This window comes from Monomorium pharaonis, chromosome 4 (assembly GCF_013373865.1).
Source record: "Monomorium pharaonis isolate MP-MQ-018 chromosome 4, ASM1337386v2, whole genome shotgun sequence".
NCBI lineage: Eukaryota > Metazoa > Arthropoda > Insecta > Hymenoptera > Formicidae > Monomorium > Monomorium pharaonis.
The window spans coordinates 17744423-17888601 of NC_050470.1; the positions used below are offsets into that span (position 1 = coordinate 17744423).

A 144179-nucleotide genomic window follows, 5' to 3' on the forward strand; every position below is an offset into this window, starting at 1 on the left:
CGCTCGTGTCGTCAAATAAAAGCTCGTGTCGTAGTTGTAAAAGCTTGTGTCGAAGTGCTAGCAACATGTCAAACTTTGGCCATTGATTGCGCATTGAGTATCCGGTTGTGGGGGTAAGTACAAAAATCGCTCTCAAATTGAAATATATTCAAATTATAGCAATATATACTAGAACCGGTCTAGTCTTAACTACTTTTCTGTTTAAGAAAATTAAATAATAAAGTATAATTTTCTTGATTAAACTTTTTTTATATAAAATTTTAAAATAAATTTAATATAATATGAATTTTTTTAATTTTTCAGTACGTGTACGTTGGTGACGTCCCACATGGACCGACCACGGCCGTTCACGGCCGTACCTATGTTCGGGTGCCGCAGAGCCGCACATCAATTATTTGGTTAAATAATGTAGTGTCCATACGTGGGCCCGTGGGTCAACAGGTATATAATATTTGTTTTTGGATGCAACTATACAAAATTTGTTTTTGGATACATGCAGCATAATTAAATAAAAATGGTTTTTTTTACAGCCCTATTTTGGATTCGATCAAATCCGCATATCGGGGTTCGTCAATATCGCCGCAGCTCGGTGGAGGCGGTATTTCCGTCAAGGGAACCAATGGAGAAACGAGCAAAATCGAGAAAATGCATACGGGCAATACAATTTTAATGCTGATGTGTGGGATCTTAGGAGATTATTTAACATGGAGCCACCGTCCGAAGATGGAGAAATCTGGGAGTGACGTGTTATTTTTATCTCTTTTATTACTCTTTTATTACTTTTTATAATTATTACACTTTTATACTTTTATACTTTTTATATACTTTTATATACTTTTTATACTTTTTTATCCTTTTTTTACTTTTAATACTTTTATACTTTTAATAATTTTTTATATAATAAATTAATATACATATATATAATGGTTTAAACTTGTTTATTTTCCCTCTTGTTCCCTTAAATTATTACAGTCCCTCTCCATCACTCTCTGTTCTACAATCTTATTGTTAGTACATTAAATTTCATTTAATTTTTATCACATCGTTTAATAACCCCCCTTTTTTTATAAATAATTAAAGTTTTAAATATTAAAGTTTGCCAAACTAAAATTTTTAAATTAATTTATACTATTTTATTAAATAAATTTTTTTATATATAAATTATTTAAATAAATATTATAATAATTATGCGTACAAACGGATAATACAGTTAAATTTGCAAATGTTATCATATTGTTAATTTTCTTTAAGTAGTTGATAAACGAACTGAAAAGGTGCGATGGGTGGGAGCGTATACATCTGACTGCGTATGAAAGAACGCAACGAAAGAGAAAGAGATAAGACTGTTTGGTTGAAGATATCGCGTACGAGCGAGAGAGAGAAATTCATAGTAGAAGGAAAACGCAAGCACCGCGGCGATGGCTGCTGAAAGAGATCGCGGGTGAGAGAGAGATTCGCAACAGAGGGAGAGCGCGAGCACCGCGGCGGCGGGCGGCGAGCGGCGGGCGGCGGCGGCGGTCGCGGACCCCGATTCCCCCTCTACGGTAGCGGACCCGAAAATCTCGCGTTAGCAATTCCCGCACCGCGGCCGCGGACCCGAAAATCCCGCGTCAGCAATTCTGCGCCGCGAGATCCCCGATCCGCGTGACGTCATACCCCCGCGCGTCTACGAGTTCCTCCCGCACACCCGCTCCCCTCTCGGAGCACCTGGGTTAGAACCGGCTTAGCCTTAACTACTGGGGTGAATACATGAATTTAGAAATTAAAAGTTGGTGCTTATAAACGGTTTAAAGGGTTGAAACCACCCTTCAAAAATTTTGAGTTTTTGCCTTTTCTGGATATATCTTGTAAACTAAACAAAATATTAAAAAATGTTTCATACAAAAATTTTACAGTATAAATACCTCTATTTAACTATGTTATTTATTTAAAAAAAAAATTTTTTTTTCAAAGACAAATTTTTTTTTCTTTGAAAAAAAAATTTTTTTGGAAAAAATAAATATGATAGTTGAATAGAGATATTCATGCCGTAAAACTTTTGTATGAAACATTATTTAATATTTTGTTTAGTTTGCGAGATATATCGAGAAAATGCAAAAATATCTCAACTTTAAAGCGTGCTTTCACCCCTTCAAGCCATTTTTGAACCAAAATAAAACATTTCTAAATTAATGTATTTACCCCCTCTACATTTATGCCAAGTTTCATTAAAATCAGAAAATTTTCTGTTTGGTCTCATAAACGGTTTGAAGGAGTGAAACTACCCTTCAAAGGTTGAGATATTTTTACCTTTTCTCCATATATCTCGTAAACTAAACAAAATATAAAAAAATGTTTTATACAAAAGTTTTACAGCATAAATACCTCTATTTAACTACGCTGTTTATTTTTCGAAAAAAAAATTTTTTTTTTAAATTAAGATAAATTTTTAATAAAATTCACTTTTATGTATATAGCATTTATAAAGTAATTATACTATCTTATACTACGTTTTATTTATATCATCTATGTGTATATTATATATGTTATATATTATCTACGTTATAATACTATACATTTATATTATCTGCATCCTTGTATGTATTAGTTGTTATCTAACAGTTGCGCAATATTAGTAGTCACGTTGCTTTCACACAGTGTTCATTCTCTCTACGTCACATATTTCACATTCAAGTTTTATATTTGTCATGTCACGGTATGTATCATATATGAAATCACGTATTAATAAAAGTTTGGTATCTTTATTAATGGTGTTACGCGTCATTTTCACATCAGTGTCAAGTCTAACGTGTGTTTGATCAGTACATCAGTATCACATCTAACATGTGCTTGATTTTTCTTGTTAGATTGTTTTTAATTAAGCGAAGCATAATGTTACACATAAATGTTGCGAATGTTCTTAATATTGTTGTGAGTGCATCACACTCACATGTCGCAAGCGATAGACGGTGTCGCATGACACCTCGCGCGCGGCCATCGCCCGGCCTACATACCGGGCGTCGCACCGGGAAACGTACCCGGTTGCCTAAGACTCAACACCCAAAATCATCTGATTTTGGGGTGGAATCCGCATGGCCAGCAATTGCTGGCTAAGCGAGTATCCTGTCCAAAGGCCTATGACCGCGGAAGTACCTTCCCTGGTCATACGCCTAAAAACGGTGTATATATACACCGTGCGACAGACAACGAGCGGGCTTTGTCACACCGTATACAGCGACTCACGTATGTCGCCGACTCGTTAATATTTGTTACGGTTCATCATAAGTGTTATCAAGTGTACTAAGTAAGAATATACATATATATCCTGATATCACAACTGGCTATATTCTCTCGAAGACCTGACCCGAGGAGCATCGGCAGACGATCCCTAATCCCTGTGACCCTTTATTAAAGAAGGGCCACAACAAATCTGGTGGCAGCGGTGGGATTCACTGCCGAAGAACCTACAAGGAAAGTACTCCCTAACGAACGCAGAGTCTAGAAGAGAACAGCTAAAAAGGGAAAAGAGCGGAAGCCGATCAGAGCGAACTAAACTCGCCAAAGATCCTGCACCACGCAGCCGAGCCGATCAGCTGATCTGCGGACCCGAGATCCAGCAAGGAAGACAGCCATCGAGCCAGAGCTCCGCCATCGGACAGCGCAACAGCGATAGCGGCGTAATCGGAGAAGACACCGACCTACCGCATCGTGATTCACCAGCCAAGCGGCGAAACGACGGACGACAGCATGCAACGATATACTGCGTTAATGTAAGTCCGACAAATCTTGTAATGCGAAATAGATTATAAGTTAGCGCGTCCGAAAAATCCCGAAAATACGCAAGCCCCCGGTAACCTAGTTATCGAAAAACAACCTTAGCAAGTGATTAGAATAGGCGAATGTCCGACAATAGTAACTCGCCTATACGCAACGAATCGTGGCTCTTCAGTGCAGCTGCAGCGCGATCAATACATTATTTAGAACTAGATCTGGCCTGGCGATCGGCCCAAGCTCTTCGCGAGGATCGGGATAACGTGCGCAGAGCTTTAGAATATCCCCCCGAAGGCAACAGCGAGTTACCCGAGTACGTGGTACGCGAGCGAGAATTTCCCTTCACGAGTCTCGATTCAAGTTTATTCGAATACGCGACACGATCAAAATTGCCGGAACCAGACCGTGAGATCCGACGAACGAGACCATACGTTAGCCGGACCCCGAGTCGCGTATCCTCACGAGGTGAATTTTCATTGACCTCGTACGATTCGGATATATTTAACCCGGAAGAAATTCTCGACCGATACATAATGAGTGCCAACGACCAAGCACAGCCATCGGGCGCTGAACAAACGGAAGCGCAACAATTTATGGCTGACGCGGAAAGAGAACTACAGGAAATACATCAAACAATTCGCGAAAATCCAGCCGCCAGGGTAGCACAGCTCAACGTAGCGAGAGAAAGGGACGACGAAGTCCGGGATACGCTACGCGCCGTAATTCAAGAAATCCGTCGGTTGCAAACAGATATCGATGCCGTGCGAGAAACACAACTGCACACGCAGCGCATTTACGATCATCGCCCGTCGCGACCGAACCCGAGAGATACGACCATTAGAGATCAAGACGATGACGTTCGACATCGAAGAGGCCGCGGGACACTACCGTTAAAGGAAGCGCGTTGCATGATCCCAGAATTCGACGGGAATGCAAGTAAACTGCAGGAATTCTTAAGCGCAATGACATACGCGGTAGAAAATATTGACCCGGCCGACGAAGTGACGCTATTAGGCGCGATATTATGCACCAAATTAAAAGGTCGTGCCATGCTGGATTTCCAAACGCGAAAAGTCCGAGATTTCGAGCAATTAAAACAGGAGCTAGAAGCGTGTTACGCTAGTAAAAAGAGCACCACGCATTTACAAATCGAGTTTAATACGCTCAAACAAAGAACTGGGGAAAACGCGCGAACATACGGACTCCGCGCCGATAAATTAACCATGGACCTGTACGAGTCCATGATAGAGGGTCGACAACACTACACGACCGAAAACAAACGCGCGATACTCGATATTTTACAGCAACAGGCACTCGAAAACTATCAAATCGGACTTAACGACGACACGAAAGCCGTAGTCCGATCGCGCGGTTACGCGACACTGCAAGAAGCAATAGCCGCTGCTAGCGCGGAAGAGCGGATAAAAGGAACGGCCGCTAACCGACCCAAGCCGAAATACAATACGCTTGGCGGAGACAACTACAAAAATAAATTACAATGCCGCAAATGTGGAAAAATGGGGCACCATGGTAAAGATTGCCGAAGCAGCCGGTATGCAAACCGTTTTTCGTTACCGCAACCGGAGAAACCACGCGTCAATGCAGTCGACAAATTTTGCAAACACTGCAAGAAACGCGGCCACACTCGGAATGAATGCTGGCACCTAAACGGAAAAGCTAGAAATAAAACGTCAAAAGGCCCCCAAGGACCGCGACACAATAATACAAAAGATAATAATACGCGAAAAACAATTGAATCGCGAAAGAAAAAGAACTCCGATTCCGAATCCAGTAGCGAAGAAGAAAGAGGATCAGCTGGAAAGCAAGATAAGTACGCGCGCTCGTATCAAATTGCGCAAGTAACCCGAGCCGCCCAGCCGAGAAGCGGCCTTGACCAAATCACGCTCCCAATACAGGAGACGCGAGCAGGGGAGATTGACATGCTTTTTGACTCAGGCGCAACTCTCTCACTAATAAAAGTAAAAACTTTGAAAGGGAAAACCAAACTTTCCCCCGGAAAAATTACCCTAGCAGGGATAACTGGCCACAAAATGCACACCATCGGAAGCATGCAGGCCCATATTAAACTAGGCGAGCAAGTATTAGAACATACTATGTACGTAGTCAAGGACGATTTCCCCATGGAGTACGACGGAATACTTGGACTCGACTTCATGAAGAAGCACCGCGTAGTCTGTGATTACGACAAACAGCAATTAAAAATAGCAGGCGTCACATTTAAGCTAAGACCCTGTGGCAAAATTACTCTACAACCGCGTAGTGAAACTATCGTACGGGCCATCACTAACCGAAATCAATCCGGAGTGGTGCAAGCTAAGGAAACCAAACCCGGGGTATATATCGGCCGATGTCTGGTTGAACCAAAAAATTTTGCATGCGCAATTAGCGTAATAAATACAACCAACAAGCCAATAGAAATACGTACTTCGCACGTGACCATAGAAGATCACGACGGAAACGACTATCAGATATACGCTGTTATCAACGAAGCGGAATGTACAAATAAACCACGGAGCGAACGAATCTGACAAACACTACGCACCCGGCACCTCAACTGGGAAGAAAGACAGGCTCTCACACGGATATGCGAAGAGTATCAAGACATATTCCACCTAAGTGGAGAATCACTGACATGCACCGCAGCAGTGAAACATGAGATACGTACACAAGCCGACGCATCGCCGGTCAACGTACGACCGTATCGTCTCCCTGCGAAGCATAAGGAAGAGGTGAATACGCAGATAAAGCAAATGCTACACGATGGCATTATCAGAGCTAGCACGAGTCAGTGGAACGCGCCACTATTAGTGGTACCCAAAAAAGCTGACTCGGCCGGAAAACCGAAGCTTCGAATTGTAATCGACTTCAGAAAGCTCAACGATCTAACTATTGGCGACTCATTTCCCCTACCCAACATAGAGGAAATCCTAGATCAATTGGGAAACGCCAAATATTTTTCAACGCTAGACTTAGCGTCAGGGTATCATCAGATACCAATGGCTGAGCACGATAAACCAAAGACAGCGTTCTCAACACCGTACGGACATTACGAATACAATCGAATGCCGTTCGGATTAAAAAACGCGCCAGCCACGTTCCAGAGACTGATGAATTCAGTACTCATAGGAATACAAGGACTCAGATGCTTAGTATATCTCGATGACATAGTGATATACGGCTCGAGTCTAGAAGATCATAACAAACGATTAACGGAAGTACTGCAACGCTTACGAGAAGCGAATTTAAAGCTGCAGCCAGACAAATGCGAATTTTTACGAAAGGAAGTCAATTATTTAGGACATGTGATTTCCGAAGATGGAATATCACCGGATCCAACAAAGCTGCAAGCAATAAGAGATTTTCCGGAACCAAAAAAGGTTAAGGATGTTCAGTCCTTTATAGGCCTCGCCGGATACTATAGAAAATTTATTAAAGAATTTTCCAAAATCGCAAAACCGTTAACCAAACTAACTAAGAAAACAGAAAAATTCGCGTGGGCCGCCGAACAACAAATAGCCTTTAATACGTTAAAAGAAAAATTAACGACGGCACCAGTGCTCCAATATCCAGATTTCACAAAAGAATTTAATGTGACCACAGACGCATCCGATTATGCAATCGGAGCGGTATTGTCACAGGGACCGATAGGCAACGATCGTCCCATTGCTTACGCGAGCAGAATATTAAATCGCGCAGAGCAGAATTACAGTACCACCGAGAAAGAATTACTCGCAATAGTGTGGGCTGTAAAGCATTTCCGACCATATGTGTATGGGACCAAGTTTAAGATCGTAACCGATCATAAACCCCTTATATGGTTGTTTAATGTAAACGACCCCGGATCAAGACTGATTCGATGGAGATTGAAACTGGAAGAGTACGATTATGAAATCATTCATAAGACCGGTCGCGCGAACGCGAACGCCGACGCGCTGAGTCGTAACGTGAAACGGGAAGCTCACGTTACAGAAGCAACTGATAAAGTCCTCGCGCTAAACGAAGACGGCGAACACAAAAATACATCCAATGAAGATGAGAAAGAAGAGGATAACAAATGCGAACCAGCATATACAGAAGAACAGAAAAAACAAATTCTGTACGAATATCATGATGCACCTACAGGAGGACATCAAGGCATCGAAAGAACAATAAAAAGAATACGACTCAAACATAATTGGCCTGGATTAACGGCCGATGTAGAGCGGTACGTAAAAAAATGCGAATTATGCCAAAAGAATAAACTCTCTCGAAGAATAAAGGCGCCTCTTATCGTCACAGATACGCCAAGCCGACCTTTCGAGAAATGTGCGCTCGACATCGTAGGACCACTTACAATAACAAAAAACGACAATCGGTACCTACTCACTTTTCAAGATCATCTTACGAAATTTAGTAAGGCGATACCTATCCCGAACCAGGAAGCAAATACCGTGAGCAAAGAATTTGTCACGAAAATTGTACTGGAATACGGAACGCCAGATTACGTACTAACGGATCAAGGCACGAATTTCACGAGCGAGATATTCAAAAATACGTGCAAACTATTGAAAATAAATAAAATTCAAACTACCGCCTACCACCCCGAGAGCAATGGAACTCTTGAAAGATCACATCGGACTCTAGCCGAATACTTGCGACATTATATAAATCAGGACCAAACCGACTGGGACGAATGGATCCCGTACGCGATGCACACGTACAATACAACGCCTCACACGGCAACGGGGTATACACCGTTCGAACTAATATACGGTCGACAGGCAGAACTGCCGACAGCCCTAACGAAACAGCCTAAACCCACCTATAACTACGACGACTATGCGCAAGAATTAAAGGAGAGGTTAAGGGCCACAAACCGTGTCGCACGCGAAAACATAAAAGAAGGAAAGGCCAAAGCAAAAACGCAATATGATAAACGCGCGAAGGAAACAAAATTTAAAGTCGGTGAGAAAGTATTATTGTACGACGAAACGCTCCGGCGCGGGAGATCCAAGAAACTCGACGCGCAATGGACCGGACCGTACACGGTGACCGAAAAACACTCGGAAGTCAACTACACGATTAAACGAGGCAGGACAACTACGCGCGTGCACGTAAACCGCCTAAAACCGTTTATTGAAGCGTAACTAATAAGGCGAAAAAGAAAAAGAGAAAAGAAAAAGAGAGCAAAACAAAAATAGAGACTTACCATGATGATACTGCCAGCCGGAACATGACCCAAAAAATTAAAATTATCCTTGATACAGTCATAGTGCACCACTACCAAAAAATTAAAATTAATCACTACACCTAAGAATTAAGCACTAAAGACTACGGAGCAACGTTTATAATACAGTTAATTAGCTGGATCTTCAGACGAAGGATACAGATCCGGCAGAACTCCATCACGGAGATATAAGTCTACGGCGAACTCGAGTTCAAGATCAAAATTATCTTCGAACTCGCCACCATAAGTACTATTTAACAAAATCCCCTCGTCCTCTATAACCAACAGATCACAATCCTCCGAACAATCCATTAATGAGTCGGATTTCTCCCAAGGAATGGGACCATCATCGCACCCAGCAAAATGTTCATAGCCTTCGATAGGCAAAGGCTCGGCAGGATCAGAACCTTTATACTCGTCCAACGGAATATAATTCAATTCCTCCAAGTCATCCGATAGTATGACTGTCTCCCGATCATGGAAATCGGAAAAGACATCATCGTAACCAGTGCTTCCGCCACAATCACTCACCTCACTCTCCACACTATCGCACGAACTTAGATCACGACGATACATGACAACGTGAAAAATGTAAAATTCTCGACACGCAAACGAACTAATGGAAGGCCGACAAAAGACTGAAAATTCGTACCGCCCAAAGAAAAAATGAAAGGCAAAAAGAAAGACGAGAACGAAAAAATATGCACTACTAAGCAGCCACAAATTAGCAGCATCAAACACACGTGCAGCAAAACGCTGACACAATTTAATAAGATACGCGTAGCGAAAATCGATCTAATAAGAAATTCCTCGTACACAAAAAAAAAAAAAATTTTTTTTTTTAATAATTACAGATGTATAATCTGGGCAACACTAAATGCCGCGGAAGAACCGGACATAAGATCACAGTACGAGATAGAAAGATTCACCCATCATCCAGGAATATACTTCGAGAAGATAGGAATACTACACCAAATAGAATCCTCCTGGAAGGTGATAATCAAAGTAGACGCTACGTCACTAACCAAACGACTTACACAATTAGGAAAATACATACATAAAACAGACAATTTATGTCAGATGATAGCCGTAATCGGCAAGGAAACATGCACAAACCTGCATGAAATTATTAAGAAAGGTTTCGAAAGAATAAATAATCTGATAGAGCGAATAAACTCAACGTACAAGAAACAAACCGCACAAAAGAGAGGATTGGTCGATGGAATAGGATCTGTGGCGAAATCATTGTTTGGTACCATGGATGCAAATGATGAAAAACTCATCAACGAGCAATTAACAATATTGCATAATGCTGAAGAACTAAATAAACATGCAATAAAAAACCAACTAAAAATAATGAAAGCAACAATAGCCCACATTGACAACAACGAACGAACAATACGACAGAACGAAAACACTCTCGCAGACGCAACTGACAAATTACGGACAAAACTTATCGAAGACGAAAAACAGAATAACCTACATGAACACTTCATAATTATTAACGCTATACTAGCTGACTTAACGCGAGACGCAGAAGACGTATTAGAATACGTAGCAAACGTCAAAAAGGGAATGTTGCATCCTCGTCTAACACCCATCAACGAAATAATAGAGTCTCTTAAAGACGCAAGCTCGAAACTGCCTGAAGGATTATATTTCCCCTTTAGAATAGGCAAAGAAGAATGGTCAACGATAGAAAGATTCGCGGAAATAGGCGCGTATTGCGACCATTCTCATATATACACCATTCTGAAATTTCCACTCATATCAATACCGAAATATGAAATTCAGAATGTAATTCCTCTACCTATCCCAAATCCAAATAACATTTTCTCATTCATAGAAGTAAACCATCCTCTCGTAGCGATAGATACAGTACAGCGTACGTATATAATACTAGCGAATAGCGACCTACAGAAATGCGTAAAAATAAATCGCGAATACTTATGTACGCAGAACCATCCGGTATATAGGATAAATGCAGACTCCATATGCGAAGTAAAAATATACGCGGAAATCAAAGAAAACAATAGAGACTGTAAAATAAAAAATACTATATCGAATAATAGTATTTGGATAGCATTAGAGAACTCACACTCGTGGCTATACTCGACACCGAAAAGCCAAGTAATCACTATACACTGTAAAGACCACGGACAAATAAAGGAAAAGATTGAAAGAACGGGTAGAATAACGTTTAAAAATAGCTGTAAAATAGCGACGGAAAACGCTATAATAAAATCACTCAAGGCATCATATGAAACGCGAGTAGAAGCGTATCTACCGCAATATAACATCTCGTTAATACAAAAGTCTGACTCAACAAACGACACAGACATAGCGAGAAAAATAAAATTAAAAGAGGTTATACAAAACCCAATAGAACTAGAAAGCTATAAGCAAAAAATAGATGAAATAAATAACGAAATTGAAAAAAGACCAAACTCGATCTTTCAATCGCCACACTTTATTTTTCCAATGGCAACAAGCGGAACAACCATTGTAATAGTCACAATAGTGATAGTCATAGGGATTATCGTGATACGTAAGAAAATGCGCGGATCACGCTAATACAAATTAGAATAGTACGCGATTCTAAAATAATATATATGTATTTGTATAATGAATTGTAACAAGTTTCTCCCGACGGGGGAGGGGCGCATGGCAGTAACCAGCACGTCTCGAGTTAGCAAAACGTGACACACGATCACGTTACAGCAAATTGCCGGACTCTGGCAAGGAACGACACGTGCACCAACGGTGCACAGCTGACTTAGCTATGACCATATATGGTCCGATAATGGGTTTCTACCCCACCAAATACAAATTTTTGGAAAATTATAAAAACCACGGCAGAGCCGCGCGACAAGAAAACTCGTAAACCAACACGAGCCAAGTCGCGTCAGTCAAAAGTTCCTGTGAAAATCGCAAGTTCAACCAGAGGATTTCACAAGATGAAGATCCCGAAGGAAACAGAACAGCCAATTGATGGGGTGCGCCCAATTGACCACCCTACTCGCTACGAGCGATTTCTGAGGAGCATTTGCCTACGGCCAACCGAGAGGTGCCTCGTAGAAAACGAATTCGCCTGGAGGCGATGGTGCCGCAGGTGTTACCGGCCACACCGGGCCCAGTGCGAGGTACGAGAACCAACCTCCCACGGGTACCGCACACAGCTGGCGACAGACGAGACATGGGAAACCATCACCCAGTGTTTCCTATGTGACACCATCCTTATGGACGTCCGACCGGCAAGGGACTGCCTACGGTGCCTTGCAGTATTCCTAGAAGACGAGGACGCCATCCAGGAAGCCCTCGACCTGAATATCAGCTACGAGACGTTCCAAAACTGCCGACCCAGCAACCCCGCTAACTAAGGCTACCAATGTAGGTACTACAAAACCTGCGTTTAAAAATAACCACGCTATAGAAAAATTTGTACCATACTTTATTGCGTATAGTTATAATAACAATCATAGCGAAATTTTAATCCGTGACCGATAACTCAGCCCCCTCGTTGTCTTCCTAATAAGGGGGAGGGATGTTGTGAGTGCATCACACTCACATGTCGCAAGCGATAGACGGTGTCGCATGACACCTCGCGCGCGGCCATCGCCCGGCCTACATACCGGGCGTCGCACCGGGAAACGTACCCGGTTGCCTAAGACTCAACACCCAAAATCATCTGATTTTGGGGTGAAATCCGCATGGCCAGCAATTGCTGGCTAAGCGAGTATCCTGTCCAAAGGCCTATGACCGCGGAAGTACCTTCCCTGGTCATACGCCTAAAAACGGTGTATATATACACCGTGCGACAGACAACGAGCGGGCTTTGTCACACCGTATACAGCGACTCACGTATGTCGCCGACTCGTTAATATTTGTTACGGTTCATCATAAGTGTTATCAAGTGTACTAAGTAAGAATATACATATATATCCTGATATCACAACTGGCTATATTCTCTCGAAGACCTGACCCGAGGAGCATCGGCAGACGATCCCTAATCCCTGTGACCCTTTATTAAAGAAGGGCCACAACAATATGTTAATTATTTTATTTCAAATTACACATACGCCTATAAATGAAAGAGAAATACAATTACGTGATGTTATAAAGGATATTATAACAAATGCAGTGAATGACTTATCATTTGATGTACACACTCATTTTGCTTTAAAACTTCAAAATTATTTGGAAGTGGATTTACCTGACATAGAATATTACACATACGCCTATAAATGAAAGAGAAATACAATTACGTGATGTGATAAAGGATATTATAACAAATGCAGTGAATGACTTATCATTTGATGTACACACTCATTTTGCTTTAAAATTTCAAAATTATTTGGAAGTGGATTTACCTGACATAGAATATGTAACAGATAAAGTGGAAGAATTTTTAGAAAATGATAATGTTGATTATGGACCTGATAATAAATATAATTGTGAACCAGAAGACGAAATTTTAAATAGTAGCTATAAAAAGAAAGCCGTCGAATATTGGAGAAGTGATAAAAGGCCGACACTCTCTTTTAGGAGTGCAACGTCGCTTCAGAAAGGTGAAGTCCCTACCACAATTATCATTTTTAAAAAATTCTTCCTCATCATTTGTTACATATTCTATGTCAGGTAAATCCACTTCCCAATAATTTTAAAATTCTAAAGCAGTATCAGTGTGTACATCAAATGATAAGTCACATTCACTGTTATAATATCATTTGTTATAATATCCTCTATCACATCACGTAATTGTATTTCTCTTTCATTTATAGGTGGAATATGTATAATTTGAAATAAAATAATTAACATATTAAGAACATTCGCAACATTTACGTGTAACATTATGCTTCGCTTAATTAAATAATCTAACAGAAAAATCAAGCACACGTTAGATGTGATACTGATGTACTGATCAAGCACACGTTAGACTTGATACAGATGTGAAAATGACGCGTAACATCATTAATAAAGATATCAAACTTTAATACGTGATTTCCATTTCATATTTGATATATACCGTGATATGACAAATATAAAACTTGAATGTGAAATATGTGACGTAGACAGAATGAACTGTGTGAAAGCAACGTGACTACTCTAATATTGCGCAACTGTTAAATGAAAACTAATACATATAGGGATGCAGATAATATAAATGTATAGTATTATAACATAGATAACATATAACATACATAATATACACATAGATGATATAAATAGAACGTAGTATAAGATAGTATAATTATTTTATAAATGCTATATACATAAAAGTCAATTTTATTGAAAATTTATTTTAATTAAAAAAAAATTTTTTTTTGAAAAATGAACAGCGTAGTTTAATGAAGGTATTTAGGCTGTAAAACTTTTGTATAAAACATTTTTTAATATTTTGTTTAGTTTACGAGATATAGCGAGAAAAGGTAAAAATATCTCAACCGTTAAAGGGTAATTTCACTCCTTCAAACTGTTTATAAGCCCAAACAAAAAATATTCTAATTTTAATGAAACTTGGCATAAATGTAGAGGGAGTAAATATATTAATTTAGAAATGTTTTATTTTGGTTCAAAAACGGTTTGAAGGGGTGAAACCACACTTAAAAGTTAAGACATTTTTGCATTTTCTCGATATATCTCGTAAACTAAACAAAATATAAAAAAATGTTTCATACAAAAGTTTTACGGCATAAATACCTCTATTTAACTATGCTATTTATTTTTTTCAAAAAAATTTTTTTTTTCAAAGAAAAAAAATTTGTTTTTGAAAAAAAATTTTTTTGAAAAAATAAATAGCATAGTTAAATAGAGGTATTTATACTGTAAAACTTTTGTATGAAACATTTTAATACTTTGTTTAGTTTACGAGATATATCGAGAAAAGACAAAAACTCAACATTTTTGAAGGGTGGTTTCAACCCTTTAAACCGTTTATAAGCACCAACTTTTAATTTCTAAATTCATGTATTTACTCCTTCTACATTTATGCCAAGTTTCATTAAAATCAGAATTTTCGGGTTCGCGAGGTTCCCTTGTGAGTAGGAGGTACATAGATAAGGTGTGATGAATGGAAACACATGTATGTTAATAGGTGATCGCATATGAAAAATACAGTGAATACAGTGGATGAGAGAGCCGGAATGATAAGACAGTATGAGCGTACGGTTGGAGACATTGCGTACAGGTGGGAGCGAGAGATAACATGTAAGTCGACGGAGATGACCATGTACGAACGAGTGTAAGAGAAATCATGAAAACCGCAGTACATAAGAGGGAAAGAGCATCATGGTGATGCTGGCGAACGCAGACCTCGGAGGAGCGATTTCCTCCTCCTTGCTCAGCTGTTCCATGGTGACGAACGTGCCTGCGAAACGTAATCTCCTCCCAATCAGCCGTTCGATGTAACATTCAAACGATTAATTTTTTTCAAAAATAAAATGTTTTCTTTACTTTTCCTTTTAAATGTTTAATAAAATCTGTTATGTTTATAAAATATAATCTGAAAATGAAAGTGATGTGCCGCAAGACACCTCCGATCTGCATGATGTCACGCTCTCGCATCAACGGAAATAAAATAAAACCATATTTATTCATGTTTTCTCTTACTCACGTTCTCTTGCTCGAGTTCTCTATCATGCCATCATCTCATACTTCCATCTAACCGTATGTAAAATAGAGATCGCATGAGGGTGAGAGAATGAGAATGAACAAGAAAGGCAAAAACTATTAATTTTTTATTCGATATTGTGAATTGCTTGGTAGTCCTTCGTTAAGGTGCACAACTGTCGGGCTGTCTTCTCAGTTCTCTATATTAGCGTCCAGTTCAATACTATGCAATGTAGTTTCATAGACATATTCGTATTCGTAAACGTGGTCCTTCGTTAAGGTGCATGCAGGTATAAAAGATTAAGGCGGGTTATCGTGTCATGATTGAGATATGTGATCCCGTTTTCTCTGAAGCCTATCATTTCGATATGTCAGCTTTTTTAAGCTTTCTTGCGACTTGCGTGCTGTCTTCTCAGTTCTCTATGTTAGTCGTCCACTGTTTTTTACGGTGTGCATCGCGTCGTGCACTTATATCATGCATGTATATATTCCATCACCCCCCGCATCGCCCATTCCGGGCATTTTGGCAATTGTAGACGCTGATGAAGATGCAGGGGAAGTAGTGGATGAATTTATAGACCTTCGCGAAGTCTCCGATCGAGAAGAGAGTGACAGTGACAGTGACAGTGACAGTGACCGTGACAGTGACAGTGACCCCCGCGAGGTCCTCCAACCCCTTGTAGTCCCCAATATAAACTACATAGGGGTATCAGACTTTGAGGAGGAGGAGAAGGACGAGGGAGATAATAACTCTCCCGAAGAGGGGGAAGAGTGACTTCCTCCTCTAACATTATTTTTTATAATTATAGTATTAATTGATAGTAGTTTTAGTAGTTTTTAGTAGTAATAGTTTCAGTGTAGTGATAGTTAGTAGTGTAGTGGTAATTTTTGTTCTTTTATGGACTAGTTCCTGAGCTGAGGCATAGGGCTGCTTTTCCGGTGAGTGATTACTTCATTCCTCGATAAATAGTTTAGACTATTTTCATGTACGCGTATTGTTTTTCATCTCGTTATTCCGCTCTTTAAATAATTGTTATAAAATCATCATTCTCTATCGTACTTTGCGCGCTCTCGCTCTAACTCTCACACATCATACTATCCTCTCCCTCTTTCTTTTGTATTCCCGTGCGCTCCCGCTCTCTCGCTCTTTCATACACTTGTCTTCTCTCTTTCATATTTTCTCTTATATTCACGTTCTCTTGCTTGCGTTCTCCACAATATTATCGTCGTTCTCTTATACTTTGTATGCTATCGCTCTCACTTGCATTCATCGCATGTTCTCTCACCCACCCGTTACATACATATTCCTGCAAGATCTCTCACTCACACTCATCACACATTTTCGCTCGAACCCGTTACATACATATTCCCGCACGCTCTTTCACTCACACTTCAATCCTCGATAAAGTTTAGATTATTTTTATGTACGCGTATTGTTCTTCATTCCGTTATTGCGCTCTTTAAATGATTATTATAAAATCATCATTCTCTATCGTACTTTGCGCGCTCTCGCTCTAACTCTCACACATCATACTATCCTCTCCCTCTTTCTCTTACATTCCCGTACGCTCCCGCTTTCTCGCTCTTTCATACACTTGTCTTCTCTCTTTCATATTCTCTTTTTTATACTCGTTCTCTTGCTCGCGTTCTTCACAATGTTATCATCGTTCTCTCTCATACTTTGTATGCTATCGCTCTCACTTGCACTCATCGCATGCTCTCTCACCCGTTACATACATATTCCCGCACGCTCTTTCACTCGCACTTCAATCCTCGATAAATAGTTCAGATTATTTTTATGTACGCGTATTGTTCTTCATTCCGTTATTGCGCTCTTTAAATGATTATTATAAAATCATCGTTCTCTATCATACTTTGCGCGCTCTCGCTCTAATTCTCACACATCATACTATCCTCTGCCTCTTTCTCTGGTATTCCCGTGCGCTACCGCTCTCTCGCTCTTTCATACACTTGTTTTCTCTCTTTCATATTCTCTCTTATACTCACGTTCTCTTGCTCCCGTTTTCCACAATGTTATCGTCATTCTCTTATACTTTGTATGCTATCGCTCTCACTCGCACTCATCACACGCTCTCGCTCGCACCTGTTACATACATATTCTCGCACGCTCTCTCACTCACACTTATCACACGCTCTCTCACTCACACTTATCACACGCTCTCTCACTCACACTTATTGCATGATATTATCCATCGCGTTCTCTCGCTCCCACCCATCGCGTATGTATTCTCATGCACTCGGCGATGGGCGGCGTGCGGCGTGCGGCGGGTGGCGGACCCCGATTTCCCCTCTACCGGTCGCGGACTCAAAAATCCCGCGTTAGCAATTCCCGCGCCGCGAGACCCCCCGATCCGCGTGACGTCATACCCCCGCGCGTCTACGAGTTTCCCCCGCATCCCCTTCGGAGCCCCGTAGTTAGAATCGGCCTAGTATCAACTACTGATCGGCTAAGGTAGCGACTCCGTTTTCTTACTCTGACAGCTCGCGTTCCATTTGCTCGAAATTATTCTCCATTTTTATAATGTCTTTTTAGCACTGTTTTAAAACAACATACAATCTTCAACAAGACATCGACGAGTCATTTTTCACGTCACGCTCGGATCATAAACTTTGCATCAAATGTGATATCATGCGCTTTCCGACCAGTTGTATATATTCTCTTCATCTCTTTGTTTTAACCGAAGCATTGTCATATCAGTATTAGTACATCTGTGCTTCACTTTTGCAAGATTTGCATTCTTCAAATGCGCGATTTTGAATGATCTCAGAAGGTATCGAATTATGGACGTGCCTAAAACGTATTTTTGTCACAGCAACCATACATCAGCGCTTGACTTTTGCAAGATTCTTCGAATGTACGTGCAATTTTTGATCTCATCAGAAGGTATCAAATGATGTACGTGTCTAAAACGTATTTTTGTCACAGCAGCCATACATCGGCGCGACTTTTGGAAAATTTGCATTTATTGAATGTACGTACGATTTTTGATCTCATCACAAGGTATCAAGTGATGCACGTGTCTAAACGTATTTTGTCACAGCTGCTATACATCGGCGCTTGACTTTTGCAAGATTTACATTCTTCGAATACATGATTTTTTGAATGATCTCATCAGAAAATGTGTTAAATGAGAGACTGTCCCGATTGCACACATAAGCGATTGGACATAGTAGTATTTCCCGATTTGACACAGTCCCGATTGCACACGGACCCGATTGGACACGGACCCGATTGGATACGGACTCGATTGGACACAGTCTCGATTGCACACCGTCCCGATCGAACACAGTCCCGATTGGACACGGACTCAATTGGGCACAGACCCGATTGGACACGGACCCGATTGCACACCGACCCGATTGCACACGGACCTGATTGCGCACCGACCCGTTTGCACACGGACCCGATTGCGCACGACCCGTTTGCACACGGACCCGATTGCACACGATACGATTCCGCATTGCAGATAGTACATGGGTTAGCGACTTAGACGGAATGGGTGCGGGAGGGGGGGCGAAGCCCCTTTGCACCCCCCCTCCCGCGCGCGTGTGTGTGTGTGTGTGTGTGTGCACAAAGCATTTTCTGCACTACATGGGTTTGCGACTATAAAATATGTATAAGAAAAAAAAAATATTATAATAAATATTTTTTACGTATTTTTATGTCTGAGTTTGCCAAGTATAAAAAAATTATGATAAATGTTTATGAAAATATTAAAAATAAATATTTATTCTATTATAATCCAAAAATATAAAAAATATTTCGAGTTTGTACACCATAAATATTTTTCAGTACATTTTAAAAATATATTTTATATACTGTTAATAATAATTTTTGTATTATTTCTAAATGATTTATAAAAAATGATTACATAACTTTTAAAAATTATTTTTTAAAAATAAATTTGTAAAATATTTATAAAAATTTATGCTAAATTTTCTGTGCTATCTAGGTTGTTTTTGCATTATTCTGCGATGCGGAATCGTATCGCGTACAATCGGGTCCGTGTGCAAACGGGTCGGTGTCTAATCGGGACTGTGTCCAATCGAGTCCGTGTCCAATCGAGACGGAGTGCAATCGATTTTGCACTACATTTTTTATTAAACCTTGAAGATGTTATCACTAATGCATATTTTAAGTTGTCGCAGGATATGTATGTAGTAAAAGAAAGATATAATCAATTTGTAAATTGCTTGCGGCGAAATAATGTTTATAACGAGTGCGACGCAATCAAATTGTTAAATGAAATATGTGTAAAAATTTTGCTCGTAGATTGCGAACTGATGGCTTATGCATCAGATAATATTGTGTATGACGCTTTATGAAACGAATAAATGAAAGTCTTGTAGATTGTGAATTTATGCACCAGACAATATTGTATACGATACGTTACAAAATAAATAGTTTTTAATACATAATTTTTCGGGATTATTTTTTCTCTTCCCTATTCCTTTGCGGTATAAGGGCGTGTGCAGAACTGAGTAGGAGGTATATAGATAAGATGGGTGGGAATGTATGTGAATGGAAGACCGCGTATGAAAGAACACAACGAATAAAAGAGAAAGAACCGGAATGATAAGACTATACGGTTAAAGATATTGCGTACGGGCGAGAAAGATTCGCAACAGAGGGAGAGCTCGAACATCACGACGATGGCTGCGGTGGTCATACCGGGTGCGATCCGGCGGCGGCAGCGGCGGCGGTCGCGGACCCCGATTCCCCCTCTCCCGCTCCCGGGTCGCGGACCCGAAAATCCTGCGTCAGCAATTCCTGCACCGCGAGACCCTCCGATCCCCGTGACGTCATGCCCCCGCGCGCCTACAAATTCCCTCCACACACCCGCTTCCCCCTCGGAGCTTTCTACGTGTAGCGAGGTCCATCTACACTCCCCTCTCCCCACCGTTTACATTCGATAACATTTAGTAAATACTACATGCCTATAAAATTTCATTGACAATTTTGCACGATTTATTTCTGTCTCATTGACACTGTGTCCGTTTTATTCAGCCTGCTGTGTCATTTTGATCTGTGCGCATCTGGAACTCACTTACGCTATTGAGATGTGCGCTATCGGGATAATATGCCTCTTTCATTGTGCGATATCGGGACGTGCGCTATCGGGATGTGCACTATCGGGAATTTACTGAGTCTTTATGTGTGCTATCGGGATGTGTGTTATCGCACCGTGCGCTAACGGCACCCTCTCGAAAATTCAATGAAATCATTGAAAATACACTGATTTTCAGTGGTATCCTTGTCAACTAGTGAAATAATACACTGATCTTTCAGTGCTTATACTGCTTATACACTAATTCTGAAGTAAAAATCACTAAAAGACAGTGAATACTGATTAATTATCACAGCTATAAATATACCACTGTAAATAATTGCAATTTAAAGAGTGTAATCAGTTATAATACATTAATTACAATTTAGAGAGTACTAAAATATTAGTAACAATAATTATAAAATGTTAATAATTATCAAATGTTAATAATTATGAACAATTCATTTATTAATATTACAATAATTACATTTACAATAATTACAATAATTACATTTATTAATATTACAATAATAAAACGTTTATTTTTATTATGCTTTTTTTGGTTTTTATATAAAATGTTAATATGTAAGTTGAAACGCTTTACCATAATAATAATATATATTATTTAATAATATATACAGAACCATATTATTGGATATAACATTTTAATATAAAAAAATAATAAATAAATTTTGTATAAATATTTGCTTTTATGGTTGATGCATTTACTTCATATCATTACTTACTTCATATCGTTATTTTTGTAAAGAAAATAAATTTTTTGTTCTTTTATTTATGGTACTTTCTTTAAAGAAGCGCGCGCGCACGCACGCACTCAACACACACACACACACACACACACACACACACACACACACACACACACACACACACACACACACACAGAGGCGCGCGCGCGCGCGCACGCACACGCACCCGCACCCGCACCCGCACTTCACACTTGGCGCCTTTTTTATGTAAAGCCTGGTAAAAGAATCTCAAGGGATTATACATTTAATAGTTTAAAGAGTAAAAGACTTATATTTTTAAGAAAGAAAACAAAATTATATATTTATTTAATCCAATATATATCTTTTACATATAATGCATAACATAATTTTAAATTTTAAATATTATTCGTAAAAAAATCAAATATAATATTTAAGTATTTACTTTCTATTCCTAATTCGCGGAAACAATTTCATCGCGAAAAGCAAGAGCTGTGACAGCCTTTTGATGTCCTTGATATTCTCGTTCTACTGTTCCTGTAGACGCATTCCACAGTCTTGCAACTCCGTCTGAAGAAGCTGTACATAAAATATAAAAATTAAAGTAAAATTAAATATATAAGATATTTATAAAATTTTTATTATAAGTTCTTTGACAAATATGTATAAAAAATTAATTATAACATATGTTACATATTCAAGGAATCTGCTTAAACTTTGTAAAAAAAATTTCCTAAAAATTTTCTGATTCGTTAGGTTTACTTAAAATTTCAGGTAAAATAAAACAATTTTTAATGTTGCATTGAAATAAAGTACCCGGACAAAACAAATGGAAAAGGAGGTACAATCAAATTGGCTAAAACGGATGAATGTTGTAGTTTTGACATCCTGGTCAAAAGCCTCCTCTTCCTCATAGGCGCTAGATCTAAAAATGGCCAGTTTTCGAGTTATGAAGGGTCAAAAGTTAAAAATATCAATACCTGCTAATTAAACGGTTAAGACTACAAAGCAAAGCGTGATGTTGTTTAACGTTGTTATCTAATAAGGAAATTGTTGCGGGTGTCCGACGTCAATTTGATTCTCCATGAAATATGTTGTTAAATCAAGATGTATATTTCCTGGAAAAACCTAGAAAACCTGGTATTATCAAAGAATGTTAATATACCTTAAAAAATCATAAAATTTTCATGGAATTTCGGGATTCAGGAAATATAGACAAAAGACTTCTTTGATAATTTTATTTTTATATTGTAGTTTGTGTCGGTACTAAATTTTCGTCACATTTTAGTGAAGTATTGTGTGTTGAATCGGTAATGATGCTGGCTTTTAGTAGTAAAGTCATCGCAGCATCGCGCGTCGTTGCGTCGCTGACCGCGTAGTAGTAGGGTGAAAGAAAAAATCTCGCGTTTGTCTTTATTCACTCTTCGGCTTTCTCCGAGTTTGACATTGCCGCATTACGTTACGAGTGCTGACAAGTAGTAACACGTATTGCCGTTATTGATGAGTATATTTTATATTAGATATAAAACGTTATTATTACTTCCGATAAGTTTACTAACATTATTTATTTAGTAGAGTAATATAAAAACCAATATATTGTGTGTTGCATTTATCATGTTATCATTTATCATCAATTAGGAAAGTTTTAATAACTAATATTTGTTTTTATAAAATTTAATATATACATATTGTTTATTATGTAATACTTTTTTCTATAAAATAATTTATGCAATATTTGAGTAGAAAATATTTTTTACTTTTTTTATTGTTAAATCTTTGTTTAAAAAACTATATGTATAAGCATTATAATAACATAAGAGTATACTCTTATTACAAGATTAATTTATAATTCTAATAGTAAACAAGTTTGAAAAGTAATTTTTTTGTTAAAAACAAATTTTTTTTACTTGCTCTTTTATTTTCAATATTATAAAAACTATTGTGAATAGTATATGCATTGCTGTTCTACGAAATTATTGTCAGTCTTATTGCATTTATAATTGAATTTATGTAATGTAATTATAATACACTTTATGTGTATTTAACTTTTGCGCAGATTAATTGATTATCACAATGCCAAAACCTGCAGTAACAAAATTTCAAGATGTCTGACTTAATTCTGAATTTTGAAGGGTACGGCTTTTGTTAGAGAAACCCAATTACACTTGATGTATTTTATGTTCCTATGATATCTTTTTGAGCAATATGGGAAAACAAGCTCTTGTGAGTCACATGTAAAGTAAAAAAACATGCTACTCGTCGATAGAATTCTGTACTAGAAAATTTTCTATCACCTTCGCTTTCTTCCACTGGTGCTGCAGTCTTCAACTAACAAGACTAAGGCTGTCATCTCTTCAATATCGATTCAAACGACTTCTAATAGTGAATTCTCTTCTATTGTTGATCTTACTAATTTACTTTCTAATCAGCCTTCTAATCAATTGACTAATCAATCCCTATTCAATCAATCCAGGTTAATACATTAAAAAATGATCTAACAACAACTAAAGTATTATGGTGCATAGAAACAGTAATGAGTCCTAAGTTATTGTGTATTGCTGAAAAAGATCATTCTTACAAGAATGTTTCCGGATAGTGAGATAGTTAAAAAAATGCAATTAAAAAAGGATAAAATTGATTATGTTATTATGTTTGGAATTGCATTTTTTAATAAAGCATTAATAAATAATTTAAAAAACGTATCTTTTATTGCTATTGGTTTCGACAAATCTTTTAATAAAATCACAAAATGCCAACAAATGGATATAAACGTCAAATTTTGAGATATAAAAAACCAAGAAGTAGCAACACGATATTTAATTTCGTGTTTTCTTGGACGTTCAAGAATAATGAATCTTCTTCAAACGTTTAAAGAAGGTAGAATAACTTTAAGAAAAGAAATTTCTCCAAATATCTAAGGATGGACTAAATGTAAATTGGGCTTTCATAAAAGAATATAAACCGAAAAAAATATAAATTTTCAAACAACGTAAAATTACTAGATATTGGAAGTTGTGATCTCCATAGTTTGCATTATGCATTTAAAACTGGTATGTATGCTACACATTGAAATATTATTTCGTACATGAAAGCCATATATAATCTTTTTAAGGATGTACCAGTTCAAACAGCTTTGTACACCCAATATTTAAAATCTGATACTTTTTCTTTTAAATTTTGTTCTGTAAAATGATTAGAAAATGTTGAAGTTGCTCAAAGGACAATTAATATCACATCACATATTAAGAAATTTTTTTAATTTACGGCAAGTTAAAATTGAACCGACATGCAACAGTTTTGTTATAGTTGTAAAATTAATCGAAGATCCTTTATTATGCGCAAAATTTGCTTTTCTTAAATCTCTTGCGTCAGATGTGGAACCTTTCTCACGAGAATTTCAATCAGATGCACCTTTGGTTTGTTTCCTGCATAGCGTTCTTTCTCAAATGTTTGAAAATGTGTTGGAGCGTTTTATGATATCTGAAGTGGTAAAAAACGTTTGATCGATCTCAAAAGATGTTTAGACAGAAACTAGTCTACTTTTTTGCAAAAAAATATTGATTTGTGTTTTGATACTCAAAAGGCACTAAAAAAAATTAACATTACGACTGCAAATATACTCAAGTTTCGACAAGATTGTAAAACTTACTTACAGAAATTTGTTTGCATTAAATTTAGATTTAGTCAAGAAACGTTTTAATAATATGTGCAGTATTCTTATTGAGAAAGATCGTCTAACAGGTTCAGCAGGTAATATTGTGGTTCGACAATTTCGAGAAATTCCATCCCGACCATATGCCATGAAATTTTATAGTCGTTCTGACGTTTAGATCATTTTTGGCAAGATATTTATTATAGGTCAAGAATTTGAAGATTTTATGTGTGTAGTAAAAATAATTTGCTGCATATCTCACGATAATACAAATATAGATTGAGGTTTTTTTATACACTACAAATGTCTTTTTGAAAATATGTGAGAGGAATCTGTAATAACTCGACATTAAGTATATGACGCTATATTATACGAAGGTGATATTGATAATATACAAATACACTGGCGCAAAAAAGAAACGAAACAAAATTTTTGACCGATTTTTAGGCAATCTTCAAAGTGATGCAACTTTGCGAAAAATCATCCAAATTACATGTACTTTTTTTTAAATTAAAGGGCAAAGACTCTACTTTGAGAATCCCTACGCGAAAGTTTGATTTGTTAAGTGCGAACCTTTTGTATCGCATGAAAACCAAACATGTGTATTTTAATTGAAAAAAGTAAAAGTTTGTTATCATTTTGCACAAGTTTTTCGTTAAAATCTTGCTAATATTAATTCAGATTCTTAAAGTTTATTCTTTTCTAAGCAATTTAAAAAAAACATGTCGATACGATGTTTTTTGTTGATTGCACGCGAGTTTGAAATTTGTACTGCATTTTAAGGTATTTTAGCGAATAAATACGGTATTTTTTTAATATCATGAATTTTGAGTATCAATATGATATTGCACATTGATTTTATTCGTGTTGAACTCAATCATACCGCTGTCATCAAAGTGACCCGATCTGCACCACGTGGAGAATGACGATCGGATTTTGTGCATCATGTGGCTCTGAAATTCATCGGTGGAAATTTGTACTTACTGATCTGAATATAACGGATAGCTGACGCACCAATTTCACTGAAGTCAACAGAAGATCACATTCATCTATACTCATAAACGCAAAAACGTACACGTAAACATACATATACACATACTCATACACAAAAAATAAAAGTTTAAATTTTATTTTAAAAAATCAGCCTTTTCAGGGCCACATGATGTACAAAATCCAATTGTCATTCTTCACGTAGTGCAGATCGGGTCACTTTGATGACAGCGGTATGATTGAGTTCAACACGAATAAAATCAATGTGCAATATCATATTGATACTCAAAATTCATGATATTAAAAAAATACCGTATTTATTTGCTAAAATACCTTAAAATGCAGTGCAAATTTCAAACTCGCGTGCAATCAACAAAAAACATCGTATCGACATGTATTTTTTTTTTTAATTGCTTAGAAAAGAATGAACTTTAAGGATCTAAATTAATATTAGCAAGATTTTAACGAGAAACTTGTGCAAAATGATAACAAACTTTTACTTTTTTCAATTAAAAAACACATGTTTGGTTTTCATGCGATACAAAAGGTTCGCACTTAACAAATCAAACTTTCGCGTAGGGATTCTCAAAGTAGAGTCTTTGCCCTTTAATTAAAAAAAAAGTACATGTAATGTGGATGATTTTTCGCAAAGTTGCATCACTTTAAAAATTGCCTAAAAATCGGTCAAAAATTTTGTTTCGTTTTTTTTTGCGCCAGTGTATCCAAAAAATTTCTGCTTGATGCTAGGAATGCACATTCGCGCTATGTAGAATATTTTGAACAATATCAACAGTGAGTATCTGTTGCAGAACGAGAAACAATTATAAAAAGGAAGAAAACTTTAGAAGCAAAAGAATTGCCAAACGCATAAGAATTTTAGAAAGCGCTTAAAAGGAGACAACTGCGATTGAAAAAGATTCAAACTTTAAAAAAATAGATTTATATAATATACAATACATATTTTTTTGTTATATTATATATATAACTGTTTCTATTATTTAAAATTTTTTTATTATTTAACAATTATTTTTTAGAATACAAATAATGTTTCAAATTAAATTAAGCATTTATGTTAAAAAAACTTTAATTTTTAAACACTAATTCGAAGACTGTTTAATATTTTTAATAGATTAAAAACATGATTATTTTTATGTTTAAATAAGTTATATAAAATATTTAATTTTATTTAGACAGTATCAAAAGTTATTAAATTCTATATTTTATTCACATATTTTATTCAACGCATAAAGTAGTACTTATTATAAAATATATTTATAAAAAATAAAATTTTATAAGTTTAAAATCTCTGTTTAAAATATATCTTTTGTTTATGCCAATAAATGTTATAAAAAAGTACTTATTTCTAAATTTTTTAATAAAAAATAAAATATTTTAAATTCTGCTTAAAAAATATCTTTTTCGTTTATATTGTGACGATAGGGTATCGTTACAACGGCGACGAACTCAAGGCCACGGCCCCGCCACCACCTTCGACCACGCAATCTCCCACTCCAGCAGCCCCGCATTCATCCTCACTACTACCGCCACCTGCCCCCCGGCACGCAGGATGGGGATTATAAGCCGGCCGTTCAGCCAAGAAGACACTCTTCCGCGTCCAGACTCCGATTCCTACCCTGCTTCGCCGGGCGTGCTTGACACTCCTTCCTCTTGGAGATGAGAGTATACTCTCTCTCCATCGAGCATCCTCGGCATCCTCACGCCAAGGAGGTGTTCTCCCGTAACGGGATTAATACGTCGGACGTTCTCGACAAAGACTTCGGCCACCGGGAGACGGGGCGTGCCTCATTTTCGTTGGGAGTACCCGACTTAGGTCTGCTAGTTCGGACAACCGCCAGGATGGGCGTGCTCATCGTCTGCAGTATCGCGTCGACCATATACGTTCCTGACCGTTTCGACCATGATCGTAAAGCATCTATCAAGATACATCCTGAACCGTTGCGACCAGACCGAAACGCATAAATCGCGTTTACCAGAAATTAATTCCCGTCGTGGAATTCCGATCCGTACCTGTCCCGACCTGTAATTTCGTCTTCGACCCCACGTTATTCCGTTTCCGTATACCGCTAGATTAAGAAATTTCGATTGTTTCGTAACTCATGAATACCGATTTATTAATATTCCTGTTTGCGTTTCGTTCCAGATTAATTAAACCGCTCCTGTCTGGATCCCGTTTTTTCTTTTGGATCCGTTTTTCGAGCGTGACTGCAATTTTCGGTCGATATAATTCTGCTCAATATTTCGTTGTTACAATTACTGTTATTATCAGAAAATTATTTTTTGTACCATATACTTATCTCATATAACCGATCTCATGCACCAGCAAGCGATAATTGTTTCTGTATTATATAACCGGTCCCCTGCGCCAACGAGCGATAATTGTATAATAAGAATATCTGTTGTTTATCTTTAAATTGTCGCTACACAATAAAGTTTATATTATATTTTTGTAAATCATCAGTGTGTCATAGATTTTTCGAATCCAGCAACCCGGCGAGTAAATCCAGCCACCGGCAAGAAAGTCCGACCGTCACAATATCTATATATGATCTGTTTAAAATATATGTTTTTTTATATGTCAAAAAATGATACACTAAAATAAACTTATTTTAAATTTGCATTTTAAAATATTTGAATTTTACTTGAATTTTGAACAAAATCTGGAAAAACTTGGAATTCTCAAGGATTTTTTTTACAAAATTTGAGTGTATACCCTGTAAACACAAAAATCAAAGAAGCACATATTTTTTTTACGTGCGGAATTTTATGTTTAAGAGGTAAAATACCCTTTTGATAGTAAGGATGACCTCGACCTTGACATATGTTTTCAAAGATATAATTCTGAGTAACTTTTACTTATACTTTAATCGGCGGTTATTGTTTGTTAAAAAGTTATTAATAAAAAAAGTTTTATAAATACGATACATGATATCTCTGCTTTACAAGTCGCAAATTTATGTGGTGCGGAGAACGCGTGGGCGAGGTACATGGGGAAGGCTTAGCCCTCCGCCTACATCCCCGCATTAATTTTTATAAAGCACGCATAAATTAACAGATTTTCGGTAAAAATGCCGAATAAGGAACCCAGCTCCAATGACCTTGAGCTTGAAATATGTTGTCAAGATCGTGATCCTGAATAATGTATAAAAGATTTTAGCCGTCGCTCATTGTTTATTAAAAAGTTATAAACATAAGAAGTTTTATGAATTACATGTAATTTTTCAAAACTACATGTTTATCAAGATCACGTTTTGCACGAAAAGTCGTGCAGTTATATGGTATAGAGAATGTGTGGGCGGGGAAGGGCCCAAGCCCCTGGCTCCTGCACCTCCTTCCCGTAATTTTTCCTAACTCTAACCCAATCAATTTTATGTCGCTTTTGGGTAATGCGAAAACATTGGAAATAAACAACGTGGATCTTGTTTGGCGTGGAAAATTGTAAACCCATGTGGTACAGTACAAGCGTTTATTAATATTACGGTAAAAGTGCCGAATGAGTTTGTGATTTTCCATGACAAACAAGATCCACGCTGTACGTTTTCAATGTTTCGTATTATCCAAATGGCGACATAATATTGGATGGGTTAGAGTTAGGAAAACTTTTGGAGAGGGGGTGCAGAGAAAGGGGCTTTGCCCCACCTACACGTTCTTTTTTGCACCTCCCCGTGCGCGCACGCGCGCGCGCGTGTGTGTGTGTACCTGTGTGTGCGCGCGCGTGCACCGCGCGTGTATTATATTCTGCATAAATATTTTTCAAAATTCTTTTGTTAATAACTTTTTAACGAACAATGACCGCCAATTAAGTTATGAGGAAAAGTCACTTAGGATCATGCCCTTGACAACATATGTCAAGGTCAAGGTCAGTGATGCCCTTGACCTTGACATATGTTGTTCCCCTAAATATCCTCAAAATTTTTTCTACTTTCGACGGTATTCGCTCCAAAAGGGAAAAATTCTTTTGGGCGCACTTCCGTATAGGTCGGACCCCCGATTTTTTAAAACTATGTATTCTTATGTATTTTGACGCGCTGATAATAAAAATTGGCGCAAATTTGATTTTCATAATAAAAATTATAAAAATCATGGTTTTTTCCATTTATTTTCGTAAATAATGGGAATTTCGAAAAATATTTCAAATAAAAGTTGTAGTTCTCATCAAAATACACATTATATGTCCTATTAATTTTTACCATAATATTTTTGAAAAAAAAAAAAAAACGACGTTAAATGTTCAAAACTTCATATAATTCATCTAACACATTTCGAGTTTTATTTTTATGACGAGGCAAAGCCCCTCCCTCGCCCACGTTTTTTGTACCATTGGGTTTGCGACTTTCCACGTGAAGCAAGGTCCACTCACCGTCTTTATTACCCTCTTCAATATTTAAAGTTTTTTTTGCGCGCGCGTGCGTGTGTCTGTGTAAACATACTCAGTAACAATACTAAACAACATCACGCTTTGCTTTGTACTCTTAACCGCTTGACCAACAGGTATCAACATTTTCAATTATTAATCTTTCATAACTTTTTTCTAAATATGCAAAAAAAATATCCTAAAAATCACGTTAGAATTTTGCAAAAGATTGGTAATGCCCCCTTAAGAAAAAAATGATCAATAAAGCAATTTTGTAAAAAAAAAGATAAGATTTAGATTTAAAAATAAAATTCCAAAAATTCCCTTAAATACGTTAATCCCTTAAATAACGAAATCGTATAAAAATCCACAATTTTTCAGAATAAAACATTAATTTTTCTGAAAATTCGAGAAAAGTTTTCATTTTTTAAATAAATAACACTCTGACAAATAACAAATTTGCACATAAATTTTATTGTTAAAGAATGTTTAAAAAATCAAGATGCTTACCAGTAAATATGTATTGAGAATCTGCACTGAATGCCACGTCCCAGACCCAACGTTTTGCATCGTTAGGTGGTTGAAGCACTTGTACTTCGGAAAAGTCTGTTGTTCTCCATACTCGCGCAGTCTGATCAGCCGATGTTGTTACCAGCAATCTTAATAAATTAATTTGGATATAAATTTTATTCAATTTAAGGATAAACAAATATTAAAACAGTTTATCATTTTTTCATTACTATTTTATAATATTTTATAGTAGATATACAGAATATTTTCTTTATCTTTTGCCTTTTGTAGCTTTTTACTTATAATTAGATCTAAATTTATTGGTACTTTTCTACAACCATATTACATTAAGATATTGGAAATAAAAAATTATAGATCTTTTCACGCATGAACATCAAGTTAATCAAAGACAAAACGTTGATATTGGGTCAATAGTACTTCGGCGTGATACTTAGTGCGCTGTATTCGGTTTTTTTTTCAATTTATTTCTTAAATATCTTCATCATTTCAAATGTACAAGCGTTTCGGTTATGTGTTTTTAGCCATCTTCGGTGTTAAAAATTCAATTAGAACATACATACATGTTTGTTAATTTATCGGTGATCCTAATGGTAAGTCACCAGTGAGATATAATGTAATTCTACTCATGTCAGTTGGATTACCGTTTGGAAATTCTCACCATGAATCCTTTGTTAAGTGAATTTTTTATATATAGTATGTTAAAAATCTTATTTTATATTTAATCAGTTTATCTTACCATAAGAATCACCAGCAATTGGTTATTCGAAAGTAATGGATCAACTTGAATGTCATCGTGATGTTTTTTTATTCAAAAAATATCAGAATTGTTAGCAACTACCAAATCGTAAATTAAAATTGTCATAAAGAAGTGTATATAAGATGTCAAATTCCACTTTGTGTAAAACTCTTATAGAACTTTAAATAAATTGGTTGATTTAAAACTTGGAATATACTAATCAATACTAATAATATAATAATAATCGATACGTTGTTATTCGAAACGTTATACGTCTATAGTAGTATACTCCTCGGATTACACTGCTCTCGTCTCTGTTTTGATCTTATTTTCATGTGAATTGTCATGTTTAACTATGTCTTGTGAACCTGTTTTGTTGATTATTTCATTGTAACTATGATCTAAGTATTCCGTGTCGGTTTGATAATTAAGTTTGTTATTTAATTTTTTAATATGTATCATTTCTGATAATAGTCTTTTGTTGAGGTTTCTTTCTCCAAAATCTCAATATCACTCCACTCAAAATCATGATTGTAATGCATCCTATCGTCTGTGATAATCGAATGTATAGTTGTATTACGTTTTATTTGATTCTTGTGTTCATTAATTCGGGTCTTTAACTGTCTATTTAATAGTAATATATCTAAAACATTAAATTCTTTTTTTAATTTAAATGTTCGTTAATTGCACTAAATTATGCAAAAAAAATATAAAACGTACACATTCCTTGCAATAAAAGTAATAAAAAAATTAAATTATATTAACTTAGAGCATATGCACACGCCGCATAGGTAAATAAATTATTTATACATATTTAACGCGTCAAATAAATCATTTAAAAGAGGAAAAAATTAATTAGAGCGTTTATTTGAGAAGATATAAGAAAATAGTTTAGCTCATTAATCTTGTCTCGTCAAGATAGCTCAGTTTTAAAAAAAATCGTCTTTCTAGGATGCCTAGTTCCAAAGATGTCGACGATTGAAGTAATTTAAACGCGCCAGATTCATTTTGTACGCGCGCGCCTGACCGTGCATTAGCTGACGACGCGCGCGTGCGCGGCCCCGTTGACCACCGCTCTCGGTTAGACGACAATTTCCCGAAAAATGGTGGGGTTAATGTTGGTACTAACAAAATTCCCTAAATGATACTATTTTGATTTCTATAGATTAGCAACACTGTTCAAGTAGTAAGTCTGTAGTTTACATCATACATTTGACATATTGTGACATGTAATAAAATAATAAATATTGTATAATTATAAAACATTGAAATGTAAATATAAAATATATACATTTTAATATTTTACTTAAAATTAAAATTAAAATAACAAATAAATGAGAACATAAAGTAAAGAATAAATATTATCATTATAAAAATAATGATAAATATTACATGTATATAATTAACTAATTTTAAATAGTTATTTAAATAATTTTTCCAGGATTTTGGCTTGTCTCACTCGATATATGAATATCATTCAAGATCATGACATATACAGTTCTTCCCACTAGAATTAATGTAATAAAATTACCATCATTGCAATAAACAAATATGTATATCAGATAAGTATAAGCTAATTTTACATAAAATAGAGAATACAATATCTATGTGCTGTTTGTAATTGCAGATGTTGTTGAACCGATTCTTTCTTGTTATTAATATTTTTTCAGCTGACCAGTTATCTACGTACTTGCAAAATATTAATAAGAATTGAGATCCGATTCTTAAAGGAGACAACTGTAGCAAAATAAAAAATAAAAAACATTTTGTGAATGAAAGACGGAAGAACCATATATGAGAAGTCAAGGAATTGCAAGAAAAATCTTCCATACAAGACAAGGAAAGTAAAAGAAGAATAGGAAGAACATTTTTATCAATTTATTTCTTTTCCTATCCATTCTGACAATTCATGTAGGATTAATAGAATATCTAAATCTTCATTGTTATTAATTTTTTGCCAAATATTTTGCAAATTTTGCTCTTTTTTCTTTAAAATATTGCTTTTGTGTCTTGTCCAAAATGTTGGTTGTTTTAGCATGCTATGGATGCTTTTTTGATGTTCTGATAAATTTGCTGTAAATAATATAGAATTGTTAAAATAGTAAAAATATTCTGGGAGTAATTGCAATAAAGTGTTTATAATATACCTAAAAATGTGGCAATTGTGGAGTGCTTGTTAAGATTTTTTTTGAGTTCTCTATTGTGTCGCTCTGATATATTATTTGTCCTATGCAATTCTTTATAGACACAAAACGATTCAGGTTTAAAACCATTAATCCATGTTTTTTCATAATATTGAAAGAATGGCTTTAAATAATCATTATTATTAAAAATAATTTTGGTTATAATATTATAGCTTTCTTCTATAAATTCTTTGGGCAACAAGGCTAAGGATATTTCTTGCAATTTCTTGACTTCTTATGGTTCTTCCATCTTTCATTCACAAAATGTTTTTTATTTTTGATTTTGCTACAGTTGTTCCTTTAAGAATTGAATCTCAATTCTAATTAATATTCTGCAAGTGCATGGATAACTGGGAAGCTGAAAAAAAAATAATAAAAGGAAAGAATCGGTTCAACAACATCTGCAATTACAGACAGCACATAGATATTGTATTTCTTATTTTATAATAAACATTAGCTTATACTTATCTAATATATTTGTTTATTGCAATGATGGTAAATTTATTACATTAATTTTAGTGGGAAGAACTGTATATGTCATGATCTTGAATGATATTCATATCTCGAGTGAGACAAGCCAAAACACTGGAAAAATTATTTAAATAACTATTTAAAATTAGTTAATTATATACATGTAATATTTATCATTATTTTTATAATGATAATATTTATTCTTTACTTTATGTTCTCATTTATTTGTTATTTTAATTTTAATTTTAAGTAAAATATTAAAATGTATATATTTTATATTTACATTTCAATGTTTTATAATTATACAATATTTATTATTTTATTACATGTCACAATATGTCAAATGTATGATGTAAACTACAGACTTACTACTTGAACAGTGTTGCTAATCTATAGAAATCAAAATAGTATCATTTAGGGAATTTTGTTAGTACCAACATTAACCCCACCATTTTTCGGGAAATTGTCGTCTAACCCCGCTCTCGAGTGATACTGGGTGTTTACGATAATGGCTACCCGAGTAATTTTCTCTAGGACCGAAATATATGATAAGCACAGCCATCTACTACCATCATGATTCATGACAACTCAATGCTGTCTGGTATAGTCAAATCAACATCACGAGCAAGTTGCGAGTTGCGGGTTCCGTGAGTTTGTAGCAAGTAATCTAAAAAGTACGATATAAATATTATAAATAATTTGATTGATTATTACAATTAAAAATACTCTGTTTTTAATGTATGATAAGATTATTAACTTTATTAAAATAGTAATTATATGTAACACAATCATGTATTTTTAAAGTATTGTCTAAAGTAATATTAAAGAGATTATTTTATTTACAAATATTTTTTCTGTCTATCAAGTTTCTATCACAACGGTATTATTTCAAAACCTAATATAATATTTTAATTAAACATTGATTCTCAATAAATGTTATTATTTATTATTAATAACTAACATATATATTAGAAGAGTCACCTTTTATTAAACAGATGGTGTTAACAGTTTGAAACAAATGAGATAAATGATGTAAAATTACTAAATAAATCATTATTAATAATATTTTTTAGATTACAAGTAAAATAAAAATTTAAGTATAAATATTTTTCTTTCTTGTAACAACTGTTAATAATAAGTTGCATGGTGTTATCATTATTTTATTTAAGAAATCATATATCTTTATGTATAAATATTATGCATAAATATTTTACTAATGTGAGACTAATAATAATGTTTACAATAAATTTTTTTAATTTGTAATGCAAGTGCATAGTAAATTAAGATATACTGTATTTATAAACACATGTTTATAAATACGTTTAAATAAAATAACATTTATAACATTAATAACATTTTTATTAAGAATTAATGTCTAATTAAAATTTTATATTAGGTTTTGAAATAATATCGTTATAATAGAAACTTGATAGACAAATAAATAAATATAATAAAATATTTGTAAATAAAATAATCTCTTTAATATTACTTTAGACACTTTAAAAATACATGATTGTGTTACATAATTACTATTTTAATGAAGTTAATAATCTTACCATATATTAAAAACAGAGTATTTTTAATTGTAATAATCAATCAAATTATTTATAATATTTATATCGTACTTTTTAGATTACTTGCTACAAACTCACGGAACCCGCAACTCGCAACTTGCTCGTGATGTTGATTTGACTATACCAGACAGCATTGAGTTGTCACGAATCATGATGGTAGTAGATGGCTGTGCTTATCATATATTTCGGTCCTAGAGAAAATTACTCGGATAGCCATTATCGTAAACACCCACTGCCTTTGTTAACACGTTTACAGTGGTCAATCTTCATGAATCGCTTCAAACTTTTGGGAAAAGCTACTTTAACTATTTAATAAGATGCTTTCAAAATTTCAGCTCTTAATATTCTGTATGTTGCTGCAAAACTGTAGCAGCATGTAGCTACATGATCTGTATGTAGCAACAGTGATTTTTCAAAATAAAAAAATTATCTCGGCTTCTAAGCAAGCTAGGACAATATGCTTTTTTTGAAATTTAAAGAAAAATTGCACCTTTCAAATGCATCTTACCCCATTTTGATAGCATTAATATTTTAAAAGTTATTTAATCGTTAATTAGACTTATTTTTTACACGTTTATTTGAGGCATTTAATTGCGTTGCACACATTTCGCAATGCCAATATATGATACTGCAACTTTTTAAGAAGAGAAAAAACTTTGGTCCGGGTTCGTGCCGTACATGGTCTCAAAAATGTAGAAATTAAATTTTAGTGGAGCGCGTTTTGGACAACCAATTGACATAACTCGAAAGGTTGTTAATATTTTTTGATGAAATTTTGTACTTTTTTATCGTCATAAAAGCTATATTTTCCTACAATTTCAAATGCTTGAGTTAATTTTTAAGAAAGTTATTAACAATTTAAGAAATGGCTATTTTTCATGGTTTTTTCGACTTTACAATCAAACTAATCGACCGATCTTAATGAACTAAATTTATTATTGTAGAGTTACATAATACCTACAACTTTTATTTGAATTTTTTTTCGATTCCATTTTTAGTTTACGAGGCGCAAACAAAAAACTGCTTTTTCCTCACTTCAACCCATAATTTTGCAATAACCCTCAGCTTTTTGCGAGTGGCAAACGTATCTGTCTTAATCTACGCACATCACTTGTGCCTTACGCAGAGTCAAACTTGAGTTATCAATTTTTTTTTTTTTGAAACGGTCCTTTCTGAGTCTAATTTCGCTGGACTATCTCGGTTTTTTAATTGATCAATGAAAACATTCCCAAGCAGCACATATTAGTTGGCTGATGTTAAATGTTACTAGGATGCTACTAGGATTTGTCCAATCCTAGTAGCACAATTCATTGACCCAACATTGGTCAGCAAAAGCTTTAAATCTATAAGATAAAAATACTCTTTTTCCTTTACCCGCAAAAAGAACGGCCCATCTAATTTTTCTCAAGTTTTTTAAATATTTTTCAATAGCGACAACTCCGCCAAAAATGAGTAAGACAAACCAAAGCTCAAATTAAAACTTAAACTTTCCTTTTAAAAACCATAAAAACCGTAAAATGTGTTACAACAAACATCTTACAAAATGGCGAACGTCGTAGATAATGCTTAAAAAATGAGAAAAAAAATTTTTTTAATCGTTGCATAGTCCGAAAGAGTCACTTCTCTGGTTTTAAAATGTATGAGATTTTAAGTTCATTCATTTCCTAACCAGTCCACGTTTGGAACTTTTTTCTACAATATTTTTTAACAAAGCTACATCGTTTTGAAGAAAATGTTACAAAAACGACAATTTTTTCATTAAAAATCAGCAATTCATGAATAAATTGCCATGAAAAAAACTTTTTCAAAAACAAAACAAAAATAAAAACTTTAAACTTTTAAAATGTGTTTTTTTTTTTAAGCAAACGGTCAGATTTAAGTACTGTGTGAGGGTGTACTTGTGTGCATCCTGCTCATGGCATTACTCAGAAGCAACGACGTGAACGCGGTAGGAATCTCATCCCATGTATGCGTGTGTGTGCGCGCGCGCGCGTGTGTGTGTGTGTGTGTGTGTGTGTGTGTGTGTGTGTGTGCGAGCGCGTGCGCGCGCATATATATGTCCAGTAAGCACAAAACATTGCTGCAACGATATTATAACGTTACCTACTAACATAGTAATGTTTCCAAGTATGTAATTTTTAATGTTGTATACAACGTCATTATGAATAAACTTTGACTTCAATTTGAAAGTTTTGATAATGTTAAAATAAAATGTTAAAACAACATTGTAAAAATGTTGAATTATAATTATAATGTAAGAAAAATATTAAATTTACGTTGTTTCTCAACAAGCACGGTTATCCCACCATATTGCATTGGCGTTGCTTAATATCTGCGGTCATCCATCCAACTCTGAACCGACGTCGACGTTGCTTGACTTTGAACACCTTACGCAACCTAACACTTCATGATGATCCATGAACACCTAATGCTCATGAATACATATTTGTTATAAATTAATTTAATAGATGTCAGAAAGATAATAAAACGTGCAGTTAAATAATATTTTTATAAATAAATATAAATTTAGTTTTTTTACTGATTTTTATATATGTGAAATAACACGTGAAATAACTTAATAAAAATATCTGTTTTTACTCTGTTCTTTATAAAACTAAAATTATGTTATTATAAAATATTAATAGAAAATAGTAACTTAAGTGATCATTACTTTTTAATTTCTACAAAAAATATTTATATCAAACAATAACTAAATTAATGTAATTTTAGTACATTAAATACAATTATTTATAAATAATTTTAGTATTATATCAGTAAGTAAATACTTTAACTAATAAAATTTCAAATCTTAAAAATTTTTTAACTTTTAATTTTTTATACTAATTCTTATAAAATTTGTATTATAAACACAAGAAAAATATTTTAATTTATGTCTGTAAAATTATTAAATGTTTAGATTTTATGTATTAAATAACTAATATTTTAAGAATATTTATGAAATTATATTATAATGTTTAATAATTTAATAACATTTAAAACGCGTATATAACTTATATTTTTAAAATATTAGAACAGTATATTATTCAGTAATATTTTAAAAATATTTATCAAATATTATGTCATAACGTTTAATAAAATTTAAAGAACATATTAATAAGTGCAGTTTTTAAAATATTTTAATAATATTAGGACAGCAATATTATTAAGTAATATTAAAAAAATATTTATCAAACGTTATGTCATAACGTTTAAAAATATTTAAATAACATCTAATAAATGTTTTTAAAATATCTTAATAATATTAAGACAGCAATATTACTTATGTGACGTGGCGCGTCCGGCCGCGCTCGTCACAAGGGCGTAAGTCCGATCGAGGGGGTCGGTTTGGGGCTCCTCCTCGCCGAGCCGAGGGAGGACGCGACTCTGTTTTAATTATTTTCTTCTTCTAGTTTTCGTGGTACCGTATTAGGATATTTAGGATTTAAGGCGCCGAGTGAGGGCTCATTTTTTATTGTACAAGGAACGTAGGAGGAGCAGCCATCGGGGGAATAGTATCGCGAGCAAGCGACAGTAGGCAAGGTGCCCCGCCAAGAGTTTCCCCGCCGAGCCGTACGTCGAGCCCCGCTGCTTGTTACCGCCCTGAGCCGCAAGGATACCGTTGCCGCAAGTAAACCGTGGCAGCCAGGATACCGCATGGCAACATAAAAGATTATTGGGAGGAACCACCCCGAGGGCACGCCACCGGGCTGCAGACCGGGGGAGCGACCGTCAAACTGTCAACCGCCCGCCACCCAGATCGGTTCGGTCACGGCATGGCCAGCCGGACCAACCGAAAACGGCAGAGCCAGAGCGCTCTCATCGACAGAAGTCGTCACGCGCGGACCACGAGGCATTTGGAGAGGCGATGCGGCGCAGCATGGGATCGAGGCGTGCGGATCGACGGAAAATCGAAGCACGCGCATGCGCGGCGGCTCGAACTGGCCAGCGCGGGACCGGGGCTCCTCACTGTTCGGCAAGCCGTGTCAGGATTCGGCTAGGACGAGCCCCGAGTTACCGCCATAGTTACCGCTACAGACTTCGGAGATCAGGACACCGTTCACTTTGTAAGGCCATCACTCGGCAGCCATCGATACGTAAGGTTCGGATAAGGCGGTCAACCCTAGTGCGGGACCGGATACCGGATACCGTTTTAGTTGTGATATCGGTCATCCGAAATCCGATACCGTTAGTGCTATTGTTGTGTAAAGTAACTCGAAACTGAAAGTAGAGTTTTGTTGCCGCACGAGGGCTTGGACCGACCGGCCCCGAATATTTGATAACGTGAGTGCGTCCCTCTCGGACTATGCCGGTGCCGACAGTCATAGTTATATTAGAATCCATTGTTACCGCGAATTGTTTCCGCAATTACTAATTTTGTCTCTGTTCGAGCGGAGAGCCTTGTCGGCCTCCCGCCTCGTATTATCAATTTTATAGTTTCCGCATTTTTGTGTCTATAATTCGTTTCCGTCTCTATCAAAGTTATATCCGTGAATCAATTGTGCGTAGACACTTTGAGTAAAGCTCATTGTTGCATTGTTACCGTTTCCACTATCATTACAGAAATACAATACAACTCTTTAATTGTTTAACAAGTTGAGTACCAAATCTTTCTACGACCTGCCTCGATCCGACATCTCAACACTTTCCGTCTCAATAAGAACCACGCCACTCTACCGTCTAGAGTAAAAGAGCTACCGGCACTTGTAACGCTTTCTAGTTGGTTACCGCATTATCGCTAATTATTGTGTGACGCGAGAAGTCGCGCCTGGCGCCCTAAAATTTAGAGTATTGGGAAGTTACCGTTTCTGCACGTTACCGCTATCGTATCGAGAGCAATCTCGGTCGATATATTGGAGGATACCGTATGTAAGTTACCGATACCGTATCGAGAGCATTCTCGAGGAATATTGAAGATACCGTTCTCGTAAACTATCGCATCCAACTAAGAAAGCGTTACGCATACCGTCTATAAAGATTACCGTTTAATTGGGCGTAGGCCCCTCGGACCTGGCGGTTCCCGAGGCAAAGCAACGTCGCACTTAATAATATTGCTGTCTTAATATTATTAAGATATATTTAATGTACTAAAATTACATTAATTTATTTATTGTTTGATATAAATATTTTTTGTAGAAATTAAAAAAAATAATCACTTAAGTTACTATTTTCTATTAATATTTTATAATAACATAATTTTAGTTTTATAAAGAACAGAGCAAAAACAGATATTTTTATTAAGTTATTTCACGTGTTATTTCACATATATAAAAATCAGTAAAAAAACTAAATTTATATTTATTTATAAAAATATTATTTAACTGCACTTTTTATCTTTCTGACATCTATTAAACTTATCTATAACAAATATGTATTCATGAGCATTAGGTGTTCATAGATTATCACGAAGTGTTAGATTGCGTAAGGTCTTCAAAGTCAAGCAACGACGGCGGTTCAGAGTTGGGTGGATGACCGCAGATATTAAGCAATGTCAATGCAATATGGTGGGATAACCGTGCTTGTTGAGAAACAACGTAAATATAATTTTTTTCTTACATTATAATTATGTTATTTCAACATTTTTACAATGTTGTTTTAACATTTTATTTCAACATTACCGAAACTTCAAAATTGAAGTCAAAGTTTATTCATAATGATGTTGGTATTTATACAAAATACCTATTATAAAATAAAAAAATACTCACGTAGAATCAGGACTAAATTTGCAGCGAAGGGCATAACGTTTATGAGCTAGAAGTTTGTGACGAGGATTTAGTTTTGTAGGCTCCTCTCCGATGCCTCCTGAAAGCGTCCAAATGTAGCAGTGTCCTTTATTATTTACCGCCGCCATGTAGGTACCATCCTGATCTATTGTAATATCCTGAATTGAGGATTCAGCTTCGGGAATCTATTATTAAAAAATTTAAATAATAAGATCATATAAATAGCCTATTGCGTTTACGATTATCAAGTATTTCTCTCTTACATTTTTAATAAGTTTTATATATAATTATGCATAAAATTTTTATATACATATAAACTTTAATATAAAAAAATAACATACTAATTGTTCGTTGTGATCAGAACGAAGATCCCATAAATGAATGACTCCACTTTGATCGCCGACAATTAATTCTGCTTGGTTAGGATGTAAACAGACACAATTTACAGGTGCGGATACTTGAAATATTCTTTGGCACTGAAAGCTGCTAGACCTATCATTATAAATTCATAGTATTATTAAATTGAAAATATAGAATGTTTAGAAAGATCGGGGTCACACTAATGCAACGTTCAAACATTTTTTTGCAAAAATGCAGGCCTCTATTCATCGAATTAATGATTATTAAATTCTTTTGAATAGTCGGTAATTATTTAGTTTAGGGGACACCGAGCAGACTTTGACCTTGACATATTATCAAGGATATGACCTTGAGTAATTTTTCCTCATAACTTAATCGGTGGTCATTGTTCGTTAAAAAGTTCTTAACAAAAGTAGTTTGAAAAATATTTATATAGAATAGAACAACACGAAGCCCCTCCCCCGCCCACGTATTCTCTATACCATATAACTTTACGACTTTTCGTGCAAAACGTGATTTTTATAAAGTTTTGGAAAATTACATTTAATTCATAAAACTTCTTGTGTTTATAACTTTCTAATAAACAATGAGCGACGGTTAAAACCTTTTATACATTACTCAGTATCATGATCTTGACAACATATATCAAGGTCAAGGTCATTGGGGCTGGATCCCCATATATAAAAAATAATGCGAGAATGTAGGCGGAAGACGAAGTCCTCCCCTTGCACCTCGTTCACGCGTTCTCTGCATCACATGGGTTTGCGACTTTAAGTAAAGCAGAGATATCATGTATCGTATTTATAAAACTTTTTTTTGTTAATAACTTTTTAACAAACAATGACCGCCGATTAAGTTATAAGTAAAAGTTACTCAGAATCGTGTCTTACAACATATGTCAGTCAAGGTTATCGGTGCGGTGTTTCCTAAACTAAATAATTACCGAGTAGCCTTCGAACATTGATTATATATTATTACAATTCACAAAAATCTTTAAATGTTTATAACATTTCAATAAACTACTTTCGGACATAAGTTTCTATGCATTTTACTTAATCGAAATGGTTATGTTATATATTGTTATGTAAGACTCTGATCTTTTTATCTCGTAGGAATCGTTCTTGTTTCTACAAAATGTTCGGCAACAAATAGGAAAAAAATTAAAAAGTAATTCTGAATAATGCAGATAATCAATTGTCTTGATGTTGCAGTTATGTTGCCAACAATTGTGCAGCAACTAATTTAGACAAATTCGGAACAAGGTGAGACAGCATTATGTCTGTTAGGTTGAACTCATATGAATTCTATTTTTAACAATGGCAAATTCATAGCAACGTGTCATTAATTTATCAATTATTTGTTGCCATGTTGCTGTTATATCGCAATCAATATAATGTATCATGTTGCTGAATTCGTAATGTGTTTTATTTATGTCTGTTAAGTTAGCAACCCCACCACAAAAATTCGAAAAAATAATTATGCAGAAATTATGTGCTCTTTATGTGCTAATGTTGTGCTGCATTCGTGATTTTTGTGCTCAAGCGGTTTAGCAGGAAATCGTAAATGAAAATGGGGGTGCTAGCTTAACATAAGTTAGCACCCCCACACATTGAAATTATACGCAAGACAAAAAAATTACTATGGTAGAATTATGTGCTTTTTATGTGCTTTGAAAGGCATTAAATAAAATTAGCTTATCTGTAATAATTTAGAAGATATACAACAAAAAAGATCGATATATCACAAATACCAGAGTAAAGTGCCAGTTAAAATAGAGATAGCGAAATGATTCTCGTCTTAAAATCTTTCTACATTTATGTAGAATTACATTAATTATGTTTCTAAAATAGGCACAACAAAATTTTTGTGCTCATCCCTATCGGCACGGAAACCACCGCTGACGTAAATTTGCAAGAGTAAAGTGCCAGTTAATATAAAGATAGCGAAGTGATTCTGGTCTTAAAATCTTCCTACATTTATGTGCTTCTAAAATATGCACAACAGGATTTTTGTGCTCACCCCTACTGGCCCGGAAACCACCCCTGACGTAAATTTGCAAGAGTAAAGTGCCAGTTAAAATAGCGATAGCGAAGTGATTCTCGTCTCAAAATCTTTCTACATTTTTGTGCTTCTAACATAGGTACAACATGATTTTTGTGTTCATCCTCACCGCCCGAGAATCCACCCCCGACGTGAATTTGCAAGAGTAAAGTGCCAGTTAAAATAGAGATAGCGAAGAGATTCTCGTCTTAAAATCTTTCTACATTTATGTGCTTTTAAAATATGCACAACAAGATTTTTGTGCTTACCCCTACCGGCCCGGAAACCATCCTTGACATAAATTTGTAAGAGTAAAGTGCCAGTTAAAACAGAGATAGCAAAATGATTCTCGTCTCAAAATCTTTCTACATTTTTGTGCTTCTAACATAGGTGCAACAGGATTTTTGTGCTCATCCTCACCGGCCGAGAATCCACCCCCGACGTGAATTTGCAAGAGTAAAGTGCCAGTTAATATAAAGATAACGAAGTGATTCTGGTCTTAAAATCTTCCTACATTTATGTGCTTCTAAAATATGCACAACAGGATTTTTGTGCTCACCCCTACTGGCCCGGAAACCACCCCTGACGTAAATTTGCAAAAGTAAAGTGCCAGTTAAAATAGCGAAGTGATTCTCGTCTCAAAATTTTTCTACATTTATGTGCTTTTAAAATATGCACAACAGGATTTTTGTGCTCACCCTTACCGACCCGGAAACCACCGCTCACGTAAATTTGCAAGAGTAAAGTGCCGGTTAAAATAGAGATGGCGAAATGATTCTTGTCTCAAAATCTTTTCATATTTTTGTGCTTCTAACATAGGTACAACAGGATTTTTGTGCTCATCCTTACTGGCCAAAAATCCACCCCCGACGTGAATTTGCAAGAGTAAAGTGCCAGTTAAAATAGAGATAGCGAAGAGATTCTCGTCTTAAAATCTTTCTACATTTATGTGCTTTTAAAATATGCACAACAAGATTTTTGTGCTTACCCCTACCGGCCCGGAAACCACCCTTGACATAAATTTGTAAGACTAAAGTGCCAGTTAAAATAGAGATAGCGAAGTGATTCTCGTCTCAAAATCTTTCTACATTTTTGTGCTTCTAGCATAGGTGCAACAGGATTTTTGTGCTTACACCCATCAGCCGAGAATCCACCCCCGACGTGAATTTGCAAGAGTAAAGTGCCAGTTAAAATAGAGATAGCAAAGTGATTCTCGTCTCAAAATCTTTCTACGTTTATGTGCTTCTAAAGTAGGTACAACAGGATTTTTGTGCTCACCTCCAGCGTTCGAAAAACCACCCCCAACTAACTTTTTTAACGAAGAAACTATGCATTAAGGAATATAAATAAAATTTATGTCGAAAAAATGTCGAAACATTATTATTTCGCATTATTTTTATATATCTCTTTACAATGTACATAAACAAATCATATTTAAGTAATTCAATAAAGTTGCACTAATTTTGCAATAAAGAATTATTTAAGAAATCAGTTGTTTAAAATGTCCGTTGAGTATATTGGTTAAACTGTTCGTTAAGATGTCATATAACTTTTTAAAGCTCTTTCGGAAATATTGTTTTATAAAAAAATGTTAAGGTATACGGAATGTAACGTTTGATACAGAGGGAAAGAATTAAAACATAAAAATTGAATAAACGTGTACACGGAAAAAAGTTTGGCGCTACAGAAGCACTAACTAGTGCAACAGCTGTACGGAATGAGAGGGCGCTGTTGCACTCTCCTTTGGCACGGCAGCTTTCTTAGTTTGGGAGCTCTGGTGCCCCAATTTCGCACCGCAGCAGTCCCAACCTTAAAGTGCAATGGCTCTCTCTGCACTGGGGACTGTAGCAGTACATGTGTTGTAGCAGACAGGACCTCTCTAATGATTGCAATGTATAATAGCAACACGAATAATTCGATTTGTGATAGTGTAACTTTTTACTTAAGTTTTAAATCAGCCATAGTAATAAAAGACTTTTAATAGTAAAATCCTTCTCAAAGTCAGTATTTTATAATATTGTATTTGTACTAACCTACAATTTATACTGCAATAGTAAACTGGCAATACATTGAATAATTGTTTTATAATAAACTACAATATTTTTATAAGTATCTATATTTTTATAAGTATCTAGTTACACAAAGGTATTTATATTATTTTTGTTTACGAAGTATGGAAAATTAAGTATATAAATACTAAAACAAAAAATTTTACTTGTTTTAATAAATAACTTATTGAATTATAATGTTAAAGTCAATTCTCAATTAATGAAAACTAATTTTTTTAATCTGTAATTCTACATGTGATCTCAAATACTTATTTACACTCGCGGAGTAGCAGTTGTCTGTCTTTGGGGCAGCAGCGCTCCCGCAAGTCAGGGACAACAGTTCTCCCGGCGCTTAGTGCTACCAACTACCTAAAAGTGGCAGTACTGTAGTCCTAAACACGAAGTGGCGCTGCACTCCCACCTATAATGCAGCTGTAGTGCCAAACTTTTTTCCGTGTACATATATAATATAATTTTATTAATATGTATATAAGTAGGCATATGTTGTGCGCGTATGTTTGTGTGAGTGTTTACTAAAAATCTTTACTAAAGATAATCTGAAACTTACTGGAAAACTGATATTTCTGAAAGATTCTAATTAATCAATAGTTATTTGTGCAAAGTGATTTAAGGCAGAGATCACATAAATTTTTTCTTAAGGTAGAAAGGTAAAAAATGCAAAAAAATGATAAAATTTTTCTTGTCCGCGACCACGTTGCTAATCCTCGATTGCGTTTATTTTTTACATATCTATCTTAAAGGAAAAATAACATGATTGCTACCCTAAACTCACATTTGCACAAGTAACTACTGATTTGTTAGAATCCTTTCTTAACCTCTACAAATGATCAGTAATGTTAGCAGGTTAAATATTCTATTCAACAAATCAAACGGCTAATGGTTTGACATGATCATTCGCTACACAAATGATTTGTTGAAAGACTCGAAGAATGTTAGTAGTCTTTATGGTGATAATTGCTGCCACAGCAAATAAAAAATAAATCAAATTCATTCCTCGAACTGCTACATTTGTTGTCACTATAGTTACAAATCAAATTTGTTATAGTACCCAGCTAGCCAGGCCTGTTAAAATCACATATCGTGAAAGCTTTACAGCAAGGATTGTTTCAATTTTGACAACAATTTTATGACAAGTAATTGTCTGTTGCTTTGTTTTCTAAAAGTTTTGAGCAAATTTACGGCAAAAGTTTTCATCACACGATACTGCAAATAACAGAGAAAGACTTGTACATAAATATTACGTATAGAAATTACAAGATTTGTTCCGACGCGATAAAATGCAAAATTTAAGCAAATAACAGAGCAAACCTTGCTACACGACATGACAATAAATTTATGGCAGAAACAGGAAATCTTGTTAAGCACAGAATAACGGCAAATTAGTAGCAAGAACAAAATAAAACTTGCCGAGCATACTTTCGCAACAAAATTGCGACAAGGTGTGTCCGTAAACAGCTTAGTTTTTGTTGGCAAGGCTTGTCGCAAATAGTATGACGCACATTTTATGCAAATAACAGGGTTGCATTATCGGGTTTTAAACTTTATTTCTGACTTTACTATCTATCTCGAGATGGCGCATTTCTCGTGGAAAAGATTTACCTACTGGATTAATAAAAGGGGCTCGTTGAGAACAAAGAAACAAGTACGATTGCACCATTCACATTTGATATTGGACTAATTAATCTAATATTTCAGTCTAATAATCATTTTTGTTGATCTAAATTTTGACAATATTTGTCCTGTTCTTGCCACAAATTTACTATCATATTGTGCGTAGCAAGGTTTGTCTTGTTTTTGCCACAAATTTGCTATCATGCTATGTTCAGCAAGGTTTGCTCTATTCTTGCGACAAATTTGCTATCATATTGTGTACAGCAAGGTTTACCTTGTTCTTGCTGCAAATTTGTTGTTATGCTTTACTAGTAAATTTTACCCTGTTATTTGCATAAAATATGCGTCATACTATTTACAACAAGCCTTGCCAGCAAAAGCTAAGCTTAATGCAGACACACCTTGTCATAATTTTGTTGCAAAGGTTTGCTCGAGTTTGCGGCAAACTTCGCGCAAAGTTTGCGTCATTTTGCTAGCTGGGTAGCTTCTGTTTTGTTAATTTAACAAAAATATTTCTCTCAGTGCGCACATGCACACACTCACACTCACACAAACATACACGCACAACATATGTCTACTTATATACATATTAATAAAATTATATTATATATGTACACGTTTATTCAATTTTTGTTTTAATTCTTTCCCTCTGTATCAAACGTTACATTCCGTATCCCTTAGCATTTTTTTATAAAACAATATTTCTAAAAAAGCTTTAAAAAATGACATCTTAAGGGGATATTAAACTGCTCTGTCTTATCACTAATTTTTCGGACACTGAAATCTTTTTATTGATTGTACGGAATTGAAAATCCTTCTCCAAAATTAAAGTACAGATAATAACGCGATGCGCTGCGATCAATTTCATACAAAAAACAAAAGAAAGTTAGAAAATTATAGTTTGTTATCGACTTCTGTAGTCAACTCATGAAAACATTGGCTGCGTATAAAAGTTTTAGACTTTGTACGTATAAAATAAGCATGGAGCGCACTTGGCATTTCAGCAAAGAACAATACTGTGCTTTTAGAATGAGCCTAGGAACTTTAGAATAAAAGTTTTCGGTGTCTAAGAGAATCCTATCTATTTTATCGTCAGAATTGTACAATTTGTTCCAATGTACAACTTTTTATTGCATTTACAGAATTAAAAATTCTCCACAATTAATTCTGGAAAGAGATTTCTAAATCTATAAAAGAAATACATACAAAATTTTGTTAATAACGGCCCAAATGACTCTACATTACCGACCTCGATCAAGTTTGACGAGCAGTTTAGCATCCTCTTAACGAACAGTTTAACCAATATACTCAACTGACATTTTAAACAACTGATTTCTTAAATAATTCTTTATTGCAAAATTAGTACAACTTCATTGAATTACTTAAATATGATTTGTTTATGTACATTGTAAAAAGATATAAGAAAATAAGGCAAAATAATAATGTTTCGACATTTCTTCGACATAAATTTTATTTATATTCCTTAATGCATAGTTTCTTCGTTAAAAAAAGTAGTTGAGGATGGTTTTTCGAACGCTGGAAATGAGCACAAAAATCCTGTTGTGCATATTTTAAAAGCACATAAATGTAGAAAGATTTTGAGACGAGAATCACTTGGCTATCTCTATTTTAACTGGTACTTTACTCTTGCAAATTCACATCGGGAGTGGATTCTTGGTTGGTGAAGATGAGCACAAAAATCCTGTTGTGCATATTTTAGAAGCACAAAAATGTAGAAAGATTTTGAGACATAAATCACTTCGCTACCTCTATTTTAACTGGCATTTTACTCTTGCAAATTTACGTCGAAGGTAGATTCTCGGCCGGTAAAAATGAGCACAAAAATCCTGCTGTGCATATTTTAAAAGCACATAAATGTAGAAAGATTTTGAGACCAGAATCACTTCGCTATCTCTATTTTAATTGGCACTTTACTCTTGCAAATTTACGTCAGGGGTAGTTTCCGGGCCGGTAGAGGTGAGCAAAAAAATCATGTTGTGCATATTTTAAAAGCACATAAATGTAGAAAAATTTTGAGACAAGAATCTCTTCGCTATCTCTATTTTAACTGGCACTTTACTCTTGAAAATTCACGTCGGGGGTCAATTTTTGGCCAGTAAAGATGAGCACAAAAATCCTGTTGTACCTATGTTAAAAGCACAAAAATGTAGAAAAATTTTGAGACAAGAATCACTTCGCTATCTCTATTTTAACCGGCACTTTACTCTTGCAAATTTATGTGAGCGGTGGTTTCCGGGTCGGTAGGGGTGAGCACAAAAATCCTGTTGTGCCTATTTTAGAAGCACATAAATGTAGAAAGATGTTAAGACGAGAATCTCTTCGCTATCTCTATTTTAACTGGCACTTTACTCTTGCAAATTTACGTCAGGTGGTTTTCGGGCCGGTAAGGGTAAGCACAAAAATCCTGTTGTGCATATTTTAAAAGCACATAAATGTAGAAAGATTTTGAGACCAGAATCACTTCGCTATCTCTATTTTAATTGGCACTTTACTCTTGCAAATTTACGTCAGGGGTAGTTTCCGGGCCGGTAGAGGTGAGCAAAAAAATCATGTTGTGCATATTTTAAAAGCACATAAATTTAGAAAAATTTTGAGACGAGAATCTCTTCGCTATCTCTATTTTAACTGGCACTTTACTCTTGAAAATTCACGTCGGGGGTCAACTTTTGGCCAGTGAAGATAAGCACAAAAATCCTGTTGTACCTATGTTAAAAGCACAAAAATGTAGAAAGATTTTGAGACAAGAATCACTTCGCTATCTCTATTTTAACCGGCACTTTACTCTTGCAAATTTATGTGAGCGGTGGTTTCCGGGTCGGTAGGGATGAGCACAAAAATCCTGTTGTGCCTATTTTAAAAGCACATAAATGTAGAAAGATGTTAAGACGAGAATCTCTTCGCTATCTCTATTTTAACTGGCACTTTACTCTTGCAAATTTACGTCAGGGGTGGTTTCCGGGCCGGTAGAGGTGAGCACAAAAATCCTGTTGTGCAGATTTTAGGAGCACATAAATGTAGAAAGATTTTAAGACTAGAATCACTTCGTTATCTTTATTTTAACTGGCACTTTACTCTTGCAAATTTACGTCAGCGGTGGTTTCCGGGCCGGTAGGGATGAGCATAAATCCTGTTGTGCCTATTTTAGAAGCACATAAATCTAGAAAGATTTTAAGATGAGAATCATTTCGCTATCTCTATTTTAACTGGCACTTTACTCTGGTATTTGTGATATATCGATCTTTGTTGTTGTGTATCTTCTAAATTATTACAGATAAGCTAATTTCATTTAATGCGTTTGAAAGCACATAAAAAGCACATAATTCTACCATAGTAATTTTTTTGTCTTGCGTATAATTTCAATGAGTGGGTGTGCTAACTTATGTTAAGCTAGCATCCCCATTTTCATTTACGATTTCCCGCTAAACCGCTTGAGCACAAAAATCACGAATGCAGCACAAAATTAGCACATAAAGAGCACATAATTTCTGCATAATTATTTTTTCGAATTTTTGTGGTGGGGGTGCTAACTTAACAAACATGTTTTATTTTGATGTCAACAAATTTATAGCAAATCTATAACAATATATGCAATGCATTAGTTTGCTCAAAATGCTACATTACGTTTGGTTATTTGGGAATAAAATGAGATAAAAGAATCAAGAGTAACAAAATTATAAAAACCTATTTTTTAATTATAATTTCTAACATTTATGTGGTTTAGACATTTTTACATAAATATTTGAAGTTTATAATTTAAAAAAACAAAACCTTAACGCAACTTTTTATCATTAATTTTTGTTTTATCAAGCGACGCGATAGCAGCGCGACGCCAAGTACATAAAAAATCGTGCCGTGTGATGTCAACTTCACTGCGCAAATGTCGCGGCGCTACGAACTTTATCTAGAATTTAGCTGTCTAATTCACTTTTAGTTAAAATATCTCAAGAAATAAAATCATAATAAAAAATCTAATAGCAATTTTATTATATAATATTGATACGAGCTTTCGATTGCGACCAGTCCGATTAAAATCGGTATCCTGAGATCTTGAGACCTTTTGCCCGAAAAAGTTCACTTGCGTTATTTTTCACAGATCAGATATAATATAAATGATAAATATTGATACGCAAATATACTAATATTAAAAGATACATATAATCAATAACATTAAAATAAGTAAATAAATAATAACAAGCAAATAATATACACGATATACATATATATAAATGTTAATATTGTTGCTTATGAAGTTAGCATTGCCATTTTGAAAAAGATAAAGTCGAAGTTGTGCTAGGTTTGTGCTACGTCGTGCCGCAAACCGCACTTCAATATTTCAAAAGATAAAGCAAAAATTAAAAAAAAATCGTTTTTAAGGCTCAACACCGCCATTTTATCAGAATGAAAAAAACAGTTGTGCTAAATTGTGCTAGCTTATGCCGCAAAGTGTAGTTTAATAACGCAATTAGTTTATTAGAAAATTACAATTAAAGAATAGTCGCAGCGCCGCCGACACATATTGCACAGATTTTCTATAATTCGGTTTTTTAATTATCTGATAAATTGCATATCGGAGTTCTACTATCACAAGTTAGCACAACCTTCCAAATCCTCGGCACAACGATTTTAAGGACATATTATTTTTGCACGCGGCGTTAGCGCTCGGATTCTATGTCTATTTTTCGGGTTTCTAATTATTTAATAAAACTGATATTTTATATCTAAGTTGTGCTAGCATAGCACAAGTCAACACAACCTTCGAATTCTTCGACACAACAATTTTAAAGGCACTTACAATTTCTTAATAATGTATCCGTTCTATCAAAGAGACGTCTCCTTCACGCACGCGATTGATGGAGCGAGTGTCCAAGTGTACGAGTTTAACAAATGTGCAGCGAGTGCAACAGTATTATAAAATGCATAACTCAAATATGCAATATTGTCTTCGTCGAATAGTTACAAAACCGAAATTTGAACATAGAATCCGAGCGCAAAGAGTTACGCTTAAAAGTAAAGTGCTCTTAATATCGCTATGCTGGGGAAATCGACAGTTGTGCTAACTTGTGGTAAGTTAGCACAACTTACAATTAGATATGCAATTCATCGAATATTTAGAAAGTCTGAAATTATAGAAAATCTGCGCAGTATGTGCCGGCGGCGCTGCGACTATTTTTTAAATTGTAATTTTCTAATAAACTAATTGAGTTATTGAACTACAGTTTGCGGCACAAGCTAGCACAGCCCTAGCACAATCAACACAATTTTAATTTTTTGTTTTTCAAAATGACGGTGCTGCAACTATTTTTTTAATTGTAATTTTTTAATAAACTAATTGCATTATTGAACTACGGTTTGCGACACAAGTTAGCACAACTCTAGCACAATCTAGCACTGTTTTTTTTTATTCTGACGAAATGGCGGTGTTGGGCCTTAAAAACAATTTTTTTTTTTCAATTTTTGCTTTATTCTTTGAGATGTCGAAGTATGGTTTGCCGCACAACGTAGCACAAGCCTAGCATAATGTAGCACAACTTTGATTTTTTGTTTTTCAAAATGGCGGTGCTAACTTCACGAACATTAATATTGGCCAGTATTCATAGTGCAGTCTTATATTTAAGATCATCTTAAATATTGTCTTAAGATGTTATCAATAAATCACCGTAATAGCATCTTAAAACATAATTTTGAAATGGTTTTAAAATAAAATGTGACTATAAATATCGACCATTGTTATTAATAAAAAAATTAAGAAAATTAAAAGTCTCTGAATATTGAAGCCAGGGATCCAGACCAAATCAAATTACGGTTCGGTTTTGGTTATGGTTTAATAAAATATTTTAAAAAACAGTTTCAGTTTCAGTTTCTTGACAAATTCAAGAATTCAAAACCGTTTAAAATATGATTTTTTTTTTTGTTACGACTCTTGTTTTTAATTCTAATATTATTTAATAATTGTGTAATAGTAATTATTAGTATTTAATAATATTTATAAATAATTAAGTATAAAAAAAATTCAATTTTTATTGTCCCACCAATAAATCCATTGTTTCAACAAAAAAAAAAAATCAAATAAATAAAATAAAAGAAAAAGCAAAAAAAGCAGTTAGACAATAATATATAAAATTTCAAACATAGAGCAACAAGCAAAATGTGTACAATAGTTCTTTATGTACTGTGACGTTGCAGTTCCGTTGCGGCGTCGCAACGTCCATCCGCCGTCACAAGGCTCGAGCTCGCGCTAGCGAGAACAGTCTGGAGGTGCGAAGAGTGTATCGCGATCCTCAGCGAGCCACATTAGCGATATTAATTGCAATTTCTAATTATATTTTTTTGTATTTTGCGTATCGGGCGTTTCGCCCATCGAAAAACACCGAGAAACATCGCGCAGGAATTCAGCCTTGGCGGAGCAAAGGAAAATCGAGGACAGGGCCGAGGTACAAGGAAAGTGCCACGGGGACTTGAGTCCCCGGCGGAGGCCGCGACACGGCAGAAAACTCGACGAGGCGTCACAGCGGAAAAGCCAACAAGGCCAGCAGCAGCGGAGGACCCTCCAGCTATAACGACCCTCCCGTATCGGCCCCGGAGAGATTGGATGAACCGGAGGGCCGCCAGTAAGGGAGGAGGATCAAGGGCCCCGCAATCGAAGACGCTTCGCGAAATTGGGTCGCGTATTGATAAGAGCGAGCTGTCGCGAAGCGCGTAACGCTACCCCTTATTGGCTGAATCCACGCGCAGCCAAGTAGCGCACCCCTTGTGTGGGAAGCACCATCGACTTGCGATCGAGCACCTCACGTCTCGATCACTCTCTTCCGCACCAGCCATTGCGATTAACGTTTCGGCAACTCGGCCGTCCTCAAAGATTTGTCGTGGCGAGAGAAGGACGAGCGTTCCGTGTCGAACAAGAGCCTTGGCAAGAACCCGGAGGGACAGAAAGCCGGTGAGGTTGCCCGTGTAAACTGATGAGAATTATAAAGCCACTCGCGAGTCGGAGGATCACGCGGAGGATACACGTGGACGTACTAATTAGTGTTCGGATGAGCGATCGACTCCCAAGCGCAGAGAGCCGCCGAGAGCTCGCGAAGACTAAAGTTCACGTATTAAAGCGTTGCGTGCGTAGAATGCGCTTACCGAGGATCGTGGCCCCCGGTGATAGCGAAAAAAGCATTCGTTTGCGAGAGAAAGCCGGTAGCGTGGCGGCCATTCCGTTACACGCACGAGGTGCGTGTTCGTCGGATCATGGTTCATGCGTCCAGTATTCGCGCCGCGGTTTGTGAGATCGTGCGTGAAACTCCGGCTCCTCCACTATTTTGCGTTATTGTTATCTGTATTAGCCCCGTTCCGTCGATGTCGCGTCGTAATCTTATTGCTAATTCCGCGTCGCGTTGTTTCCGTTAATTTCGCATCATAGCGTTGTTAGAGATCTCGTGTCTATCATTACCCCTAGTTTCGCGTCTTCTTCTACTCTTGCTATCTCTTTTGTGCTTTCTAACTAATTCTGTTGCTTTCGAGTTACTTTCTGGTCCCGAGTATTGTCCGTTATTCCCTCTTAAACTTTGTAACTTGCGCGTTAAGCGAAACTTCCGTACATTTCTGTGCTTTCCTACCATTAATGATTTTTGTTATTTTCTTTCACTGGAAAAAACGTGTTGTTAATTTGTTCCCTAAAAGGAGCGTAAATTAATTCTTTTTCGTCTCGTGTGAACGAATGTTCGCCTGTGGCATATCGCTCCGCCCTTCTACCGAAATCGGAGCGGCCGGCTAATTACTCTGAGCGAAGCGGGATCTTGGTGCTACTTTCACGTTTGGTGATTTGACGCGACGGAAGTGCGCGTCTGGCGCCCAACATTTGATGATATTCCCGCGGATCGCTCGGCGATAATTTGAGAGGTATTTCAAGGAACGTCCATCCTCCTTCCCCTTTCATACCGTTCTTGATCCGCGTTGCGGTTCCGCGCGGCGGAACGTAAAACGCGTGACAGTATACAATATATATAAAGAAAATATACAACTATATAACAAAAATAATAATAATAAATTATTAAATAAGTATTATTTAATAAATAATATTATCTTTGAGCTGAAAACATTCAGAATTTATAAATACATGTGAAGTACTAATTATCCATTTTTTAATAATAAAAATCTTAACACAAATGAAAGTAAAGAAATACATAAAAAAAATATTAATAATTTATCTGCAATAAAAATTTAAAGTCGGTTGTATCAATTTCTTGATAAACTTATTTATCAAGTAAGCATGGGTTTATCTTCTATATTATATATATATATTACTCGTAAATTGTTTATGCGTTATTAGTATGCCTTCTATTTATGGTAAAACAAAAACTTGGATAACACTATCGATTCAATACATGCAGTTCCTTCGAAAATTCAATAAAAAAGCAAAGTTGTAAAATATTACTTATTAAATAATACTTATTTAATGAGTATTATTATTTTCAAACAGTGACATTTCTTCTATTTTTTAATTTTTCTTTAACCTTTTAAAAATATTTTTATATTTACTTTCTTTCTGATTTTTTTTCCATTTCCTAAAACATTTATATTACAAAAATTAAGAGAAAACAAAGAAAGTTCTAAAATGCAATTGAATGTAATAAAAAGAATAAAATATAAAACAAATAAAAATAAAAGACAATAAATAATCCTGTTTCTTGACAACAGAATATCTTATTAGCTCTAACAATTGATTTTCCAACATAAAATATGAAAATATTATGTAGAAGTAAATGGAAGGGGGGAGGGGATGGTGCCGCTGCGGAGTGAATAATGGATTTTGGACTCCAAGTTTGGGTAAGAAAAAAGAATAATAAGAGGATTGGGAGAGGCGTGAGATCGAAGTGTCGGGTAATTGGATGTGAGAGGAGAGTGGGAAGGAAGTGTCAGGATTGCGAGAAAAAGGTGTAAATAAAAGGAAGAAAAAAGCGGAGCAGATCGATTCGGGCGGAATTAGAGAGGAGAATGGATAACAAAGTAAAAGTTAGATGAGATGGTAGAGGCAGAAGGCGCAGTGAGCGCTGAGAAAAGTACACAAAATATCGGACAAAGTGGCAAGAAAGAGAAGAAATGGAGCTAGGAAGCGCAGCAGTGAGTGATCGAGAGAGTTGGCTGCAGTAGGGTGAGATGGAAGTATCCGGGTAAAACAAGAGTGACACAAGGAGGCTGGCTATATAAAAAATACTGCTGGCTATAAAAAGTACTTAATATACACTCACTCGAAAAAAAAGCGGTACACCTAAAATTTGTCAAAAAATTACTAAACTTTGAATAACGATAACTACGCGAATAATAAAGATAGAAAGGTTTCTAAAAAAAGAAATTAAAGCTTCAAATATCTACTTTAAGAATTGATTTAGTAAAATTTTGCGTAATAATTTTTTTCAAAATGGCGTATGACAAAGCGAGAGCATGCGAAATTGAAAAATATTGGTCCGAGTTTGCGACGAGCCATGGCGTGAGGCAAGTATCGCACCTTAATGAGATAAAAAGCATGCGATAGCACAGAGTTTTCCCTTCAAAATGCTTTTTTACTCGTCTCGATAGGATGATTTTTCGCTGAGATATGCGCATTTAAAGTAAAAAACTGCCTTTTTATTCAAATGCGCATATCTCAGCGAAAAATCATCGTATCGAGACGAGTAAAAAAGCATTTTGAAGGGAAAACTCTGTACTATCGCATGCTTTTTATCCCATTAAGTTGCAATACTTGCTTCATGCCACGGACCGTCGCAAAATTGAACCAATATTTTTCAATTTCGCGTGTTTTCGCTTTGTCATACGCCATTTTGAAAAAACGTATCACGTATAACTGTGATATAAAATTTATTCAAGTGGCAATCCGAATCTTGAAAATGCTTCTTGGAAAACCTTGCTAGCTGTATTAGATGCTGAGATATTCAATTTTGAATTTTTAACAATGCCCAATTTTAACTATTGCAAGAATAAAAATTCCGGGTTTCGCTAACAACTATGGTTAGTCTTTATTTTAAAGCTCGAAACCGTCCTCGGATTGTAAGCGTACATGTGCTTGTGTGTTGTGTAGCTGACTTACCACAGAATTTTACTACTCACATTAACACAAGCAAATCTGAGTAGTTACGCGAACGAAGCTTCCCCATTAGGGAATTTTGATATTTGATTTTACCGCGAAAGTTCATTGAAAAAATTCATTGGGCTGTATCAGTTCCAGGAACTGTGATATCTAATAAAAATAGACGACTATTTCTTATTAAAAGGTTTTACCGTCGGCATTAGCGTTACCCAATATGCACCACGGGGAGGTTGCGCGATCGGAATTTGCACATCATGGAGCTCTAAAAAGTGCCGTTTTGTGTGTGTGTGTGTGTGTGTGTGTGTGGGGTGTGTTTACCTCAAGGATAAGGACCCCGTGGCTCGTCAGTTCTACGGTATTTTGCGACTCCAAACCTTCCTTGGGTGTGTGCGCACGTACGTGCGTGCGTGCGTGCGTGCGTGCGTGCGTGTGTGTGTGTGTGTGTGTGTGTGTGTGTGTGTGTGTGTGTGCGTGTGCGTGTGCGTGTGCGTGAGAGAGAGAGAGAGAGAGAGAGAGAGAGAGAGAGAGAGAGAGGGCGAGAGATAATATTGCATTAATAGTGTGTATGACCACCTCTTGCACGAATAACTTCCTCCATGCGACGAGGCATACCCTTTATAAGAGTTTGAATTTCAGCTTGCGTAATGTTCGTCGATTCATCTGTCGCCCTCTCTCTCTCTCTCTCTCTCTCTCTCTCTCTCTCTCACGCATAGACTTACGCTTACACACCCTCGCGCTCACACACACGCACACACACGCGCGCACACACCCAAGGAAGGTTTGGATTCGCAAAATACCGTGGAACTGATGAGCCACGGGGTCATCCTTGAGTTAAACACCCCCCCCCCCACACACACACACAAAACGGCACTTTTCAGAGCCCCATGATGTGCAAATTCCGATTTTAATAAGAAATAGTCAGATGAAACTCGTCTATTTTTATTAGATATCGCAATTCTTGAAACTGATACAGTCCAATGAACTTTTTCTACGTGGTAAAATCAAATATCAAAATTCCCTAATGGGGAAGCTTCGTTCGCATAACTACTCAGATTTGCTTGTGTTAATGGACGGGATTCATAGACCGAACTTAAGCTCAAGCATTGTCTTAAGTCTAGCTTCGAGCCGACTTGAGACTTACTTAACCAATGAAATAACAGCATTGACGTCTCAAGATCGTGCTTAAGCTAGAACTTGAACAAGATTCGACTATGAATTCCGGCCAATGTGAGTCTGGAGTAGTAAAATTTCGTGGGAAGTCAGCTATGCAACACACATGCACATGTACGTCGAACGCTTACAATCCGAGAACGGTTTCGAGTTTTAAAATAAAGACTAACCATAGTTGTTAGCGAAACCCGGAATTTTTATTCTTGCAATAGTTAAAATTGGGCATTGTTAAAAATTCAAAATTGAATATCTCAGCACCTAATACAGCTAGCAAAGTTTTCCAAGAAGCATTTTCAAGATTCGGATTGCCACTTAAAAAAATTTTATATTACAGTTATGTGTGATAGGTTTTTTCAAAATGGCGTATGACAAAGCGAAAACACGCGAAATTGAAAAATATTGGTCTAATTTTGCGACGATCCATGGCATAAAACAAGTATCGCAACTTAATGGGATAAAAAGCATGCGATAGTACAAAGTTTTCCCTTCAAAATGCTTTTTTATTCATCTCGATACGATGATTTTTCGCTGAGATATGCCCATTTGAATAAAAAGGCAGTTTTTTACTTTAAATGCGCATATCTCAGCGAAAAATCATCGCATCGAGACGAATAAAAAAGCATTTTGAAGGGAAAACTCTGTACTATCGCATGCTTTTTATCCCATTAAGTTGCGATACTTGCCTCACGCCATGGATCGTCGCAAACTCAGACCAATATTTTTCAATTTCGCATGCTCTCGCTTTGTCATACGCCATTTTGAAAAAAATTATTGCGCAAAATTTTACTAAATCAATTCTTAAAGTAGACATTTGAAGCTTTAATTTCTTTTTTTAGAAACCTTTCTATCTTTATTACTCGCGTAGTTATCGTCATTGGAAGTTTAGTGATTTTTTGACAAATTTTAGGTGTACCGCTTTTTTTTCGAGTGAGTGTATATATATATACATATATACATACATACATACATACATATATAATCTGTTTCTCCGTTTAAATATCCTGTAATAAATGCAAAATTGAGATTTTTAATATCGGATTGCATTGCCATTATGGAATTATAATTGATTATAAGATTTTGGGTTAAAAATATTCAATTCGATTGATGTGGAATTGGGCAATAATTGACAATTTTATATTCAGCTTGTAATTGATCTAAAATTGCTTCATTTTGCAAATATACTTAGACCAATAATTTACCAATATTCTCAATAGCGTTTATCAGTTCTGCAGGAATTTGGGAGATATTTTGCTATCTGGAATACTATGTAATAGATATACTAAAATAGAACATATTGTTACGTGCGTTGCTCGATATACTTCGCGATCGCGGCTCAGCTGTCCAAAAGCCGATCGATAGTATTGATTTTCCGAGACGGAGCGTTGTCAGTTGTCAAGAGCTTCGCTCGTAAACAACGAGTTGAATCTCGGCCCCGCTCTCGTGTAGACGTGTCTGTAATCATCTTAATGAAGTCGCCTGTTCTTTAAATAGAAGTGTCTTTCATTCCCCATAAAAAAATGAAAATGTGTAATATACTGATTGTATAACGCATAGTGTTATACTAATCTTCAAATTAGCTACAGCTGTATTTTCCTTCACGATGTAATCCACGATGTAATAAGCATATTATGAAAATGAATTAAAATATAATCAGAAAAGAAAACAAAACCAATATAACTTTGTTTTGTCATTTTAATTCAATCTCGGTCTCGACCTTTAATTTGATATGATATGGACTTCAAAATTGTCTCATGAATCTTCATATATATTATAAAAAGAAATGAAATATCTGTCACTATAAAATGAGTGAAATCAGAACAAAATTACCTTTTTAAAGGAGATATAAAAAAGCGTCAGCTATACGCGCACAAGAAACGCCCCCAAAAATCTATTCTTGTACAAAATAATTTTAATTTGGCCCTACAAATGTATTAAATTTTAATAAAATAATTTTTTTCCTCTTCAAAAAACAAAAAATTTATTTTTTCTACAAAAGTTATGATATAAAGAAAATGCACTAACTATGAAAATGGATGTTTATACGAACTAGAACATCTACTTCTACAAATAATTATTTTTAACAAATATTACAAATAAATATTTTAATACAAGTAAATATTTCACTACAAAAACTTGTCGCCGCTAAACTAAATAATTTGCTTTAATAAAATAATTTGCTTTAATACAAAATCGCCTTCTTACAATCTAACTTACATACTAAAATAATTACTTAAAATTACAATTCTTTTACAATCGAAATCGTAGCATTATACATACATTTAACATTATATACGTATGCATAAAAAAAGAAAGAGACATAATCGTACGTGAAGAGAATGTGGAAGATGGCGGATGGAGAAGGATGGTTGAGAGAGTGCTCGTGGTTGTGTAGAGATGAAAAAGTGGAAAGAAGGTGAAGAAGGAGATGAGAGTGTATGGAGGAGAAAGAGAAGGAAGAATAACTGGGGCATTGAAAGGAAGTACGAGACGGAAGGTGGAGAGGCAGGAGAGATGGAGAAAGAAATTGGAGCAGGCAATAGTGAAAAGACAGAGAGTCGGTAGAGGAGGGCAAGGCGTAGGAACGGACGGAAGCAGAGAAGCGATGGTTAAGTAAGAAGAGAGATAGAGAGTAGAGACGAGAAGAGAGTGTATAGAGGACTTGACAGATGGCGCGGCGGACGGAAAGAGTGAGTGACGGATGCGAGACATCGATATACGAGGAGAGAGGCTGTGATTGGCGAAAGGATCGAGAGAGGAAGATGATTGGTAAGATTGGTGATGTAGGAAGACGGCAGAGAGAGTCAAAGGAGAGAAGGAAGAGGAAGGAAGTGGAGTGCAAAGAAGGATGGCGGTAGCGGGTTTGGGAATGCATGAGTTCGCAAGCACGTGGTCCGTCAGGAAGAGAGAGGAAAGATAGTAAAAAGAAAGGTGGAATAGCGAAACGAGATCTCGATAAATCGATAAGAAGAGGAGAAATGGAGATTAGCGGAGAGAGCGAGAATGGAAAGATGGAGAGAAAAATCGAACATCGAGACGGAGTAGGATGAAGTGAAACACGAGGTGATGAGAAATGAAATGGTAGTGAAGAAGGAAGCGAAAAGCGAGAGGTGGAACGCGGAAAACAGAGAGGAAAGAGATAGAAGAAAGAAGGTGGAAGATAAAAAGATGGAAAGCGGAGAGTTGAGAGAAATAAGAGAAGAATTGACTTGGTGGGGTTATGGAGGAAGTGGATAGAGAAAGAGGAAGAACCGGGAAAAGGCGGAGAGAAGAGAGAGCGGAAGAAAAGCAGAAAGGAGAGGACGGAGGGACAAAAAGAGCAGGGGTCAACAGGTGAGAAGAGAAAGGAGAAGTCAAGAGGACAGGCAACGGAACAGCAAGGAGAAGAGGGAAGAAGAGAGAAGGAGGAAGGCCACGGAGGAGGAAGGAAGAGACACAAAAAAAAAGATAAAAGTAGGAGAGAGGAGGAAAGAGGAGGTAAAGAGCAAGGAAAAGAAGCCAGAAGGAGATGAGGTGAAAGACGGAGGAGAGGAATACAAGGAAAGAAGAGACGAGAAGAATGAGGTGACGGAAGAGATGATAGAGGAGTGGTGGAAAGAAGTGGAGGCGGAGAAGGAGAGAATGTGGAAGAGAGAGACAGAAAGAGGACAGAAGGAGAGAGGAGGAGAAAAGAAGGTTGACGGAGAGGAGGTGGCAAAAGGACGTAGTAAAGGAAAAAGAGGAAAGTGAATGGAGAGAGGTACAGAGAAAGAAGAATGGACAGAGGATGACGGAAGAGGGGAGAAGCAGGACAGAAGGGAGAGAGGAGCCGGAGGAATACAAGAGGAAGAAGGAATGGGAGAAGAGGACAGACAGGAGGAAGGAGAGGACGAGGAGCAGACTGGAAGCGCAGAAGGAAAAAAGGAGGACAGAAGGGGAAGAAAAAGACAGGAGGAGAAGAAAGAAGAATGTAGTGTGGAGAGGGGTGGATAGAGAGGACGAAGAGGAGAGGTTTTTTGTGGAGGATATTATGGAGCGGGTGTTAGGAAGGAGGGTAACAGTGGACAAGGTGGAGGAAAAAAAGGGGAAGGGGGGAAAGTAAGTAGTAATAACGGAGATATTAAGGGAGGCAGATAGAGAAGAGATTCTGGCAAGGGGAGAGGAGGTGAAGGGGACATGGGGAGTAGGAGTGGACGAGGACCTGACGATGGAAGAGAGAAGGATAAGGTGGAGGATCGTGGAAGCGGCGAGAAGGGAAAGGGCGAAGGGAAAAAAGGTGATAGTATCAAATAGAAGGCTGTGGATGGAGGAGAGGAAATGGAGTTGGGATGGAGAGAGGGGTAGATGGAGGGAGAAGGAAAGGAACTAAGGGACGAGGAAGCAAGGAGGGGGAAAGGAGAAGAGAAGAGAAGAAGGGAAGAATGGATGGTTGAGAGGAAGAGGGGGGGGGGGCATCAATGGGCAGTGGATTAAGGAAAGTAAAGGGAAAGAATAAAGGAGGGAGGGTGAAAGTTACTGTATTGGTATATGTTTATTTATAAAATGTGATTTATTCTGTAACAGGTGGCAGAACGGAGGAGAGCAAAAGAGAAAAGGACAAAAGAAAGATAGGTTAGAAGCGAGGATAGGGGAGGGAGAAAGAGAATGTAAAGTCGCATATGGCCAGGCCGCGTGATAGAAAGAGAGGAAGGCAGATGCAAGAGGCGAAGGAAACGTAATACTGGAGAAAGCGCAGAAAGACGAGAAAGAGGAAGGAGGTGTAACGCATAGGAACAAGGAGAGAGTGCATGAAGAGAGGGGAAGATTTAATTAAAAGAGGGTCTGGTGATGAGTGGAGAAAAGTGTATAATGATTAAAGATGTAAATAGTTTAAGAGTTTTTTGACGAAATTGAAATGTATGTATGTATGTACAAGAGGAGTCTGCAAACCCTAAGAGGACGCAATAATAAAGATAGATAAATAGAATCGAACGTACGTATGCATAAGAGACTGAGATATTAAAAATCGCTTCATTATAAATGAAGTTGTGACGATAGAGTTTCGGCAAGGTAAAAATTCAAGTGTGACCGCCTCACTGTCGCCCCGCACCGCTATCCCTGTTGCCGCGCGCTTCCCCCACCCCAGCGTTTCCGCGACCATCCCCACCATCCCTAGCACCCGTATTGACGCCGGATGGGAATGACCGAGCCGTATATAAAGTACGGTCGCTGACCGAAGAGGGATTCAGTCCTGACCAGACCTTAGTTCGGGTATTTCGGCTGTTGATCGAGCAAGGATGTGCCCTGACGGGAGCGTCTAAAATGGCCACGTTCAAAATAGCCACGCGTAAATTTGACCACGTTGGAAATGGTCACGTTCGGAATGGCCACGGGAAATATTACACGGAGTTCAATTTGCCCACATTCGAAACGGCGAGGTTCGGAACGACCACGTTCAAAATGGTATGTTTTGCATAATTTCCAGTACAATGCACATGGGTTAGCAACTTAGACGGGGTGGTTGCGGGAGGAGGGGGACGAAGGCGCCCCTTGCACCCGGTGTGTGTGCGTGTGTGGGTGCGCGCGCGCACGCAAAGCATTCTCTGCACCACATGGCTTTGCAACTTTCCACGCAAACAAGAAAAAAATTATTCCAAACATGGCCATTTCGAACGTGACCAATTTGAACGTGGCCATTTCGAACGTGGCCAATTTGAACGTGGCCATTCCGAACGTGGCCATTCCGGATGTGGGCAAATTGAACCCCGTGCAATATTTCCCGTGGCCATTTCGAACGTGGGCAAATTATATCCACTCTGCCCTAACCACTCCGAGCGTACTCAGAATTTTCTAGCAGGAGGCAGAAACGTACTTTTCCTTTGCTGGGCGTTTTCGGCTATCACAATACAAATAAGGGTGTTCGCTGCCTCTGTCGAGCGTTCTCGTTTCCGGGGTGTGCCCCTCCTTCGGGCAATCCGATCTGGGTCCGTTAAATATTTGTGTTCCCCGCGCCGACGTAATCTAATTTCGGAGAAATTAATCGACGTATTTCGTTCAAACTTTATTTCTGTCCTATACCTGTCGAGATCCCGTCCTTACATGGTTACAATACCTTTAATTTCGTGCGTTATCTTTATAATTAATCTTTTATTGTATTTGCGGAAAGTAAACTGCGAAAGCAAATTCGTAAATCCGGGGTTTTGACTTTCTAGATCGAAATACTTCTTTTTTATAACGCGGACGATAGTATTAGTTACCGATCCATTCTCTCCAGTCTTCCGACTACGACTTATAGCAGATAAGTTTTGTATTTTCTTAATACCAAAGCAACTTTTTGTTTTCGCGGTTATCAACCGAGCCGCGGATACCGATTCGAAAGATGTGGACTGCTGTTGTTGACAAGTTTACAGGATTAATATTAAATATTGTATTTTTATAATAAATAATTCTTTTTCTCTAAATCGGTGTTTCTTGCTTTCTCGAACCCTGACCCCGGCGAGCGAATCCGGACGTGCGAGAAAGTCAGATCGTTACATAAAGTTATATACTAAATACATGCAGAACACAAACACACAAACACACACACACACACGCACGCACACACGCACGCACGCACGCACACACACACACACACACACACACACACACACACACACACACACACACTCAGATGCACGCACAAAAGAAAAGGAAAAAGAGTTGGCAAATTATTCACTTTGGCGGGGGCAAATTTTTGTAGTAAAATATTCATTTGTGATATTTGTACAAATAATTATTTGTAAAAGTAGATGTTCTAGTTCGTATGAACATCCATTTTCATAGTTGGCGCATTTTCATTGTCATTACTTTTGTAAAAAAAAAATAAATTTTTTGTTCTTTTGGGGGAAAGATTATTTTATTAAAATTTCATACATTTGTAGTGCTAAATTAAAATTTTGTACAAAGATATATTTTTGAGAGCGTTTTTTGCGCGCGCATACTTGGCATTTCTTTGTACCTTTTTTTTAAAGTTAATTTTGTTGTGATAAAGTGACCCTAAAAATAATTACATATTTTCTGGACCTTGAACTTGGAGCTAAATTGTATGCTAAATGAAAGTTTATGACAAAATATATTTTCCAGAAAAATTTGAAGTTGAATCCATCTCAGTTTTGAGAAATGGCTGGTTAAAGCGGGGAAAAAAAGTTTGAAAAACGGGTAACAACGGACTAAAGTAAAAGGTATATCCATTTCAAGTCGAAGGTTAAGGTATAGGACTTTCCATATTTGTGATGTATTTATCTGTGATATATGTTATGTTCATGAAGTATACGTTATATTTATGATGTATATATCCCTAATGCTGTGGTATAAATTTTCGACCAAGAGCACCAAAATGATCTCAATGATAGGGGGCACGCACACACGACTCGTAAGTTGCATGTGTGCCCTCACCAACAAGACTATCTTGATGTTGGCGACAGAAAACTTACACCACAGCCCCAATGTAGTATTGTATGATGTATGCCTTGCAGTATCGATAAAAGTCGATAGTAAAACCAACTCTAACGGTTTATTGTTATCAACATCTACTTGTTTTTAGTTATGAAAGTCTACTATTTCTTCATCTTCGACTCGAAGTGAATACACCTTCTACTTGAGGCTGCTGAAACCCGTTTTTCAACCCTCCTTTTACTTCACTTTTGACCCCCCATTTCTCGAACTTGAAAAGGGGACTCAACTTAAAATTTTTCTGGGAATAAACTTTCATCATAAACTTACATTTAGCATACAATTTAGTCCCAAATTCAAGGTCCAGAAAACAGACAATCTTTTGCCTATTTTTAGAATCACTCTTTAAATTCCTTTTCGTAATTTGCGACCATGAAAACCACCGTGTGAGCGTTTTCAAGTTTATTCGAATAATTTGGATATATTTATGATTGTAGCATCAATTCGCCATAGTAAATTGAGAAAAGTTGATTACAATTTCATGATGAGTCGAAAGTTTATCCTATAACATTTTGAGCCCAAAAGCGCTTAAATTGCATGCTTAAAATTTTGGGTGGAGAGGTGATCCAGTTGGCGTGAAACGTCCCAAATATAAAATAAAAAATGCATACTATATAATAAATAAATTAATTTAAATAAAATTACGTAATACAAAAAAAACAATATTGCCTGATTTTTACAACCAAAAAAAATTAAAATCTTATCAAAAACCTTACAAAAGTAAAAAAGATACGTCAAATACATAAACGCATTCAAAAATGAATGCAAGCCGGGCATGTTAAGTTTTTGCTTCACTGTTTATTATCATTGGTAACATTCCATTTTTCAAATAATTTTTGAATAAATATATATAATTTTTTAAAATTAAAAAAAATATACTTAGCTAATTTTATTGACCTCATACTCATATTTGAATACATTTATGTACTTGGCGTACCTTTTTTACCTTTGAAAAATTGTTGATAGGTTTTATCATCTAAAATCACTCCTTAAATTTTTCATTTACACCCAGTAAGCAAGAAACATTGATCAATGTTTTTAAAACGTTAATTTTAGAGAAATTTCTTAACATTCATAATTTAATGTTTCATAAACATTTCTTAAATATTACTCAATATATTGATGTTTTAATATTGTCAAAACATTTTAAAAACATTTATTAGAAGTCATTTAAATGTTTTTAAACGTTATAACGTTTGATAAATATTTTAAAAATATTACTTAATAATATTGCTGTCCTAATATTATTAAAATATTTTAAAAACATTTATTAGTATGTTCTTCAAATGTTGCTAAACATTATGACACAACATTTGATAATTGTTTTTAAAATTTTACTGAATAATATTATTGTCCTAATATTTTAAAAACATAAGTTACATACGCGTTTTAGGTGTTATTAAACATTATAACATAATTTTATAAATATTCTTTTAAAATATTAATTATTTAATACATAAAATCTAAACATTTAATAAATTTTACAGGCATAAATTAAAATATAGATAGATAGATGGTTTATTCCGTATCCCCTTTCGGGGTCGACGGGGTGTTTTTTATGGGTGCACCAAACCCCTTACAACTCCAGCATCTCTTCGTACATACAAAATAAACAACATACATTATATACAACATTCATGTTATACAATATTCTCAAAGTATCCCCTACACGACCTGGCTGTTGAGCAGCCTCACATACTATACCACCCTCCTTTTCTCGCCCACTCTACAACCTTTCACCTTTTCCCCCTTTTCTCATTCTATTCTTCCCCTATTATCTCTCCATCCTTCCTCATCTGTCTCCTTTCTCATCTCTTCCGCCTTTTCCTCCTGTCTTCTTCCGGACCTTTCCTCCACTTTGCTCCTCCTCCGCATCGTCCCCCTTCTTTCCTCCTCCTACACATCTTCTTCCCTCTCTGCCGGACCACTCTTCACTACTCTCCCCCTCTTCGTCCTCCTTTCTCTTCAACGTCCTCTCCGTCTGTTTTTTCGGGAGCGGTGCTTGGACACGGTTCAAACGGACACAGTGCAATTGGACACAATATCTTGCGCACGGTTCAAATGGCCACGGTGCATTTGGACACAGCATTTGGACACAAAAGAATTTTTATAAAAAATGTACACCAGTCAGGATTCTAAATAATGCATTATTTTTTGTAATACATTACGATTTCATTAAAAAATATTTTTTTAATAACTAATGCGAAGATCCTTAATTACGCATTACTTTCTTAATAAGTAATGCGATTTTTTTTATTACACATTACTTTTTTAATAAGTAATGCAATTTTTTTTTCATTACACATTACTTTTTTAATAAGTAATGCAATTTTTTTCATTACGCATTACTTTTGAAATAAGTAATGCAATTTTTTTCATTACGCATTACTTTTTTAATAATTAATGAGTAAAGAAATAATTATTTATTAAAAAAATAATAAGTAATGCATTAGTTTTTAATTTGCATTTTTATTACCCTGACACCAGTTATATGCACACGTAAAATTTAGCCTCTGGATATTTGCACACGAAAAAATGCCCACCGTTCACTTGGACACGTAAAAGTTGCACATCATTCATTTGCACACCGCTCATTTTCCCACAATTTATTTGCTCAACGTTTCGTTTGGACACGAAAAGAAGCCCATCAATCATTTAAACACGAAAAGATGCGCACCGTTTATTTGCGCACCGCTCACTTGCCAACCACTCATTTGCACACGAAGAAATGCGCACCGATCATTTGCACACGGAAAGATGCGCACCGATCATTTGCACACAGAAAGATGCACACCGCTCGTTTGCCTACCACATTGTATTGAAAATCTGCAAACACTTGTGAACATTACTTTGTTTGCAATGTACATGGGTTAGCGACTTGGACCGGGTAGAGGAGGGGGATCCAAGGCCCTCCTTGCACTTCCCCCATGTGTACGTGTGTGCACGCGCGTGCGCGCGCAAAGCATTCTCTGCTTCACATAGATTTGCGGCTTTCTATGCAAAATGAGATGCTTGTAGTTCACAATTTCACACCTCCACTGCTCCTGCTCTCCTTCCTTCCGCTACTTTTCTTCAATTCCACCTGTATCCCTCGATACCTTCTCCATGATTATCCATCTCCCAGCTCTCTTCTACTTCTCCATTCTCCACTTTCGATCACAAACTCTGGAGCTCACAAACGAGTTCACACACTACGGCGCCATTTTTCCTCCCCATAAATTAAAATATTTTTCATATATTTATAATACAAATTGTTATCACATAAATTATTAAATTTTTATATTTTGCTCGTACATTTAATTATATTCATCTGTTATATACGCATATATTATCATCTATTAATCATGCGTTTATCATGTTTCATGTTGCAATGTTTATACATATAATTAATAATGTTACACTAATTTTATTATTGATTTAATATTACAATAACATTCTAGCGAAAACAATTTCTATAAACATGTAAAAATATTTACTAAAAGTAAAAGTTTATAAAAGTTTTTAATGTTTCATATAAGTATAATTTTTTTTAAATAATTTTCAAAAAAATAACCGCAAATTACAATTCTATTAAATAAAAAATTTATTGCAAATAACATTTTTTTAAACATTTATTATTAAATACAATTTTATAAAAAATGGTACAAAAAATTAAGTTTAAAAATTTTGAAAATTTTAAATTTTATTAGTTAAAATATTTACTTACTCATAATACTAAAATTGTTTACAAGTAAATGTATTTAATGTACTAAAATTACATTAATTTATTTATTGTTTAATATAAATATTTTTTTGTAGAAATTTTCAAAAAAATAATCACTTAAGTTACTATTTTCTATTAATATTTTATTAAATTATAATACATAATTTTAGCTCTATAGAAGAACAGAGTAAAACAAATATTTTTATTAAGTTTTTCGCGTGTTATTCCACATATATAAAAATCAGTGAAAAAAATTGTAAATTTATATTTATTTATAAAAACATTATTTAACTGCATGTTTTATCTTTCTCACACTTATAACAAATATGTATTCATGAGCATTAGATGTATTCATGGATCATCACGAAGTGTTAGGTAGCGTACGGTCTTCGAAGTAAAGTAACGTCGACGGTGGTTCACAGTTGGATGGATAGACCATTTTTTTGGTCGCAGAAGTTAAGCGATGCCAAATGCGACTATAATGGGGTAACCGTGCTTGTTGAGAAATGTAAATTTAATTTTTTTCTTACATTATAATTATTATTATTTCAACATTTTCACAATGTTGTTTTAATATTTTCACAATATTAAAAAAATATAAATGCAATATTACTTATAATGACATTGCAAATGTTATTTCAACATTGCCAAAACTTCCAAATTGAAGCCAAAGTTTATTCATACCCAAATAGCACTGGATGTTCCAAGGACGTCCATTTTAAGTCCAATTCAGGTCCGCATGTCCATAAAATGGACATTCATAGGATATCCATTATTGGAATTAAAACGGATGTTCTATTCAAAACGTCCTATGCTCGATATCTGATTTATGTCCGCACTTGGATCTTACTTTTACATAATTTATCTTTATTATTTTTATTATGTAATCTAAAAGAAATATTGTAAATTATATATATATATATTATTTACAATATTTCTAATTAACATTAATTTATAAATAATAATAAATTATATTATTTTTAATTTTCAAAAGGTTTATTTTAATTGTTCTACTTTTAGATATAATATGAAATATGTAATATGAAATAATACGTATTATTTTTTTATTTATTATTAACATTATTAATTATTGGTATTTTTTTAAATGTTTGTTATAATATATTATTGTTTCTTTTTCGTTTTTTTTTATTTTTGTTTCTTTTTCGTTTTTTTTTTTCGTTTCTTTTTCCGACCAAAAAAGGGATACAGCAATTGGTGGTCTGAGTCAAGCGCTATCTCTGACTTAGTTTACATCGAGCACTTGGTACGCGTATCAAATAGTAAATAACTAGTGAATGTGTTTAATCATTGGCTGATCAGCTTAAATTCACTACTTGATACATGTACCAAGTGCTCGGTGTAAATTAGGGCTCTGTCTAACCAGTAGCATAATGGGCACTAGACAGAGAAAGAAATTGACTCGGACCACGTCTCCTCTTTGTCTTTCTGCCGGACACTTTTCAAGAGCTTTTGCAGGAAAGGCGCAGTCCATGCTTTATGTCGATGATTTTTACAAAATGTGGATTAATCCACTATTGCAGCAAGCCCTTTAATTGAAAAAAGCCCAAAAGAAATAATCAAACCATTATAGATCCAAAATTTGGTTTATTTCGGACTTTCTATGAATGTCCAAAATTGTGACAAACATATATCCCATGAACGTCCATCGAATGTCCGACGGACCTTATTTGGACTCTTAATGGACGTCCAAATGTCCAGAAGCGGATATCCATTGGACATACAATAGATGTCCTTGTGCTATCTGGGTAATGACGCTGTATACAACGTTAAAAACTACATACTTGGAAACGTTACTATATTAGTAAGTAACGTTATAACAACGTTGCAGCAATGTTTTTGTGCTTACTGGGTATGTATCAGAAAACACGGTAATGTTTCATGCCAAATAAACGCACGAGACCGACTATACTATACGCTGGTACATAACTTGCGAGCATCCAAGATTATTAGATTTACCTCAAATCCCACACTCTTGCAGAAAAATCTTCTCCTCCTGTATACATCCACTTTCCTTCTTCCTATAAAAAAATATATAAACATTACTCATCTAAATATTATAAAATATAATCATCACAGGGCTGAGTAAGTTAATATTTTTAGAAATTACGTTAATTTAAAATTAACTGTTTAACATACTAACCGTTCACCAAAAATTCTGATTTTAACGAAATTTGGCAAATGTTTTATACAAATTTTACAGTATACAGGGTGTTGCAGATTAACCGCGGGAGCCGACATGCACGTATTCCTCGTGAAAAACTTCGACAAAAATGTCAGTAACAAAATGTTGAGAGATCAATAGTTTTTAAATGGTGACTGTTCGCGATCGATTGAAAAGGTTGTCGCCAAACTTGAATGAACCGTGAGAGCCGCTGGATTGGGAAAGATAAGGGACTGCCGAAGTAGAGAGAAGAGAGAGAGAAAGAGAATATGGTGATGCAAAGCGCGGCAAGAATAGGCGATAGAGAGATTGATTGATTGATTGATTGATTGATACATTTATTATGCCCAAACGTAGGGCAAAGTATGATAACAAAGGTTTAGAAACATCATAAGACAGAAAAGCGAACTGAAACGCAAGAAGATATAACGCAAGATGAGAATTACAATAACAAAGTATCGTTATATAACTTAATCTAATTCTTAATACTAACTATACAAATGAAAACTTATCACAAGTTAAAGCAAGAAGTTAAGGGTAAATATAAAAATAATAGAAACATGGCATCGACAATATTTATATACTTAAATAGGTGAGAGATACCAGTAAGCGACATAACATACTCATGAAAAAAATTACCCTAAGTCTACTTAGACAGACGCAAATAATAACAATTTATTATGTGGTAAGCGAATATCAATAATTAAGTGTTTCGGGTCATTTATTTGACCACCAAATGACGCAACAGTAGCTACTAGTGATTTGTGGAGATAGCAGACAACACCATTACCAAGATGGCTGACACGATTGCCGTGAGTTAAAAGTAGCCTTCCAGCGCAACAAGATCGTGAACCACCAGCATAAAGCCAAGTCTCAGAGACTGAATTACATGATTTGGGATAGTGTTAAAGTGTAGTCTAATAAATCGATATGTCCACGCAAGAAATTACCATTTAATTAAATTAAGCGAAAATGAATAAAACTAGAAGTTAAATAGCCGCGTGCAACGGAAGACAACAGTACAGGATTTGTACGTCAAATAAGCTTATTAAGGTCGGTTAAAGAATTGATGTAAATAATAGGATTGCTGTCAGAGTGCCCGACATGAATGCAATCCCCTCTAACCCAGACATACGTAAATAATTTTGTTTTAGCGATCTGCTTAGTTTTTTGAAATAGCTCGTAAATATCTTTCGGAAGCTCATTGACATATACACTCTTGTCAGAATCATTACCGCAAACCTCTCTCCGAAGAAGTGTACCACGCACTCTTTTTAGTTATAACTATGTCACGGGCTGCACACGAGGCTGATGTGACGATGAGCGAGTTAGTGGAAGACATTGATACGAGTCGATCGCGTGAAGCCACAGGCTGAAGCTTACGAACAATAGCTCTAACGTCGAGAATGTGGCAAGACAAGTCAGGAATTCCCAAGGCCGCAAAAACATTGCAAGCACATTCCAAGGAAGAAATGCGCATCGCAGTTAGTAAACCAGAAAGAATGAGTGCATTCTCAGTCTGACTCCGTGAAGCAAAAAGAGAAGGCTTACAATCACTCTTCAGATCCCGGATCGCATTCTCAAGATCAACACATTGTTGTTCTAATATAGCAATACGCTGACCGTTACGTTCAACACTACTCGCTATATTATTTAATTGATTTAATTTATTATTAAGTTCGCTATTAATACGCCGCTGTTCCTCAGCGAAAGCAGAGAATCTCGCCTCGGATTCCTTTAGTTGATCAATTAATCTAAGCAAAAGTCTGTTGATAGTAGTGTCAACATCAACATCATCATACGACTGCGACTGCAATAGACCACCAGCACATATGGGAGTTGCCAAGCTAACAGAATCAGAATCAAAAAGCCGCACAGAATTATCCCCAACAGGAGTAAGAAGCAAACTTAATGAAGATAGTGATTTACAACATGCGTCAGCATACTTAGCAACAGAATAAGCTTTAACGCAACCCGGGTGAAACACTCTCTTACACTCGCACTCGACAGACGCAGTCGCAACCGACTCTTTACATCTATCACACACAAGTGGCATGATGTTTCCGTAGCAAGTACCATAAAAATACTAAAATAATAGCACTGTACGCACAAAGAATATATAAGCAGTTGGTAAGCAAATTGTTTCAAATAAAAGTAGAGAATCTGCAGAGAAGGCACAAGATAAGCAGTTAACACAGAACCTCACACGACGTTTTGGCGATGTCGTATGTTGTGAAGCACACTCCGGAACGCAGCAGTGTAGCATGGAAGAAGCAGGTCTGAATGCGCAAGCGCAACAGCAGAATCACCACGCAACAAATAAAACAGCCAAAGTAAGGTTAGAAAGCCATGAAATTATTCTCCAGAAATTCAGCGTAAAGATGACAAGCAGAAAAAAATGAAACGTCGTTCGTAAAAGGCAAACCGAAGTAGAAATATGCCTGTAACAAAAATTCCCCGAAGACAGATAGCAGCAGAGAAATGCTCAGGCAAAGCAGGAGCGACAAGCAGACAAGCACAGATGTACTGAGAGAGAGAGAGAGAGAGAGAGAGAGAGAGAGAGAGAGAGAGAGAGACTGAGCGCAAGAAAGTGCGCGCGAAGCATCGAACGTGGGAAATAAATGTGCAGGACAGAGAGGGGAATCTTGAATACTGGGATTTGTTGCATTAAAATTCACTTGAGTAATGTCCGAATCACCTTCATTTATTGTCACAAAATTTGATTAAGACACAGTTACTTAATTGCGCGGATGGCAGACGTGATCCCCGATCGAAAGCACGAGAGCGACGCGTGATCGTTACAGGCGTACAAACAATGAAATGTTCTTTGAGTATCATCGTATCCTCGGGTATCTTGGCTAGCACTTGAGTTGTAACGTAGTGCAATGAAAATCGGTTTTAGTCACGGCCTCGTCCACCTTTCAGAATCCGCGAACTAATTAACAGGTCAAGTTCGAACTTTTCGTTGCCTTATATCAAACTCTCAATTTCGGCTTGTGTGCTATGTAACTCGCACGACTGTTCTCGCTATTCTAACGCGCCGATCGCTGCGCGATCAACCGATGGCTCTAAATCCGGGATAGATACGTGGCACAGAATAGCTTTCTGCGCAAGACACCATGTCCAAAAGTCGTGTTCGCATCATGAATTGTGCGGGCAAAACAAAAAAGAAAAACACAACACCAGGAACAGCTTTGCCGAGTCGTTCGTCCTAAATCATTTAGCTTACAATAAGAATTACAAATACTTAATTTGAATCATTCTTAAGTGAGACTCTTTGAAACTTTCCAACCACAGGCCATGAAGCTCATGCCACAGTATAACCAGTAGCGTCACTTGTGACGTGACGTTTTTCGTCCATCACAAGGGCCGGATGGCCCGACCAGGAAAGGTCATTTGGGGCCGCTTCTTACCCCGAGCGGGAGGGCGGCCTCTCCTTTTCTAATTAATATTTTAAGTTAGTAAGATACTTAGGGACCCGACAAGCGAAAGGCGCGACTCGCGGGAGAAGTGATGTACCGAAGATACCTCATGTAATAGAGGAGCAGCCGTCGAGGGAATGAGAGAAGAATTACAAAAGCGGCTGAGCGGCGGGACCCCGGACTATCAAATAGTCACAGGGCAAGTATACAGTCGAGTTATTATATCAGAAGAGAGGAGAGTCGTGAGGCGATTGCTACCGCATGTCGCCTTATTACAAAAGATCGGAAAGGCGGAAGCAGACCGAAAGGAGAGGGGCGTTCCAGAGGTCGACGTTGGGGGAGTTAGAGCTCGACCTCGCACTCCGTGAGGCCGGGTGGAGGACCCCCGCCGGAGCGGTCAACGGCGGTCGAGGCATCGAAAGGCCGGGGCCTGATCAACCCCGAGCCAACCGCACCAGGAGATGGAGATCTCACAGCAGGCCATCGTCCCCGTAAGATTAGAGGCCTTCGAATTGCACGGCGTCGCGACCGGAGGCGCCCTCGGCCAGCAGGAGCGGAAAGGAAGAAGCGACGCCCTATCGACACGAAAATCCTTGTGCGCGAGTCAATGCGCGGATCGATGCGCAAGGACAATGCGCAGATCCTGATCGATGCCCGCGGTGTCCCCGCTCGCTCACGCCGTCTCACTGTTCGGCGAGACTACAACGAGAGCGGTTCCACGGACATCGACGACGTCGCATAAACTGTAAGGCCACCACTTCAACCACGCGGTAAGGACGGAGACGGCCGGCCCTGCCTTCGCGATAGATTATTAAGTAATTACCCTACCGAGCGTTCGGTGGGAGAGCTGAGAGAATCATGGAATAAAAGTACCGAGGTTAGTCATCGTACCGCGGGGCCGCGTCAATCTTCGTCTCTTAGATATAATATTTTCGCCTATTGTTTCCTCCCTCGGGGAAAATGTCAAGCCGACAGTCAAATTGTGTCGAAAGTAGAGTATAGCGACGGGATAGTACGTAGGGCGATATTGCCGGGATTCACTCGCTGTAAGCATACCGAAAGTACGAGCCATGTGCTTTTTACCGAGGCGAGCTTCCGTAGACGAGAGCTTCTACGAGAGATACGCGTATTAAGTCGAAGATCTATCCCGAATGCCGTTAAAGCCAAGAGCGTTATATCGATAATAGAATTATCGTTAGATTTCGAGCGTAGCATTTAGCGTGGAATTTTCCGTATAGTGCGAATTATATGTCGAGTTACGAAGCAGTCACAAGCTAGAATAAGGTTTGGTGACTATCATGTATCCTTCGTCTAAATCTGTTAACATTCGACTTTCAATATATGATTCTTATATTTATTAAAGAAATAACTGTTTAAGGGATAAGACCACTAATAATTTTCAGAAAATCGATTTTTTTTATTCGCTTAAAAGATGTTTTCAATCTTCTAGAATAAAGGGAAAAAAGTTTTATGCCAAATTTTTCATTTTTTTACGTCCATAACACATCTCAAAACTTTAAAGGTTTTTCTCAAAACACGATTTTTTTTAATGGCACGCAGTATAATTCCAACAATTTTCATTCTATTCACTCCAAATTTTTACTATATCTTTAAAATAACATTCCGAAGAGAAGTACGTACCGGATTTTCGATAAGTTGATTTTAACATTATTTATTGACAATTGCCCTTTTTTTGTCAAAAATTAAACTTGTTACTTTAAATGCTCGCCAATCACACAAAAATTAATATTTTCAAAATCCCCTACGTATTTCTCTAGCTATACTCATGTAGATTAAGAAAAAAATTTTTTTTTCCAAATTCAAATTTGTGTCAGTTACACTGCGTGCCGCAAATTCAACATGCCTCACGAAAATAACTCCAGCGCCATTTTTAAATAACTATTTTTTTTTAATACTTAAAGACATGATTAATAACATCCTTGAATATTATTATCCTCTTACTTTTCCTTCCATTTAAAAAAAAATTGCAAAAAAACGCTTTATTTTAGATTTTTACAGTGGTGTTACCTCTTAATACAAGACATCTCCTCTCCTGTTCCGCGAAACGAGAAGAACCTCGCCCCTCTGCCACTTCGTGTAGAGACGGGTTGGCAGGCATTTAGCCGTCGTGTACCGAGTTTTGTGAGTTTTGTGCGGCGCGGATTCCCGCGCCTGGCGCCCAATTACTGGAGAGGCTGATGCCCAACCTCGGGGGGCCGAGGGATGGAGCGCGCCGTCTCTACGCGGGGGTGGTGACGAGCGTGGCGCTTTACGATGCGCCCGTGTGATGGGTGGAACTGCGGGCCGATCGGCGCAACGCTCAGATCATGGGGTCTGAGCAGCGCCGATTGGCTATCCGGCTCGCACGGACGTACCGCACCGCCCCCGGGGAGGCGGTGTGCGCGGCGTCAGGGATGCTCCCTTGGGACATCGTGGCGGAGGAGTACGCAAACCGCTACAAATGGCGAGCGTCCCTCCGCCGGGATGGTGTCACCCCGGCGCCGAGGGCTGTCGAGGTCTGGAATCTCCAGGCCCGGCGATCCCTGGACCTCTGGTCCGAGCGACTCGCTCGGGCAAGGGGGAGTCTGGGGTTCGTCGGGGCGGTCCGCCCGGTCCTCTCGGACTGGGTGGGTCGGGCTTACGGGCCCCTTACTTTTAGGATGGTGCAGGTGCTCCTGGGGCATGGATGCTTCGGGGAGTACCTGCTCCGGATCGGGAGGGAGGTCGACCCTCGGTGTCACCATTGCGGGACGGCACGGGACACGGCGCTGCACACCTTACTTAAGTGTGCCCCGCGTGAACGCAGCGGCGCCGTGTCCTGGCCAGTTCGGTGGGGAGGGACATCTCGTTGCCCGCCGTAGTGGCTGCCATGGTGGCGATGGCCTCCTTCTGCGAGAAAGTTATGTCGCAGAAGGAGGCGGCGGAGCGGAGCCAGGAGTCCGACAGGGCTGCCGGTCCCGCCCGCAGAGCGAGGGGAGAGCGAACGAGAGCGGCGTACGGGAGGGTTCCCTAGTCGGTTCCTTCGCTCCCTCCGGGGGCAGCCGGGGCGGACCGTGGGGGAACACGGCCCGCCCCAACTCCAAGGCTGTCCCGGAATAATTAACTAATAATAATATAATAATAATATAATTATAATTATATAAGTAGTGTATATATAATCATATAAGTAATGTAAATATTATCGTAATTTGATGAAAAACGTAATAAAAATTTTCATAATTTCTCCTTGTCACGCGTTTATTACTTACCAGAGTAATTTTTACCATAAAGTTTTTTCCGTGTATTATAAGTCTATCACAAGGATTAATTTTATTAAAAATATAAATATCCTCGTTATTTAATTTTTAATTAAGAATATAAAGTGGAAACAAATTAAGAATATAAAGTTGAAACATTTTATTTGGTTATTTCCATTTTAATCGATAAAATTTTCTAATGTTGTTTAAAGAAGGATAAATTTGTTTTTGAGCACATGATAATAGCTTCTTTTAAAATTTATGACAATTTACGACATTTAAGACTATCACCAAAAAAAATTTTTTATTAAAAATAATCATTATTTATTAAAAAAAAATAAATTTAGTAATTGATTCTTTAAGCATTAGAACTGATATTTTTTTGTACACATGTATGTACACGTACACATTGTGCGTAGCCATTGCCGCTTGTTGTAACAACTCCCTCCGCGCGCCTAGCAATCTCAAGGTTCAAGCGCTATGGAGGGGCGGCCGCCGCGGTCGAGCGCTCGGCGTGCTTGCATTTGCCGGTAGGCCGGGCTAATACAGAAAATTTTACAAGTCTATAACTCGTTAACTATTGTGAAAATGGAAAAACGATGAGGATTTTATGTTCAGCTTAATGCGCTCTACCTGCTTATAAAAATTGCATAAATCTTTACCAAACACCCTGTATATGTATATACATGTCACACATATATGCACATACGTATATGTATAGGCATTACTATACAATGTTATCCCCCCCCCCTCTCGCTCTCTCTCTCTTCTTACTCGTTTTTCTTTTTCTACTCTTATACTTTAGGTTCAAATAAAGTTTTTCTTCTCTTTTTTTTAAATATGATAACTAAAAATAAACCGTAACACAAAGTATTAACTTATTTCAGATTACTTCCCACCAAACACCAAGTTACATGTAACGTACCTGTTAGTTGTAATTTCCCACTCAACAATGTAATTGTAATATAACACGTGTGTTATATTGCAATTATATTATTGAGTGGGAAATTACAACTAACAAGCACGTTACATGTAACTTTGTGTTTGCTGGGTTATCTCCACAAAAAAATGAAAATGTTGTATAATTGTTGGATTTAACACTTCTCTCTCACACTTCTCAAGTATACAGCATAGCGGCGCTGGGAACGAGAGGACATCTTGCCCCTACTGCTGAGCGCCCGTCTTCTTTGCCTTAATCTACCTAATCTTCCAACGAGTTTCTCGAACGTTCTGTTCTGTTCGCTCATTCATACACACTTCATAATAAATACTTTATATCAAAGATAACAGTTTATACTTATTAAAAGCTCACAGGTTATGGGCCCAGGACGTAACTGTTGATTAAAGTAAGTAAGTGTGAATCAGATTGTAATCGAGGTTAAATCTGAAAACTTTAGTTAAGCTGTAAATTAAACGATCACATGGACGGAAACATGGATGCAGATCGCATAAATATGCCCTTGCCAATCCTCACAAAATCAAATTATCAAAGATGGAAATTTGATGTTAAATTAGTCCTTGAGTCATTGGGATTGTTGGACATTGTGCTCGGCATCGATAAAATACCAGCAGAAGACGAAGAAGCCAAAGGATGGCGTAGATTAGACGCCAAGGCTCGCCGTGTATTAGCATCTGGATTTGATGATCAACTTCATGCCACAATTAGAAGCTGCTTGACTGCTCATGAAATTTGGGCAATGGTTACCGGACTTTACAAAGCTAAGTCAGAATCTAATAAATATCTTGCTAATCAAGAATTGTGCATTGAAATTTACAGATGAAAAATCAGTCGCAGGTTATTGTGCTAAATTGTCAACAATTTGTCAGAAACTCGAAGTTTTAGGACAAAAGGTAGAAGAGCCTCAGAAGATTGCGAAACTGCTCACAGATCTACCGTCACCAAGGTTTGATTTGTTTCGTCACACATATAGGTTACAGGCTGCTGTTGGTACTGCGCTTACATTTACAGATATGCAAACGCAACTGCAAATCATTGAAAGTGACTTGTTACGAGCTGCTGAAAAGAATGTTGATGTGGTGGAGACGGGTGAAGCTCTGGTGGCACGTCGAAAACAGAATCATGCACGCAATCAAACTGGCAAACGCGGAAATAAAAATTGTAACAAAGAAAAGCAAAAAGAGACACGTGCCTGTCATTTTTGCAAAGAAGTTGGACATCTACGAAATGATTGTTCAAAGTGGAAGGCCAAGCAAACTCAAGGTGAACAGGATCGTCAAGACAAGGATCATCAAAAACAAGGACGAGCAAATGTTGCGTTGACTTCAAGTATCCCAATACTTCAACCTTATCAAAGTGATTGAATAATTGACTCGGGTGCTTCTAATCATATTGTGCGTGATAAGAGCATGTTCAAGAGTTATGAGTTACTGGAAAAGCCTTTCAAAATCACTGTTGGTGATGATTTTGCGCTGCAAGTCATTGGAAAAGAACAAATCGAAGTAGACTTTAGTGACGGAGACACTTGGGAACCAGGAACACTTAATGATATTTGGCACGTCCCGAATATGGGTCACACTAATTTGTTCTCAACTGGCGTTGTTACAAAGCGAGGCTATGAAGTAGTATTTTATAAAGAAAACGTTAAGATCAATAATAAAAAAGGTCTAACTGTTCTTACAGGTTATCCAGGAGATAATGGATTATATTATTTGATGATCCGTCTACGTAGTCATGTTGCAAAGAAGGCCGCTGGAAGTGTTAAATTATGGCACGAACGTCTTGGCCACATCAGTGTAGACACTGTAAAACGGATGGCAAAAACGAACATTGTCACTGGTTTGGACATCACAACCGACGATACCGCAAATTTCTTTTGTGATGGATGCATGAAAGGAAAGATGTCACAAAAACCCTGCCAGAGAAGATCATCTCGAGAAGATACTGTCGGTGCACGAATTCATTCTGATGTTTGTACAATGGAAGTTAATAGTATTTCTGGTAAGAAATATTTTATTCTGTTTAAAGATGAAGCAAGTGGGTTTCGCAAGACATATTTCATCAAGGAGAAAACAGAAGTTTTTGACAAACTACGTGATTTCGTCAACAAACAAAGAGCGGAACGTGGCGATCAGATGGTTACATTGAGGGCAGACAATGGCACGGAATATATCAACGCACGATGTCTAAATTATTTAAAACAAAAAGGAATTCAATTAGAGAAAAGTGTTGCTTATGTCCACGAGCAAAATGGTATTGCAGAGCGAGACATCAGGACATTAGTTGATCTCGCATGTTCGATGATTCATGCAAAAGGGTTACCCAAAATCTTATGGGCCGAAGCTATCAACACAGCGACTTTTATAATGAATCGAGTCATTAATCGAGATTTAGATAAGACACCTCATGAGTTGTGAACTGGCGAAAAACCAGATGTTGGACATCTTCGAGTCTTTGGAACAAGAGTTGCTGCTCACATCCCCAAAGAAAAACGCAAGAAACTAGATAAGAAATCTGAAGATTTAATTTTAGTTGGATATGAAAAGACCGCAAAGAACTTTCGACTGTATAATGAGTCAACTCACGCCGTGACAATTCACAAAGATGTTGAATTTGATTTAACAAGTGAATCTACAATAAGCAATGGTCATCAAACTATCATCAATAAAGAAAAGAATGATGAGTCATTCTGCAATGATAAACAAGAGGTCGACGAATCAGAGGCCGATGAATCTCAAGAAGTTGAAGAACAACGAAAACTTGGACGCCCTACTGGTGCAAAGAATCGAGTCTACGAAAAAGTTGATCGCACATTACGATCAAACTCCAAGGTTTTAATTGCAGTACGAGAACCACAATGTTATGAAGAAGCAATCAAATGTGAGGAAGCACCACACTGGATTGAAGCAATGAATAATGAAATGAGCTCGCATGAGAAAAACAAGACATGGATTCTCGTTGATAGACCAAATAATGCAAATGTTGTGAAAAGTAAATGGATTTATAAATTAAAGAAGAATCCAGATAGTTCTATCATGAGATATAAATCACGCCTTGTGGCCAAGGGCTACTCACAAATAAAAGGAGTTGATTATTTTGACACATGGGCTCCAGTTGTAATGAGGAATTCAGTTCGAATTGTATTGGCTATCGCTCATAAACGAGAAATGCGAATTGTTCATTTTGACGTCAAGACTGCATTTCTACATGGCATCATGGAAGAAACATTATACATGGAACAAGCAGAAGGTTATATCAGAGGCAACAAAGTCTGTAAATTGAACAAGACAATTTACGGAACAAAGCAAGCTTCACGCGCATTTAATAAATTACTGGACAAGTTTTTAGTCAAATTTGGAATGACACGTTCGGAAGCAGATCCATGCATTTACGTTTCAATCACGAAGACTTCGACTACAATTCTTGGAATTTACGTCGATGATGGATTGTTAGCATCAACGGATAATTCTGTGATTGAAAATATGATTGAGTACTTAGAGAAGGCGTTTGAATTGCATGTCGAAGAATTATCATGCTTTGTTGGAATGCAAATGGATATAGATGAATCAAAATGTACATTAAAAATTCATCAAACAGCACATATTACCCAGATGCTCAAAAAATTCGGAATGAACGAGTGTCGTGCAGTAAAGACACCTGGTGATCCTTCAATCAAGTTGCAGGCTGCGACTGAAGAAGATGAAGTCGCAAATTTTCCATATCGCGAAGCAATAGGAAGCTTAATGTATGCTGCAACAAGTACTCAACCAGATATCGCCTTCTATGTATGCAAATTGGCACGTTTCATGGAAAAACCAACTACGGTGCATGTAACTGCAGTAAAGACAATATTTCGTTACCTAAAAGGGACCACCTCACGTGGAATCATCTACAAACGTGATAATGACAAGAAACTCAACTACACCGATGCCGACTATGCCGGTGACTTAGACAAAAGATACAGTACAAGTGGACATGTCTGTCTAATTGCTGGAGATGCTGTTATATGGACATCACGATTACAGAAGATTCAAGCCCAATCAACATGCGAAGCTGAATATGTCGCAGCCGCCGAGTTAGTCAAGGATATACTCTGGATGCGTCAACTACTAAAGGATTTAAATTCAGAAGTAGAGGGACCTTCAACCGTGCTTTGTGATAATCAAGGAGCAATTAAAATTGTAAAGAATCCTGAAGTTAATGGACGCACAAAACACATTGATGTTCGTCATCATGTAATTCGAAAGCATCAGCAAGAGGGACATATCAACATCGAATATATTCCAACTAAAGAACAAGCTGCAGACGGACTAACAAAGGGACTTTCTGGACCAAGCTTTGTGAAATTTATTCACATGATAGGAATGGAGTAATTACAAGAAACTCCATCTATATCCTTTTGTTTTATTTTTTTTTTATATACTTCGTTATTTTATCTTATTAGATACTAGGAGAAGTTGATTGCGAGAGGGACTGTTGGATTTAACGCTTCTCACACTTCTCAAGTATACAGCATAGCGGCGCTGGGAACGAGAGGACATCTTGCCCCTACTGCTGAGCGCCCCGTCTTCTTTGCCTTAACCTACCTAATCTTCCAACGAGTTTCTCAAACGTTCTGTTCTGTTCGCTCATTCATACACACTTCATAATAAATACTTTATATCAAAGATAACAGTTTATACTTATTAAAAGCTCACAATAATATACTGATTGTATAACGCATAGTGTAATATTCAAATTAGCCACAGCTGTATTTTCCTTCATGATGTAATCCGCGATGTAATAGATATATTTTGAAAATAAATTAAAATATAATCAGAAAAAAAACCAAAACCAATATAACTTCATTTTGTCATTTTAATTCAATCTCAGTCTCAATCTTTAATTTAATATAATATGGACTTCAAATTTGTCTTAAAAATCTTTATATATATTGTAAAAAGAAATGAGATACCTGTCACTACAAAATGAGTGAAATCACAACAAAATTACCTTTTTAAAAAAAGGTATAAAAAAGCGCCAAGTATACACGCGCAAGAAACACCCTCAAAAACCTATTCTTGTGCAAAATAATTTTAATTTCGCACTACAAATGTATTAAACTTTAATAAAATTATCTTTTCCCAAAAAGAACAAGAAATATATTTTCTCTACAAAAGTTACAATGATATAAAGAAAACGCGCCAACTATAAAAATGGATGTTTATACGAACTAGAACATCTACTTTTACAAATACTTATTTGTACAAATATTACAAATAAATATTTTACTACAAAAACTTGGCGCCAGTAAACCGAATAATACTAGCTCTGTTTCTTTTTCTTTTGTGCGTGCATCTGAATGTGTCTGTGCGCGTGCGCGCGTGTGTTTATGTGTGTGTGTATGTGTGTGTGTTAGTATATAACTTCGTTTATAAGGAAGCGATTTTTAATATCTCAATCTCTTATGTGTGAGTACGTTCTGTCTCTCTCTCTTTCTCTCTCTCTCTTTCACGTGCGTGTATAATGTTGTATGTATATAACGCCATTACGATTTCGATTGCAAAAAATTGTAATTTTAAATCATCATTATTTTAGTATATAAGTTAAATTGTAAAAACGCGATTTTGTATTAAAGCAAATGATTCGATTTAGCGGCGCCAAATTTTTGTAGTAAAATATTTATTTGTAATATTTGTACAAATAAGTATTTGTAAAAGTAAATGTTCTACTTCGTATAAACATTCATTTTCATAGTTGCGCGTTTTCTTCGTATCATTACTTTTGTAGAGAAAAAATATTTTTTGTTCTTTTTGGGAAGATAATTTTATTAAAATTTCATACATTTGTAGTGCCAAATTAAAATTATTTTGTACAAGAATAGGTTTTTGAGGGCGTATACTTGGCGCTTTTTTATACCTTTTTTTAAAATAATATTATACATTATTACACACCAGGTTACACTCATACATAATATAAATAACACCTATACAGAGTGTCCCAAATTGAATCATTAATGTTTTACAAAGGAAAAAGAGTGAAATTTTTAACTAAAAGTTTCTTTATCAATTTTGGCTCAGATTATTAACTGAATTATTAATATAATATTAATAATATATTATATTAAATTAAGTTGATCAATCAGATGGCGTGGCCGAATTTTGCAGGAAAAAATGCATAAGAAACGCATGATACATATCAACATTAAGAAATTATTAAATTTTAAATAAATTGTTTAAACATTTTAAAAACTGTTTTTAAGTAAAAATTACAGTATTATTACTTTATAAATACTATATACATAAATGAATTGTACTAAAAATTTTGTTCGAAAAATAAACAGTGTAGTAATAGAAATATGTATACTGTAAAAATTTTATATTATATAAGACTTTTTGATATAGCGTTTAATTTACGAGTTACATCAAGTAAAGACAAAAATGTTCTTTGAAAAACATTTATCTTTGAAGAATGGTTTCACTCTTTTAAACCGTTTTTTAGCATCAACTAAAAATTTCTAAATTCATGTATTTATTCCCCCTTACATTTATACCAAATTTAATTAAGCATGGAATTTTAATGCAATAAATTAATCAGTGTAAAACTAAAAAGTAAATTTTTGAAAAACAATTTTTTCAAAAAATGATTAGCATAGTGAAATAAAGCTATTTATATTGTAAAACTTTTGTATAAAATATTTTTTAATATTTTATTTAGTTTACGAACTATATCGAGAAAACACAAAAACGTCTACCTTTAAAAGGTGGACGTTTCTTCTTTTTAAACTGTTTTTGGGCACCAATTAAAAATTCCTATATTTATTTATTCATTCCCTCTAAATCTATGCAAAGTTTCATTAAAATCAGAATTTTCGATCACACAAAATTTCTTGTAACATTAAAAATTGTATAAATGAACAACTAACTCGGTTATTAACTGCATTCAGATTAAGTTTCAAAATTAAATAATAGTTAATTTTGAAAAACATTTCTCATTAAATTAAAATGTTATAATTTTTAAAAAATAAATTACTTTAAATAACAAAAACAATTACAATATAGATTGTCAAACAAATTTAATATTTTATTTGCAAATTATATAAAATAATAAAAAATGTTTTTTATAAAATTATTATTTCTTTTATAATTTCTCTTTTACATAAATAAAATTATAAATTTGGAGGCAAAAGTAAATGTGTTTTTAAAGTAATTAAAGTTACAAATCATATTATTTAAAATTAACTAAGTTGAAAAAAAAGTTGTTAACTTTTTAACTTTATTATTTAACTATTAACTTTTTATCACCTAATTTCAAAATTAATACAGTTTATAATAAATATATATGTAATTAGGACAAACTGATAATACATGCGCGCGCGTACACGTAGGCACGCTGCACGCACAGAGACAGAGACAGAGACAGAGACAAAGACAGAGACAGAGACAGAGACAGAGACAGAGACAGAGACAGAGACAGAGACAGAGACAGAGACAGAGACAGAGACAGAGACAGAGACAGAGACAGAGACAGAGAGAGAGAGAGAGAGAGAGAGAGAGAGAGAGAGAGAAAGAGAGAGAGAGAGAGAGAGAGAAGGAACCCAACCATCTTTATTTTCAGAATATCTATAGAAAAATATATTCTCATTATTTAATAACAATTTTACAAGAGTAAAAAATGTAAAAAAAAAGAAAAAAAGGAAAAATGTGGAAAATAACTATCTTTAATTAAAGGTTAGAATTGTTTAATTATTACTATTGTGAATTATATCACTAAATTACCATTATAATAAAATATAACACTTTGATAACACTTAAAATTACATATTCTTTAAAGAAAATTCAACTGTAATTCCAAATGGCCCATATAGGCTAACAAACTAAATTTTTTGTAGGACATTTTACTAGAAGTGAAAATGCTACCCATAAAATTTTGACCTATGCAAATTGGATAAAACCTGAAATTTAGAGATTTTAAGATACTTTTTTTGCGATTTGGTCACATTTTGTTTCACCTAAAATTGCAACATGATTACTTGGATATCCTTCATCAAATTGCGACTAAAATTGAGTTGAGTTAAATTAAGTAACATTCAAATGCAGTCCTCCTGCAAGGCTGCAATTTTTGTAATCTTGGCATGAGCACGTGCGCACGCGCGGGCGTTTGTGTGTGTGTGTGCGTGCGTGCGTGCGTGCGTGCGTGCGTGCGTGCGTGCGTGCGTGCGTGCGTGCGTGCGTGCGTGCGTGCGTGCGTGCGTGCGTGCGTGCGTGCGTGCGTGCGTGCGTGCGTGCGTGCGTGCGTGCGTGCGTGCGTGCGTGCGTGCGTGCGTGCGTGCGTGCGTGCGTGCGTGCGTGTGTGTGTGTGTGTGTGTGTGTGGGCAAAAAATGTATCTAAGATAGAAAACAAAACCCTTACTTAGCTTCTATTCATGTTGCTTGTTGGAAGCCATATTTTATATTTAATATTTCCACAACTAGTAAAGTATACTACAAAAAATTCAGCTTGCTAATTTATATGGGCCCTTCAAAACTATATCCAAAGATTCAATTGTATAAGCTAGATTAATCATTTATCAATGTTTCATATATAAAAAAAAAATTTTTTTTTATAAAAATCAAATAAATAAAAAGTTTTTAGGAAGTAAAACAAACTTCTAATTTTCAAGCCACTTATTGTATAAATATGATTTTTCTCTGGATATAATAGAACATTAATTACAAAAACAAAGTTATTGCTTTTTATTAATATTTTATGGGTCAATTAAAAAAAAAACAAGAAAAAATGTTTAGAATTATTTACATCTTTTTGGAACTGCATATTTATTACTTATAATTTATAATACAGTTTTAAAAAACAAACTTGGCTAGATTTTACCAAAAACTATTCAATTATATTTTTGTTTATATGTGAAACAATGATTATTAAAAGAATATATTTTTAATTAGATACTAATGGTTGAAATAGTTTTTTCTACGTACATATATATACTTTTGATAGCTAACCATTTGCTGCCAAATTGCTAACAATTTCTTGCAGAGTATGGTTGTCAAATCCAGGGTCTACTATGTCCTCTAGTACGCTCCAATTACAACCAAAACTTAATATCATATTCCAACACAAAATTGACTGCAATACTACAGCATTTTACATTAACGGTAAACATCAGATTGAAGCAAAAAATTGACAGCAAATTTGTCAATTGCAGACCAATAACAGATTTGCACCAAATATTCAGCAGATCTGTGTGAAGAATTCATAACAAATTGATGACAAACCCAAAGCAGATTTGTTTGCAGAAACGACGACAAATTGACAACAAACACAAGGTAGTTTTGCCCGCAGAAAGACAGATTAGTAATAAATGATATTAATTCACAGTGTCTTTCTTTTCAATGTGGATAGAAAAGGAAACATCACTTTTATTAATTTCATTTTAATCTCTTTTATAGACTGTCATATTTCAGTATAGTATTACGTCAATGGCGAAATTTTATTTTCTACCGTGCTTTATTGGCGAGCCTCTTTTATTCATAAGCAAGTGCATTTTGTTCACAAAAAAATCCACATAGCGCCACATAGCGATAAGTAATAAAAAAAAAATTATCTTAAGAATTAATATACTCACACAAACCTATTTATTATTGATGTAAGTAAACATTTAATGACAGCATTTTATGCTCATATCAAAGCATATAGCGTTCAAGAATAAAAATTGCAGTAAGGATTTATTTTTTTCTGTGTATGGTCAGATATTTTTGTCTGCATGTGTATAATATATGTATATATATATATTATTTCATTGTCACTATTTTATATATATTTAATGTCACTATTTTATATATTTTAATGTAAAATTATACAAACTTGTAGAACTATTAACATAATGTAATGGAAGAACTTTTTATGATTCTAACAATGTGGTTAGTCTAACAAAAAAATAAACACATTTGTCATTTTGTTTGCGTGTGGACCATAATAAATATTAGAGATTTTTGTTGGAAAATAATAAATAATAGAGATTTTTAAAAACTTTGATAAGATATATCTTTAAAAAACTTAAAAATAAAATTCCTAAATTATTATTTAAAATAAAACTCTAACACTAGATCTTATTTTATCGCAAATACATTAATTTTTTTTTAAATGTGTGTAAGTAGTTGCCAATGGAATTTATATTAATCATTTATGGAATTTGTATTTATGTTGCAAACAATACCAAGACTCCGGTAATCAGAAAATACTCTCTCATGCTTCTTTCTTAAAGATGTGACATTTATATATATGGACGCGCAAATTAAACGAAAAAGTGGAATAGATCATAAATTTTAATTTACGTTTGGTACCTTTACATGCTTTTTATTGCCAAGTACTAAATGTATTAATGTGCTGCATTTTTGGCGTCAATCTGTCGTCAATGTGTTTGATATACCTGCATGCTATTAATTGCCAATATGATGTGTTTGATAACCACTTCTATACTGTTGTATTTGTGCAAACAGTTTAATGACAATTTGCATTAAACAATCTTTAGTCAATGCTCTTGACAAATTTACTTGGTGTTCACCATTATTTTGTTAAGTAATCTGTTAACTGACACTAGTGAGTTTTTGCTAAAATTATGTGCATAGTATTTTTAATATCAAGGTTTGTTTCACATCTGCTGCATTTTGGTAAACAGAATCTGTTGCCAGCATTTGCTTCTTCAGGAATAGTTATCGAGATATATATGCATACATAAGTATCTTAATAATAACAAGTAATAATTAACATAAAACCTGAAAGCCTAAACTGGTAATATTTTTTGATACGCCTTCATAGTTGACAACTGGATTAGGATTATTTGAAGCTAGATCATACATCCGTATATGCTGATATCCAGCAGCAGCTACAACATACTTATCAGGTGTGATATCCAATGCATTGACTTGCTGCAAAACTTATTAAGGAAATTAAAAGAAATTGTAGAAAATTTTTTACTAACAATAAAATATATAAAAAATATTTCTACTATGGCAACAAAAAGATAAAACTTACTATCAATTTTACACTACATATAAAACTTTTCTTTAGGAGTAACACCACTGTAAAATTTTAGAAAATCAAAAAATTTTTTTGATTATAGTTTAAGCTCTTAAAAATATGCTATAAGTAATTAGGTTGAGTCAATTTTATTCGAGGCCGTAGAGCTCCACGCATTACAATCAGCTAATCTACCTGGTCTAAATGCATGTTTTCTCAAAACATTATTTTTGAGAACAGCAGGCAGTATAACTCAAACAATTTTTGTCTAATTGACTTAAAATTTTAACAATATCTTTGTAATAAGATTTTGCAAATAAATATGTAGTATTTTCGTACAAATTAAAAATTTCAAAAGTTATTAACAATTTTGTGCTAAATTTTCACAAAAATAGAAAAAAACTGTTCAAACAGCTGCTAAACTACAAAATCTACAAAAATCAATATTTTAAAAATCCCCTGTTTTAAAATCTCTTTTTCTAGCTTTTACACTACAATTAAAAAAAAATTTGTTCTTGTTCTGGGTCTAAAATTGCTGTACCCACACTGCCTGCCACAGAACATCTTCAAAAGCCATCTTCAAAAAAACAAAAGTTTACGTAGACTATAGGGACTTTACAGCAACTATAGGGCTGCCATTTTGTTCAATAAATTAAAGCAAATTTTTAATAAGTCATTTGTATATATATATATTGTATATATACAATAAAACCTTACAACTAGATTTTTTATATTTTTTGGTACACAAATAATAAAATTTCAAAATCATAGCTGTTGTTTGGCCTGTCACTGTGATGTTACCCCTTAATAAAACAAAACTAAGCAGGAAGATATAAAAAATACTATTTCTTAAACATTTAATAAAGGATACAGAATCCGCATGTTGACACGTACGTTGACAAACACCTGTATGAGGTTGCCATATTTTGATAGTATGATCATAACCACCAGTGACAAAAATTACTTGATCATTGTTAATTGCACAATCAACAGTCATTTTCAATTTATTTATATACTCTAATTTTGAAAATTAAATTGTTTAATTATAATGTTATTTTAAACAAACTTATTATAGTGAAATTACAATATCAATATACTCGCACTCGTAGCATACCGCGCGCACGCACACAGCATACACACACCAAACAAAATATTTCTATAAATATCCCTTCCTTTGTATTTTTAAATTTTTGGGTATTTCTGGATCTAGATACAGATTCAATTTTTTTTAAGTTTTATGTCCAAAATTTGGTTAAAGAAAAGATTGAGATAGAACGGCCAGCCATAGTTCAGCCACAGTATAAGCATTGACATATAGAATAGACATATAGCATGGTGTTAGAAGACAGGTGTAACAATTTCGAGGATGCGCAGTCGTCAATTTCCTTCAACCAATCAGAATTTTATCCAAGATGTCAAAAGCAATATGGCTTCTCCCATAAGGGGTGCGTTTGAAAATAGCTTTCGCTGGTGCTGGGTGTAACGTCCCAGCGTCCGGAAAATTTTGTCCAAAAGTTTTCTCGCGAAACTTATCCAGACGCACGCGCGCTGAGTTACCTTACTCAGTAATGCGTTTCTATGGCTCATTCTTACTTTTGTTTAAGTCGTCATTATATAATAATAATTCAAATATTAAGCACTTAATCGTACTTTAAAATTACGTACATATATATATAAAAATCATATATTACATATACGTATACTTTAAGTTATCTAGCATTATTTTAACTCTCTTATCGATACGAACGCATAGGCAACGGCAACCGGATCATTTAAACTTCTAAATTCTTACTCTCGTATTGCTTATGGGTTCGTCGAGGATTAATTAACTGTAAGATAAATAAGAACCGGATATTTGTAAAGGCCCTTGCACGTGCACTGTCGGATGATTAAAGGAATGATATCTCGTCAACTGAATCCTCAAAGATTCAAACGGAACGGTTCTAAAACAAAATCTGCTATTATCAACACGACGGCGACAGGATGTCGCGCCTAAAGAAATACAATACGAAATTAATCCGCGTAATATCCGGACTGCGTGTCGGAAGATCAGGTGAACCATAGCTAGGCATTTAACATAAACAGTTCGTAAGATATATCCATTTCACGTTGGCGACGAGATGTCGCGCCCAAGAAATAATTAAGATTGATAAACCGGCGAGATATTTGGTAGTGATAGAGATACTATAACAGAGATTCGCCAATGTGCCGTCTTGGGGTAAAACCGGATATCGGATATGACGTTTTCGATGGCGGTTTACTCTGTTTTCTTTTGACAGGTGACAGGTGACAGGTTAGATCGGCTAGGCTTTCTCTGTCAGTTATATCTATCTTTCTCTCTCATACTTCCGGTTATACCCCAAGCGACGGGAGCCAATCAGAAATCGTTAACGCATTGGCGAATCTCTGTTATAGTATCTCTAGGTAGTGAAAGCGATCCTAGCCGAAAAATATCCCGGATCAAATGATCGACGAAATCCTAGACGAGATATCTCCGATAAACATCCGCACACGTGCAGACGGTCTCACGCGCCTTATCAGCGGCCCCCGAAACTCGGTTCCCGCCAAGCCGCCGAATCACTCCCACTCTTACCGACTCTTGCGCTTCGCGCGTGTTCCCTACTCCGGAGCGCTAGCGGCCGCTGAGCGCAGCGCCGATTTTGCTCGATCCCTTTGTCCGCGCCCTATTTAAATCCGCGCACAGACGCCGGATCATTCATTCACTCATTATTTTTTCGACACTCGTTCAGCATACTTATTAGTTCAGTCACTAGTTCTCGGTCACGCGTCACTCTTCAATCTTCAAGTTATCTGCAACCTCTCTCGTACAGCTTCGCGATCAACTCATTGTTAATTAAGTTAACCAGTGCGTGCTCCGACAGACTGCCATCATCGACATATCTCTGCGATCATCTTCAACCGTCAACCTACATCAACCATCTAATTATTAGTGGACCAAACTATTGCTTCAAACTATATTATAACTCGTGAGTACTAATTAATTATTGTTTACTTTCGCTCCCTAGAATATTTTCCGAAATCGAACTGTGCCATATTATAAGGAATCCTTTTGATAAGGATTAATTGTCGATCCACTTCCAAATAATTATGAAACAACTCCTCTAGGTACAACCCTTTCCCCTCCCTTGTGCCCGCGATGAATTCTACAACACCTAAAGTGAGTAGGCTCAATGATTGAAATATCGTCGGTGAAATTAGAAAAGCCGGTATATTCGTGCTCAACAAGATCATAGATTCCGCTAGCGAGCATTCTATTGCTCACCAGCGATATAAATAAACAAAACCATAGATTCCGCTAGCGAGCATTCTATTGCTCGCCAGCGATATAAGTGAACAAAACCGTAGATTCCACTAGCGAGCGTTCTATCGCTTGCCAGCGATATAAGTTAGTTAATCATTCACAAGCACGAATATACTCGACGGCCCTAATTTCCCTTGACGTAGAAAATGCTTAACTAAGCGTTCAATCGCTTAACCAAGCGTTTATTTGTAGACCATCAAGAAGAATCGCCACCGCGCTGGAAAAAGGAAAAGGGAAAAGATCCTCAAAGCTCAACAAAAAGCCCTAGAGCGGGCTTTCGAAGAAATTGAGAATTTCGTGGGCTACCCGCTGGAACACACCCCCCTTCCTCCTCCTGTCACAGACGCTCCGCCAGGAAGAGCAATCTCTTCCATTGATCTGTTCCAAGAAGACACCGTCCCTTTGGAAAATTATAATCAGTTAACGTCCAACGCGCCCGAAATAATTACGCTCAGCGATTCCGATCACGATTCCCCGGAGTTGGAACCTTTAGATCCAACAACAGAATACCATAGCGATGCAGTAGCACAGATTATTATATTTCCGCCAGAGAATTAAGTGATACATGTAATAATCCTATACGTTGTTTTATTAATAAATATATACATATATACATATATCCAAATTTCTTAATCTTAACTACATCAAGGTCATACTAACCAAATCCCACAAGGTTTTCCATCGGCAACAAGCTCTCGCCATACCCGGGTAGAGTTCGTGTAAGCGGGCTGCCCGAAATTCGAAAGGAGAGCCCCCGCGTCGGTCAGGCGACCGAGGCGTCGCGACGCACACATTGAGAAGAAATATCCCTAGACCCGGACGTTACAGGGAGAAAAAGTTAAGTTGGTAGTATTGAGAATTTCCAACGCTGCGTTCGTTTTCTCCCAGCTGAGAGTTGAGAGTAGTTGGAGACCGATCAAATGGGTGCATTTAGTGCAAACATAGACCTTATAGATATGGACTGGCAATACTAAGCGAAACCGTGTCCATACTTCTCTCTCTAAAGAATCCGGAAATATGTTTCGCGCATGCTTGCACATATTATACATTGAAATCCAATGATTGGTCACGGATCTAGTCACGTGTTTTAACTTAATATGTGTATATATAATATATGTATATACATATGTAAGACCCAAATTTAATTTTCGTGCCTAAGACGCCTCCGAGGTTAAGATTATCTCGATGTCGCCACCGTCGGGTGACTTTCGGTGCGTACAGCGACGCCAAGTGGTACGTAACCAATCACGGACCAAAGATAGGCCGGCATGGATTAGGCGACTTCAACCAAGTGTAGGATTGGCCAAAAAGGCTGCGACAGGAGGCGCGAGCGTCGAGAATCGGCGGGAAGGAGAACAAGTGAAGTAAGCGAGGACGATGGCGGGTGTGGTTTTTGTAAGAAGACAATAAACGGTGTGTACGAATACGAGTGGCTTCTCCTTTAACCGAATCTGCCTATACCCTGCATATTCCTGACATTGGCATTAATAGTCCTCTCCGAGATATTTCCTCTCTCTACTGTGTGGCGGTTTATTTAAATCTAGTCCCCGCCACTTACACATATGTATGCATGTGCGCTGATATGCGCGATAGTTATTTCTGGTAACTTTAGAGAAAGAAGTACTAAAAAGTCTGTTTCTCTCTCGCACCTCTTCTGGACACCGTTTTCTATACACAAACTGTAGGCAATTGCCGGTCCATATCTATAAGGTCAATATCTATGAGTGTAAATAGCAAATGGGTGTTTACGATAATGGCTATCCGAGTAATTTTCTCTAGGACCGAAATATATGATAAGCACAACCATCTACTATCATCATGATTCGTGACAACTCAATGCTGTCCGGTATAGCCAAATCATCACGAGCAAGTTGCGAGTTGCGAGTTCCGTGAGTTTGTAGCAGGTAACCTAAAAAGTACGACATAAATAATTTGATTATTACAATTAAAAATAATCTGTTTTTAATGTATGGTAAGATTATTAACTTCATTAAAATAGTAACTATATGTAACACAATCATGTATTTTTAAAGTATTGTCTAAAGTAATATCACAGATTATTTTACTTACAAATATTTATTTTGTCTATCAAGTTTCTATTATAACGGTATTATTTCAAAACCTAATATAATATTTTAATTAAACATTGATTCTCAATAAATGTTATTATTTATTATTAACTAACATATATATTAGAAAAGTCATCTTTTATTAAACGGATGGTGTTAACACTTTGAAACAAATGAGATAAATTATGTAAAATTACTAAATAAATTATTAATAATATTTTTTAGATTACAAGTAAAATAAAAATTTAAGTATAAATATTTTTCTTTATTGTAACAACTGTTAATGATAAGTTGCATGGTGTTATCATTATTTTAAAAAATCATATATCTTTATGTATAAATATTATGCATGAATATTTCACTAATGTGAAACTAATAATAATGTTTACAATAAATTTTTTTAATTTGTAATACAAGTGCATAGTAAATTAAGATATACTGTAAACAGATATACGTTAGATATGCGTTAGATATACGTTATAATAGAAACTTGATAGACAAATTAATAAATAAAATATTTGTAAATAAAATAATCTCTTTAATATTACTTTAGACAATACTTTAAAAATACATGATTGTATTATATAATTACTATTTTAATGAAGTTAATAATCTTACCATACATTAAAAACAGATTATTTTTAATTGTAATAATCAAATTATTTATGTCGTACTTTTTAGGTTACCTGCTACAAACTCACGGAACTCGCAACTCGCAACTTGCTCGTGATGATTTGGCTATACCGGACAGCATTGAGTTGTCACGAATCATGATGACAGTAGATGGTTGTGCTTATCATATATTTCGGTCCTAGAGAAAATTACTCAGATAGCCATTATCGTAAACACCCAATGAAATATTATGTCAGGCGCGATAACGTATGCATATATTAGTCTAGTAGAATTAGACTTTTTTGGGGAAAAAATTGGTAACTCAGGTTTGACTGTGCGTAAAGCACAATTAATACGCGTAGATTAAGATAGGTATGTTTGCCACTCGCAAAAAGCTGGGGGTTATTACAAAATTACGGGTTGAAGTGAGGAAAAATTGGTTTTTTGCTTACGCCTCGTAAACTAAAAGCGGAATCGAAAAAAGTTTCAAATAAAAGTTATAGGTATTAAGTAAAGCTACAATAATAAATTTGGTACATTAAGATCGGTCGATTAGTTTGGTTGTAAAATAGAAAAAACCATGAAAAATGTCCATTTCTTAAATTGTTTATAACTTTTTTAAAAATTAACTCAAGCATTTAAAATTTTAGAAAAATATAGCTTTTATGACGATAAAAAAGTGTACCAAATTTCATCAAAAAATATTAACAACTTTTCGAGTACTGTCAATTGTTTATCCAAAACGCGCTCCACTAAAATTTAATTTCTACATTTTTGAGATCATGCACAAACCCGAACCAAAGTTTTTTCTCCTTTCAAAAAGTTGCAGTATCATATACCGGTATTGCGAAATGTGTGCAATGCAATTAAGTGCCTCAAATAAACGTGTAAAAAATAAGCCTAATTAACAATAAAATAATTTTTAAAATATTAACGCTATCTAAATAAGGTAAAATGCATTTAAAAGATGCAATTTTTCTTTAAATTAAAAAAAAAAGAACTTTGTCCTAAGTTGCTCAGAAGCCAAGATAATTTTTTTTCTTTGAAAAATCACTGTTGCTACAGTTATAAATATTAAGAGCTGAAATTTTAACAGCGTCTTATTAAATAGTTAAAGTAGCCTTTCCAAAAAGTTCGAAGCGATTCATGAAGATTAACCACTGTAAACATGTTAACAAAAGCAGTATCACTCGAGAGCGGCGGCCGGTGACATGCGCGCGCGCGCTCGTCGGCTGCTAGCGCGTACAAAATTGATCTGGCGCGTTCAAATTACTTCAATCGGCAATATCTCGGGAACTAAGCGTCCTAGAAAGACTATTTTTTTTTTAAACTGGGCTATCTCGACGAGACAAGACTAATGAGCTAAACCATTTTCTTATATCTCCTAAAATAAACGTTCTAATTAATTTTTTTCTTTTTTTAATTAATTATTTCACGCGTTAAATACGTATAAATAATTTATATATCTATGCGGCATATGCATATGCCCTATGTTATTATAATTTAATTTTTTTATTATTTTGTTGCAAGGAATGTGTACGTTTTTTATTTTTTTTTGCATAATTTAATACAATTTTTTCATTAATGTTATTATTAAATTAACTTTAACCTACAATTAAATATTAGTAATATAACATTAATTTTTTAACATATAAATGTTTGTTAATTGTACTAAATTATGCATAAAATAAAAAACGTACACATTCGTTGCAACAAAATAATAAAAAAATTAAATTATAATAACATAGGGCATATGCATATGCCGCATAGATATATAAATTATTTATACGTATTTAACGCGTGAAATAATTAATTAAAAAAAGAAAAAAATTAATTAGAACGTTTATTTTAGGAGATATAAGAAAATGGTTTAGCTCATTAGTCTTGTCTCGTCGAGATAGCCCAGTTTAAAAAAAAATCGTCTTTCTAGGACGCTTAGTTCACGAGATATTGCCGATTGAAGTAATTTGAACGCGCCAGGGGCTTGATTCTTGAATTCATTCGCAAGAAAACGTATTCGCAAATTCTGTTCTTACAGAAAAGTTAGAAATTTATTGGCTATCGTATGGCTATTAACCAATAAACTTACAACTTTCTGTTAGAGCGAGTATTTGCGTATACGTTTCTCTTGCGAATGACTTCAAGAATCGGGCCCCAGATCAATTTTGTACGCGCTCGCCACGCGCTAGCAGCCGACGAGCGCGCGCGCGCATGCCGCCGGCCGCCGCTCTCGAGTGATACTGCTTTTGTTAACACGTTTACAGTGGTTAATCTTCATGAATCGCTTTGAACTTTTTGGAAAGGCTACTTTAACTATTTAATAAGACGCTGTTAAAATTTCAGCTCTTAATATTTATAACTGTAGCAACAGTGATTTTTCAAAGAAAAAAAATTATCTTGGCTTCTGAGCAACTTAGAACAAAGTTCTTTTTTTTTTAATTTAAAGAAAAATCGCATCTTTTAAATGCATTTTACCTCATTTAGATAGCGTTAATATTTTAAAAATTATTTTATTGTTAATTAAACTTATTTTTTACACGTTTATTTGAGGTACTTAATTGCATTGCACACATTTCGCAATACCGGTATATGATACTGCAACTTTTTGAAAGGAGAAAAAACTTTGGTTCGGGTTTGTGCATGATCTCAAAAATGTAGAAATTAAATTTTAGTGGAGCGCGTTTTGGATAAACAATTGACAGTACTCGAAAAGTTGTTAATATTTTTTGATGAAATTTGGTACACTTTTTTATCGTCATAAAAGCTATATTTTTCTAAAATTTCAAATGCTTGAGTTAATTTTTAAGAAAGTTATAAACAATTTAAGAAATGGCCATTTTTCATGGTTTTTTTTATTTTACAACCAAACTAATCGACCGATCTTAATGTACCAAATTTATTATTGTAGCTTTACTTAATACCTATAATTTTTATTTGAAACTTTTTTCGATTCCGCTTTTAGTTTACGAGGCGCAAGCAAAAAACCACTTTTTCCTCACTTCAGCCCGTAATTTTGTAATAACCCCCAGCTTTTTGCGAGTTGCAAACATACCTATCTTAATCTACGCGTATTAATTGTGCTTTACGCACAGTCAAACCTGAGTTACCAATTTTTTCCCCAAAAAAGTCTAATTCTACTGGACTAATATATGCATACGTTATCGCGCCTGACATAATATTTCATTGCTATTTGCACTCATAGATATCGACCTTATAGATATGGACCGGCAATTGCCTACAGTTTGTGTATAGAAAACGGTGTCCAGAAGAGGTGCGAGAGAGAAACAGACTTTTTAGTACTTCTTTCTCTAAAGTTACCGGAAATAACTATCGCGCATATCAGCGCACATGCATACATATGTATACACATATATTATATATACACATATTAAGTTAAAACACGTGACTAGATCCGTGACCAATCATTGGATTTCAATGTATAATATGTGCAAGCATGCGCGAAACATATTTCCGGATTCTTTAGAGAGAGAAGTATGGACACGGTTTCGCTTGGTATTGCCAGTCCATATCTATAAGGTCTATGTTGCGTCTTTACACGCTCTGCTAAAATTAATTTCACGCAAATTCGCGACGGGACTTATTACTGTTTGTCACGATTTACCTGATTTGAATCCGATTACTTTCTGAGACAGCCACCCTAGAATCGGATTAGGCTAGGGAATTTTTTTAATATATCAACTAAGTACCACTGTTCAGTCGGATTAGAAATCCGATAACTTGTCGTAAACATCCCTAGACTATATTTTATATAACCAAAATTTATCAGTCAATTCAAGGTAATTTTTTCTTTGTTTAATACTAGCTAAAGCTATTTTCGAACGCAGGCATTATTGTGAAGTATAGTTAAAGGTTATATTCCCAGACAGCACATGTAGATTATGAGAACGATAATAGGATATTGCGAAAGTATATTGCAATATTCGTATAATATTAGAGATACGTCTGTGATATGGCGAGTATATACTCATAACGTACTATGTCCGCGTTGCCTTATCCCATAGAATTTCGCTGGCAGTTTGTGAGAATATACCGAATATATCTTAAGAATGTTATACGTATATCTAAAGTATATCTTCAGTATATTCATAATATGTCTACAGTATGTTCACATTATATGGGCTCATGCATAATGAGAGGAATAAGGAACAAGGAATTAAACATACAGAATTAGCAAGAAGAAATAAGAAGAGGAATTAATCATTTCGCACATCAGGAAGCTATCGCGAGAAATGAAGCGTAATATCTGTTGAATACGCTGGGGTGCTTTGGGAAATTATGCTCAGATAATTGTAGGTTATAACCTAAATAATATATGTATATATATATATATATATATATTATTATAGTTTACGTTACTATATTATATCTTATGTGCATACCAGAGTTATCTGGGCGTAATTCCTGAGAAAACCACGTTGTCCGTGAGTTCGTGTTCGCACGTTCACACCCTACACTTCACCACGTGTCTGCATCACACGGCAGACGAAAATGCGTAACGTTACAGATCATAGATAGCGTTGACATGATTCACTTTCGATATTACGCGGATATTTTGGAAATATGTGATAGATATACATGAGATATATCATAGGATATTTTACGGATGTTTTGAGTATATTAGATATAATCTCAGTATATTCAGTAGGAGTTGCGAAGTTCAGTCGCTATATTCTAAGTTTATCTTGAGGATATATCAAAATGACATTCTACTGAGACGTTATATGAATGTTTTACGTATATTCGGTATGATCACAGTACATTACGTATGAGAGTATAATATTCGTACGATATCTGGTGCTGTCTGGGTTGTGTTTAGATATTAAATATTCTATTTTTACGGAGAAGCTATGCCAACGTGCTGTGTAAAAAATTGTAAGAATCGTACGAATCATAATGGGACGAAAGGAATTAAGTATTTTACTTTTCCTAAAGAAATGTCTGTTTGTCAGCAATGGCTTAATGCCTGCCAAAGAAAAAAACTGATATGAAAGTTGATTCGAGTAAGTTAATGTAAAAAAATGTTAATTAAGTTAATGTTTTTACTTCCAACTCAATATAATGTCATTATTACGTGTGTTATATTATGTGTGTGTTATATTCCCAAATAGTACTGGATGTTTCAAGGACGTCCATTTTAAATCCAATTCAGGTCCGCATGTCCATGGACATAAAATGGACATTCATTGGATGTCCATTATTGAAATTTAAACGGATGTTCTATTCAGAACGTCCTATATATGCTGGATATTTGATTTATGTCCGCACTTGTATCTTACATTTATATAATTTATCTTTATTATTTTTATTATATATACATATATATATATATTATTTACAATATTTATAATTAACATTAATTTATAAATAATAATAAATTATATTATTTTTAATTTTCAAAAGGTTTATTTTAATTGTTCTACTTTTAGATATAATATGAAATAATATGAAATAATACGTATTATTTTTTTATTTATTATTAACATTATTAATTATTGGTATTTTTTTAAATGTTTGTTGTAATATATTATTGTTTCTTTTTCGTTTTTATTGTTTTGTTTTTTATTTTCGTTTCTTTTTCTTTTTCTTTTTCGTTTTTTTTTTGTTTCTTTTTCCGACCAAAAGAGGGACATAGCAATTGGTCCGGGTCAAGCGCTGACTCTGTCTAATCAGTAGCATAATGGGCGCTAGACAGAGAAAGAAATTGACCTGGACCACGTCTCCTCTTTGTCTTTATGCCGCACACTTTTCAAGAGCTTTTTGCAGGAAATGCGCAGTCTATGCTTTATGTCGATAATTTTTACAAAATGTGGATTAATCCACTATTGCAGCAAGCCCTTTAATTGAAAAAGGGCCAAAAGTAATAATCAAACCATAATACGTCTAAAATTTTGTTTATTTCGAACTTTCTATGAATGTCCGAAATTGTGACAAACGTATATCCCATGGACGTTCATTATAGGACTTTCTATGAATACACAAAGTTGTGGCAAATGTATATCCTATGGACGTCCATCGAATGTCCGACGGACCTTATTTGGACTCTTAATGGACGTCCGAATGTCCAGAAGCGGATATCCATTAAACATACAATGGATGTCTTTGTGCTATCTGGGTTATTATCAGGCCTGCTCGGTTAAGGAGTGGGGGTATAGGCATACGTAAAAAAGGACAAACGTAGACGTTGAAAAGGGACGGACGTTATACCAGGTATTTTCTTCTCTCTCACACGCAGGCGTATGTAAGAGAGAAGGAAATACCTGTTATATCGTACGTAAGCCTTACCCCCACCCCTGAAATTTGGGACAATCCTCGGTCTAGATATACTATGTCTATGGTTATTATGCTGCATTTAAATATGGCGCCACATTTTGGATAAACATTTGATTGGCTGTCCTATTCTCCGGCCGCCATTATGCGCAATGTTACACCCATAGACATAGGTCGGTATTCATAGGCCGGTATTCATAGTCAATTCTTATGTTTAAGATCATCTTAAGTACAGTCTTAAGATGCCATCAACCAATCACAGAGCCGTATTAGCATCTTAAGACATTACTTGAGACGATCTTAAAATAAGATTCGACTATGAATACCGACAATAGTCGAATCTTAGGCCGGAATTCATAGTCAAATCTTATTCAAGTTCCAGCTTAAGCACGATCTTGAGACGTCAATGCTGTTATTTCATTGGTTAAGTAAGTTTCAAGTCGGCTCGAAGCTAGACTTAAGACAATGCTTGAGCTTAAGATAGGTCTATGAATCCCGTCCTTATTTTAAGATCGTCTCAAGTAATGTCTTAAGATGCTAATACGGCTCTATGATTGGTTGATGGCATCTTAAGGCTGTACTTAAGATGATCTTAAATATAAGAATCGACTATGAATACCGGCCATAGTAAGTATAGATCGAGCATTCCGCTGTGTGGCGTTGATGTATACGAAAAGAAGGAGAAAAGATATATGAAGAATCTAACGTTTGAGGAAAAAAGTTTGCAATTTTAGAAGCTTATTAAAGTCTCTGAGAAATAAGCGCTTATTAGCAAATAGTAGTATAGATGCTATAAATGTAAGTAATACTAAAATATTTTATTCATTAAAGATAAATATAACATTAACAAAGAAAAAAAATTGTTTTTTTTTTCAAGATTAGACAGATCTAACTATGGAGTCAGCAAACTTCACTTAACAGTAAATTCTCAAAGAAATGTCAACGAGGTTGGGAAAAACTTGATATTATAAGTTTTTGTTTTTTCTATTACTTTATACTAATTATATGATGCATGATCCTCTATCTATTCTTGTTTTATATTTAAAAGAACAATCAACTATAAGGACAAATAATTATTTACAAATAATTGTTTAAATATAAACAAGTGTACGTTTCCTATTATGAAAACGTAGACCTGTTTATATATAAACAAACAATTGCTTATGTAAACAGATTTAATTTAAAAAATTTTAATATTTTTTTAATTGCTTTTATTTTAAGAATAAATATTTTTTGAAAATTATTTTTTTAACTTGTCTACATTTAAATAACAATTTTTGACATTTCCTAAAGCTTATTTTAATTTGCGAATTAAGGTTTTTATTACTTTAACAGAGTGTATTTTGCATGAAATAAGATTGCTTAAATTCTGCTTAAATTTAGGTTTTTATTACTTTAACAAAGTACATGTATTTTAGAAACATTATTAATCTTTAAAGGGTTGGTATTAGCATCCCCTACAGCATGAAATATTGCTGCAACGTTGCAGAAATATTGCAATAGTGCATAATATAACCAATATTGCAGAAATATTGTAGCAATATTACAAATATAATATTCCCTAGCAAATGTTGCACAATATTGCAGCAATATTACAAATGTAATATTTCTTAGCAGATGTTGTGCAATATTGTAGCAATATTACAAATGTAATATTTCCTAACAGATATTGCACAATATTGTGGCAATATTATATTGCAACCGTGCAAAATTTATTTCCGTATAATCCGTATTTCTTAATCTAGAACTAACAATAAGTAATATTTTAGTTTTAAGGGACAAATAAAAAAATAGAGCAGGATATTTTTATTTTAAATTTTTATGTAAGATTAGAGTTAAAAGATACATAGATGTGCAACAAATTCTGTAATCACGACAGCGTTGCGTCCCATACTAGATTGAGTGAAGCAAGTCCAGAAGATGTTCACTCTGACTTATATATATAATACATTAATTAAACATGTGTGAACCATACATGCATGTGTAATTCTAGCATATAAATTGATCAGGATGGGCATTTTCTGGACTTGCTCCATTTTAATGCTTACTTAAATCTAGAATGGAACGATATTCGATATCCGTTGGTGTATGTTAATTTAATTAATTACTTTTTTAATTAATAATTTTTTTAATTATTGTGCCGTAACGGTATGACAATAAATTCATTTTCCGTTTTTCGTATAATACACATTTTACATATTATTTGATTAATTTAACCACCTGCAACATTTCCTTCATATTGCGCATTAACGTTTCAGAAATATTACAGCAATCTTACAAGAAATATTACAGCAATATTGCTGAAATATTACAGAAATCTTACGGGGAATATTGCAGAAATATTGCAGACATATTGCACAATATTGTTTTGGAGCGGACATAGGAATATTGCTGCAATATTGCAGCAATATTTTCTGCAATATTCCAATCTTGCAAAATAATATTTCTGCAACGTTGCAGCAATATTTCATGCTGTAGGGGATGATACATTTTAACAAAAAAGAATGTTATAATTTCTTCTAAAATTATATTACGTTTAGAAAATATTGTACAAATTGAATGACGTTAGATATACAAAGCTAATAATTTTTCAAAAATGATAATTTTATAAAGTCTGCAGAACTATTATAAAAATATTTAAAAAATATATTGATTTTGTTCAATATGTACAATATGAAAGTTTCTACTTATTATTTATTTTTTAATCTAATGTTTATTTCTATAACAAAAATTCATTTTTATCTATAATTTGTAGGATATAGTGCCTTCGCATGTAGAAGAAATTATTAAAAAAATGATTATGAAGAAGCGAAATGTAAATTATACGCAAGAACCCAGGTAGCAAGGTGACGTTAATACGACGTCAATAATTCGTCATTTAAGGTCGCGGACGTCATGTTACCAAATTAAGACGTAATAGTAACGTCATTTTTTGACCTATTAATTACGTCAGTCATTTATCCATCCTACAACGTATTTCCGACGTCATATTCTTGACTAATTAATAACGTTACTTAATTGATCATTTTACGACGTATTAATAAGATTTTATTAGTGACTAAATTACTGACGTTAACTATAATTCTTTGTAATAATTGACGATGTGACCTCAAATGACGAATTATTGAGGTCTAGTGGACAACACCTTGCTACCTATAACTATTAATCATTATTTAAAAATTGGTTAATAAACAACATTATTAAAATTAATACAATAATTTATATAATTAATACTATCAATATTTTAGAATCATCCCAGGCAGCACATAATATTTATGATAAATATTTATTAATATTTATTAATATTTATTTTTTCAAAATATTATATAAATATTTTACACATATTTTATATATACAAAGAAAAAAATCTTTATTCAACATATTAAAATATAGCTTAAATATTTTATATAATATTTATGGTAAATAAAAGATAAAGATTTGTATAAGTAATATTTTGTAAATATTTATAAATATTTCATAAATATTTTTATAATATTTATGATAAATCTTTATGATTTGTCAAATCTAAGACCACAAAAATATTTATAAAATATTTGGATAAATATTTATAAAATATTTAAATAAATATTATAAACATTTTATAAATATTTTATAAATATTGCGTTTTGTCTGAGGTATAATTTAATAGCTTTATCAAAAGGACAGAGCAAAAACATATTTTTATAAGTTATTTCACATGTTATTTCGCATATGTAAAAATCAGGAAAAAAACTGTAAATTTATATTTATTTATAAAAATATTAGTTAACTACAAGTTTCATGTTTCTCTATTGAACTGATCTATAACAAATATGTATTCATGATCATCAAGTGTTCATGGATCATCCCAAAGGGCTAAGTAGCGTACGATCTTCGAAGTCAAGCAACGTCGACGGCGGTTCAGAGTTGAATGGGTGACCGCGGAAGTTAGGCAATTCCAAATGTGACTACGGCGTGGTGGGTCGTGATGCTTGTTGAGAAACAACGTAGATTTTTTTTTTACATTATAATTATGTTATTCTGATATTTTTATAATGCAAGTACTGCATATATAGGACATGTATCCGAAATATTTTCTAAAACGTCAAAATAACGGCTTTTACTACCTGGGATAGTCATAAAAATGACGTTAAAATGTCGTCTTTATTAAATGTAATCTAAAAACCTATGTTTTGTCATAAAAATAACAATAAAATACCGTCAAATGTATGATACTAGCTTCTTGAAAATGACGTCAATAATATGAAAATAATGACGTATTTTTGACGTTAATATATGACGTCGTTAAGATGAGACAAATGTACGTCAGTTTTACGACATTTAGACGTCATTTTATCTCGACATTATGACGTCTGGTTTGTCATAAAATGACCAAAAAATGCCGTCAATTAGACGTCACCTTGCTACCTGGGCTGTTGATAAAAATAATTTTTTTTAATGAAATTTTTATTTTATTTTTTTTATATCTAGTTGCTTGTCAATTTTTACTCGATTCAGTGTTATTGTGGGTGTTAACACTATTTGGGTATCCGAAACGCTATTACCTTTTAGTGTTTCTTCGGTGTCACTTTTGGTGTTTTTCTTGGCGTTAACGCTCAAATGGTGTGAAGGCCATTTGTGTATCCGAAATTACGCTATTATATTTTGGTGCTTTTTTGGGTGTTATTTAGGGTGTTTTTTTCGTAAGAGAGTGCACACTCAATATTAAGTGTATACCTTCAACCGATAGATGTTGAGTGTATATGCCCAACGTTTCAATGTTCACACTTTATTTTGGAAGTATACACTCATTTATTGAGTGTCATATCCATATGTTGAAAATATACTTTCAAATATTCAGTATTTAAATCCAAACTTTGGTACGAACACTCAATCATTGAGTGTACACACTCAATGTTTGAGTATAAACACTCAATCTTTAGTGTATAAATACTCAAGATTAGGTATACACCTTAATTTGGGAGTAAACTCCCAAAATCGAGTATTAACACTCAATTTTGAGTGTAAACTCTCAAAATTAGAGTGTTTTTTCCGTAAGGGATATCCCCTACAGCATGAAATATTGCTGCAACGTTGCAGAAATATTGCAATAGTGTATAATATAACCAATATTGCAGAAATATTGTAGCAATATTACAAATATAATATTCCCTAGCAAATGTTGCACAATATTGCAGCAATATTACAAATGTAATATTTCTTAGCAGATGTTGTGCAATATTGTAGCAATATTACAAATGTAATATTTTCTAACAGATATTGCACAATATTGTGGCAATATTATATTGCAACCGTGCAAAATTTATTTCCGTATAATCCGTATTTCTTAATCTAGAACTAACAATAAGTAATATTTTACATAGTTTTAAGGGACAAATAAAAAAATAGAGCAGGATATTATTTTAAATTTTTATGTAAGATTAGAGCTAAAAGATACATAGATGTGCAACAAATTCTGTAATCACGACAGCGTTGCGTCCCATACTAGATTGAGTGAAGCAAGTCCAGAAGATGTTCACTCTGACTTATATCAAGAGGCACGGTAGTGCCTCGCGCTAAGTGTATGCGCAACGAGGCACCACCGTGCTTCTTTTACGCGAGACGTCGTTTGCGAGAAGACCGTAGTTATCGGATCTCAATAACGACTTAATTGATTGATTTCTAAATAGGCTTAATGGATAGCTTACATCCGATTTATATAATAAAAGTGTTTTTATTTTTCCGCTATATGACTTACGAGCGGAGATATCGCGATTAGAATTTTTCGCTCAAGAGTAAATTTGGTTTAAGAAACGTCGTAATCATCATTATTGTCATTGTCATCGTCGTCGCCCGGCGTCTAGGACGAATGGTGGGGACTTGTACTGTTGTATCCTCGTTTATCTTGTGTGCACAAACATTTGACAACAAGGATGAACGATGCACTATGCGCCATGAAACGGAACGCACCATGTGTATCGTGATTGGTGAAGACAATCGAGTCTGCGCCGCCGCGTGTCGATCGAGTGACAGTTCGAGGTTAGAGACGTGTTGACGTGTGCGAGGTTAGCGGCGAGTTAGTTTTTATTAGTGTTATGCATAATTATGCATATTACATCGTGGAGTACATCGTGGATTACATTGTAGAGGGAAAATAATCAGATAAGTTATATAGAATTTTCATTTTTGTATAGAATAAACTATTCTGAAATAAAATTGATACTTTGTGTTATGTTTCTTTTTTTAGTTTTAAAAGAAAGAGGAAGAATTACAAATCTTACACTGTCAAGGTGTATTTTAGACAATTCCAAAAAAGCTGAAGTTGACGGAATAGCAGCAAGAAGCGTATAAAATCATTAATACTATAACCTTATTTACAAAGCTACTAGTTCTATGTTATTTACAAAGCTACTAGTATTGGATAGTAATGATTTCCAGTCAAAATTTCTATATGGTAAGAAAAATTTTCATCATACATTCACAAAGATCACATTCAAAATTTTAGTTATTGTTTAATTAATGCTCTTGAAACATATAATCTTATATCGGCTTGGCAAACTTGAGAAGTTTCCGTAACAGCCACTCTTTTGTTCACCATTACATAAGATTAATACTTTGTGTTATGTTTCTTTTTTTAGTTTTAAAAGAAAGAGGAAGAATTACAAATCTTACACTATCAAGGTGTATCTTAGACTTAAGCCAATTTTAAAGAAGCTGAAGTTGACTGAAGAGCAGCAGGAAGCGTTCAAAATCACTAATTCTACAACATTACTTACAAAGCTACTAGTTCTACAATGTTACTGAGTAAGCTACTAGTACTGGATAGTAATAATTTGTTACTCTTTCTTAATACTACAATGCTCACTATTTAGTTTGGATTTAAAATTTCTATATGGTAAGAAAAATTTTCATACATTCACAGATCATATTCAAAATTTTACAGTTATTGTTAATGAATCTATTTTGTTCTTATTATGCTCTTGGAACATATAATCATGTCAGCTTGGCAAACTTGAGAAGTTTCTGTGACAGCCACGCTTTGTTCATTATTACAAGCCGGCACATGATTATATGTTGCAAGCGCTTTAGTGAAACATGGACAAAATATGTTGCAAGCGCTTTAAGTGAAACATGGACAAAAGGTTTATTATCAATAATTGTAAAAGACAATAAACATAATTTTAAAAGTACAATTATAATTTAACTACAAATAAAAAATTTTTTTAATGTCTTTTTGAATGCATGAAAAGAATTGCATTAATTATAATAAATTATAATAAATTGTTTTTCGGGATAGACAGTACTACACAATATTATTCTCCCTTCCTTCCCTCTCTTTCTCTCTCTCTCTCTCTCTTTCTTAATTTAACAATAATACTTTTTCTAGCACAATAATTATAATTTATTTATACGTATAAATAACAAATATGTGTAAATTGTTCACCATTACAAGCCGGCATATGTATGTTCCAAGAGCATTAAGTGAAACACAGACAAAATAGGTTTATTGCCAATAATTGTAAGAGAACAATAAACATAATTATAAAAGTATTATAATAAAGTGTTTTGGGATAGACATTTTTTAAAAGATTTACTACGCAATATTATTCTCTCGCCTTCCCTCTCTCTTTCTCAAATCCTTCTAGCACACTTATTATACATTTATATTTAAAAAATTAGAATATATTTAATATTCCAATATTATTTAAAGTAACGTTAACTTTTATATATATTATAAAAAGAAATGAGATATCTGACACTACAAAATGAGTGAAATCCCAACAAAATTACCTTTTTAAAAAAAAGGTATAAAAAAGCGCCAAGTATACGCGCGCATGAAACGCCCTCAAAAATCTATTTTTGTACAAAATAATTTTAATTTGGCACTACAAATGTACAAAATTTTAATAAAATTTTCTTTTCCCCCAAAAACAACAAATAATTTAATTTCTCTACAAAAGTAATGATATGAAGAAAATGCGCCAACCATGAAAATGGATGTTCATACAAACTAAAACATCCACTTTTACAAATAATTATTTGTACAAATATTATAAATAAATATTTTAATACAAATTTTACTACAAAAACTTGGCGCCGCTAAACCTAAAGAAAAAGAAAGAGAGCTGGCAAATTATTCGGTTTAGCGGCGCCAAGTTTTTGTAGTAAAATTTGTATTAAAATATTTATTTATAATATTTGTACAAATAATTATTTGTAAAAGTGGATGTTTTAGTTTGTATGAACATCCATTTTCATGGTTGGCGCATTTTCTTCATATCATTACTTTTGTAGAGAAATTAAATTATTTGTTGTTTTTGGGGGAAAAGAAAATTTTATTAAAATTTTGTACATTTGTAGTGCCAAATTAAAATTATTTTGTACAAAAATAGATTTTTGAGGGCGTTTCATGCGCGCGTATACTTGGCGCTTTTTTATACCTTTTTTTTAAAAAGGTAATTTTGTATATAATACATTAATTAAACATGTGTGAACCATACATGCATGTGTAATTCTAGCGTATAAATTGATCAGGATGGGCATTTTCTGGACTTGCTTCATTTTAATGCTTACTTAAATCTAGAATGGAACGATATTCGATATCCGTTGGTGTATGTTAATTTAATTAATTACTTTTTTAATTAATAATTTTTTTAATTATTGTGCCGTAACGGTATGACAATAAATTCATTTTCCGTTTTTCGTATAATACACATCTTACATATTATTTGATTAATTTAACCACCTGCAACATTTCCTTCATATTGCGCATTAACGTTTCAGAAATATTACAGCAATCTTACAAGAAATATTGCAGCAATATTGCTGAAATATTACAGAAATCTTACGGGGAATATTGCAGAAATATTGCAGACATATTGCACAATATTGTTTTGGAGCGGACATAGGAATATTGCTGCAATATTGCAGCAATATTTTCTGCAATATTCCAATCTTGCAAAATAATATTTCTGCAACGTTGCAGCAATATTTCATGCTGTAGGGGATGTTATACGATATGAATAAATACGACATATTAGTTAAGATAGACAGTTAAATGGATGGATGGAGGTATGTGTGATAGAAAAATTGTAAACCAAGTCTCCTTCTTGGCATTGTAATGCTGAAGTGAATAAAGAATTATATTATATGTATAATAAAATTCATATAACAAAAAATAAGACACATGAAATGCGCGTAACTGCAGTTGTCTAGTATAAAAGTAAAAAGATAAATATGTAAATATGTTACTTTATTACTAAAAAAAACAATTATTTTTTGTTATTAAGTGCAATAAAACGTGAAAATTGTTCTGCAACATACGGCACAAATATAAAATGTAACATAAATATCCAATTAAAAATTAAAATGTTAATTTTTAATTATAAGTTTTATCGGAATTTAAAATTTTAATTCTCTAATTTATATTTTTATGAGAATAAAATCTGTATTGATCTGTGTTGTGAATTAAATCTGTATTTTTTCAACAAAAAATCTTTAACATCTAATCTTTTATTTTTTAAATTTTCATTAATAATTAATTAACATTTTACTTCTAAATTTATAAAAAATATTTAAACCTGAAGTAATTTTTTTATTTTTTCTAATATACAATTGTTATTGCAATTGATTAAATTGTATATAATTATTTTTATAATCATGTATCGATCATAATAATTGCGAGAGCCGCTGCGGCGGTGTCCGCGCGATAAACATACGCCAAAAACATTTAGATCCCGCGATCGCCTCTAAGTCGGAGTTAAAGGGAAGAGGACAAAAAAACGGAATGACACTGACGTTGGTACGCCAAACGTAGCTGAGCGCGTGACGTGTGTGTGCGTGTGTGTGTGAGTGTGCACGGGCTCAGAATTGAAACACACTCTGACATCGCGTCATATGTAGGCAATCGACAAACCACACACTTTTACCTTTCTGCCGCGCGCCGTTTTAATAGAGACAGAGAATAAATAAAAAAGGATAGACGAAACGCTTATACTTTTGCCACCATCTAGTTTGTTTATTCTCCGACTCGCTCTATCGAAACAACAGCGGCGGGCGGACAGGTAAAAACAAGTGCAGTGCACTCGGCTCACGATTCTTCTACGCTGAGTTGGGACAGACCTGTAAGTTTGCAACTGTAACTTCGTTTTAATTGTAAATTTTGTAGTTGCACGTTATATTCTACTAATCTGGATTCGTAAAAAGGGATAAGCATATAAGGTTATTGCAATGAGATTACATGTAAAATTTGCTATTCTTTATTTTTTTTAAGTAATAGTAGTAATAATAGTAGTAGTAGTGTCAGAAGCATTTATCATGGGCTGATTACTAGTAAGAAAATGTTAGAGGTGTAAATCATGAGCTGACTAATTTCTAAAAAATGTCAGAGGCGTAAATCGTGAGCTAGCTATTTAAAAAAAAAAAGCCAGAGGTGTACATCATGAGCTGGCTAGTTTTTTAAAAAATGTCAGAGGCGTTTATCGTGAGTTGGCTATTTGTAAGAAAAGTGTTAGAAGCGATTGTCATGAGCCAGCCAATTTTTAATTTGCTGCCAGAGGCATAAATCATGAGTTAGCTATTTACAAGGGAAATGCCAGAGTTGATTGTAGTAGATTATTTTTTATTTACTGTCAGAGGCATAAGTTGGCTAGTTATAACAAAATATTAGAAACATTTGTTGTGAAAAAAATGCTACTGATTATTATACAAACATAATTTTTCTAAAACGCTATAAGTGTTTAATTATACAGTATGTATTACAATGTGCGTGCGCGCGGGGTGTACACAAATACATTATAACTCACATAATTGAAATTCTAATATTGCATACAAATGTAGATATGTCCATAATCTGCATCTAATTAGAGGAATATACAGAATGTTTTTTAAGAATAAACAGTATATGTATTAATTTATATTTTAACATAAGCTAAGCTAAGAGTGACTTTATCTCTTTTATTAGACGTAGCACAAAAAGAGATTTAAAAAATATGTACAATGTATTGTCAATACTCTAGTAATAATATATCTAGGCGCAAAATTGGCAAATTATTGGAAATATATTGAATGTAAATTGTTTTCCTAATATTGGTTCAATATTGTAAGGTAGACATTTCATTTTATTAAACTAATATTGGTTCAATGATATTGGACCAATATTGGTCTAATAATATTGCACCAATATTGATTTAATAATATTGGACCAATATTATAAAACAATATTTATCCAATTCCAGGACAGCAAATGCAATAAAAAGAATTGAAAAAGTTAGTACTGTTTCCGTGCAAATACATTTAAATTCACAAATTTAGTATCGCTTAATTTCTACGATAATCTTGAGCGTGGTCAAACAAACCTAGTTACACGTGTTCATCTCCCAAATAGCACTGGATGTTCCAAGGACATCCATTTTAAGTCCAATTCAGGTCCACATGTCCATGGATATAAAATGGACATTCATAGGACACTCATAGATGTCCATTATTTGAATTAAAACGGATGTTCTATTCAGAACGTCTTATGCTGGATATCTGATTTATATCCGCACTTGGATCTTACTTTTATATAATTTATCTTTATTTTTATTATATAATCTAAAAGAAATATTGTAAATTATATATATATATATATATATATATATATATATATATTATTTACAATAGTTCTAATTAACATTAATTTATAAATAATAATAAATTATATTATTTTTAATTTTCAAAAGGTTTATTTTAATTGTTCTACTTTTAGATATAATATGAAATAATATGAAATAATACGTATTATTTTTTTATTTATTATTAACACTATTAATTATTGATATTTTTTTAAATGTTTGTTATAATACATTATTGTTTTTTTCCCGTTTTTTATCGTTTTGTTTTTTTATTTTCGTTTCTTTTTTTTTTTTTATTATCGTTTCTTTTTCTTTTTTATTATCGTTTCTTTTTCTTTTTCGTTTCTTTTTCCGATCAAAAGAGGGACACAGCAATTGGTCTGGGTCAAGCGCTGTCTCTGTCTAACCAGTAGCATAATGGGCGCTAGACAAAGAAAGAAATTGACCTGGACCATGTTTCCTTTTTTTCTTTCTGCCGGACACTTTTCAAGAGACTTTTTGCAGGAAATGCGCAGTCCATGTTTTATGTCGATGATTTTTACAAAATGTGGATTAACCCACTATTGCAGCAAGCCCTTTAATTGAAAAAGGCCAAAAAGAAATAATCAAATCATAATAGGTCCAAAATTTGGTTTATTTCGGACTTTCTATGAATGTCCGAAATTGTGACAAACGTATATCCCATGGATGTCCATTAAAGAACTTTCTATGAATGTACAAAGTTGTGCCAAACGTATATCCTATGGACGTCCATCGAATGTCCGACGGACCTTATTTGGACTCTTAATGGACGTCCGAATGTCCAGAAGCGGATATCCATTGTACATACAATGGACGTCCTTGTGCTACTATATCTGGACTATTATTTAATTCTATAATCGGTCACCCATCCAATTGTTAGCCGCCGCCGATGATGCTTTACCTCGAAGTTCCTATGCAAACTAACATCGTGATGACTTCCCTGCTCAAAAGTCCGATAGAATCAGATAAGAAAAAGTTTTATCTAATTGAATCGTGTTTTTGATTTGTAAATATTAAATCGGTTATCTGAAATATACGATAGGCTTTCTATATTTCTGTATCGTATTTTTCGTATAGATTACCTATCGTTTTTAATCAATTTTTCTATATCTAGTCATGTTTTATACAAAATTAATCGTATTCTATCGTGTTTTTGGTTCGTAAATATTAGATTGCTTATTAGACTTTCTATTTTTCTGTATCGTATTTTTCGTATAGATTACCTATCGTAAATCTAGTTTAAAAAATGTAAACGTTTTACTTTTCTTGTACAGAATCGTTTACTCAATTAAAATGAGTAAATCATAAAAGTAATATGTAGCAGTCCTCTTTCACATCGTCCTCTCGTAGCGAAAGAAATTGATTATTGTTTGTCTTAATCGTGTTGCGGGTGGTCTTTATATAGCGGGTCGGCTGCATTTGACTCCCGAGAGAGTTCAATCTCGTACTAAGTAAAAAATTAAATAGAAATTGATAGAAACATATAGAAATTTGATAGGAGATATTTCAAGGACGAACAATTATCACAGGCACACAAAAAAAGTGGTTGACGGACGGACCAGACTAGTCAATCCTTATGTATTTTGACCCGCTGAATTCGAATCCAAGGTCAGAATTATTGAATTGGCTCATTTTTTCTAACCTCAAAAAATATTTTTTTTTAATGTAAGTTTGGCGGACCAGACTAGTCTATCCTTATGTATTTTGATCCGTTGAATTCAAATTCAAGGTCAAAATTGTTGAATTGGCTCATTTTTTCCTAACCTCCAAAAAAACACCTTGTAAAAGTAGTTTGGATCTTAAATTCGGAGCGTGCAGGCTTGCGTAACCACATTACCGGGGAAAATTCAATACGTATGACAAGTCTGAGCTTCTGTGAATGTATAGCGTAGAAAATTCACTTCCTTTTCTTATTATATTTAACTCTTTTATTTTGACTTTGAATTTGGATTCAGCGGATCAAAATACGTAAGGATAAATTAGTCTCCGCCGGACCAACATTAAAAAAAAATATTTTTTGGACGTTCGGAAATGCGAGCTAACTTTCCAGGTAGCAAGATGTCGTCTAATTGACGGCATTTTTTGGTCATTTTATGACGAACCAGACGTCATAATGTCGAGATAAAATGACGTCTAAATGTCGTAAAACTGACGTACGTTTGTCTCATCTTAACGACGTCATATATCCAGATAGCACAAGTACATCCTATGTACGTACGATGGACGTTCATTCCGGACTTTGTGTACGTCCAATGGATATCCATATTGAGTACAATGGATATACAATGGACGTCCATTGTATATCCATTTGCAACTGCACTGGACATCCATAAGACGTCTTTCACTGGACGTTCATGGACGAATTTTGGACACTTTATGGACAAAATTTGAACATTTAATGGACACACTTCGGACATTTATTATGCGTATATAATTATAATTAATTATGTAATTAATAATAATAATATCACAATACTTTTATCATATAGTACTTATTAGAAATATATAAAACTTAAAAAGAAAAGATAGAGGAATACTTCTTGTCGTCAGTGGAATGAAAATTAACTAAGTCAATAATATAAAGTCGACTTTCTGGCAAATTCATAGGCTTATAAAATTTATGTTTAGTGTCTCATAAAATACTCATTGAATATAATAGATGATACGTTATACAATACAAAATTTAAAAGATTTCCGTTTTTTTAAGAAGAAGAAATGGATAAAAACAAATCCAGGTACGAACATCCATTAGACATACAATGTTTATCCATATATTAATTATATAAAGTGGAAGCAAATGGATGTCCATTGGACATCTGTTTATTATTAGCCAGTATGTGTTCTTATATGGACGTTCATTAGACGTCCGTTTTATGTCCATGGACGTATGGTCGAAAAATGGATGTAAAACGGATGTCCATAAGACGTATGGTGCTATTTGGGTATTGACGTCAAAAATACGTCATTATTTTCATATTATTGACGTCATTTTCAAGAAGCTAGTATCGCACATTTGACGGTATTTTATTGTTATATTTATATATGACAAAATATACGTTTTTTGATTACATCTAATAAAGACGACATTAGATTACATCTAATAATGACATTTTAACGTCATTTTTATAACTATCCCAGATAGTAAAAGCCGTTATTTTGTTTAAAAGTATATAAAGATAGTAAAAGACGTTTTAGAAAATATTTCGGGTACATGTATATGCAGTACTTGCATTATGAAAATATCGAAATAACATAATTATAATGTAAAAAAAAAATTTACGTTATTTCTCAACAAGCATCCTGACCCATCCCAAATAGCATTGGATGTTCCACGTCCATTTTAAGTCCAATTCAGGTCCGCATGTCCATGGACATAAAATGGGCATTCATAGGATGTCCATTATTGGAATTAAAATGTTCTAAAAGGATGTTCTATTCAGAACGTCCTGTGCTGGATATCTGATTTATGTCCGCACTTGGATCTTCCCTTACGGAAAAAACACTCTAATTTTGAGAGTTTACACTCAAAATTGAGTGTTAATACTCGATTTTGGGAGTTTACTCCCAAATTTAGGTGTATACGCTCAAATCTTGAGTATTTACATTAAAGATTGAGTGTTTATACTCGAATATTGAGTGTGTACACCCAATGATTGAGTGTTCATACTAAAATTTGGATTTAAATACTGAATATTTAAAAGTATACCCTCAACATTTGGATATAACACACAATAAATGAGTGTATACTTCCAACATAAAGTGTGAACACTGAAACGTTGGGGATGTACACTCAACATCTATCGGTTGAAGGTATACACTTCCCAGAAAACACAGAGATGAACAGAAATTCCTAAAGAAGTCATTTTAATGAATACTTGGAGAACTAGAAAAATGAATACATATAGAATTTTTGAGGAATTAACCACAATGAGTTCACATTGAAGTATTCCTTAAGAATTCATTGTAATAAATACCTCGCGATTTATTATTTGGAATATTTAGAGTATTCATACAGAAGTCATTTTAAAGAATACTTGGCGAAGTAGAAAAATGAATACATAATTTTTCAGGAATTAGCCACAATGAGTTCACATTGAACCCAGCTAGCCAGGCCTGTTAAAATCACATATCGTGAAAGCTTTACAGCAAGGATTGTTTCAATTTTGACAACAATTTTATGACAAGTAATTGTCTGTTGCTTTGTTTTCTAAAAGTTTTCATCACACGATGCTGCAAATAACAAAGAAAGACTTGTACATAAATATTACGTATAGAAATTACAAGATTTGTTCCGACACGATAAAATGCAAAATTTAAGCAAATAACAGAGCAAACCTTGCTACACGACATGACAATAAATTTATGGCAGAAACAGGAAATCTTGTTAAGCACAGAATAACGGCAAATTAGTAGCAAGAACAAAATAAAACTTGCCAAGTATACTTTCGCAACAAAATTGCGACAAGGTGTATCCGTAAACAGCTTAGTTTTTGTTGGCAAGGCTTGTCGCAAATAGTGTGACGCACATTTTATGCAAATAACAGGGTTCCCTTACGAAAAAAACACTCTAATTTTGAGAGTTTACACTCAAAATTGAGTGTTAATACTCGATTTTGGGAGTTTACTCCCAAATTTAGGTGTATACGCTCAAATCTTGAGTATTTACACTAAAGATTGAGTGTTTATACTCGAACATTGACTGTGTACACCCAATGATTGAGTGTTCATACTAAAGTTTGGATTTAAATACTGAATATTTAAAAGTATACTCTCAACATTTGGATATAACACACAATAAATGAGTGTATACTTCCAACATAAAGTGTGAACACTGAAATGTTGGAGATGTACACTCAACATCTATCGGTTGAAGGTATACACTTAATATTGAGTGTGTACTCTCAAACATTGGATTAGAAAATATTAAATAAAAACAAAAGCAAAAAAAACACGTTCAACCGAGATTAAAATTAATCTGCATTGGTAGAAATGGACATAAAACGAATATCTAAAATAAACATTCAATTAGAGTGTTCAGCTGGCTTTGAGTATTAATTTGAGTATTACTTTCAACTTGGATATTTGCCATCTAATTGAGAGTTAATTTCAGTGTTATTCTTAAATTTAGGATTAACATTGAAATTAACACTAAATTAGATGGCGAACATTCAAGTTAAGAGTAATAGCACTCTAATTAAAAGTAAATTAAAGAGCGAACACTCAAGTTAAGTGTTTACACTGAATTGAGTGTTTACCTCTTGTCCCAAATTACACTCAACTTGAGTTTTTTTTTCAAGTGTTATTTTTAGTGTTTTTTCCGTAAGGGTTGCATTATCGGGTTTTAAACTTTATTTCTGACTTTACTATCTATCTCGAGATGGCGCATTTCTCGTGAAAAAAATTTACCTACTGGATTAATAAAAGGGGCTCGTCGAGAACAGAGAATCAAGTACGATTGCACCATTCACATTTGATATTGGACTAATCAGTCTAATATTTCAGTCTAATAATCATTTTTGTTGATCTAAATTTCGACAATATTTGTCCTGTTCTTGCCACAAATTTGCTATCATATTGTGTACAGCAAGGTTTGCCTTGTTCTTGCTGCAAATTTGTTGTTACCCAGTGAACACATTTTATAGCGGCAATGTAACATGGAAGTTACATGTAATTTAACATTGTTATTCTTGTGATATGTAGGTGCTATATAACATGGAAATAACCTGTTACGTAATATTTGTTATACGCAAGTGATCTAGCTGTTATACATCGTTTTGGCGTTACAGTTATTCAACAAAAATTGTATAATCGTAACATAACACGTTCGTATCAATGTTATTACGGAACGATGCGTCGTAGTTGACTCAGAAATCAGACATTATAACATCTTGAATGACAGATCTATTTAATAATAAAAAAAATTATTATAAAGATAATGTTTTCAAAAATAACGGTTTGTCTACAATTACTGCGCACAAAAAATGCACAAAATCTAAATTCATCATGTGCTGAACAAAAACAGAATAATAAATGTATACTATTCAATTTTTCTTAGAATTATGATCTATATAGTTAACCATCTAATTAATCATTTGAACGCTTCAAAGTCTTAGTGCTAAATAGATCGCAATTTCCATCAAATTATCAAGGTTATGGAAAAAGTTAAATTTAACAATGAAATTAATAAGTAAATAAGTTAATGCTATTTATTTTTAATATGTTTTGCAAAATTTAATTGCTTTTATAAAAAATAATATAATTACGACAGTTTATAACATATAAGTATATGTAGACAATAACAAGTACCTATATCGATGAATCAAATTGGCGTAGCAGGTAGAGTACAAGGTTCGTCATCCTAAGGTCCCGGGTTCAAACCTAGCAGCGACAAGTAAGAATAAAATAAAAAATTACATAATTTAAATTTAATTAATTAATAAAAATTTATTCTAAATGTAGTATGTGCTGTTGATAAATGTTCGCGCGTGCGTAGGGTAAACGCGATCGCACGGGGAGAATTGCCGGGATCCGTCCCGATAGAGACGCGAAGTGAGTGGTCAGGAATGCGGGAGGTTTACGGGAGGTGATAGGAATAAAGAGGAGGCGTTGATGTCACTCACACTGAATTATTTATTCAAAACCGAACGCTCGAAGCGAGGGGCGAACCGTATCTTTTACAATGTGTCGGATATCTTGATACGTCCTGATATTGCGCTGCCTAATCGACGCGGAAATCTTGCAGAGCCACGAGATCGAGGCCCTCGCGAATCCGGAGATCTTGCGCGCGATCCGACGGAGATCTTGTACGCGAGGCAGAGGACGTTCGCGGGAAAGATACGGTCACCTGCGCACGGACGTAACACTCACAACATTCACGCGGTTATGAAAATTAAGAAATGCTTGGCAGGATCGGATAATAACTCAATCGCACTATCACGGCGCGAATGATAGGGAAAGGCGGAAGTGAATCCCCGCAGTTAGGATCGGCGGAAGACGGGAGAGATCTGCTGGACGATTTGATTTAGGTGCCGGGCTGCGAGAGACTGACGAATTATGCATCGTAAAACAATTACGATCGGAGGCGAGAAAAGGGGCGGTAGGGAACCGATATCGAGACTTATTTGGGCATGGATTCGGACGTGCCCTTTTTTGGGTATGTTTATTTGCATAGTTACCGAGATGCATAGTTACCGGTGATGAGAGCAAACGAAAATCGCGCGCGTGAGGAGCTAGTGACAGCGCCGCGCGACTCGGTGCATCGAAGAAATGAACTACCAGGAGCTCCATGGCTGTCAGGAGCTCTCACTACTCGCGGATAAAACAGAACCGATAAAAGGGGAAAAGTTAAAACTCTTATATAATTGTTATAGTCTCGAACATACCGCCCGCCTCGGAATTAAGTGGTTAATTCCGAAATGTCGTTACATCAGAATGAAATTGCGGAGTTCCCTTCCGCCCGCCATGACGCAATACAGTAGAAATTACATGACTAAACGCGGATAAAACAAGTAACATAAAATTGATCGTAGAACGCTTAAATCTAACTTAGGAACTAACAGAGACACCAAATTAAAAAAAACGTAATTAGTTGCTCGACGCCTCGCTATTAATCGGGAGAACGCATAGTTTAACGATAGGTCGTTGATACTCTGATGTGGCTGTTTTGACAGTAACCACACGAACTAATCCGTCGGATCCAGCGTGACACTGTGTCACTCGGCCAAGCTCCCACTTACATGGAGGTAATGTGGAGTTTCGTAAGAGAACGAGTTGACCGACCTGAAGTTGCGGCTTGACCTGTCGCCATTTTGTTCGTTGTTGTAATGTGGTAACATAATCATTATACCATAATTTCTAGAATCGCTCGGTGATGTGTCGCACGAGTTGCCATCGCGAAAGGCGGTTCTCGTTGAGCTGAAGAAGCGATGGTTCCGGATTTACAATAAGAGCGGATCCGACCAGAAAATGACCCGGAGTTAAATATTCGTAATCGTCCAGCGTATTCGAAAGAGGCGCGATCGGGCGGGAATTTAAGCAGGCTTCGATCCTGCATAACAAAGTTGTGAATTCCTCGAAGGTGAGCCGATGAGTGCCTAATACGCGACGCAAATGATTTTTAACGCTTCGGACGCCGGCCTCCCACAAGCCGCCGAAGTGTGGAGCAGACGGTGGAATGAAGTTCCACGTCACATTATCGGATGCGGTTAAGTTTAAAAAATTAGGATCGCGCACAGCCGCTCTGTACGCTTTGGTCATCTCGCGATCAGCTCCGACAAACGTTGTACCGTTATCAGAATACATGGCTTGGGGAAGGCCGCGACGTGCGCAAAAACGGGAAAAAGCGTTTGAAAAAGCCGAGGTGGAGTAATCTCCGACTAATTCCAAATGTATCGCTCTGGTCGCTAAGCAAACGAAAAGGGCGATATAGGCTTTTCGTGAAGTAATGCCTCGATCCGCAGAAGCGCGAATCTGCACGGGACCAGCATAATCTACCCCGCAATGCAAAAAACTGCGAGCAGACGCAGACACACGAGGCTCGGAAAGGTTACCCATAAGTTGGGTCGGAATCGCGGCGCGTTCGCGCGTACATACGACACAGTTATGAATTATTGATCTTACGATGTTACGAGCGCGGAGAATCCAGAAATCGCGACGTAACAGACTTATCGTAAGCTGAGGTCCGGCATGCAATGCCCGTAAATGAGCTTGAGTGACGATTAGCGACACTAGTGGATGGGCCGCCAGGAGAATAGGATGCCGAACCGAAAATGAGAGCGGGGTCTTAGCCAATCGCCCACCCACGCGTAGAACTCCGTCCTTATCAATGAACGGTCGGAGAGCGAGAATCGAACATTTTGATGAGAAGGGATGATTGTTGGCCAGAGAATGTATTTCAGCCGGAAATATGCTCGATTGAATCTTTTTTAACCAAAATATTCGTGCATTGTTGCATTCCGATGCGGAAATAATAAGTGGTTGTGAGGAGGATGACAATGAATTGTCGTTAGAACAGGAGCGGCGGCATAAGCGTATGAACTTCAAAATATAGGCGGTGACGCGAATTAATTTAGGCCATGAGGAATATCGCGTCGGGAGATCCCAAGTGTCGTTCGGGGGAGAGCATTGCAAGGCTATGACCTTTTCCTCTAATGGAGCTTGCGGAGGTAGTCGTGCGTCGGAGCAAGGCCATGCGGGAGCATCAAGGCGCAGCCAAGATGGTCCGTGCCACCACAAGTCGTGACTGACGATTTCGTTGCCGAGTAGGCCGCGCGAAGCACAATCCGCGGGATTGTCTTCTGTCGAGACGTGTTGCCACTTCCCGTTTGGAAGACGAGATTGAATTTCATTGACGCGATTGGCAACAAATGTCTTCCATCGCGACGGATGCTGAGTCACCCACGCGAGGACGATCGTGGAGTCCGTCCAACAAAAGTACGGAAGATTGCTGTAACCGGGTGATTCGCGCACGAAATTGACAAGTCGGGAGAGTAGTAGTGCAGCTGATAATTCTAATCGTGGCACGCTTAGCGGTTTTAACGGCGCGACCTTTGATTTACCTACTAGCAAGGAAATGGTAGTTTGTCCCGACGAAACAACTTTAAGATACACGGCAGCAGCGTAAGCAGTGTTCGACGCGTCGGCGAAGCCGTGTATTTCAGCGGACTCAACGTCCAATCCGCACCATCGCGAGATCTGCAAATTTTTTAAATGCCCGAATCGAGAATAAATATCTTCCCACCGAGACAACAGAGTGGGGGGAAGCGTATCATCCCAGTTTAATTTCTGTCGCCATAATTGCTGCATAAGAATTTTCGCGGTTATAATGACTGGAGTGACCCATCCGAGAGGGTCGTACAGTTTCGCAATAGCGGACAGAATGGTACGTTTGCTAGATGGAACGGGGCTCGAAAGTGCGACGCTGAATTCAAAAATATCGGTGGTAGGATTCCACCCGATACCGAGAACCTTGATTTGTTCGTCAGGGGAGAAAGGTTTTTTGTCTGCCGAACTCAGAGTGGCGGGATCAAGATCCGCGAGGAGAGCGGGCGAATTACTGGCCCATTTTCTTAAATCGAATCCGCCGCATTTCAGGATAGCGATTACTTGGTCTCGCGCTTGTCGAATGAACTCCGCGTTGTCTGCGCCGAATAGAATATCGTCGATGTAAATGTTCTCGCGTAGAATGGATACCGCGAGCGGAAATCGGTGACCTTCGTCGTCGACGAGTTGTTTCAAAACGCGAAGAGCGAGGAAGGGCGCGCAGGACATACCGTACGTGACTGTTAACAGCTGGTAGTCAGTAGGCGGTTCATGCGGTGTTGCATTCCATAAAATGCGTTGGTAATTGAGATCGCGTTGATCGACGCGAATTTGGCGATACATCTTCGCGATATCGGATGAATATATGAATCGGTGTCGTCGCCATTGCAATAAAATTGACGTAATGTCGGTTTGTAATTTCGGACCGGCGAGTAAATGGTCATTTAACGAAGACCCGTTGGAAGTGGCGCTTGATGCATTGAACACAATGCGGAGAGGGGTGGTAGCGTTATTTTCTCGGATTACCCCGTGATGCGGAATGTAAACACACTGCATGGTTTCGCTCTGCGGTTGAGGCGAAGGTCGCATGTGATCAAGACGTTCATATTCCGCGAGAAATTTTCGATATTTGCTTGCCAATGCCGAATTGTTTTTAAACCGCCGCGTTAACGTGTTTAACATACGCTCGGCTTGGAGACGCGACGCTCCGATATCGAGAGGGGGAGGGGATTTAAACGGAAGGCGAACGATATATTGCCCATCGGAATTGCGAGAATGAGTCTCTCGGAAATGCGTTTCGCATTGTCTCTCTTGCGGCGAGAGAATAGATTGACGTGGAAGTTCCTCGACTTCCCAAAAACGACGAAGCTCATCCTCGAGAGCAGGAGAACACGAAATTTGGTGTGTGGAGATACTGGCGTGAGAGCTCTGTATGGATGAGTGCGACGGGGATCTCGCCGCGGGAAAATCAATCGGTCCGGAAATAATCCATCCAAGAACGGAATTTTGGGCGATCGGCTGGCCGACGTCTCCCTTGCGGACGCCGCCAAGAAGTAAAGTACTGTATAGATCGGCCCCAATGATAATACTGATGGGATCGAAACTTGTCGGATCCGGGTCGGAAAAAGAATCTGGTGGAAGAAGAATCCGAATCGAGATGGAGAAGCGAATGATGCCGTTTCTTGCAAACTCGACATGAGAATTTACTTTTGCACGACATAACTGTATGCTTTTCGCTCAAGCAATTGAAACAACGTTTTTGCTGCTTCACCATTTCTCGACGTTGATTCGGATTCTTTTCCCTGAACTTAACGCAGGAATTTAGATAATGGGGCGTGTCGCATAGCGGGCACTTTGGCGGCACGTTCGCTGACGCGGTAGCAGCGTGAACGCGATCGGATGGAGCGGTTTTTGCACCGGGCTTCACGGGGGCGCAGATTGCGTTGTTTTTCAATCTGCGAATGCGATGTTCGAGAAAGCGTTTAAGATCGTCGTACGTAGGCGGATTGTCGCGACCGCTTTCCTGTAAATTCCAAGCCTTCCGCGTGATCGGATCGAGTTTCTGCGTGACAAAATATACGAGCATATCGTTCCAGAGATTGTCGGTATTGCGATCCAAATTCGAGAAGGATTTTAGAGCGGCCGCAACCTTATCATGTAAAGATTGTAACTCGGAAGCCGATTCACGCGGTACGCTAGGAAGACCGAGCAGAGCGGAGAGATGAATATTAAGTGTGCGCCGCTTGTTCTCGTAGCGCGAGGTTAACGCGGCCCACGCGAGTTCAAAATTCTCCGCGGTAATAGGAAGATGCGTAATACATTCTGCGGCGCGGCCTTTTAAACACGAGGAGAGGAAATGCATGCGAGCGAAATCATTCAAGTCTTTATTGTCGCGAATTAGCGTAGTAAACTGATCGCGGAACTGTGCCCATTCGTCGGGTTTACCATCGAACGGCGGTAATTGAATGGAAGGGAGATGCTGCAACGAGAACGCGGACGCGGTCGCGGGCGCATCCTGACGTCGGTCGACGTAGAAGATACTTGAATGGTTCGGACTCACAGTCGGCTCGAGCTCCTCTAAGCAATCCGCCATGTAGTCCAGAGCGGTGAGGTAGGCATCCTGGGCTCTCTCGAAATGGTTCTCGCTGAAGTACGGGAACTCCTCTCGTTTGACCTTGGGAATCGCTTCCTTCAAAGCAGCATGCCCAGTCACGAATTGGCTCCAGTTGTCCTTGAGAAGCAGGATGCGGGAACAAATCTTTGCCGTGGTCAGATTGCCCTTTCCAATTTTTTTGAAGTTCTCGAGGGCACGTTCGATCATCCTCTGGATCGTTCTTTGCCTCTCAAGAATGTCCGCCATGGTGAGCGACACGAATTATCACGTAACTCACTGGAATCACCTCCGCGTGACCGCGAATTTAGAACTCACTCCGATCCGGCTCGAAAGACCAAATTTGTTCGCGCGTGCGTAGGGTAAACGCGATCGCACGGGGAGAATTGCCGGGATCCGTCCCGATAGAGACGCGAAGTGAGTGGTCAGGAATGCGGGAGGTTTACGGGAGGTGATAGGAATAAAGAGGAGGCGTTGATGTCACTCACACTGAATTATTTATTCAAAACCGAACGCTCGAAGCGAGGGGCGAACCGTATCTTTTACAATGTGTCGGATATCTTGATACGTCCTGATATTGCGCTGCCTAATCGACGCGGAAATCTTGCAGAGCCACGAGATCGAGGCCCTCGCGAATCCGGAGATCTTGCGCGCGATCCGACGGAGATCTTGTACGCGAGGCAGAGGACGTTCGTGGGAAAGAAACGGTCACCTGCGCACGGACGTAACACTCACAACATTCACGCGGTTATGAAAATTAAGAAATGCTTGGCAGGATCGGATGAATTAATAACTCAATCGCACTATCACGGCGCGAATGATAGGGAAAGGCGGAAGTGAATCCCCGCAGCTAGGATCGGCGGAAGACGGGAGAGATCTGCTGGACGATCTGATTTAGGTGCCGGGCTGCGAGAGACTGACGAATTATGCATCGTAAAACAATTACGATCGGAGGCAAGAAAAGAGGCGGTAGGGAACCGATATCGAGACTTATTTGGGCATGGATTCGGACGTGCCCTTTTTTGGGTATGTTTATTTGCATAGTTATCGAGATGCATAGTTACCGGTGATGAGAGCAAACGAAAATCGCGCGCGTGAGGAGCTAGTGACAGCGCCGCGCGACTCGGTGCATCGAAGAAATGAACTACCAGGAGCTCGATGGCTGTCAGGAGCTCTCACTACTCGCGGATAAAATAGAACCGATAAAAGGGGAAAAGTTAAAACTTATATAATTGTTATAGTCTCGAACAATAAAAATAATTTTAAAAAAATAAAATTTTTATTTTATTTTATTTTTCTTTGTAACTGTTGTGTAACGGTTAGATAACATGTAATTATAACATGTTATATTGCTGAGTCGGAAATTGTAACTTACATGTAAGTTACGTGTAATTTCAGAGTAACGTAACCTGTTATATTCGGTTACATTGCTGTTACACTGCTGCTATATTACTGTGTTCACTGGGTATGCTTTACTAGTAAATTTTACCTTGTTATTTGCATAAAATATGCGTCATACTATTTACAACAAGCCTTGCCAGCAAAAGCTAAGTTTAATGCGGACACACCTTGTCGTAATTTCCCAGTGAACACAGTAATATAGCAGCAGTGTAACAGCAATGTAACCGAATATAACAGGTTACGTTACTCTGAAATTACAAGTAACTTACATGTAAGTTCCAATTTCCGACTCAGCAATATAACATGTTATAATTACATGTTATCTAACCGTTACACAACAGTTACAAAGAAAAATAAAATAAAAATTTTATTTTTTAAAAATTACTTTTATCAACAGCACATACTACATTTAGAATAAATTTTTATTAATTAATTAAATTTAAATTATGTTACTTTTTTTTTATTCTTACTTGCTGCTGCTAGGTTTGAACCCGGGACCTTAGGATGACGAACCTTGTACTCTACCTGCTACGCCAATTTGACTTATCGATATGGATACTTGTTATTGTCTACATATACCTATATGTTATAATTGACGCAACTATATTATTTTTTATAAAAGCAATTAAATTTTGCAAAACATTAAAAATAAATAGCATTAATTTATTTACTTATTAATTTTATTGTTAAATTTATCTTTTTCCATAACCTTAATAATTTGATGAAAATTGCGATCTATTTAGCACTAATCTTTGAAGCGTTCAAATGATTAATTAGATGGTTAACTATATAGATCATAATTCTAAGAAAAATTGAATAGTATACATTTATTATTCTGTTTTTGTTCAGCACATGATGAATTTCGATTTTGTGCATTTTTTGTGTGCAGTAATTGTAGACAAACCGTTATTTTTGAAAACATTATCTTTATAATATTTTTTTTATTATCAAATAGATCTGTCATTCAGGATGTTATAATGTCTGATTTCTGAGTCAACTACGACGCATCGTTCCGTAATAACATTGATACGAACGTGTTATGTTACGATTATACAATTTTTGTTGAATAACTGTAACGCCAAAACGATGTATAACAGCTAGATCACTTTCGTATAACAAATATTACGTAACAGGTTATTTCCATGTCATATAGCACCTACATATCACAAGAATAACAATGTTAAATTACATGTAACTTCCATGTTATATTGCCGCTATAAAATGTGTTCACTGGGTTTGTTGCAAAGGTTTGCTCGAGTTTGCGGCAAACTTCGCGCAAAGTTTGCGTCATTTTGCTAGCTGGGAAATATTCTTTAAGAGTTCATTGCAATGAATACCTCGCGATTTATTATTTGGAATACTTTGAGTATTCATCAGAAATTACTCGAGTGTTTGGATAATTTCAATTACATTTTTATAATTATATATCGCTTAATAAATGCTAATTTATACTTTTATACACGAAATGCGTTATATATAATTAACAAAACAATATACTAACAAATATGTATGCATAAACAAGAAGTGTTTATGGATCATCACGGGGCGTTAGGATACGTACGGTCTTCGAAGTCAAGCAACGTTGGCGATGGTTAACACTTGGATAGGTGACCGTTTTTTCATGTAAAGAAATTAAACATGCTTTAACAGGTACGACTATGGCTTGGCTGAAACATGGTATAATCTTCTTCCTCTTACAAAATTAATCAGAATTTTTTATTTTTTGAATTTTTCTGAGAAACGTTCCAATATTATAAAAACCGGAACATTTATCAGAAATCTTGAAAATAAATTTTTTAATTTCGTTTGAGATATTTACTTGGAGAAGTCCTAATGAATACCTTAAGAAGTTCTGAGGAATTCCAACAAGTAATTCTATATGAATACTTTAAGAAGTTCTGAGGAATTCTAACAAATAATTCTATATGAATACTTTAAAAAGTTCTGAGGAATTCGAATCATGATACATGTAACTTCCTATGTTATTCTTTTATGAATTCTTCAGGAATTACTCTTCAGAAAGGAAGACTACTTTATGAATTCTTTAAGAAGACACTGTTATCTGGGTTAATTATTGAGTGTGCACTCTCAAACATTAGATTAGAAAATGTTAAATAAAAACAAAAGCAAAAAAAGCAGGTTCCACCGAGATTAAAATTAATCTGCATTGGTAGAAATGGACGTAAAACGAATATCTAAAATAATCATTCAACTAGAGTGCTCAGCTGGCTTTGAATATTAATTTGAGTATTACTTTCAACTTGGACGTTTGCCATCTAATTGAATGTTAATTTCAGTGTTATTCTTAAATTTAGGATTACATTGAAATTAACACTCAATTAGATGGCAAACATTCAAGTTGAGAGTAATAACACTCTAATTAAAAGTAACTTAAAGAGCGAACACTCAAGTTGAGTGTTTACATTGAATTGAGTGTTTACTCCTTGTCCCAAATTATACTCAATTTGAGTATTTTTTAAAGTGTTATTTTTAGTGTTTTTTCCGTAAGGGTTACTTTTATATAATTTATCTGTATTATTTTTATTATATAATCTAAAAAAAATACTGTAAATTATATATATATATGTATTATTTATAATATTTCTAATTAACATTAATTTATAAATAATAATAAATTATATTATTTTTAATTTTCAAAAGGTTTATTTTAATTGGTCTACTTTTAGATATAATATGAAATAATATGAAATAATACGTACTATTTTTTTTTATTTATTATTAACATTATTAATTATTGGTATTTTTTTTAATGTCTATTATAATATATTGTTTTTTTCTTTGTTTTTTATCGTTTCGTTTTTTTTACTTTCGTTTTTTCCCTTTTACTATCGTTTTTTGTTTTTTTTGGTCTGGGTCAAGCGCTGTCTCTCTCTAACCAGTAGCATAATGGGCGCTAGACAGAGAAAGAAATTGACCCGGACCATGTCTCCTCTTTGTCTTTCTGCCGAAACACTTTTCAAGAGCTTTTTGCAGGAAATGCGCAGTCTATGCTTTATGTCGATGATTTTTACAAAATGTGAAGTAACCCACTATTACAGCAAGCCTTTTAATTGAAAAAAGCCCAAAAGAAATAATCAAACCATAATAGGTCCAAAATTTGGTTTATTTCGGACTTTCTATGAATGTCCGAAATTGTGACAAACGTATATCCCATGGATGTCCATTAAAGGACTTTCTATGAACGTACAAAATTGTGCCAAATGTATATCCTATGGACGTCCACTGAATGTCCGACAGACCTTATTTAGACTCTTAATAGACGTCCGAATGTCCAGAAGCGGATATCCATTGGACATACAATAGATATCCTTGTGCTATCTGGGACCACACCATAGTCACATTTGAGATTGCCTAACTTCCGCGGTCACCCATCCAACTCTGAACCGCCGTCGACGTTGCTTGACTTCGAAGATCGTACGCTACCTAGTACTTTATGATGATCCATGAACACTTGATGCTCATGAATACATATTTGTTATAGATTAGTTCAATAGAGAAACATGAAACTTGTAGTTAACTAATATTTTTATAAATAAATATAAATTTACAGTTTTTTTCCTGATTTTTACATATGCGAAATAACATGTGAAATAACTTATAAAAATATGTTTTTGCTCTGTTCTTTTGATAAAGCTAAATTATATCTCAGACAAAACGCAATATTTATAAAATATTTATAAAATGTTTATAATATTTATTTAAATATTTTATAAATATTTATTCAAATATTTTATAAATATTTTTGTGGTCTTACCCAGGTAGCAAGCCCACGTCATTTTGACGTCCCAAAATGGTCATATCTGGTCATATGTCGTCAAAATGACCATTTTTTTACATGACCTAAATATGACGTCATGATGACGTCATTTCGAAGTCATATTTCAGTCATAATCTGACGATTATTTTCCCAGACACCACACATCCTAAATCGGGACATAAAGACGTCATTAAGACGTATTTTAGACACGGTCTAAAGCGGTGTCTATACAATGAGATTTAAGGCGTAAGGCATAAGCATATTATATAAGCATATTATATTCAACTTTAAGAGAACTTTTTTAAGAAAACATTTAGATATCTTGAAAATAATTTCAAATTGGTCAAGTTAACTATTTGAACGCTTCAAAGTCTTAGTGCTAAATAGATCGCAATTTCCATCAAATTATCAAGGTTATGGAAAAAGTTAAATTTAACAATAAAATTAATAAGTAAATAAGTTAATGCTATTTATTTTTAATATGTTTTGCAAAATTTAATTGCTTTTATAAAAAATAATATAATTGCGACAGTTTATAACATATAGGTATATGTAGACAATAACAAGTACCCATATCCATGATTCAAACTGGCGTAGCAGATAGAGTACAAGGTTTGTAATCCTAAGGTCCCGGGTTCAAAACCTACCAGCGGCAAGTAAGAATAAAATAAAATAATATAATTTAAATTCAATTAATTAATAAAAATTTGTCCCAAATTTAGTACGTACTGTTGATAAGAATAATAAAAAAAAAATAAAATTTTTATTTTATTTTTTAATCTCCAGTTGCATTTTAAAGATATCCGATTTAAGAAATCTTTTAGATATTAGTTTCATGATATCTTTCTGTTCTCAAAAAACAACGCATTGGTTAACATTCTGACATTATATGTTATCTTTTAGAAGTCTCTTTATGTTATTTTCAGATTTTCAGAAACAGGATATCTTTTAGAGATCTTTTTGACAACATATTGTTCACGTCATTCTATGACGTCAAAATACGGTACATTTCATGACGTCAGGAATTTGTGACATTCGACTGTCATTTTAACGTCATAAGAGCGTCATTTCGTGACGTCAAGAATAGTCAGTAAATGACCATTTTGGGACGTCAAAATGACGTGAGCTTGCTACCTGGGTAGATTTGACAAATCATAAAGATTTATCATAAATATTATAAAAATATATATGAAATATTTATAAATATTTACAAAATATTACTTATACAAATCTTTATTTTTTATTTACCATAAATATTATATAAAATATTTAAGCTATATTTTAATATGTTGAATAAAGATTTTTTTCTTCGTATATATAAAATATGTGTAAAATATTTATATAATATTTTGAAAAAATAAATATTAATAAATATTAATAAATATTTATCATAAATATTATGTGCTGCCTGGGATGATTCTAAAATATTGATAGTTTATTGATTAATTATATAAAATATTATATTAATTTTAATAACGTTGTTTATTAACTAATCTTTAAATAATGATTAATAGTTATAGGTAGCAAGGTGTCGTCCTAGACCTCGTCATTTGATGTCAAATCGTCAGTTATTACAAAGAATTATAGTTAACGTCAGTAATTAGTCACTAATAAAATCTTATTAATACGTCGTAAAATGATCAATTAACTGACGTTATTAATTAGTCAAGAATATGACGTCGGAAATACGTTGTAGGATGGATAAATGACTGACGTAATTAATAGGTCAAAAAATGACGTTACTATTACGTCTTAATTTGGTAACATGACGTCCGCGACCTTAAATGACGAATTATTGACGTCGTATTAACGTCACCTTGCTACCTGGGGAGTTGTTTTAAAACGTGAAGAGCGAGGAAGGGCGCCCATAACATACCGTACGTGACTGTTAGCAGCTGGTAGTCAGTAGGCGGTTCATGCGGTGTTGAATTCCATAAAATGTGTTGATAATTGATATCGCGTTGATCGACGCGAATTTGGCGATACATCTTCGCGATATCGGGGGAATATACGAATCGGTATCGTCGCCATTGCAATAAAATTGACGTGATGTCGGTTTGTAATTTCGGACCGGCGAGTAAATGGTCATTTAACGAAGACCCGTTGGAAGTGGCGCTTGATGCATTGAACACAACGCGGAGAGGGGTGGTAGCGTTATTTTCTCGGATTACCCCGTGATGCGGAATGTAAACACACTGCATGGTTTCGCTCTGCGGTTGAGGCGAAGGTCGCATGTGATCAAGACGTTCATATTCCGCGAGAAATTTTCGATATTCGCTTGCCAATGCTGAATTGTTTTTAAACCGCCGCGTTAACGTGTTTAACATACGCTCGGCTTGGAGACGCGACGCTCCGATATCGAGAGGGGGAGGTGATTTAAAAGGAAGGCGAACGACATATCGCCGTCGGAATCGCGAGAATGAGTCTCGCGAAAATGCGTTTCGCATTGCCTCTCTTGCGGCGAGAGAATAGATTGTCGTGGAAGTTCTTCGACTTCCCAAAAACGACGAAGCTCATCCTCGAGAGCAGGAGAACACGAAATTTGGTGCGTTGAAATACTGGCGTGAGAGCTCTGTACGGATGAATGCGACGGGGATCTCGCCGCGGGAAAATCAATAGGTCCGGAAATAATCCATCCAAGAACGAAGTTTTGGGCAATCGGCTGGCCGACGTCTCCTTTGCGGACGCCGCCAAGAAGTAAAGTACTGTATAGATCGGCCCCAATGATAATACTGATGGGATCGAAACTTGTCGGATCCGGGTCGGAAAAAGAATCCGGTGGAAGAAGAATCCGAATCGAGATGGAGAAGCGAATGATGCCGTTTCTTGCAAACTCGACATGAGAATTTACTTTTGCAAGATAGAACTGTATGCTTTTCGCTCAAACAATTAAAACAACGTTTTTGTTGTTTCACCATTTCTCGACGTTGATTCGGATTCTTTTCCTTAAATTTAACGCAGGAATTAAGAAAATGGGGCGTGTCGCATAGCGGGCACTTTGGAGGCACGTTCGCTGACGCGGTGGCAGCGTGAACGCGATTTGAGGTAGCGGTTTTTGAACCAGGTTTCACGGGGGCGACGATTGCGTTGTTTTCCAATGCGCGAATGCGATGTTCAAGAAAGCGTTTAAGAGCGTCGAACGGAAGCGGATCGTCGCGACTGCTTTCCTGTAAATTCCAAGCTTTACGCGTGATCGAATCGAGTTTCTGCGTGATAAGGTAAACGAGCATATCGTTCCAAAGGTTTTCGGCATTGCGATCCAAATTCGAGAAGGACGTTAGAGCGGCCATAACCTTATTATATAAGAGCTGCAACTTGGAAGCCGATTCGCGCGGTACGCTACAGAGACCGAGCAGAGCGGAGAGATGGATATTAAGCGAGCGCCGCTTGTTCTCGTAGCGCGAAGTCAACGCGGCCCACGCGATCTCGAAGTTCTCCGCGGTAACAGGAAGATTAGCAATACATTCTGCGGCGCGGCCTTTCAAGCACGAGGACAGGAAGTGCATGCGAGCGAAATCATTCAGATCTTTATTGTCGCGAATCAGCGTAGTAAATCGATCGCGGAACTGTGCCCACTCATCGGGTTTACCATCGAACGGCGGTAATTGAATGAGAGGGAGATGCTGCAACGAAAACGCGGACGCAGTCGCGGGTGCATCCGCGGGCGCATTCTGACGTCGGTCGACGTAAAAGGTATTCGAATGGTTTGGACTCACTGTCGGCTCGAGCTCCTCTAAGCAATCCGCCATGTAGTCCAGAGCGTTGAGGTAGGCATCCTGGGCTCTCTCGAAATGATCCTCGCTGAAGTATGGGAACTCCTCTCGTTTTACCTTGGGAATCGCTTCCTTCACGGCAGCATGCCCATTCATGAATTGGCTCCAGTTGTCCTTGAGAAGCAAGATGCGGGAATCTTCGCCGTGGTTAGATTGCCCTTTCCGATTTTTTTGAAGTTTTCGAGGGCACGTTCAATTACCTTCTGGATTGTTTGTTGCCTTTCAAGAATATCCGCCATGGTGAGAGACACGGATTATCACGTAAATCACTTGAATCACCTCCGCGTGACCGCGAATTTAGAACTCAATCCGAATCAAATTTGTTTGTGCGTGCGTAGGGTAAACGCGATCGCACGGAGAGAATGCCGGGATCCGTCCCGATAGAGACGCGAAGCGAGTGATGAGGAATGCGGTAGGTATTCACGGGGGGTGATAGGAAGAAAAAAGAGGCGATGATGTCACTCACACTTTAATTATTTATTAGGTAATTATTCAGTTTAGGCACTGGTATTCAAATATCGATGTAGTTGTGCTTATTCAACGCGATTTTGCTTCAAACGAACGAATCTAATAAAAAAAAGCGTCGCTCTATTCCGGGAAGCGAGATATTAATCGCTAAAGTTGACTAATATTCAGGTTATGAAACCTGTCATACTGACGCAATGTAATGGCTTGAGCACGCGCAGCGATCATAGGCCGGAATTCATAGTCGAATCTTATTCAAGTTTCAGCTTAAGCACGATCTTGAGACGTCAATGCTGTTATTTCATTGGTTAAGTAAGTCTCAAGTCGGCTCAAAGCTAGACTTAAGACAATGCTTGAGCTTAAGATCGGTCTATGAATTTCGTCCATATTCTCACGCTTTTAGGACGGGATTCATAGACCGATCTTAAGCTCAAGCATTGTCTTAAGTCTAGCTTCGAGCCGACTTGAGACTTACTTAACCAATGAAATAACAGCATTGACGTCTCAAAATCGTGCTTAAGCTGGAACTTGAATAAGATTCGACTATGAATTCCGGCCTATGATCGCTGCGCGTGCTCAAGCCATTACATTGCGTCAGTATGACAGGTATTCATGACAGGTATAAACGGTATTCATAGTCGAATCTTATTTTAAGATCGTCTCAAGTAATGTCTTAAGATGCTAATACGGCTCTGTGATTGGTTGATGGCATCTTAAGACTGTACTTAAGATGATCTTAAACATAAGAATTGACTATGAATACCGGGCTTATGAATTCCGATCTTAGGCCGGTATTCATAGTCGAATCTTATTTAAAGATCGTCTCAAGCAATGTCTTAAGATGCTAATACGGCTCTGTGATTGGCTGATGACATCTTAAGACAGTACTTAAGATGATCTTAAATATAAGATCCGACTATGAATACCGGCCTTAGTCACAAGCGCATGCTCTGTTTAGCACAAGTCATGGTAAAAATGCGCGAATTTCAAATGTCTATATACATATTTTTACGAGCATCTCGTTTTACGTGGAAAGTCGCAAACCCATGTGGTGCAGAGAATGCTTTGCACACACACACACACACACACACACACACACACACACACACACACACACACACACACACACACACACACACACACACACACACACACACACACACACACACACACACACACACACACACACACACACACACACGGTGGGGTGCAAGGGGGGTCTTCGGCCACCCTCCCACACCTACCCCGTCCAAGTCGCTAACCCATGAGGACTTTACTTTGCTTGCAATGTACATAGGCAACCCATGTATATTGCAAGCAAAGTAAAGTCCACATGAATCAGCGACTTGGACGAGGTGGGTGCGGGAGGGGAGCCGAAGACCCCCCTTGCACCCCACCGTGTGTGTGTGTGTGTGTGTGTGTGTGTGTGTGTGTGTGTGTGTGTGTGTGTGTGTGTGTGTGTGTGTGTGTGTGTGTGTGTGTGTGTGTGTGTGTGTGTGCAAAGCATTCTCTGCACCACATGGGTTTGCGACTTTCCACCTTGCGTAGGGGTTTTGCTAATCTTTACAGTATTTATTATTTTTAGTATATGTAGACTTATTTATTATTAGTTACTATTAGAATACAAGAAAGTCGTTAAAAGTACACATACATTTTAAATTCGCGCCTTTATTTCATGCACAGATGACCACCGAGCATGCGTATATGGCCGCGAAGCATGTACATATGACTGTAGAGCATGCGCACATGGCCGCGGAGAGTGTTCGTGTCGCTACATTTCGTCGGTATGACAGGGGCTCTATTCTTGAATTCATTCGCAAGAGAAACGTATTCGCAAATTCTGATCTTACAGAAAAGTTGGAAATTTATTGGCTATCGTATGGCTATTAACCAATAAACTTACAACTTTCTGTTAGAGCGAGTATTTGCGTATACGTTTCTCTTGCGAATGACTTCAAGAATCGAGCCCCAGATTTCTTAACCTGAATATTCGACAACTTTAACGATTATTATTTCGCTTTCTGGGGCAGAGCGACGCTTTTTTTGCCAGATTCGTTCGTTTGAAGCAAAACTGTATCGAATAAACACAACTACATCGATATTTGAATACCAGTGCCTAAACTGAATAATTATCATTTTTAAAAAACGGACGTTCGGAGCGAGGGGCGAACCGTATCTTTTACAATTTTACGGAAATCTTGACACGTCCCGATATTACGCTGTCTGTAATCGACGCGGAAATCTTGAAGAGCCTCTAGATCGAAGCTTTCGCGAATCCGGAAATCTTGCGCGCGATCCGACGGAGATCTTGTGCACGAGGCAGAGGACGTTCGCGGGAAAGATACGGTCACCCGCGCATTGACGTGATGCACTCACACATTCACACGAATATTCGAACTTAAGAATGAATTAACATAAGTTGCCGAATTAGGGATGGAAGAAGTGAATCCTCGCAGCTAGGATCGGCAGATGACGCGAGAGATCTGCGGGACGATCTAATGTTGGTGCCGGGCTGCGAGAGACTGGTTAATTTTTCGTCGTAAGACAATTACGATCGCGGAGACGATAAAAGGGGCGGTAAGGGAACGGATCTCGAGACTTCCCAGGTAGCAAGCTCACGTCATTTTGACGTCCCAAAATGGTCATTTACTGACTATTCTTGACGTCACGAAATGACGCCCTTATGACGTTAAAATGACAGTCAAATGTCACAAATTCCTGACGTCATGAAATGTACCGTATTTTGACGTCATGGAATGACGTGAACAATATGTTGTCAAAAAGATCTCTAAAAGATATCCTGTTTCTGAAAATAATAACATAAAGAGACTTTTAAAACATAACATATAATGTCAGAATGTTAACCAATGCGTCGTTTTTTGAGAACAGAAAGATATCATGAAACTGATATCTAAAAGATTTCTTAAATCGGATATCTTTAAACTGCAACTAAAAAAAAATAAAATAAAAATTACATTTTTTAAAAATTATTTTTATTAACAGCACATACTAAATTTAGGACAAATTTTTATTAATTAATTAAATTTAAATTATATTATTTTATTTTATTCTTACTTGCCGCTGGTAGGTTTGAACCCGGGACCTTAGGATTACAAAACCTTGTACTCTAGCTGCTACGCCAATTTGACTCATCGATATGGGTACTTGTTATTGTCTACATATACCTATATGTTATAAACTGACGCAATTATATTATTTTTTATAAAAGCAATTAAATTTTGCAAAACATATTAAAAATAAATAGCATTAATTTATTTACTTATTAATTTCATTGTTAAATTTATCTTTTTCCATAACCTTACCCGATCAAAAATTTTTCATGTAAAAGTATGTAAAAATCTATAGAATTATGTATCAAAAATGTCCATGCAAAGTTTTACATTGTATATTTTTATTTAATTTTACATATTTTTATGTAATTTTATATAATTTTGATATAATTTTATAGATTTATATATACTCTTGTATAAAAAAATTTTTGCCGGGAAAAAAATTGCTTATTTACAATTATAGATAATTACATATAATTATACATAATTATATTTAATTATATATAATTACATATGAATAATTCTTTCTCAATAAAAAATGTTTTATGTAAAAGTATGTATAAATTTATAGAATTATATCAGAATTATATAAAAGTATATAAAATTATGTAAAATTATATAAAAATATACAATATAAAATTTTGCATGGACATTTTTGATACATAATTCTACAGATTTTTATATATTTTTACATGAAAAATTTTTGATCGGGTAATAATAAAGGATAACATTTTCAAGAAACTTAAATGAAATTCTTTAATGAGATATCTCAAAGACCGCTCTTCCCCTACAGCATGAAATATTGCTGCAACGTTGCAGAAATATTGCAATAGTGCATAATATAACCAATATTGCAGAAATATTGTAGCAATATTACAAATATAATATTCTCTAGCAAATGTTGCACAATATTGCAGCAATATTACAAATGTAAAATTTCTTAGCAGATGTTGTGCAATATTGTAGCAATATTACAAATGTAATATTTCCTAACAGATATTGCACAATATTGTGGCAATATTATATTGCAACCTTGCAAAATTTATTTCCCTATAATCCGTATTTCTTAATCTAGAACTAACAATAAGTAATATTTTACATAGTTTTAAGGGACAAATAAAAAAATAGAGCAGGATATTTTTATTTTAAATTTTTATGTAAGATTAGAGCTAAAAGATACATAGATGTACAACAAATTCTGTAATCACGACAGCGTTGCGTTCCATACTATATTGAGTGAAGCAAGTCCAAAAGATGTTCACTCTGACTTATATATATAATACATTAATTAAACATGTGTGAACTATACATGCATGTGTAATTCTAGCGTATAAATTGATCAGGATGGGCATTTTCTGGACTTGCTTCATTTTAATGCTTACCTAAATCTAGAATGGAACGATATTCGATATCCGTTGGTGTATGTTAATTTAATTAATTACTTTTTTAATTATTAATTTTTCAAATTATTGTGCCGTAACGGTATGACAATAAATTCATTTCCCGTTTTTTGTATAATACACATCTTACATATTAATTGATTAATTTAACCACTTGCAACATTTCCTTCATATTGCGCATTAACGTTTCAGAAATATTACAGCAATCTTACAAGAAATATTGCAGCAATATTGCTGAAATATTACAGAAATCTTACGGGGAATATTGCTGAAATATTGCAGAAATATTGCACAATATTGTTTTGGAGCGGACATAGAAATATTGCTGCAATATTGCAGTAATATTTTCTGCAATATTCCAATCTTGCAAAATAATATTTCTGCAACGTTGCAGCAATATTTCATGCTGTAGGGGTTAGTAGACGTCTCTGATAAATGTTACCATTTTGACATTTCTAAGATATCTAAATGTTTTCTTAAAAAAGTTCTCTTAAAGTTAAATATACCCAGTGAACACAGTAATATAGCAGCAGTGTAACAGCAATGTAACCGAATATAACAGGTTACGTTACTCTGAAATTACACGTAACTTACATGTAAGTTACAATTTCCGACTCAGCAATATAACATGTTATAATTACATGTTATTTAACCGTTACACAACAGTTACAAAGAAAAATAAAATAAAATAAAAATTTTATTTTTTAAAAATTATTTTTATCAACAGCACATACTACATTTAGAATAAATTTTTATTAATTAATTAAATTTAAATTATGTTATTTTTTATTTTATTCTTACTTGCCGCTGCTAGGTTTGAACCCGGGACCTTAGGATTACGAACCTTGTACTCTACCTGCTACGCCAATTTGACTCATCGATATGGGTACTTGTTATTGTGTACATATACCTATATGTAAACTGACGCAACTATATTATTTTTTATAAAAGCAATTAAATTTTGCAAAACATTAAAAATAAATAGCATTAATTTATTTACTTATTAATTTCATTGTTAAATTTATCTTTTTCCATAACCTTAATAATTTGATGGAAATTGCGATCTATTTAGCACTAATCTTTGAAGCGTTCAAATGATTAATTAGATGGTTAACTATATAGATCATAATTCTAAGAAAAATTGAGTAGTATACATTTATTATTCTGTTTTTGTTTAGCACATGATGAATTTAGATTTTGTGCATTTTTTGTGCGCAGTAATTGTAGACAAACCGTTATTTTTGGAAACATTATCTTTATAATATTTTTTTTTATTATCAAATAGATCTGTCATTCAGGATGTTATAATGTCTGATTTCTGAGTCAACTACGACGCATCGTTCCGTAATAACATTGATACGAACGTGTTATGTTACGATTATACAATTTTTGTTGAATAACTGTAACGCCAAAACGATGTATAACAGCTAGATCACTTGCGTATAACAAATATTACGTAACAAGTTATTTCTATGTCATATAGCACCTACATATCACAAGAATAACAATGTTAAATTACATGTAACTTCCATGTTATATTGCCGCTATAAAATGTGTTCACTGGGTAATATCCCAGCTAGCAAAATGACGCAAACTTTGCGCGAAGTTTGCCGCAAACTCGAGCAAACCTTTGCAACAAAATTATGACAAGGTGTGTCCGCATTAAGCTTAGCTTTTGCTGGCAAGGCTTGTTGTAAATAGTATGACGCATATTTTATGCAAATAACAGGGTAAAATTTACTAGTAAAGCATAACAACAAATTTGCAGCAAGAACAAGGTAAACTTTGCTGTACACAATATGATAGCAAATTTGTGACAAGAATAAAGCAAACCTTGCTGAACATAGCATGATAGCAAATTTGTGGCAAAAACAAGGCAAACCTTGCTATGCACAATATGATGGCAAATTTGTGGCAAGAACAGGACAAATATTGTCAAAATTTAGATCAACAAAAATGATTATTAGACTGAAATATTAGACTAATTAGTCCAATAGCAAATGTGAATGGTGCAATCGTACTTGTTTCTCTGTTCTCGACGAGCCCCTTTTATTAATCCAGTAGGTAAATCTTTTTCACGAGAAATGCGCCATCTCGAGATAGATAGTAAAGTCAGAAATAAAGTTTAAAACCCGATAATGCAACTCTGTTATTTGCATAAAATATGCGTCATACTATTTGCGACAAGCCTTGCCAACAAAAACTAAGCTGTTTACGGACACACCTTGTCGCAATTTTGTTGCGAAAGTATGCTCGGCAAGTTTTATTTTGTTCTTGCTACTACCCCTACAGCATGAAATATTGCTGTAACGTTGCAGAAATATTATTTTGCAAGATTGGAATATTGCAGAAAATATTGCTGCAATATTGCAGCAATATTCCTATGTCCGCTCCAAAACAATATTGTGCAATATGTCTGCAATATTTCTGCAATATTTCCCGTAAGATTTCTGTAATATTTTAGCAATATTGCTGCAATATTTCTTGTAAGATTGCTGTAATATTTCTGAAACGTTAATGCGCAATATGAAGGAAATGTTGCAGGTGGTTAAATTAATCAAATAATATGTAAGATGTGTATTATACGAAAAACGGAAAATGAATTTATTGTCATACCGTTACGGCACAATAATTAAAAAAATTATTAATTAAAAAAGTAATTAATTAAATTAACATACACCAACGGATATCGAATATCGTTCCATTCTAGATTTAAGTAAGCATTAAAATGAAGCAAGTCCAGAAAATGCCCATCCTAATCAATTTATACGCTAGAATTACACATGCATGTATGGTTCACACATGTTTAATTAATGTATTATATATATAAGTCAGAGTGAACATCTTCTGGACTTGCTTCACTCAATCTAATATGGGACGCAACGCTGTCGTGATTACAGAATTTGTTGCACATCTATGTATCTTTTAGCTCTAATCTTATATAAAAATTTAAAATAAAAATATCCTGCTCTATTTTTTTATTTGTCCCTTAAAATTATGTAAAATATTACTTATTATTAGTTCTAGATTAAGAAATACGGATTATACGGAAATAAATTTTGCACGGTTGCAATATAATATTGCCACAATATTGTGCAATATTTGTTAGGAAATATTACATTTGTAATATTGCTACAATATTGCACAACATCTGCTAAAAAATATTACATTTGTAATATTGCTGCAATATTGTGCAACATTTGCTAGGGAATATTATATTTGTAATATTGCTACAATATTTCTGCAATATTGGTTATATTATGCACTATTGCAATATTTCTGCAACGTTGCAGCAATATTTCATGCTGTAGGGGTAATTTGCCGTTATCCTGTGCTTAAC

At 35.5% G+C, this 144179-nt stretch overlaps 4 protein-coding genes and 2 long non-coding RNA genes across 6 annotated transcripts in view; 2 read left to right on the forward strand and 4 right to left on the reverse strand.

Annotated features, from left to right (window-relative positions):
* Positions 1–21726: 21726 nt before the first annotated feature.
* Positions 21727–92174, reverse strand: LOC105836989 (target of rapamycin complex subunit lst8). Its single transcript, XM_036285315.1, has 7 exons — positions 91766–92174; positions 90651–90803; positions 72079–72140; positions 41954–42104; positions 41595–41797; positions 30908–31056; positions 21727–21962 (listed from the first exon to the last, which is right to left on the reverse strand). Exons 1-7 carry the CDS (start codon positions 91889–91891, stop codon positions 21838–21840), a joined length of 969 nt encoding a protein of 322 aa, XP_036141208.1. The 5' UTR covers positions 91892–92174; the 3' UTR covers positions 21727–21837.
* LOC118645045 lies at positions 31147–33813 on the forward strand. Its single transcript, XR_004962814.1, has 2 exons — positions 31147–32936; positions 33106–33813. It is a non-coding gene; the product is annotated as an uncharacterized LOC118645045 (long non-coding RNA).
* On the reverse strand, positions 33529–34986 carry LOC118645044. Its single transcript, XR_004962813.1, has 2 exons — positions 34602–34986; positions 33529–34432 (listed from the first exon to the last, which is right to left on the reverse strand). It is a non-coding gene; the product is annotated as an uncharacterized LOC118645044 (long non-coding RNA).
* Positions 92175–113079: 20905 nt separating the features above from the next.
* The window catches only part of LOC105837615 (ADP-ribosylation factor-binding protein GGA3), a 133562-nt gene continuing 102462 nt past the window's right edge, over positions 113080–144179 (forward strand). Inside the window, exon 1 of the mRNA XM_036285673.1 lies at positions 113080–113288. The gene's annotated coding sequence lies outside the window, so the exon portion shown is untranslated. The remainder of the gene's footprint in view (positions 113289–144179) is intronic.
* On the reverse strand, positions 122385–127200 carry LOC118645364. The gene is made up of 3 exons (XM_036286239.1): positions 126048–127200; positions 122682–125971; positions 122385–122597 (listed from the first exon to the last, which is right to left on the reverse strand). The coding sequence occupies exons 1-3, from the start codon at positions 127198–127200 to the stop codon at positions 122385–122387; spliced, it is 4656 nt and encodes a 1551-aa protein (XP_036142132.1).
* Positions 134743–135999, reverse strand: LOC118645365. The gene has a single exon (XM_036286240.1). The coding sequence runs from the start codon at positions 135997–135999 to the stop codon at positions 134743–134745; it is 1257 nt and encodes a 418-aa protein (XP_036142133.1).

Excerpts from the sequence above, each read along its gene's own strand:
- LOC105836989 (XM_036285315.1), bottom strand. The coding sequence starts at position 91,891 with ATGACTGTTGATTGTGCAATTAACAATGATCAAGTAATTTTTGTCACT. Across the intron at positions 90,804-91,765 it reads CGTGTCAACATGCGGATTCT|CAAGTCAATGCATTGGATAT; the intron begins GTATCCTTTATT and ends TAAGTTTTGCAG. Across the intron at positions 41,798-41,953 it reads CTGATCACAACGAACAATTA|ATTCCCGAAGCTGAATCCTC; the intron begins GTATGTTATTTT and ends TTTTAATAATAG.
- LOC118645364 (XM_036286239.1), bottom strand. The coding sequence starts at position 127,200 with ATGGCGGACATTCTTGAGAGGCAAAGAACGATCCAGAGGATGATCGAA. Across the intron at positions 125,972-126,047 it reads TACAGTTATGTCGTGCAAAA|ATTCTTTTTCCGACCCGGAT; the intron begins GTAAATTCTCAT and ends TTCTTCCACCAG. Across the intron at positions 122,598-122,681 it reads GCCTTTCGCGATGGCAACTC|GTCAAGCCGCAACTTCAGGT; the intron begins GTGCGACACATC and ends AAATGGCGACAG.
- LOC118645365 (XM_036286240.1), bottom strand. The coding sequence starts at position 135,999 with ATGAATGGGCATGCTGCCGTGAAGGAAGCGATTCCCAAGGTAAAACGA.